Source organism: Pituophis catenifer, unplaced genomic scaffold, assembly GCF_029215685.1.
Source record: "Pituophis catenifer annectens isolate HBS135680 unplaced genomic scaffold, rPitCat1.0.hap2 SCAF_18, whole genome shotgun sequence".
NCBI lineage: Eukaryota > Metazoa > Chordata > Lepidosauria > Squamata > Colubridae > Pituophis > Pituophis catenifer.
In genome coordinates, this window is record NW_027256898.1 from 2,950,836 (window position 1) to 3,066,234 (window position 115,399).

Sequence of the window (115,399 nt, forward strand, 5' to 3'; positions counted from 1 at the left end):
CAAAATAACCCAACAGAATGCTCTTGCTGCTGTATATGATATTATTTCTCCATCTTGGCAGTTTGAAGATGCGTGGACTTTAAGCTACCAAGGTAGAGAAGCAAAGGTATATTAAGTCATCCGATATTTAGGTTGTGTTTGATTCTAGGATTCCTAGAAGAGCTAAACTTTTTGTTGTACAGTTAGAATTCTACAAGCAAGGAAAATATATTGTACAAGCATTTTAAATTATAATTGCTTTGTTCTGACAACGTGGCAACTGTTTAAAATTGTACCCTTCTCTTCTCCAGGACGTTACCCACCAAAACCTCCTGGTTTGAAAATCAAGAGCTCAGTGAGGCCGAAACTTCATGGATTACATTGCTTAGAGCTGTGGATCCACATTTGAATCGATCAAGTTTAGAAAAATTTGTCAACTTCCCAGATTTTCATCCGAAGGTAGAAGGCGGCGGCAATTAAAAACTGTCTCAAAGAGAATATTTATAAAATTACCGTATTTTTCGGAGTATAAGACCCACAGGTCTGCCTCTGAAACTTCTAAAACTCTTGTTTCAGAAAAAAATTTGTTTTCTGCCTCTGAAAGCCCCCGAAACAGCTTCAGAAAAAAAAGCCTCTGAAGCTCTGTTTGGAGGCTTTTTTTTCTGAAGCTGTGTTTGGAGGCTTTTTTTTCTGAAGCTCTGTTTGGAGGCTCTTTTTCTGAAGCGCTGTTTGGGGGCTTTTTTTTTTTCTGAAGCTTCGTTTCTGATGCTTTTTTCAACCTCCGAAACCTCCATTTGAGAAGCTGGGCGGGGCTACATGCGGAGTATAAGACGCACCCAGATTTTCACCTTCTTTTTTGGGGGAAAAAAGGTGCATCTTCTACTCCGAAAAATATGGTAAATCTTTCGTTTGCTGAATGTGGTCATGTTTAAATAATTTTCCAGAATGTTAAAAGGGTTTATTATTTGTTGAAAATTAAAATATCAAATGTTTTACCGCAGGTAGATACAAGCAGGGCAGGGGCAATAGGAAATTAATAACTTTTCAGACAATCTAGACCAGAGGTGTCAAACTGGGTTTCTTCAAGGGCCGGATCAGCATTAAAACCAGATCTTTACCAATCAAAACAATCATAATCAAAGATTCCGGAATATTAGCTTTTAATTGCCTGTTTATTTCATCGGTGGAGGTTGGCCAAGGATCAGAATATTTAATGTTCACTGAAGCAAGGCTGGTCAAAATAAGAGAAAGGAGATTTAAATTCGTATATCCGTTGCTGTTAAAATGCTGATCCTCTCTTTTCCGTTACAGAATTCCCAAATTGCGAATCCTCAACCGTGCCTTGAAACATTTAATTGCGGAACGAAGACATTCGAATGGGTCCCATTTCCAGTTTACCGCAGAGATTGCAAAGCCGCCGATTCAGGAAAGCGTCAAAACGCCGTGCCTGAAAAAAGCATTTCCGCAGGAGAAAATGACCCAGATGAGGCAGAGAAAAGCCATTTCTTTGGTTCCTAAGCAAAAATCTCAAAAACAGCCAAGGGATATAAGGTTGCAGATAGAAAGGGTGGCATAAAATATTCTATTCAGATGGAAGATGAAGGATTTGAGATGCGTTAGGCCACTCACCAAGTTCACTCAGACATTCTTCACTGACGGATGTTCTGAACTATCCCTCAAAAAATTAAGTTTCAGAGTTACGGAAAAAGAATCATTTGCAGAGCGAAAGGTATGATACAAGATTATTTCACAAGAATTTATCTTCAGTACCTCCTCGAGAGACACCTGCTGTTTCTCCCATTGGTAGCCAAGAGGATCAGAGTGGCATATCCAATTCATATATTACGGAACTTAAATGTTTCAGTGAAATCTGATTTTAAGGAATAAGTAGGGGCTAAGCGCATCATTAATAAATTGGGGGAAGGGGTAGGAATAAAATTAATGCTAATTGACTACTATGTGTTAGAAAGCGGGGTGTTAGGTGATAAATACATAGAAAATCAGTGGTTTCCCCTGACAAAGACACCTAATATTAAAATGTCGTGGAAATTTTTTTATATAATGTCAGGAGCTTTTTATTAGCACGAAACACGACTCTGTACCCACTCAGGTTCCCCCCCCCATTTAAATGTGAAGGGCAAAGCTGTCCCTCCCTACATAAATGGGAATGACTCATCAACCAGATAAATAGAAAACCTGTGAAGAAATTTTTTATAAGTCATAGGTTGGCATTAAATGCCAGCTTTTAAAAGCAGCAGGAGGCGCTGACTCATATTTTTCAATAATTTTTGCAAGGGGATAAATTGAAACACTCAAAAAATTTTGGAACGATAATGGGTAGGAACTAAGTAAAAAGAAAAATTAGCTGAAGTTTTATATCAAGCAAGATTTTATATCCAACAACAGGTTCAGAAATTAAATTCAGCTCCATTTACCATGTAGCCCCGTTAAAAATCCAACACGATAGTAAGAATTTTCTGTGTTAAACTAGAGGAAGAATGTGGTAGAAGAATTAACAGTTACCTGGAAATATAATAGATTTCCGTATTAGGAGATAGTGATTTTATCTGCAGATCAAATTATCTCAATTGTTTCCAACTCGTAGATAATCCAAACTGGAACATGGTAATCAAGAAACCCTTAAGGATCCCTTAATATTTCATTAGCTATTCTTCCTAGACTCAGTGATATAATTCTAACAAGATATACAGGTAGTCCTCAATTTACGACCACAATTGAGTCCTAAATTTCTGTTGTTGAGATATTTGTTAAGTGAGTTTTGCCCCGTTTCATGACTTTTCTTGACGCGTTAAATAAATCACTTCAGTTGTTAAATTAGTAACACGGTCATTGAGTGAATTTGGCTTCCCTGTTGCCTTTGTTTGTCATAAGGCCACAAAAGGTGACTCTGGGACGCCATAACCGTCATAAATATGAATCAGTTGCCAAGCATCTGAATTTTGATGATGTGACCATAGGGATGTGGCAAATGTAAGTGGAAAGTTCTCATTTTTCACTTTCAGATACTTTTTTTATTGCCATAACTTCAAGTCGATTACATGTATAGTGAAATTTTGATGGGTACTTTATTATGTAAGCCTGCAAAGGAAAGAGAAGTGTTTTTTGTAAATGTATTTCAGTAATTTGGAAGAATTGACTTTATATCATCAGCTTGTTGGAATTAAAAGGACAGGTGTCAAAAAAAAATAAATCACAATTTTAAAAGTATAGTTTCACCTTAACAAACTAAACACAACGGCACCGACAGCTCTTAATTTCATGCAGACTGAGTTTAACCACCTTTGCGCAGTTATAGAGAAATACAAATTCTTGTAAAGTAATTAAGAGTTCATGTTTGAACTCTGTTTTTATTTATAATAGTTCTTTCCAGACAGTTTGAAGAGATCAACTCTGTTTGAATAAATCAAATGGAACAAAAACACTTGGTGTGCAGAATGTTATGGAACTGAAACATATTAATAAAAACATGGTAACCCATCTGAAGAAATTATATTATTTTTGCTTAATGAAAACAGTCGGAATATTTTCATTAAAGTCTTTAATAGATGTGCAAGAATATAAATGATCTTAGCTGTTTAACTGGTTAGGATACCATCTTTTGCACAAATAAAACTGGCCAAAGATCTCAACTAGTTAATTATACAAAACTACAAGAACATATTTACTGTTTTACAATCATTAAATTAGCTAGAGTGTTTTCATTTACATTTCATTTACAGAACTAAGACAATGATATCGTTACCAGCTCCATTTGCAATATATTAAGGATTTTTTTTTTTAAACCACACATTTAATTACATCCTTCATTTTTTCTTTTTTAATTTATAAAACAAGAACTTTATATAAAAAAATTTCCCCTTCATCATGGACAGAACATTATACATTGCACACGAGCAGCAATCGACCAGTTAACTTATTTGGCAACACAGCAACATTGTAAAATGCCTTAAATTGTAAATAAATCAAGGACTTTGTTTTTTTTTTTTGATGCCTGGGACCAAGTGCGTATCTAGTCCTGCTTTGATGTTCGGACAGTATACAAAGTTTGGAGCAAAAGTATTCTCCCGGTTTTTGCAAACCCTTTGCTTCCAGAATCTGATGGCACCTGTCAGTCACATGGTCTACAAAAACCAGCTGCTCAGCTGTAAATCGAAGGGGAAGAAAGAGAGAGAGAGATACACACACATACATAGCAGTGAAGAAAATACTGAATTTGTCACTGAGAAGGAGGGGTGGGGGAGTAGGATACTCATTTTCAAACTTCGCTTTAAAAGTAGCTTGGTTATTTAAATCCCAAGCACCGGAAGGAAAAACAAAAAAAAATAGTTCTAGCTGAATTATTAAGTGCTGGTTAGAACAGACTTTAAAGAATCTCGCTGAAAAACAAAACAGCCAAGTTTCAAGAACTCGGCCTGGGAGTGCTAACGTTTTGTTACCGTGTATGTGCTTTAATGAGTGGCCAAGCGAAGGGGAGAATCCAAAAAATGAAATTTAACCAATGGTTCTTGGCCGGATTTAACCACCTTTCAAATTTGGCCGTCTTAATCCTAGCATCTTTATGGCTGCAAATGCAAGGAAAGTCTCCTGAACAGCAACCAATGCAATGTTTTATTATATATATATATATATATATATATATATATATATATATATATATATATATATATATATATATATATATATATATATAATCCTGAGAAAGCTAGACTGAGTCGTTTTGATATCTATCAAGTCATGACATTAATGGGAATTTTTTTTTTCCTATCTGCCATTATAATGGATCCCGTAGAGTCAATCTGATTTCTTTTTTTGTTGTTGTTGTTGTTGTTGAAAACTTTATTCTCCAAAACTGCAATCGACCCAACAATATTCGGAAAGGGCTACGGTATCAGATTAGCAATATGCACTCATTCAGTCTGAAATGCACTGAAATTCCAAAAATTGACTAGCAATTATCTCGATGAAACACCCCACAGTTCTCCAAAGAGGAAATAACGGACATTTTTATATCCAGGTAATACATTTTTTTAATCTGTGGTCGCCTTTCCCATACACCAAGTTGTTGTTTTGATAGTGTTTCATTTACCAAGACAATCTCTGGGAGAACTAATCATTTCAAAGCAGTCGTTTTTAAGTAGGAGGTGTGCTTTATCAGAAAAAAAAATATCTATGTTGATGGATATCCTAGAATTCTTTTTTTTTTCCCAAAAAAAATTTTTTTTAAGGCTAAAATCTATTACATTTCCATTGTTCCTTTTGAATATTGCATTGATAAAAATATTATTCAAAAATCTAGTATACAACATAAATCACTGTAGGCACTGCTCAAGTATTTTCATAAATCCACCATGTGCAAATTTAAATTTTCTGATGAGATTTTGGTAGTATGTATATATATATTTTCTCCCACGTTCAGCATAATCCAGAATGTTTTTTAAGATGCTAAATTCTAATTTTTGGAATTGTTATTGCTAAGATTCCTGTCCATTCTGAGACCCATGATTAATATTAGATAGCAGCTGTTAGTTGTAGGTTCCATGTGTAAAATACTTCTTTTTTTGTGTGTGTTTTCAATAACCAGAAACTTACAGGGTTCATCCAATGTTCCAAAAATGGAATAATTTAATGTAGATTATCCATTTAGGCACTTAAATACTGTACCCAAATTTGTTAACATTGCTAATAAAACACAACCCCATTTCTATCTATTTAGCAAGTGTGCGCATACATGTGTGCCTATACGGATGTGAATGTACACACATACATACAGACCCACGCACACACTGAGACACGTAAGATAGGTACCACTTGTGAGAAAAGGCATCTAAAGTTAAGCTTCAACACCACAAGCAATTGTATTCTGGATGTTTGACTGTTTTATAGGAGGCTGTTGCATGGAAAAGTCCGTTCGAAGTAGGCGACTTTCAACGTGATCTGGAATCTCTTCCCCCTTAAGATGCAACAAACCATCATTGACACCTCCCCCCCCCCTCGTTGAAGCAGGCACGGAGTGCAGAATCCATGAAGCCAGCTCTGCCAGTTCCCCCGGACTTTTAAGAAGAAAAAAAGAAAGAAAGAAAGCCACCCACCCGAATCACATTATCTTGATTTTTCTCAGCGGCCATTTTATCATTTGGTCTCCATTCAAAACCTTATGGTGACCCCGCCCCAGCCTTGCATGCATATACTGTAGTTCAGGATTAAATGTCCAAGTGCATTCATTATTATTTTTCTCTCTCTCTCTCTGTGCCTCTTTCTCATACCGTTTCCTCGGTTGATAGCATCAATGGATTAATATATTCAAATCCTTCAAACTCCGACTGGTCTATTCTTTTTATTACATCTCTGAGGACAGGAAGAAGAAGAAGAAGAAGAAGGATTAACGCTCGTCGGTAATGTCTTATCGAAGGGCTGCAAACTGGGCAAAGCCCGGTCAAAATGAACAGGGGGGGGGGAAATTAAGTTTTCTTTGCAATAACCGGCGTTTGTGGGTCTGCGTGCTTTCGGTTTTCGTGGCTAAGCCGTGAGGCTGGTGGGAAATACAGGTAGTCCTCGATTTACGACCACAATTGAGCCACAGTGGTTAAGTGGATCACTGCAGTTAATCTTTACGCTTGTAAAGTGAATCTGGCTTCCCCACCGACTTTGCTTGTCCGAAGGTCGCAAAAGGGGACTCACGCGACTGCAACCGTCGCAAATACGAATCAGTTGCCAAGGGTCTGAATTTTGATCCCGTGATTGTGGGGATGCTGCAACGGTCATATGAAAAATAGTGGTAAGTCTTTTTTTTTTTCCCCCAGTGCCGTCGCAACTTCAAAGGGTCTCTAAATGAACAGTTGTAAGTCAAGGACTACTTGTAAAACTCAGGAAGTCCAGAGAGAGGCATGTTAGGAAAAAGCGACAATTCCCAAAAACAAAGAATAGGAACTCAATCTTTACAGTTAACGATAAGCACAACTTGCATCTGACAAAAATACAAAATTGTATTCCTCACATCCTTCACGGAAAAAAACCCTTCCAATTCTTTTACAAACCCTCAAATTCTCTCCGTTCTAGAGTTTGGACCTGGCGTACTATATTTAAATAGGCAGGGGATCGAGGAGAATGTCTTGCAGAAGATACGGCTTCGCAATGGCGAGGAAGCAAAACAAATTTCCTGCCAATTTTCCCGGGGAAAAAAAAAAATAAAGTCCTAACCAGAAGAACTTTTCCATTAACGGAATAGTGGTGGCCTTGGGACATGGTGGCCGTCCCTTCGCGGAAAATATTTAAGGTGGACAGCAATCTACGGTGGTGAATCAATCCATTGGGAAAAGTTGGGATTAGAACGGTTGCAGGAACTGGGGATGTCTAGTTTGATGAAAAGAAGGACTAGGGGAGACAGGATAGCAGTGTTCCAATATCTCAGGGGCTGCCCCAAAGAAGAGAGAGTCAAGCTATTCTCCACAGCACCTGAGGGTAGGACAAGAAGCAATGGATGGAAACTAATCAAGGAGAGAAGCAACTTAGAACTAAGGAGGAATTTCCTGACAGTGAGAACAATTAATCCGTGGAACCACTTGCCTCCAGAAGCTGTGAATGCTCCAACACTGGAAGGTTTTAAGACGATGTTGGATAACCATTTGTCTGAAGTGGTGTAGGGTTTCCTGCCTAAGCAGGGGGTTGGACTAGAAGACCTCCAAGATCCCTTCCAACTCTGTTATTCTATTCTATTCTATTCTATTCTATTCTATTCTATTCTATTCTATTCTATTCTATTCTATTCTATTCTTACCGTGTGCTGGCTGGGGAATTCTGGGAGTTGAAGTCCACGCAGTTTAAAAGTTGCTAAGGTTGAGAAACACCGCACCGTGTAACCACAAAGTTCTTTCCCCTTCTTTGATTTGAGGCTAAACAATGACACTTACTCATCATCTGGAGTTAACTGCACAGGTTCACTGGTGAACTGGGTATCAAAGTTATCCAAGCCATAATCATCCGTGATCTGAGGCTGAAACGGTGGGGTGGCCTGCTTCTTTTCCAGCTGAGTTGAGAGCAAGGGGGGGGGGAAAGAGAGAGAGAGAGAGAAGAGGAGGTGATGTACGGTTTAAAAGACACTAAATTCACCCCCCCTCCCCGTTAATTAACCACCATGTAGTCAACAAAAGAGGCATTTCCAAGGCCAAGGTTGGGCATTTTCTATGTTGTCTTTTATGGACCCTTTCGGATCAAGATGGAGGATGTGCCAGAAACAGTCTGTGTCTCTCAAAGAGCCAGAAATGAAGAATTACCATACTTTTCGGAGTTTAAGATGCACTCCCCCACCCCTCAAAAAAAGTGGGTGAAAATTGCAGTGCGTCTTATACACCGAATGTTGTCGAAGCCCCGCCCACCCGCCGGCCCCCATCCTTCGGCCATTTTCAGCCTCCGCATGCCCCGTTTTAGAACCGATCCAGGCTGTGGGGATCGCCACAGCAGATCGCTGCTGATCACCTCTGCGCATCGCATTTTTGGCCTCCATGCATCACATTTTCAGCCAGTTCCAGGCAGCAGGGATCGGCTATGATCTCCGCCCCCTGGAACTGGCGAAATATGCGACGTTTGGAGGCCAAAAATGGGGCACGTGGAAGCCGAAAACACGACGCGTGTAGGACGAAAACATGACACACGGAGGCAGCGATCGGTGGTGATGTGCTGTGGCGATCCCCACATCCTGGAACAGGTCTAAAACAGAGTGTGCAAAGGTCAAAAACATGACGCATGGAGGTGGTGATGGGCTCTGTTGATCCCCACAGCCTGGAACAGCTGATTGGCGTATTCCGGGAGGCCAATCCAACTGCCAATCAGCTGTTTGTGCTAAATCAGGCTGCAATAACGTGCTGAAGCTAACCAGGCTGTTTGCTGTAAGGATGCTAGCCAGATGATTACCGATGGATGCTGGTAGGCAGAGGCAGAATATTTTTTTTCTTGTTTTCCTCCCCAAAAACTAATGTGCATCTTATACTCCGGAACATCTTCTACTCTAAAAAATACGGTAATCTGCTCAAAAGAGAATTTTGATATCTCATAGTCTTGGGGTTTATACCTTCCTTTTTTTTTTATCTGTGACATATTTTGAGTAAGTTTTAAAAAATGTTTCAGTCGTTCTGAAAGAGAATGGGTTCCCTTAAGGACGATCACGCATAGGCTTCCCCGAGTAGTTTTTTTTTTGCAAATTTGGTTCACATCTTTAGAGCGACTTCCGTGAAGTCGAAAAAAGTGAATCAATCGTGTGTGTTTTTTTTAAGGAGCATCAAAACTGGTTTCTGCAGGCTTTGGAACTAAGGCTGCAAATCTGCCAATGCCGGTGTGTAATTTGAGCAAGCGACAAAGCCTTCGTGACCATTTGTCATTTAGCACCTGCTGACTCTGTCTGTCTCCGAGGGGGCCGGTGGCTGTCCTGTTTTACCCTTGAAACACAGTGACAGATTCGGGGTCATCCAAGGAGTTCCCCAGCTGAGGGAGGATCTGTAACCATGGGTTTCTTCTAAGCCTATCTAGGCACATGACATTGGCTCCTTGTTGACCTCCTTCTGTCAAAACTGGCTTTGAAAGAGGGCAGGGGAATTCGGATCCTTCTTATTCTTGGACTCAACACAAGCAAATGCATCAAGTCAGGAACAAATAGCTTAACAATGGCTTGATGTCACATCTCAGGACACAATAATTCTGATTCTGCACCAACTCAGATCTTGTTGACAGGTTGTCTTAGAACGTCAGGCGCCATTCCAAAGCTGATCTGAGGAGAGGATGGAAGGGCAGGGAATAAAGGAAGTAGAAGTAGGTTTGTAGAAGTAGGTATGGATATGCAAAGATTTAGGTTGGTTTGTGGTGCGTCTAATTGAGCTACGATAATGATAAAACGAGACTGGCCATTCTATATTACGGTGTACTGTATTATGGTTTGTTTGAAATGGCCACTGTAAACCTGATATAGAATGATGTCTGAACCAAGCCTTTCAATCTATAGTTCCTCATGCACCAATGGTTCTAATAGTTACAACATTTAATATTTAATTTCTAATAGTTACACTTGGTCGCCACGATGTAAAAAAGATGTGGAGACTCTAGAAGGAGTGCAGAGAAGAGCCACAAAGAGGATTAGGGGACTGGAGGCTAAAACATATGAAGAACGGTTGCAGGAACTGGGTATGTCTAGTTTAATGAAAAGAAGGACTAGGGGAGACATGATAGCAGTCTTCCGATATCTCAGGGGCTGCCACAAAGAAGAGGGAGTCAAGCTATTCTCCAAAGCACCTGAGGGCAGGACAAGAAATAATGAGTGGAAACTAATCAAGGAGAGAAGCAACTTAGAACTAAGGAGGAATTTCCTGACAGTGAGAACAATTAATCCGTGGAACTTGCCACCAGAAGTTGTGAATGCTCCAACACTGGAAGTTTTTAAGAAGCTGTTGGATAACCATTTGTCTGAAGTGGTATAGGGTTTCCTGCCTAAGCAGGGGTTGGACTAGAAGACCTCCAAGGTCCCTTCCAACTCTGTTATTCTATTCTATTCTCTCTCTTGCTTCTTGATGTTCTCACACAAATAACGTAAACCATGTTCACGGCAGCATCAGAAGTGATGGTATTATGATACACGTGCCATCATTTGCCCCTCCCATTAAATGACACCCCCCTTAGCAGTTGCAAAAAGAACGGCTGAGACACACAGGCACAAAACCGAAAGGTGGGGGGAAAAAGTTAAATGCTTTACCAGATCCCAGTCTATGCTGCGAAAAAATGTGTGTGACTTGATTTCAGAAAATCCCGTTTGGGGTTGGCATCCGAGCCTCTCTTTGGGATCCTAGGAGGAAGGATAAAATTAATTTTCCCATGACTGTATTAAACCACAGGTTTGTGAGGCCGAAGTCTGAAGACAAGATTCTTTAAAAACTAATTTGCCTTTATAAAATAAATCACTAAGTTCATCTAGCAATTCTGTCTCCCTATTTTTCTTTTTTTTTTTCACTTTACAAGTTACAGAATAGAATATGGAAGAATTCTCTTAGTCAGTGGTGAAATCTGAACCGGTTTACTACTGGTTTGCTAGCCGCGCCGGCGCGCTGCGCACCAAAAAGAGGCTTGGGAAGGTAAGTTGAACCGCGGGGGAGATCAGCTGTGACACGCGATCGTGGGTACTTTTTAAAAAACTTTTTAAAAGCATTTTTTACTACTGGCTCGGGCGAATAGGTAGTAAAAAAATGCTTTAAAAAGTAAAAAAAAAAGGCTCCGACGATCGCGCGGCACAGCTGTGATTGTCGGAGCCTTTTATTTTTTTACTTTTCAAAAGCATTTTTTACTACCTATTTGCCAGAACTGCTAGTAAAGAAATGCTTTTAAAAAGTTTTAAAAAAGGGTCCGACAATAACAGCTGTGCCACGCGATCGTTGGAACCTTTTTTTTTTTTACCTTTTAAAAGCATTTTTTTTACTACCGGTTCGGGCAAATAGGAAGTAAAAAGATGCTTTAAAAAAAAAAAAAAAAAAAAAGGCTCCGATGATCACAGCTGTGCCGCGCGATCGTCGGAACCTTTTTTTTTACTTTTTAAAGGATTTTTTTTACTACCTATTCGCCTGAACCTATAGTAAAAAAAATAAGTTCTGATGATCAACTGAGCGACACACTATCAGCAGAACTTTTTCTTCTTCTTTTTTTCTTTTTTACTTTTTAAAGCATTTTTAACTACCAGTTAGAGAGAATCGCGTGTCCCTCAGCTGATCGTCGGAACTTTTTTTAAAAACATTTTTAAAATTTTACCGGTCCGAACTGGCAGCATTTCACCCCTGCTCTTAGTGTATTTTGCCCTGGTTTGAACACTGTTTAAACTAGGGCAAAATACCACAGGGATAACAGAAGGCACCGAGAGCCAAAAAGTGCTTTTGTGCTTAATGGGTGAGGAAAAAAAAACACAGACAAAATATTGTAGACCTACCTTATTTAAAAACCCTTTCAAAACATGAGAGGCCTTAACAGAAAGGAATCTTGGAATTCGGATTGGTTTTTCAAGGATAACTGTTAAAAGAAGTTTTGGAAAGAGAAAATATTATATTCCCCAATACATCAGTACAGTAATTCTTCACCTGAAGGAGGACAATTCTGCTGAGAGATAGAAGCAGAGAAAAGGGGAGGGGGAGACTTTGCCCGGAGACTAATGACACTGCAGAAGGGAGAATCCCCATTGGTCCTCCTCCTTTCTGGACAATCCCAATTCTGATGTTTGAGGAAGCCCCATTCCCGGCTTTCAGATCAGCTCTTCCGGTTTCTGACACTGCTGCACGGACAAAGACCAACTTATTGTCGCGTACGCATGAGTGCAAGAAACCCAAAAGAGAAACGGGTGATGCTATGCGTGCCAGGCGACATGGCTCTGCGTACCGCTTCGGGCACGCGTGCCATAAGTTTGCCATCACGGATATAGGGTCAACCAATTGAGCAGGGGGTTAGACTAAAAGACTTCCAAGGCCCCTCCCAACTCAGTTATTCAGTTATTCCTGTCATTAATAAGTGTAGAACTGCTGGTACATTCAGATAAGGCATCCAATAATGTCAAGAAGGGTATTTAAAATGTGATGTCGTCTCGTAAATTCAAAAAAAAGCAGCCCTAACAAGAATGCCTTTTAAATAACATCAGCTAGAATTTCAACAGGAGGTGCTTCCTAGAGTATAGACATCGGAAGCTTTTGATAAATCTTTCAGGGTTTTGTCAGCTGAATGTCTGTCCAGCACATCAAAGTAGGAGGCTCCCTTTGAAGTCTAGGCAGAACCCAAAAAGCTAAACTACAACTGGGCACCTCTCTTAATTAATGGGGCTGTGTCAATATTAGCACATTAACTGTGGTTCTGAAGTAACCACAATTTTGTGGGCTCTCGGTCCACCCCTTGGCACAATTCATAATGCCAATTCTACTCAGAGCGATCCTTTTAGAAATTAGCAAAACGTAGAGAAAAGGACGTCCTGAATAACCTTCCCTATGAAATATAGAAATCCTCAAGTGCTAAATTAAAGAATATTCAGTATTAAAAAATCAGTAGCTGGTGTGTAAAAGGTGAAGTCTTGACACCAGACAATTCAATAAGGCCGTTTTCTATCTGTCCTACAATTTCATTTCAATGAGCATTAGGTAAAGCCAGCTGGATACAGGATTTTGGCCCAATTCAGGATATTTTAACAACCATATAAGAGGCAGAGTTTTAGAAGAGAATATTTCTATTCAAGATTGAATTGTGGCGTCTTTGGGACTCTCTGAGCTTGGTGGTCTTCTTGCAGATGTTTCATTACCCAATTACCGTATTTTTCAGAGTATAAAACATACCTTTTTTTCCTAAAAGGGGTTGAAAATTTGGGTGCGTCTTATACACCGAATGTAGCCCCGCCCACTGGCCCCCACCCTTTGGCCTCTGCCTCCCAGCAATTTACCTCCTTGCAGCAAGCAGCAAGAAGAAACAGCCCATTTCAGCTTCAGCACAGCCTAATTAGCACAAGTTGATTGTTGGATCGGCCTCCCGACTCTCAGCTGTTTCAGGCTGCAGGGATTGCCATGGCCTATTGCTGCGCGGGACTCTGCTGCTTGCTGCAAGGAGGTAAATTGCTGGGAGCAGATTTTTTTTTTTCCTTGTGCTAATCAAGCTATGCTGAAAACGAAAATGAAAGTAACGCAGGCTGTTTGCTGTTTGCTGCAACGAGGCAAAATTGATAGGAGGCAGAGGCAGATTTCTTTTTCTCGTTTTCCTCACCAAAAAAGGTAGGGGCGTCTTATAGTCCGGAGCGTCTTATACTCCGAAAAATACGGTAGCTTAGTATCATCAATGCTAGCTGATGAAAGAAAATTAAGTCTGGCAAATTATATATCACTGAACTTGCCTAGCACTGATGATGTTGCATAGTTGGCTTGCGTAGTTGGCACCAAGCTCACAGAACCCCAAGGACTCCACAGGTTAATTCTCACAAATGAAGGCATGTATACATACACACACATGTCCCAGAATCAAATCTGGGTTGGAAACCAGGAGCAGAGGTTTAGTCTTCTGAGATTTTGGACTCGTGCTGGAGCCCATTTCCACTAAATAGACTAAACCTCTAATCCTAGTGACCAATCCAGATTGGATCCTACAATTTTTATTTTGCTCTTGAGTGAAACTTTATTCTGAATCTTAACACTCTAGCAGGTGTGGGGTAGTAAGTCTCGATACATTAAAAAAAATACCTTGGAAGAGGTAATCTTCAGTGTTCATATCTGGATTGTCGGTAATAATATCAAAAGGAGATCGTCCTGCCATCATTTCAAACATGAGGACACCAAGGGCCCACCAATCCACACTGAATCCTGTTACAAAAAAAAAAAGTTAGAAAAACGTGTTTTTCAATAAAAGATTTCAGGTTACGGAGTTGACTGTTACTGCTTTAATATACAGAACAGTACTTAAGGATTAGAGTCATTGATTGAGATGGGTGGCTATAGGAAAGAGAGAGAGAGGGAAGGAAGGAAGGAAGGAAGGAAGGAAAGAAGGAAGGAAGGAGAAAGAAAAGAAAAAAGAAAAATAGATAGATAGATAGATAGATAGATAGATAGATAGATAGATGATACCCTGTTTCCCCGAAAATAAGACCTCCCCTGATAATAAGCCCAATCGGGCTTTTGAGCGCATGCGCTATAATAAGCCTTCCCCTGAAAATAAGCCATTCCCAAAAATATTTAAACACAGAGCTGGAAATCAGGTAAGACAGCAAGAAGAGCCCCATCTTGCTCCATGCACCCCAAAATAATAAGACCTCCCCGAAAATAAGGCCAAGCACTTATTTCAGGGTTCAAAAAAATATAAGACAGGGTCTTATTTTCGGGGAAACATGATAGATAGATAGATAGATAGATAGATAGATAGATAGATAGATAGATTCATACATAGATAAGGGACTCTTCAGAGATTTTAGTAGTGTACAAGGGCTGCTGTACCAGAACAAAAAAAAATAATTCAGATGTCCCGCACTGTTACTTTGCAACAATGCCATGAACGATTGCTTCAAAGCAACAGGATAGATTTAAAATTATTATTTTTGGGGGGAATGGCTTAAAAAATTCAAACCCAATGGCAAGTGTCAATTCCGTAAGTATTGTGGCTATCAGAAGTATCTCCAACCCCAATATCTTAATCCTGCTGTTTTCCGGCGCTCAAAACTTTGGTTTGTGAAAGAGCAATCGGCACGTCCGAAAAGGATAAATACAAAAGGGGATTTTACTGTATCTCTGCAGCCTTTTACAATGAAAACGTGGTAGCATAAAAAGTTCCATAAAAAGTGGACCTTCCATGCCTAGGAATACTCATCTCAAACGATCTAAGCCCCAGAGCTCACTCTAACAGCATTGCCAAAAAAGCATTAAGAGTTGTTAGCTTAATTTTGCGAAGCTTCTTCTCCAGTAATATTGTACTGCGAACTAGCGCATAGAAAAACCTTTGCCAGACCAATTCTCGAATACAGCTCGTCTGCCTGGAATCCGCACTGCATATCGGACATTAATACAATTGAGTGAGTTCAGAGGTATTTCACGAGAGGAGTCCTCCACTCCTCTGCTCACAGTAGAATCCCTTATGCCACCAGGCTCGAAATTTTGGGCTTGGGCAACCTGGAGGTCTGACCTAAGCATAGTACACAAAATTGTCTGCTACAACATCCTATCTGTCAACGATTACTTCAGCTTCAACCTCAATAATACATGGGCAAACAATAGATACAAACTCAAGGTAAACCACTCCAAACTCGATTGCAGAAAATACGACTTCAGTTATACTTATAACTACTTGTTTTCTCTGTAGATAATATCCCCTAGGAGATGGGATGGAGGGGGGACATTCCTGTGGGTTGAGGTCAGAAGCTGGGGAGACTGACTTGGAAGATGGCCAATGAGAAGATGAGAATTGGGGAATGGAAAGGGAAGGGTTTGGGGGTCAGAAGGTTAGTATCGGCTATGACGAAGTCGGGGTCAGATCTGTCGTACTCAATAAATGGAATATTTCAGCAAAGATTAATTGTTTGGGAGTGCAATTTATTTGAGATGACATCGAAACCTGACACACATCTTCAACCTTAAACAGTCTACCGTGGGGCTCACCCCATTCCTAAGAGGTCCGTAAAGGGGGCGTGCATAAGCGCACCAGCGTGCCTACCGTCCCTGTCCTACTGACCCCATTTATTTGTACTCATTTCCTGTGTATATACTTATACCTGTTATCTCGTACATGTTTGACAAACTAAATATATAAATAAATAAAATAAAATAAGCAAAAGACCCATTAGGCTTAGCTAGCAATCGTTTATTTGCCAAGGGCATTCGACAACCTTGACCAGCCTTCCAAAGTTCATTATCTGAGGTTCCCTCAAAACTGATTTAGGTCTGCCTTTAAGCATACCAATACTTGAACACTTCCATCACAAAGTATGGAGGCAGACCAGTTTCTCCATCCTTCTCCAATTTTGAACATTGCTCTTCTCTTTTCTGCTCCAGAACATAATAAGGAACCCAAAGATGCTTCTGTTGGGTCCCACCTCTGCTTAACAGCGTAAAGACATTAACACAAACACCACAGCACATCTGTAATCACTCCGGATGAGAAGGCTTTGCGGTCTCTACATTATTACACGCTCTATATAGCAACTCACCGTATTCTTCTCCTCGGAGAATCTCCGGAGCGATGTAATTTGGCGTTCCACAGAAAGTGCTCGTCGTGTCGCCGGGGCCCAATCCTTCCTGCAAAAATGAAACGATTGCAGCGCTCCGATGAAAGAGGAAAAAAAAAAACGGTTTTGCAGGAGTTTAGATTGAGTCGGAAGGGACCTTGGAGGTCATCTAGTCCAACCCCTCCCACCCAAGCAAGAGACCCTACACCATTTCTGAAAAATGGCAGTCCAATCTCCTCTTGAAAGCCTCCAGTGATGAAGCTCCCACAACTTCCGAAGGCAACTTCTCTTCCATGGGTTGATTGTTCTCACTGTCAGGAAATTCCTCCTTATTTCCAGGTTGAATCTCTCCTTGGTCAGTTTCCATCCATTATTCCTTGTCCGGCCTTCGGGTGCTTTGGAGAAGAGCTTGACCCCCTTCCTCCTCTCTGTGGCAGCCCTTCAAATATTGGAAGATGCTCTCCTGTCTCCCCTGTCCTTCTCTTCACTAGACTAGCCATGTCTTCTGTCCATCTATTCATTCAGATGTCTGTCTTTCTTTCCTTCCTTCCTTCCTTCCTTTTCTTTTTCTGTCTGTCTTTCTTTCTTTCTTTCCCTCCCTTCCACCTTCCTTCCTTTCCTTTTTTCTTTCCTTCCTTCCTTCCTTCCTTCCTTCCCTCCCTCCCTCCCTCCCTCCTTCCTTCCTTCCTTCCTTTTGCTTTGGAAAATAGCTTGACCCCCTTCCTCCTCTCTGGGGCAGTCCCTCAAATATTGGAAGATGCTCTCCTGTCTCCCCTGGTCCTTCTCTTCACTAGACTAGCCATGTCTTCTGTCCATCTATTCATTCAGATGTCTGTCTTTCTTTCTTTCTTTCCTTCCTTCCTTCCTTTCTTTTTCTGTCTGTCTTTCTTTCTTTCTTTCCCTCCCTTCCACCTTCCTTCCTCTTTCCTTTTTTCTTTCTTTCCTTCCTTCCTTCCTTCCTTCCTTCCTTCCTTCCTTCCCTCCCTCCCTCCCTCCCTCCCTCCCTCCCTCCTTCCTTCCTTTTGCTTTGGAAAATAGCTTGACCCCCTTCCTCCTCTCTGGGGCAACCCCACAAATATTGGAAGATGCTCTCCTGTCTCCCCTGTCCTTCTCTTCACTAGACTAGCCATGTCTTCTGTCCATCTATTCATTCAGATGTCTGTCTTTCTTTCTTTCTTTCCTTCCTTCCTTCCTTTCTTTTTCTGTCTGTCTTTCTTTCTTTCTTTCTCTCCCTTCCACCTTCCTCTTTCCTTTTTTCTTTCTTTCTTTCTTTCCTTCCTTCCTTCCTTCCTTCCTTCCTTCCTTCCTTCCTTCCTTCCTTCCCTCCCTCCCTCCCTCCCTCCCTCCTTCCTTCCTTTTGCTTTGGAAAATAGCTTGACCCCCTTCCTCCTCTCTGGGGCAACCCCTCAAATATTGGAAGATGCTCTCCTGTCTCCCCTGGTCCTTCTCTTCACTAGACTAGCCAGGCCCAGTTCCTGCAACCGTTCATCGTATCTTTGAGCCTCCAGTCCCCTCATCCTCTTTGTTACTCTTCTCTGCACTTTTTCTAGAGTCTTAACCTCTTTTTTTTAGTGTGGTGACCAAAACTGGATGCAGTACTCTAGGTGTGGCCTTACTAAGGCTTTATAGAGTAGTGTTAGTACCTCACTTGATCTTGATTGATTGAATCTTGACTTCCCCTTCAGATCAACAGGGGACACCCCAAAGCTGGGCAAAATCTACCCCCGTCAGGGTTTCAAAATACACCCCTTGTGCCTTCAATTCACCTTAGGCAGGCTTCATTAAGGTCATAAGTCAAGGACTATCTGTAGAGTAAAAATACAGTTGCAGGACAAATTGTTCTTGATGCTCTGAATATCCTTTTTTTTTTTTTTGTCTTTTAAGTGATATACAGGTAGTTCTCAACTTACAACTGTTCTTTTAGTGACCATTCGAAGTTACGACAGCACTGAAAAAAGTGACTTGTCACCGTTTTTCACACTTAGGACCGTTGCGGCATCCCCATGGTCACTCTAAAGAACAGAGGAATCTCTCCCTGATCTCTGGTTCCCCAACACAAGATCCCTTTCAAGACCAGGGTGAAAAATCTCTTCAGGGATGGGAAAAGCTCTTTTGATCTCAGCAAAGGAAAAGAGAGACACGTTTTCAGGCTGGGCCGGCTGCACAATCGGGTTTCGATTTTTAGGGAGGCCAATCCACAGACTGGATTTACCTTACACATGCCGTAATCTGTTAGCTTGATGTGGCCCTCCGTATCCAGGAGAACATTATCCAGTTTTAAATCTCTGTAGATGATGCCTCTCTCGTGGAGGAAGTTGAGAGCAATGCAGATTTCAGCAGCATAAAACCTGAAAGGAAAATGTAATTTCACTCCTTAGCTGGGCCATTTAACAGTTGCTATTCATTTCATTTATTTGCAAGCTTTCAATGCTCCCATATATAACCCGCCTTCCCTGAGGGCATGCATAACTTCGTCAATACCCTCATGCCTTCTAGTCCAGCTCCATTACAGAGGTTCTCCAAGGGCAGTGGTACCTCGGTACTCATCATTAATTACCGTATTTTTCAGAGTATAAGACACACCTTTTTCCTCCCCAGAAAAGAGGGTGAAAATCTGAGTGCGTCTTATATTCAGAATGTAGGCCCACCCAGCTTCTCAAACGGAGGTTTCAGAGGTTGAAAAAAGCATCAGAAACAAAGCTTCAAAAAAAAAAAAAAGCCTCCAAACAGAGCTTCAGAAAAAAAGCCTCCAAACAGAGCTTCAGAAAAAAAAGCCTCAGAAACAGCCTCAGAGGCTTTTTTTCTGAAGCTCTGTTTTGGAGGCTTTCAGAGGCAGAAAAAAGGCAAAGCACAGAGCTCACAACCAAGGAATCTGTTGCTTAAGTTCACCTCTGGGAACAGCTGATTGGGGGTATTCCGGGAGGCTGATCCACCGGCCCATCAGCTTTTTTCTTATTTTCCTCCCCAAAAACTAAGGTCTGTCTTATACTCCAAAAAATATGATAGTTCCAGGAATGAGTACCAAAAATGCTGAGTATCAAACATATTTTTTCTCGTAAGGTATAATGTAGTGAGTCGCAAGGCAGCCGACAGCGACAAGTTCTAGCTTGTGTGTGGAGTACCAAACAAACGATGAGTATTGGGGCATAATTTTCGTATCAAAATGCACAGAGTACCAAATGTGATGAGCTTCAAAGCAGTTGAGAGGCTAGGTACCATTGTATAGCAAACCTGCCTCATTTCTTTATCCCTAGTGTGAGATAGTATGTTTGGGTAATAGCTAGCTCTCAGTTTAAAACACGACGTGATAATCTCTTGGTATCTTCTTATACACAAGCCTATACACGCTAAGAAACTTCTTCAGGTGCCCTCACAAGCAATAACTTGGCTGTGTTTAAAACAAATAGAGGTCAACATGCCGCAGCAAAGAATAGCATCTTAGATAAACGCTGTGAGAAAAAGTAGCAAGGGGACAAAAGGCTGCAATCGTGCCTCTGCAATGGAGAGATTAGCAAAAAAAAAAAAAAGAACCTACGGAAATTATAAATTGTTTTGGCTGGCATTCACACACTTTTAGTAGAGCTGGAGAGAGAGAGAAGGAGGGAGAGAGAGAGAGGAGGGAGGGAGGGAGGGTGTTATTGTATTTTAAAAAGGAAGGAAAGAAGGAAGGAAGGAAGGAAGGAAGGAAGGAAGGAAGGAAGGAAGGAAGGAAGGGAGGGTGTTATTGTATTATGGAAAGAAAGAAAGAAAAGAAAGATAGGAAGAAAGGAAGGAAGGAAGGAAAGAAGGAAGGAAGGAAGGAAGGAAGGAAGGAAGGAAGGAAGGAAGGAAGGAAGGAAGGAAAGGTGTTATTGTATTATGGGAAGGAAGGAAGGAAAGAAGAGGGTGTTTCTGTATTATGGAAAGAAAGAAAAGAAAAAGAAAGATAGGAAGGAAGGAGGGGTGTTATTGTATTATGGAAAGAAAGAAATATAGAAATATAGGAAAGAAGGTAGGAAGGAAAGGTGTTATTGTATTGAAGGAAGGAAGGAAGGAAGGAAAGGAGGGTATTGTATTATGGAAAGAAAGAAAGATAGAGAGGAAGGAAGGAAGGAAGGAAAGGAGGGTGTTATTGTATTATGGAAAGAAAGAAAGAAAAGAAAGGAAGGAAGGAAGGAAGGAAGGAAGGAAGGAAGGAAGGAAGGAAGGAAGGAAGGAAGGAAGGGTGTTATTGTATTATGGGAAGGAAGGAAGGAAAGAAGAGGGTGTTACTGTATTATGGAAAGAAAGAAAAGAAAAAGGAAGGAAGGAAGGAAGGAAGGAAGGAAGGAAGGAGGGGTGTTATTGTATTATGGAAAGAAAGTAATATAGAAATATAGGAAAGAAGGTAGGAAGGAAAGGTGTTATTGTATTATGGAAAGGAAGGAAGGAAGGAAGGAAGGAAAGGAGGGTATTGTATTATGAAAAGAAAGAAAGATAGAGAGGAAGGAAGGAAGGAAGGAAGGAAGGAAGGAAGGAAGGAAGGAAAGGAGGGTGTTATTGTATTATGGAAAGAAAGAAAGAAAAGAAAGATAGGAAGGAAGGAAGGAAGGAAGGAAGGAAGGAAGGAAGGAAGGAAGGAAGGAAGGGTGTTATTGTATTATGGGAAGGAAGGAAGGAAAGAAGAGGGTGTTACTGTATTATGGAAAGAAAGAAAAGAAAAAGGAAGGAAGGAAGGAAGGAGGGGTGTTATTGTATTATGGAAAGAAAGTAATATAGAAATATAGGAAAGAAGGTAGGAAGGAAAGGTGTTATTGTATTATGGAAAGGAAGGAAGGAAGGAAGGAAGGAAAGGAGGGTGTTATTGTATTATGGAAAGAAAGAAAGAAAAGAAAGAAAGAAAGATAGAAAGTTAGGAAAGAAGGAAGGAAGGGTGTTATTGTATTATGGAAAGGAAGAAAGGAAGAAAAGAAAGAAAGAAAAAAAGAAAGAAAATGATAGGAAGGAAGGAAAGAAAGAGAGAAAGAAAGAAAGAAAGAAAGATTCATACTACCTTGCGTGTTCCTCTGGCAGCTTCCTCTGCCGTTGCATATGAAACATGAGGTCACCCCCATTCACATATTCTATAACAAGAAACAACCTGAAAATAGAACACACAACTTCTGTTAGTCAGCAGATTGCCTGCAGAGTGTGAGGGTGGGAGCGAACAGACAAAATATTGCGTCGCTGCTAACGTGCTGTAATCCTTCTTGTGTGTACTGCCTAACGTTTCGCTTCTCATCCAAGGAGCCTCTTCGGTTCTGACTGAAGTTCCGGCAGACTGATCCCATTTCCCACCATTCAGTCAGAACCGAAGAAGCTTCTTGGACGAGAAGCGAAACGTCTTCGAGGGAAAACAACCAAAAAAGTCCAGTTGCCTCTTGAAAAAAGCATTGCCTTTGATTCTCTCCTGCTCAATTTGAATCTTTGTCGATGGTTATTGGAAAGGTGGAGATTTCCCCCCCAAATTATATTACTTTTGGCAGCATGAAATGTTGTGACATCGGAGACCAACCCCAGGATGATCGTTGAAACTTCAGAAATTCAAAATCAAGTTTACCAAGTTTAGGTCTTTAACTCAGACCAATCTCGGGGCTGCTTACAAATTAGCTATTTAGGGAAGGATTTTCTAAGCTTCAGAATTTATACCAGGTGTCAGCAACCCGCGGGGCTCTGGAGCCGCATGTGGCTCTTTCAACCCTCTGCTGCGGCTCCCTATCACAATATTGAGAGGAGCTTCTGGTTGGGGGGGGGAAGCACAGTGCGCCAGGAGGAGACTCTATGGCAAGGGGCGGGTTTTCTGGTCAGCTCCGCAATTGATAGGGCTTTCGGTTAGGACAGGTAGAGGAAAAAGGATGCTGCGCTAGGTGGAGACTCTATGGTGGGGGGAACCGGACTTCCGGTCGGCTCCAGAATTGAACGGGGACTTCCAGTTACAATCTTTGTGGCTCTTTGAGGGTTTAAGGTTGCCGACCCCTGATCTATACAATGTGAGATAACTAAGGACATTCTGATATTTTCCTTTAATTAACAAGAAATGTTGTTTGGGATGTTTTGATGACATGGTTTTAAAAACAAACAAACAAACCCTGAAGTTTTCAGCTAGTGCAGGCAAGGGGGGGGGGAAATCCATTAGGGAGAGGGGGAAGGGAAGCAGCTAAATTTACTACAGCTCCTAAAAGAGCCAAAATGGTTTCTCTGTCTAGATGATGCTACCCTGATGTAATAGAAGTCCCCATTAATAAATAAACACTCTCACACGGCAGCCTCTAAAAGAGAAATAACTAAGAGCCTTTTAATTGTCTGCATTGCTGGCCACTTTGGTGATTTGTTAAATGTGCACAATGGGTTTTTAAAGCCTTTGTTTTGGGATCAACAGATCAATCACAATAACTGCTCGCCTCCCTCCCTCCCTCCCTCGGGCTGGAAGGAGGAACTCTTAACTGCAGTTCTAAAGGTCCTCCTTCTCTTTCTTAAAACAGGTTGGGGCTGTTGACCCATCACTGGCTTTGGGAGGTCAAGTTCAGCAGTCACCAACTGGTGGTCTGAGAGAAAATGTTGGTGGTCCGCAGAAAAATTATTTTGCATTTTTTATATTGCACTAAATCAGGGATCCTCAAACTACAGTCCCTGGGCTGGATATGTGCAATGAACGTTTGTTTTGCTGCAGAGAGTCTCTCCCTTCGGGGTCTTTTTGTGTGGGTCGGAGGGGACCAGAAATTCCGACTTGGGGGTCTGCTTCAGCCTCCTGGTGTGGGGCTTTGGGCAAAGGCTGGAGGGAAGCGCCGCTGGTGGCGAAGAGCCTGAGGGCCTCGTTCCAGTGGGACTGCATCATGGCCTGAAACTGGCCGACCATCTCAGCCTGCTGAGCCTCCAGGTGCCAGTACCTGGCCTTGCACTCCCACAGGTCTTCCCTCTGCTTGGAAAGCCTATGCTCCTAGTCCTCAGTGAGGTGCTTCTGCTGAGTCTCCTTCTTGGACAGATCCAATTTTAACTGAGCTGTTTTGCCAACTCTTTCTCTGCTTAGCTTCAACAACTGCTTCCTGTTGGGGCCCTAAGGAGCCCAGGAGGACAGGCGAGGAGTGGCTGGGAGGGGAGGGGCGAGTAGAGGCTGTCGAGGTGCCCCTCGACACGAGTGACATCAAGTTGGCCACGCCCACCCAGCCACATAACCACCTAGCCATGCCCACTCAGCCGGTCATTAGGCAGATCATATTAGTGGTTCGCGGGATTTAAAATTATGAATTTAGTGGTCCCTGAGATCCGAAAGGTTGGTAACCCCTGGCTGAGTTGACTTTGATTGATTATCACCAAAAAAAGGAAGGTCAGACAGGGTTAATACTTGGAATGGAAGACCACCGAAAACTAAGCCTGACCTGAAAGGGATCTTCTCAACTCTCATAAATAGGACCAATTCAGTGTGGGCTCTTCTCACAAGGGAAGAACGTATAGAATAGAATAGAATTCTTTATTGGCCAAGTGTGATTGGACACACAAGGAATTTGTCTTTGGTGCATACGCTCTCAGTGTCCATAAAAGAAAAGATACGTTCATCAAGAATCATAAGGTACAACACTTAATGATAGTCATAGGGTATAAATAAGCAATCAGGAAACGATATCAATATAAATCGTAAGGATACCAGCAGCAGAGTTACAGTCATACAGTCTTAAGTGGGTGGATGGGCCCCTTGGTGTGTTTCATTACCCAACTAGGTAACATTATCAGTGATGAAGTTGGGTAATGAAACATCTGCAAGAAAGCAACCAAGCTCAGAGAGCACTGAGGACCCCACAGTTCAACCCTGAGCTACAAAGAGCCTAGAACAGGGGTCTCCAACCTTAGCAACTTTAAGACTTGTGGACTTCAACTCCCAGAATTCCTCAGCCGGCAAAGCTGAAGTCCGCAAGTCTTAAAGTTGCCAAGGTTGGAGATTCTTGGTGTAGAAGACACTACGCATGAAGTCGTTCATATAACCCTGCCTCCAAAGCGACTGAGAGCAGTAGCTCATTCTTGGATCATCTCCAGGACAGCCAGAAGCTCTGAAAGACGATATCATGCCAGCCATAAGCATTGTTTTCCAGAAGAAGAAGAAAAACATTACCCCACATAAAAGATCACAGATTCTCTTTGGACCTACCAGCTTTCCTGACCAGGAATAGCTCATAACTCGGTCAGTTCACTAACAAATGAAACCTTTCCCAACCTGGGAACCTTCACGTCATGTCAAAAACAGAAGCACATGCGTTGTTCAGAGGCTTCCGGGCCCCAACAAGCATGTCCATTAAGATCCAGGCAAGCAGTATTTCAGTTTTGTTTTGTTTTTAAAAAAAATAAGAGGATCCGCTTACTTACCGACTTGTCGTTTGAAAACAGGAATGTAAGCCAACTAGAAAAGGGTTATTGGACGCCTGCTCAAACACATGCTTTTCAGTTTGCACCCAATCAATATCCTGAAAGAGAGTAATTGGAGAATCCAAAGGGATGCTATAAAATAGGTTAACGCCAAAGGCCACACTAATTAACACACACACACTCAAAAATTTTAATAAACATTCATAAAGTCCAGTCAATAGATTTCTCATTCCTCTTACAATCTTTTTTTTTTTTTTTTTTAAATCTTCCTATTATTTCGTGTTTTTTGTCTGGTCAAAATAATAACTGTTTTGCGTTGGGTTTTGGCAAAGGCTGGAAGTTTTAATCATATTAATATAGATTCCCCACCCACCCACCGCCGTTAGAATCCAGGAAGCTCAACAAGATTAGGCTTGCGATGGGTTGAAGCAGCTTCCTTACCTCATCGTCGTGAACTAATTCCTTCTTTACAACTTTCATTGCATAAATTTGATCATTCTTTTTTAACCGCACTAAAAGAACTTTGGCATAGCTTCCTCGTCCAATGACTCTGATCAGATCAAAGTCCTGAAGGCCAAGCCCCTGAGAGATCTTGATTCCATCCATTCCGTCAATAACTGGCTTGAGTTCCTGTATGAAGAAGTATGGAAGATAGCACATTATACATTTCCCCCCAAAAAACCCTCTTTGCAATCAGAAACGGAACACAGAACATAGAATAATGGGGTTGGAAGGGAGCTTGGAGGTCTTCTAGTCCAACCCTCTGCACAAGGAGGAGACCCTATACTATTCCAGATAAATGATTTTCCATCTCTTCTTGATGGAACCTCCAGTGATGGAGCACACAACTTCAGGACGTAAACTGTTCCACTATTAACTGTTCTCATTATCAGGAAATTTCTCCTTAGTTCTACGTTGGATCTTTTTTTAATGACTTTCCACCTGCTACTTCTTGTCCTGCCCTCAGGTGCTTTGGAGAATAGGTTGACTCCTTCTTCTTGATGATAGCACCTCAAGTTAAAGGAGATTGACCAACAGTTATAGTAGGAAATTACCCAAAGAACTAGAAACCATTCTTGGAATAGAAATTTGTACTGAAAGCAGAAGCAAAATGGACAACTCTACCAAAGATGATTTGGGTGAAGGTTTCTTCCCTGGGTCATGGTGCTGAAGATGATTTATGACCTATTGAGTTCTTTGGGTACACGTCTACCTTCTAAAGTTCTTGGTACTCTCAGAAGCAAAGTGAACTCTAAGATGGATGGAGAACATTTCCACCTAGAAAGCTAAAACTTGTGCAGAAAGAGACACAACTGCCATTGTGCTGGCACAGCCTAACAGATCAGCACTTGTGGGGTTCTTGATGCTCTCTGAGCTAGATTATTATTATTATCTCTTTTATTCATTAAACATGAAACTCAGTCAACAGAACATTTAAAAATGTGTCACAAATACCATTGACTGGTGCTAATAGTTGATATGGGTTGCTGCCAGCATCCTAGGGATCAACCAAGGATCTTCTTAAAATATAGGATGTTCCGAGTAGCGCAGTTTTTTGCAGTTCTGCTGGTGTTATTGCAGGAAGCTGCAATTTCTTGAAGTGTTTTGTAAAATTCTTGGACATGGTACCAAGCGCCCCGATGACCATGGGTATCACTGTTACATGTTTCATCCATAGCTGTGTAGTTTCGATGGCCAGGTTGCGATATTTCGTGATTTTTTTCCAGTTCTTTTTCTTTGACTCTGGCATCTCCTGGTACTGCGATGTCAATAAATTGTACGTTTCGGTTTTCGACAACTATGATACCTGGCGTGTTGTGTTCCAATTGATGATCCGTCTGTATTCGAAAGTCCCACAAGATCTTCACCTTCTCATTTTCTATAACTTTTTCCACTCTGTGCTCCCATGACTTTTCGGATACAGGTATGTTGTATTTTTTACATAATGGCCAGTGAACTAATTTAAAACAACTCAATCATGTCTCTCTTTGTAATCAGTTTGCGCGATTTTGCTGCCCTCACATATTAAGCGTGAAACAGCTTCAACTTTGTCGTTGCAAAGTCGGCAGTTTGGATTGACAGTGGACAATGTCAGTGGACGATGATTATTATTATTATTATTGGTTAATCTTTAGTGAGATTCACAGCCTTTGAGGCTGGTTAATAGCTCAGCAGCTCGAGTCCTAACCAAGGACCTAGGAACTGTTAAGGTATCGTCGGAGGATGTAAGCTGTTCCGAGTAAGGTGGTTTTTTGTAGAGTCAAAATGTTCAAGTCCGGCAAATTTAGAATTTCTAAATAGCAGGGTAGCCCTTTGGGTATTGCTCCAATTACAATCGGGACAACACACGATTTCTTTTTCCACAGTCGCTCAACTTCAATTTGCAAGTCCCGGTACTTTGTGATTTTTTCTTGCTGCTTATCTTCAATCCGTGCATCACCAGGTATTGCAATGTCAATGAACCATACTTTTTTCTTTTTTTTTTCTTTTCAACTATTGTTATGTCAGGTTGTTGTGGATTATTATTATTATTATTATTATTATTATTATTATTATTATTATCATCATTATTATCATTATCATCAGATGTTTTATTACCAAATTAGGTAAAATCATCAGTGCTAGCACTGATTATCTCACACTAACCTAGTATGGTGTTGAAACATCTGGAAGAAAGAAACAAGCCAGCCCACAGTTCAACTCCGAGCTACAAATATTATCTTCTATAGGTCAGCAACTATAACCATACGACTAAATCTATTGAGGTCAGCTTTCTGTCACCTTCCAAGTAGTGTATAGACATCTGTATATTTAAATAGGGGTGTGCAAGGCATTCTGTCAGGGTAGCCTGAACGTTTTCAAAGGGATCTAAATTATGAAACACGGTTTTTTTCCCCCCATATTTTCCAGAAATAAAATAAATCCCTTTTGCAAGCAGGCTTCTTCAAACTTGGCAAACCCATTTCAAGAACCATGGAATATGTGGCCGAATGCTTTGCACAACTCCTACCCTGCCTTCTTAGGTATAATTACTTTTCTATTAAAAAAATAAAATAAAAATCAATGGGTCTGGCAAAACGAAGCGTCATGAAATGGGAAGTGCGTAGTGAAAATGGAATTCAATACCAGTTCAATACCAACATCACTCCCATCGGATCGTGTAATTGTGATACCGAGACCAATAGGATTCATAATTTTCTCGCTTGATTTACAGGGATGACCTTTAAATAATTGAATGTTTCAGTTATCAGAATCTCAGGATGTCCTCCTTCAAAACCATGCTTGATTGCTACTATTAGCTTTATGGTTTCTTATGCTATTAATACTACACAGCTAAAAATAGGAGCTTTTCCATCAGAAAATCAACAGACTAGAATCCCTGGCCTGGAGAAATCCACTTTTCTTAGTTTTTAGGTGACTGTTGAAGACCTGTTTCTTTAAAAGACGTTTTCATCACTGAATGCCCTACTCTATAAGTTTTTTTTTTCACAAACATGCTTAAAGTACATGAGTGTCTTGCTCTATTATAATATCTAATGGAAAAAGGCATCATTATCAGTAATAATATGGAACACGGTGGCTCAGTGGCTAAGACACTGAGCTTGTCGATTGAAAGGTTGGCAGTTCAGCGGTTCGAATCCCTAGCGCCACGTAACGGGGTGAGCTCCCGTTCCTTGTCCCAGCTTCTGCCAACCTAGCAGTTCGAAAGCCCGTAAAAAATGCAAGTAGAAAAATAGGGACCACCTTTGGTGGGAAGTTAACAGCGTTCCGTGCGCCTTTGGCATTGAGTCATGCTGGCCACATGACCACAGAGACGTCTTCGGCCCAATTTTTTTTTTGGGAAAATATGGCCTGACAAAAGCCTCAAGAACAGCCCAATAAGCCTTGAAAACAAGCTGAAAAAAGCCTCAAAAACGGGCTGAAAAAAGCGTCAAAAAAGGCTGAAAAAAGCTTCAAAAGCAGGCCAAAAAAAGCCTTGAAAATGGGCCTGAAAAAAGGCTGGAAAAGGCCCGAAAAAAAGGCCTGAAAATGGGATGTGCGGTGGCCAACAACTTTTTTTGTTGTTGATTTCCTCTTCTAAATTTAGATGCGTTTTATAATCCGAAAAATACGGTAGCTTTTTTTTTTTTTTTTAAAAAGACAAATATGATGTCTTTGATCTCACAAGACCCTAAAGTAGGGAGTCAACACCCAACATATTCATTCATAAAGTTTTACTGCCTGAATGAATGACTCTTGGAGAGGAGACACATATTTTTAAAATCTTGAGGTGGAACTCAAGAGAGTGACTTTCTAGAGATCCAATATTCCCTAGTGCTTGACCCAGGGACAGAAAGCACACATTTTATCCTCAATAAAGGATAAAGAAATTGTTCGTGTGCAATTATGGGATTATCATATGTGCCCCTTTGCAGAAAGAGGATCTTTGGAGGCAGAAATGATGCCATGAAGCTGGAAAGGAAGGTCAAGCTCGCTCAACAACCATTCGCAATCAAGCCCTTCCAACAATTATCAATTATCACTTCGCGGTGGCCCAAATTGTTCTGGGGTCACCTTGAAGTATTGAGGGGAAGTGGGGCTCACCCCCTTTTGGCTTTTCATTCACCTCAACTCTTTCGTCTCCAGCTCATCACGTTAAGAACTTTGCAAGCAAGAATGAGTATTTGTACTGCCCTTTTTTTTCAAAATATGTCTTCCAGAATGTACAGCCAATCAAGGGGTTTTTTTTCAGGGAGACGTGCTGAGATTCTTTTTTTCAGAGGAAAAATACAAATATAAAGGAAGAACGGAGAGAATAGGCCAGTGTTGCTCAACCTCATGAACATTACGAGGAGGGTAATGCTTGGGGATTCTGGGAGTTGAAGTCCATGCGTCTAACAGCTTTGTCTAACGGACCTCTTGCAACTAAATACGGGGTTCTGTTAATGTTGTACTGAAAAACGGAGGCTTACCTCAGAATCATCTTTAATATTATCATGTTTCCGAGTCGAAGAAATATAAGATACTGCAGGAGAAAACATACAAAACAGAACCGTCAAGCAAACGCATCAGCATTTTTTTATTTTTTTTTAATATCAAATAGCAGGCAAAGATAGGAGGCTGGCCAATTTAACCACTCGGTGCCACCTTGTTCAACTGCAATTTTACCTTATTATAGGGATTTGGGAAGGAAAATATTTCAAAACGCATTTTTAGTGCACTTATCCAATATTTTTGCAGAAATTATTTCTTCTTCTCTGTGATGAATGACCGGCTAGATATCGAAAAATATGTCATTGGGTCACCTTGACTCTGCCCAAGAAAAAAAAAAACCTGAGCAGTATAAAACTAACCAGAGGTCAAAATTCACTTAACGACTGTTTCATTTTCACTATTACACTTAGCAACAGAAGTTTTGGGCTCATTTGTGATCATTAAGTTGAGGAATCGAATCGAATCGAATTGAATAACAGAGTTGGAAGGGACCTTGGAGGTCTTCTAGTCCAACCCTGCTTAGAGCAGGAGACACTATACCCGTGATGGTGAACCTATGGCACACGTGCCACAGGCGGCATGTGGAGCCATATCGGTGGGCATGCAAGCTCAGCTCCGGTGTGCATGCGTGTGCTGTCCAGCTGATTTTCGGGACTTCTGGGCCCACTGGAAGTAGGGAAACAGGCTGTTTCCTGCCTCCGGAGGGCCTGGTGGGGTGGGGAAGGCCCGTTTTCCGTTCTCCCCTGGCTCTAGAGCCTTTCTAGGGAAGGCAAAAACGGTGTTCCCCATCCCCCCCGGAGGCCCTCCGGAGGCCAGAAATGGCCCGTTTGAAAGTCGGCAAACCGATCATTTCCGGCCTCCAGGGGGGTGGGGAAGACTGTTTTCGCCCTCCCCAGGCTCCTAGAGAGGCTCTGGAGCCTGGTGAGAGCAAAAAACGGGCCTACTCGGCCCACCATGTCAAAAGCGGGAGTAGCAGGGGGGCATGCGCGCATGCACAGAGGGCAGGGCGCATAGAATTATGGATGTGGGTATGGGCGCACGCAACCCCCCCCAGCGCTCCCCCCGCTTTTGGCATGCTATGGCAAAAAGGTTAGCCACCACTGCCCTATACCATTTCAGACAAATGGTTATCCAACATCTTCTTAAAAACTTCCAGTGTTGCAGCATCCACAACTTCTGGTGGCAAGTTGTTCCACGGGTTAATTGTTCTCACTGTCAGGAAATTCCTCCTTAGTTCTAAGTAGCTTCTCTCCTTGGTTAGTTTCCACCCATTGCTTCTTGTCCTGCCCTCAGGTGCTTTGGAGAATAGCTTGATTTAGGCTCTTAGGGATCAAAAAGCCCCAGTTAAAGTAACCGGTCTACGTAAATTTCTTCATTTGATCGATAATCCAGCTGAAAGCAGTGTATTATATTATTTCACCTATCTCCTACATCAGCCCCCGTGACCAAAGTTATCTGCAGCTGAAGCTGGACTAGATCTTTGGATCTCCCCATTCCTAATCTTATACTTTAACTAACAACAGTGCCTGAATAAATCCAGGAATAAACTTTTATTATAAATAATTGATTTTGCCACTGGGCTTGGCAAGTGGCTCCACAGCTGTTCTTCCTTCTTCTACATGGCCCCCTTGAGAAGCCTATCAATTAATCATTGTCCTTGGGGATCTTTTGAAGTTTAAGAATGATGAACGGAAGGTGGGAATCCCTGAAAGGGCGTCCCTTTTTTTTTTTTTTGCAACAACTTTTCTAGACCGTGAGGGAAGTCATACTCACTTCCGTCTGTTTCTTCTGTGGGGACGTCAGCTTCGTCATTTTTATCATCTAAGTGAGGTTCCTGGGAAGGCATCACAGAATCCTGTAAGAATACGGATCCGTGAAGAATAAAAATAAAAATAAAAAAAAAGGCAAATTTTGTGTAATGGGACGATTCTCTTGAAGACCAAACGGGAAATTCACCAAGAATCGCTTTGCCAACCAACTATGCTGTAGTTCCAACATAAACCGATTTTCCATTTATGAATTACCACGCAAAGCTAAAATGAGCACATTTTGCTGTATTTCACATATAAGTGCAAGCAGGCAGAAATTTCTTTCTAAGGCTCTTTGGGGCAAGGAGTCACCACGTAGAGCAATGAAAAGTATAATAAAGCTGGGATGTGTATGTGGAAAGAGCTTCAAGGCAGAAAACGGCTGCAATCCATTTTATTTTTCCCACTTCAGAATTATTGTGGTTTTTCCTCGTCAGAAAAGATGAATTAAGGTGTGATTTATCCCACAAACAAAATCAGCCTTGAAAGCTGCGTAACCTCCTATCCTGTTGTGGTTCTGGTTCTAGCACAATCCAGCCAAAGCCTTGGGCAAGGAGGACCCCAACTTACCATATGCCTTTTGCAGGTCAGTGGGACAAGAACGTGACAACGTTTATGGACCAACAACTTGCAGTTGATGCACTTGTAACCTTGTCTTCCTAGACCCCATATCCTTTCACTGCACTGGCCACAGTATGCTCTCTGGAACACAAAGGGGAAGCATTTTGAAGCGACACCCAGGTCTCCAGATAAACAAAACGGCATGTTTTGAAAGCGAAAACAGTGGGGGGGGGGGGGGGGAAACAGCCAAAGGCTTTTCTTGTTGGATGGATACAAGGCTTCCCTGGTCAAGATAGCATCTCCATTTCAGGCTGGATCGTTAGTTCATCTAGCACAGTGTTTCTCTGTCTCAGCAACTTTTATGTTGGGTGAACTTCAACTCCCAGAATTCCACAGCCAGCATGTGGAATTCTGGGAGTTGAAGCCCACCCATCTTAAAGGTTGAGGGACACGGTCTAGCGCCATTTTGTCTGTGAGTGACAGAGGAGGATTTTCCCATCGTCTCCTACTTAAACCTTTGAACTGGAAATACCAACACCAAATCTAGCCAACTTTTGAACAGGAAGCAGATGCAATAATAATGAATATAATAGGTCCACTCCACAAGTCTTCTTCATTCGTTCTAATCTTCAACAAACTGAAGGAGACGCTTCCATTTTCACCACTATAGTATCCTGAATATGAGAATTTAGGACAAGTGTTTTTGAATGGACAAGTACCTTGATAGTACAACCACATGGTGACTCACCTTTCTGCTTATTCTTAATCCACCCGGCTTGTAAAGTCAACCAACTTTGTTCATTCATTCATTCATTCATTCATTCATTCATTCATTTATTCATTCAATCTCTTGTCTAACCATCCAAGTGACTCTGGACTCCTTTTAATTTTGGTTAGCTAGCCTTATTATTAGAGTCGAGGTGGCACAGTGGTTAGAGTGCAGTACTGCAGGCTGCTTCTGCTGACTGTCAGCTGACTGCAATTTGGCAGTTCGAATCTCACCAGGTTCAAGGTTCACTCAGCCTTCCATCCTTCCGAGGTCGGTAAAACGAGGACCCAGATTGTTGGGGGCAATAAGGCTGACTCTGTAAACAGCTTAGAGAGGGCTGTAAAAGCACTATGAAGCGGTATATAAGTCTAAGGGCTATTGCTATTATATCCGTTCTATGTAAAAATGTGCAATGCCAGCTGAAAAACGGTCAGTAAAAATGAATTCTTCAGTGCATCAAATCTTGGCTTGCATGCACCGAAGCCGGAGTTGTTCACTCCCTCATTGTAAATTTACAGCGAGGGAAGGAGTTCGTTTATTTCCCTCTGTCAAGCCCAGAAATTAGAAAAACTCTTAACATGTTCTGCATTAGCTAACAGAAACCGCCCTGCTGAGCAATTGCAATAGGCAAGGGACAGTTTGCAACGGGAAAGGAAAGGATTAGGTCACCCTGAGAATGGAGATGTGCATTAGATCAAATTGTCATCACGGAGAACCCTTTTTTTGCCCTGAAGGGAAGATGGAGGTTTTTGGGGTTGTTGTTTTTTTTCAGGTCACTGGTCGAAGTAAATGCCTTCCCACTGTTAGATTGCGAGAGGCTTAAGGAAAATGTGCCTCTTGACAGAAGTGTGCTGGCAGACTCTGAAGAGGGCGATTAGCTTTTTGAAGCAGAATAATGTCATTTCCGCTTTTGGGTCTGTCCCTTAGAATCCTATTGCATAAGGAGTGGCCAACAGACCCCACCCCCCCAGTACATCGATCAATATAAAAACCTTTCCCCACGTACACTGGCTTTTGAGCTGCTCCGTGAAAATACCCCTTGGCTTAATTTGTAAGAATACGCACCGAGGCAAAAAAAAGAAGAAGAAGAAGAAAGGATGACCCTTTTACAGGTTCTGTAGACTCACACAGCTATCCCCTCTGGGAAATCATGAGAACAACTCCTTGACATCCTAAGCTGAAAACTACAATTTTGCAAACTCGAGCTGAAGTTGGTTGTTTTTTGTTTTTTTTTTTAAAGGCAAATAGATTCTTGCGCATCAAATGCTGAAGAATTCCCATGGAGGTGTGCTAAGAATCAAAAGGATCTGATTAATGTCGAGATTTTTTTTAAACTTAGCAGGGGCCCTTTATTAAAGCAAGAGATCTCAAAGGGAGTTCAGCACTAAGTTGAGGATGTTAGGGCTAGAAAAACATACACTCATTAATCCTGGAATATATATATATATATTAAGGAGTTTGGGGAACCAACAGTCTCTAATCTTTTTATTGGCTCGGCTGACACTCTTAGGAACTGATCGGATACTTTCAAACCCAAGTCAACTTGTCAGAGACGAGAACAAAGCCATCACACAATTTCAAAGAGAAGCTTCATTGCCAAGTGTTTGTCTTTAGCAAAGGATGCTAAAATGGCATCCATGTATTATTATTTTTTTTACAAACAGGAGAACAAACGTTTTTTTTTTTTTAAATCATCACTTTGCAAATATTAAATGTTCAGGGTTCTGATTGTTTTGAAGTCTAAACTGTCCGTTGCTTTTGGAAACCCAAACATTGACATATTTTTCCGAGTCATGCAATTACAAAGACATCCACTTTGGATAGGGCTGTTTCTGAAATGTTTGTCCACTGGAAAGCCTATTTCTGCAGAAAAAAACCCAAAACAGCAATAACAACAAAAACAGAAAGAGGCTTTCCAGCAGACAAACATTTCAGAAACAGGCTGGCTGGCATGAACTAATGCTACCAGCCACCTATAATCATAAGAGTTAAATTTTATTTTCTTTCAATCATTTCCTGGGCATGGATTGCAAGGCAACCTGGCTACAGAACTACATAATTCAATGTTACAGCTTTTGGTTTTAGAGCAAAATATTCTCATCCTTTAAAATAGTTACATGGAATGGCCTGGAAATAAAAGATTATGGAAACTAATCGGCTATGATCTGGATATGTATCATTGTTGTTGTTAGTTGAGAAGTTGTGTCCGACCCATTGTGACCCCATGGACCACGTTCCTCCAGGACTTCCTGTCCTCTACCATCCTCTGGAGTCCATTTAAGTTCACGCCGACTGCTTCAGTGACTCCATCCAGCCACCTCGTTCTCTGCCGTCCCCTTCTTCTTTTGCCCTCCATCGTTCCCAGCATTAGGCTCTTCTTCCATTAGTCCTTCCTTCTCGTTAGGTGGCCAAAGCATTTGAGTTCCATCTTCAGGATCTGGCCTTCTAGAGACCAGTCAGGGTTGATCTCCTCTAGGACTGACTGGTTGGGTTGCCTTGCAGTCCAAGGGACTCGCAGGAGTCTTCTCCAGCACCAGAGTTCAAAGGCCTCCATTCTTTGGCGCTCAGCCTTCCTTATGGTCCAACTTTCACAGCCATACATTGCAACTGGCAATGTAAAACTGTAAAAATATAAAACTGACAATGTAAAAGGCAAACTTTTATTTAGTTATGATCTGTTGAGTCCTTGCTGCTCTCTGAGCTGGGTTGTTTTTTTGCTTTAAGATATAATCCCAGATCAACAGGTAAATCTGTGGCTAAACGTTTGGTGATAATAATCTAACTTTTTATCCTAGAGGAAAGCATTAAGAGGGAAAAAAAAAATAACACCCCCATTTCTCTGACAGATTAATCTTGAAACGTTTCCCAATTCAAATCCAGCAATTTCTCACGGGAATGTAACAAGATTACTCTAACCTCGCAGAGATTTTTGTGAAAGTGAAAATTTAATTCCCCCCCCCCCCAATTCTTCTCCCCACCACCACCTCAAGACTGAATCTCATTTTTAATTTGTTAGTGGAGTCATCCTACTTTGCTTTATCCACAAGTCAGAACTGAATTCTCCATTGTAACTAACTTTGAAAGGGAGCAGTGTTCAAATCTACTGGACCTAATTTGACTTCCCTTACAATTTTTCCCTTGTGAATCTAGCTTCATTTTACATCCATTTTTATAAAGTCCCAGTCAGATTGTTTTACTGAGGGTGTGAATGGCGTTACACTGTGACTTCGGATTTATAAACCCATCCTATCCAATTGCTTAAACTGCAGAAAAAGAAATAAAAGGCCCATGAATGAATTCTATCATTCTTGTTGAATTTTAACTGAATTATATGCCCACGTATCCATCCTAAAACTATGAGCTAACGGGATCAGGAGGACCTTCCTGGCTCCTTTAACAAACCAAATAACATACCCAAAGTGTGTGTGTGTATGTGTGTGTGTGTGTGTGTGTGTGTGTGTGTGTGTGTGTGTGTAGCAGGGGAAACAGACTGGAAAGTGAGACTCAAAAAAAAAATCTTCACAGTTCTCAGTGATAAGATTTTGCTCCAGTAAAATAACAGGTAGATTATCAAGAATTTCAGCTTTGTAATTTTGGGAGGCTGATGACGCTCTCCTACGTGGACCAAGAAGTTTATAATATCCCAAATTTCATTACTTTCGAATCCCCTCAAAACGAGGAACGAAGGCCGATTGACAGAATGGAAAATTATACATAATCGAGGCCATTGTCCAATTGCAGCTAAGCTCCCCGGCGTAAAAAAGTGTTTTTGTGTCTTTGGAAAAGAAAAAAAGAAAAAAACCCTTAATTTTCTGGCGGCGAGAGCAATCAGAGGAATTGCAATCAGAAGCGCCTGGCTGAGTAGCCCTCAACCTCTTCGCACAAGTTACTATGGCCCAGTTCGCGCATTTCCCCCACGCTGGCGCGTGGGAAGCCACTTGAAATGGAACTGAGTGGGAGCCAGTGTTTTCAGCAAGCCGTTTTTACGTGACAGCTGCTCCACATGTGGTCTGGGCCACGCTGTCGGCGCCGTGGCCGCCCACTGAAATCGCCCAGGTTTTGCAGAAAAGCGGTTTCTACGTCAAGAAATTGTATCGTGAAAAAGCTACCCAAGTAGCTTGCACTGAAGAATAATTTAAAAAATGAAAACATGCCCGAATGATCAGGAGTCGGGGTGGGGGGTGGGGGTGGGCTTATGAGGGCAAAGTCAAACGTCCGTCACTGGATGGGACTTGATTTTTTGCAATGTTTTGATTTTGCTACCTGAGGCACTTCGATATTGAGATGGGAGGCATGCAAAACTATTTAGCTAACAAATGAAATGAATGAGTGGAGGACCGACTACAGAATTTTTCAGGGTTCCCCTCAACTGATAAAGGAAGTTGTGATTTTACTGGGGTTAGGGATGGGAGAAAAATAATAACACACCACAGACTTCCAACGATGATGTTTAAATTTCTATATTATTGGGAAGGTGATTGAAACACACAAGAGAAGCCTGACCCAGAGGGAGCTTTGACAGTATACCTGCTCTGCCCCCACCAACTTATTAGCTTCTTTTAAAAGTTGTGAAACACCGCCTCCCCCCCAAAAAAATTATTTGCAACTCCCACCAATAACTTCAGAGTAATATTTCAGTCTTAAGAGTTTTTAGTCTTTTAAAAGTATTTATGAGACTGTTGCTGCAACGAAGTAATCCTTCTGTATTCTTTTCAAAGTCTTGTTTTCAATGGAAAAGGGGTGTTTTTCTTTAAAAAAAAAAGACTTTAAATCTGATAAAATAGAGAAGAACAGACTGAGACAGGAGACCTTGGCGGCCAGATGTGGGCAGGTGTAAACAAACATACATGATGTAAGTGTGCTGTAGAGGCCCAATCTTTCTGAAATTTAATTATGGCCCTGTTGTGATGCCGATTTAATTCCTTAATTGCTACTGTAGCAGATCCTGGAATCGAGCGTGCCCTGCATGGGGCTTATTAAAATGAATAGGTAAATGAGCCCGCAGGTACGTATTTGTTCTGCAGGGGAAAATATTTGTAACGTACGCATTTTGATACAGAAACTTTTGGGGTTTTTTTCTGAGATGTGAAGTTTGACTTGTCCCAGTTGGATTAATGCTTGACTTAATGCTCTAGACTTCTATGTCTAGTTTCCTTAGGCACACATAATTAGCTGCACTTCTAAGCCAACCAATAATATTTTTTTTTTAAAAAAAACACATTTTTAGACATCTTTGTGCCTGATAATCTGATATAGATGCATGAGAGGTTTGCAAAATGGAGAACATTTTTTTTTAAAAGAAAAATTAGACATCTGAACCTAACAGCTATGAATTCCAATAAATACATTTCAGAATAAATCAGGAATAGCTTTTTTCTCGACTGCTTTAGTTAGATCCCCATTAACTGCTGAAAACATTGTTGAAATCCATGCGTTTTTACAAAAATCGACACTACCCAGATCCAGTTTTCGTGGTTTATGGCTTATCAAAGATTGGGGATTCTCAAACCTTCTGCCTCAATTGCTTCCTGAAATACGATTTTAATATTAAAATAAAGGCATATTCACATTCGACAATCCTCAGGGATCTGTACATAACCCAGCTGCCTATATCAAGACCAGAATCAGGAAAGATTCCGATCGCCAGGAATGAGATTAAAAATGTGAGCTGCCATTAAAAAAAAAAAATCTAATTTTACTCCGAACCCCTTCGACGGATGGAGACTTGCATCAGAGATAACAAGTGTGTGTTTGTGTGAGGGCACCCACACTAGCACACCAGCCTCTTCTTGCATCAAGGAGTAGTGACAGCCATACCATCCTGACAGTTAAATAAACCTTTCGCCCAACCATTTCTCAAAATGCACAAATCTTCACCAAAAATAAAAATGGATTAGATGCTGATTACATTCTGCAGCATTAAAAGGGCTGGGTTAAGAAATGGTAGTGGGGGGAAGCTTTGCTATATAGATGAAGTCAGATCTTTAACACAGCTGTGTCTCCGACACACACACACATACACAAACACACACACAAACGCACGCAGCCAACGCTGCTCCAAAGATAGAAATATTTATGGTGTCGTTAATTAGGTCACATCTATTTAGCTCCCGGTGCATTTTAAGAGCTATCTAAGCATCTTGAAGCTAATCCAGAGAAACAATAAGGGAAGGAAAACGGGAAAGAAAATCCGTGTGTATTGGGAGAGTGGATATCCCCGTCAGGGAGATGAGCTGGAAAGCCAGCATAAAGATATATATATATATATATTTTCCTCTGAATATACCAACCCACACATTTGAGGGGGGGGGGAATCACGCTTGGATTTTCTCTCCCCAGAACGCAGGAACTGAAAGCTTGTTATTCAATCACTGTGTGCAGCCTAAGCTGAATTGATTCTTTCTTTTTTTTTTCCCCCATTCCAGACCAGGGGAAGGATCTACCTGGCAGCCCCTGATGTTTTTTTTCTCTCTTCTCCACCCCATCCCCTTACCCCGCCACCCTTGCCTCCCGGGGGGGGGGTCACCCCACCCCCGCCTCCAGCGTCTCTTTCGGCCACAGTACTCACTCTGTTAAAGCGCTTGGCTTGAAACAGATGGCCATTCACTCGGTACAGCTTCCTCCATCTTCTGGCGCCCCGCCGGTAGATTGATTCTGAGAAGGATATTAAAAAGGTGTAAAGCAGGAGCATATTAATCCCTCTCTACGGCGAGCCGGTGGCGTCTAGATGGGGGCTTTTCCGAGAGTCCAACAAGAAACACAGCATCGCCCAAAAGCTGCGCTGTTCAAAATGCATGTGGAGAACATGTCTCCCCATCGCGCCGGCCTCTCCCTCCCTCCCTCCCCTCCATCTCTCTCTCTCTCTCTCTCTCTCTCTCTCTTCCCCCCACCCCCTCACATGATCATGGTCTTATTACAGTTCCAGGACTGCAGCTTCAGGTGAGATGGCGAGAGATGACAGACCTGATGAGAAGAGGCTCGGTTCTTTTTAAGCCAATTGCCATCGAGGCACGTTAGCTGGGAAAACCCTCACGACAATACACAATTATGTTCCCCATTCTTATATTCTCCCTCCCTCCTGGAAGATGATGTCGGTAGGATCAAGGGGGTTAAGAGGTCTGGGGAGTGGGAGGGTGGGATTTGGCATCCATCAAGAAACAACAAATATTCTATTCAGGAACTTTGTCCAAATGGAAGTCAGATTCAGGTTAAGGTATGGAGACCACACTCATTTCACTGGATTTTCAAAGCATGCCCTAAAAGCTATTTTCATACCGGTCTTATAGCTTTTTTTTTTTTTTTTTAAAGGAGTCTTTTTCAGAGCAAGCTCAGCTGCAGGTGGGGAGTGTAACTTGAGAGAGTTTTTCCCTTTTGCAGAACCAATTTTTCTCCTCTCTGAAGGAAGGGGATAAAGTAAGAGGATCCAGATTTTTTTTTAAAAAAATACAAACAGATCACAACCGATCGTAGAATCCTTGACGCAAGACATCATCAAACTGCATTTCGGAAACGTACCCCTCTATCCAAATATGGATCTGGAATCAGAAGACTCCCCCACTCTCCCCCACCCAAATGACTGAGATATTACGACCCACGCAATCGGCTTTTCCTTGGAAAAAAAAATGCTTCTTCCATTGCGATATCATCTTGTTCAGCCACGCAAGCTTCACCGTTCGACATGCAAAAGTCCTACCATTGCCTTGAACAGTCCAAAGCATTCATTGTGTGTGAGATCTCTGGGCTCTTTTAAGAATTTGAATGTATGCAGTTGGAAAAAAGGGATGTTTATTTTATTTTTTTTTAAATCAAACCCAAAGCATACCAAGCTTTATTTTAAATAACACGCCTGGAAAAAAAACTCCCAGAGGAGTTGAAAAGAGAATAAGAGCAGAATAAAGATCAATAAAAGATTAAATTAGAAGAATGAAAGATCTGAAACGGGGACGGGGAGGGGGGAAATCCTCACATCAATGCTATAAATCAAAGCAGATTCAGGGTTTTGCACCATTTTAGGGATCAGATACTTATAGGAACTGGATTCTGGTCTTTTGTATCCATAATCGTTACTCAATTTATAAATGATGTGATGCGTGACCTTGGAGCAGGTGTGCTCTAAGGGCCACATAGGTAGAAGCCAAAGAGGACATGCTATCAATGAGGTTTGAGGCTAAGATATCTACAGGTCCAACAATTCATATCCATCATATTTGCAGACGTATCCTAAACTTACGTCTAAACTCAACAACATTCAAGGTACCAAACAAAGATTTCAATAGACCTTTGGCTCAAGAACCATAACCCAAGAAAATGTCCTCTTAAGGTATTTAACCCCTCCACAAGAAAGCATTAATAATAATGACTGTCCTTATAAAAGTTTGGGCTGAGAAGACTTACATTTTCTCCATGGATGAAAAATCATTAGTCCTGTGTAGAAATAAGCCCTTTTTCCGCATCCACGCCCAGCAGCCAAGTCAACCTTAGCCTGACGAGACCAAACCAGACCAAAAGATCTTGAGGTAGACTTTTAATTTCAGTGGGTTTTTATTAGAGAACATGGAAAGGAATGTAACTGTTTCTATGACAACGGGACGGCCAAAACACATTCCGGGTTGGAAATAAACACAGGATGTGAGACGTACACACAAACACACATCTACGGAGAATACCTGGGAGAAATTCGACCCTAAAATTAAAACCGCTAGAAAAAGAAGATGGTTTGTATTAAAAGTCAAAGAGCAAAAAGGGTCCAAATTCATCAGCTTGCGCATCGATTCCTCCGAGCAATCTTTGGGAGCCATTTTCACACTTCACAGCTCTAGCGGTATATGATGTCCTCTGTTGTACAGCCTGCATTGGTCTCTTTCAGGAAAATTCAGGTCTCAAGTCCACGACAGCTTCACACGTTACTTCCTAGCCAATCTTGAGTTGCTCCCTCTCAGAAAATACCTTGGTCGTCCAATTTCTTCTCGAGATTTCTTCTACAAGTGTTGGAGCACCCGTAACTTCTGGAGGCAAGTCGTTCCACTGATTAATTGTTCTAATCGTCAGGAATTTTTCCCCCCAACAACTAAGGAAACTAAGGAGAAATTTCCTGACAATACGATCAATCCGTGGATGTCAGGCCTGGAAGCCTTCTTTTGTATTAGACCTTCAGACCTGTCATGTTTACTACTGTGGGAAACTGGAAGGGGGGATTCCATAGAGATAGATAGATAGATAGGTAGGTAGGTAGGTAGGTAGGTAGGTAGGTAGATAGATAGATAGATAGATAGATAGATAGATAGATAGATAGTCATAACAACATTCCTTTCTCAAGAAGTCAAGGACAACTTGCCCTGGAAGACTGGAACTGGGAGGCATCTCCAGTTGGAACGATGTTTGATTGGATCATGTGATGGACTTGTGGGTGTTGGGCAGGGATTTGAATTTTTCTTTGGGTGGGGAAAACCTGGAAGCTTTCGGATTCAGGTTTTCCCAGATGTGCCAATATGACCTCTCTAATAAAATGTAACTTTGAGGAAACTCAAGCCTCGGAGTTTTCTTTCGTTGAGGGTGTTACTTGGAACCCTGACAGTGGAATGACTTGCCTTCAAAGGTTGTAGTTGCTTCAACATTGGAGGTTTTAAAGAAGAGACTGGAGAAGTTGCCTTCCAATAAGTCTGTTATTCTATTTTATTCTTCTTCTAATGTTTTTAGTAGACAGGAAAAGCTCAAAGAACAGACCCTTAAATAGCGATTTTTGGATATTTCAAATAAGCATTAAGTTAATCAATTGTTGAGATAAGAATCCTGCACACTTCCCTCCTTAGTAGAGTTTGGCGTTTTATCCAGAGTTGGATAGTATTAAAACAACAACTTCTATTAACAGCAGTTAGCGTAAGATTTTGGACTGGAATTCCCCATTAGAATAGAATAACAGAGTTGGAAGGGAGCTTGGAGGTCTTCTAGTCCAATCCCCTGCTTAGGCAGGAAACCCTACACCACTTCGGACAAATGGTTATCCAACATCTTCTTAGAAACTTCCAGTGTTGGAGCATTCACAACTTCTGGAGGCAGGTTGTTCCACTGATTAATTGTTCTGTCAGGAAATTTCTCCTTAGTTCTCAGTTGCTTCTCTCCTTGATTATGTTCCACCCATTGCTTCTTCTCCTGCTCTCAGGTGCTTTGGAGAACAGCTTGATTCCCTCTTCTTTGGGGCAGCCCCTGAGATATTGGAAGACTGCTATCATATCTCTCCTAGTCCTTCTTTTCATTAAACTAGACATGCAACCGTTCTTCATATGTTTTAGCCTCCAGTCCCCTAATCCTCTTTGTTGCTCTTTTCTGCACTCTTTCTAGAGTCTAGATGTTACAGCACTAACATTAGTTAGTGCTAGGTTACTACAGCAGCCATATTGGTTCTATTGGACTTTGTAGATCAGCTTACCAGACAGGTGTAGATATTCTGAATTAACGGGTTAAAAGAAAAGGGAGATTAATCCACCGGTAGGCATGTCTGTGGTAGAAGGTCACCAATGAAAAGAAATAAAGACAATTCTCAACTTACAACCTAATGGAGCCTATCCATTACAGTCGTAAAGTGGGTCACCCATGCGACGGATCTAACTTTAAAACCTTTTTTTTTTTTTTGCAGTGGTCATAAAGTACGGTCGGTAAGCGAAGCCATTGCTTGCCGCGAGGCATTTTTGCTGAAAACTAGAAGTGAAGGCTGTTTTTGGGGGAGGAAACACCATAAATCGTGGTCATGTGATAGCCGGACATTGCAAACGGCCGTAAGTGCAGTCAGTTGTTGAGTACCTGAAAGGCAAGTAACACAGCTGTGGAGGAGGAGGGGGGCCACCGGAACTTTGGAATGGGGGTCCATCACAACTTCCAACAGTTGCCAAGCAACGTGAGGACTAGCTAAAAAAGCCAGGCTTAGAAGACTCCACGGCCAATAAAAAGAAAACAGTGCGTTTATGAGAATATCACAAAACATAGGCAGTTATGCTCAAAGCTGAGACCAAAACAAGCTTTCCACTGATTTTTTAGATCAAAGGTCTGACTCATGCTCAATAGATCTCACCCCTCCTACAATTAAATCTTCCACTCCAAAATACCTGCTGAGTCATAACTCCACATGGAAGTTGGCTCCAAACAGTAGCAAGTCAGCCTTAAGAGCAAGCTGGGGGGGAAAATGAGGAGCTAAAATAAAATTTAAGGAAGGAGGAGTGGAAGAGAAAGAAGGGATGGATGGAAGGAAGGGGGAAGAGAGAGAGAGAGAGAAAGAAGGAAGGAAGGAAGGAAGGAAGGAAGGAAGGAAGGAAGGAAGGAAGAAAGAAAGAAAGAAAGAAAGAAAGAAAGAAAGAAAGAAAGAAAGAAAGAAAGAAAGAAAGAAAGAAAGAAAGAAAGAAAGAAAGAAAACCAGCACTAATAGCCCTGTTAACTTTAATAGATTGTACACAAAACTTTGCACTGGGGAAACGTGGGGGAAACATCTAAGAAGTGAGTATGAAGAAGGCCTCTTAAGTCAAACTACAAAGCTTGGTGATAAGTGCAGAAGGAGAGCTGGGTTAGTCGACGGTCAGAAAGTGGCCCTTTTCCAACTCCTAAATGTTATTCATAGGCCATTTGTGAGCTGCAGCTCCATTCATCAGATGCTAAGAGTGGCTAACCCAGTGTTTCTGAAGCTTGCTGGCTGGGGAATTCTGGGAGTTGAAGTGCACAAGTCTTAAAAGTGGGCTACACTGATGGAGGATCTGTCCTGGGATGACAGCACAAGAGTTCCCAGCTTCGCTTCCGGTTGCCACCTAATGGAAAACCACGAGCTTCAGGTGCAAATCAAAAGTCAGCCGTAAAAAAGGCTCCACTTTTAAGAACTAATCAATTGCCCTTTAAGCCTCCCACAGTCAATCTATCGCCGGGTTAACGGCTCGGCTTCAGGCAACATCCCAGACCAGTGGCCATCTGTTAACGTTGCTACCACGTAAAAGGGTTTTCCTGCCACGAATAGACCTTATCTTTTATGCAGAGAAGGCAGACTTGGCTTTAGAAGCTACCACTGATGGTAACGCCTGGCGTTTCAGGAAGAAAAGGTCTCAAGGCAGAAATGGTATTCAGCCGGTTCGGGTAAACCGGTAGTGGCGACTTATATAACCCCGTCCTATATCGCTGAGTTTTTGACGCTGCATGCAAGCGAATTGCCGTGTTTTGCGACGCCGCACGCACGCGCAGACGGCGCACACACGCTCACATTTCCGGTGCTGGGCAAACTGGTTGCTACAAATATGTGAATCTCACCTCTGGACTCTCAGGGATCGCATAGGTAGGCAAACATGGCCCACAACTCTTTAAGGCAGCCGCCTCTTTTCTTGGAGTCAGCCCGTTGCAGAACTTGGGAGGAAGTTGGTGGCTGCCTTCAAGAGTTGCAGATGGGAGATGCTACAGTGCGGGGGAAAGAGTCATAAGTCCCTCTTTTCAGTGCTGTTGTAACTTGGAACGGTCACTAAATGAATGGTTGTATGTGTATTTTCCATTTCATCCTTGAAATCATACATTAAGGAGAAGGGGATACTTATCTGTGCTGGGAGTGTTTTATGAGGCAGCTATTTTAACAGGTATTCAAAAAAAGTTGGGAAGTTTAGCTGTCCAGAATTATACCAGTGGAGTTCAACGACTAAACAACTTCTTCTCACGGTCAATAAAACATTGGGCAAGACAGCTTCGAATGGGCCAAAAGACATTAAGAACCAAGCGCCATCAATTCTTAACCTTCTTGTTAAATGCTTGACAATTGTCACTGCTTAGCAGTATGCCAACCTGCGAGTTTTTATTTTTTTATTTTTTTTAAACAGACAAGCTAATGCATCTTCCCACAAGCAGTTTACTGCTTAAACAACATCACAAGCAACAGAGAACAAATTAGAAAAGAGGCACCTAGAGAGGCAAAAATCAGCTTCAAAACCACTTTGAGGGAAAGGCACCGTTGTTAAAACATTTTAATTTAGTTCTTTCTCCTTCCAGCAAAACGACACCATAAAAATGCTCTTAACTTCTCTTTGACGGAATTGTATTTTTTTTTTCGGTAAACAAAATTGGTTGATTCTATGGAGAACCAGGAAAAGAAGCTGACTAAATGGGGATCTGGGGGCACGTTTTCTTTTCTCCTGAGTAAACCAAAACAAATAAATGTTACTCCAATCACCAAAAGACAGAAACTGTTAAATGCTGTTCATTAAAATTGTTGCTTACGGTAAAAACCAGCCCAAGCCATGGCAGGAACTCCTGCTCTCAGATTTCCGTAAAGAAAAATAATGGCAAGGCAAGACAAGTCATAAACTTAGCGTCTCATCAAACCTTCCTTTTACTCATTTCTGGAGTTAGCAGGGATGGCTAAAATTGACTGCTTTGATTAAAGAAAAGAACGCAATTTCGTTTCTCTTTGGAAACCGCTTTGGGACTTTGTGCCTGAGGTTGGGGGTGGGGAGGGGGAAATGAAAATTTTGATTTTGGGTTTTGCTGATTAGATAATTTGTTTTTACAGAAACAGCTAGTATAAAATTGCAGTGATTCTCTCAACAACAGTGGCCGTAAAAAAAAAAAAGGTCATAAAATGAGTCAAAATTCATTTAACAAATGTCTCGCTTAGCGATGGAAATTTTGGGCTCGATTGTTGTCGTAAGTCGAGGACTACCTATAAAAACAAAGGGAGGGGGGAGAAGCTTTTTCTTAACTTGCTTTCAAATCTTTCAACAAAACATTCCAGAGGTGCTTCGTGTTGTGTCATAATAACATAAATGAAGCGATCAATAAAACAGTAAAATAAATATCCAATCGTAAAATAATTCAACGTTTTGAAACAACAGCAATATCCAATTTTCAAAGGCAGCTTTGAGCAGCAACACAGCAGTAACCTAGGAGGTTGATTTGCAGCAGGTAAGTAAATTTTTCAAATTATCATCTATACTGCCAAAGGGGATTCTGATGAGATGGGGGAGAAAGTGACGTTTTTACAAGCGGTTACGTGTCTCATTTTCAGTACGTTCCAGATAGGAATAACAGAGGTCCTCTAGTCTAACCCCCTGCTCAAGCAGGAAACCCTACACCACTTCAGACAAATGGTTATCCAACATCTTCTTAAAAACTTACAATGTTGGAGCATTTACAACTTCTGGTGGCAGGCTGTTCCACGGGTTAATTGTTCTCACCGTCAGGAAATTCCTTAGTTCTAGGTTGCTTCTCTCCTTGATTAATTTCCATCCGTTGTTTCTTGTCCTGCCTTCGGTGCTTTGGAAAATAGGTTGGCCGCCCTCTTCTTTGTGGCAGCCCCCCCAAATATTGGAAGACTGCTATCGTGTCCACCCTGTTCCTTTTTTTTTTTCACTAGACCAGACAAACCCAATTCCTGCAACCGTTCTTCGAATGTTTCAGCCTCCAGACACCTAAGCATCCACCTGAATTTTCAACCGTGTCTCAAAAGTATCTTTCTCCTGTGTCCATGATGGAGGCATCTGAAGTCCGACCAAACAAATATCTGGATCTTCAGAAAGACTAGCCATCGTTACAGCTAGGATGTTCTCAGGGGCCCAGGTATAACCAACCACCGAAAATGAAGACTTCCAAGGGGAAATATCTCTCATTTTCACGTATCGTCCCCTGTATACTGAGAGGTGCTATTTATGCAAGACTGATCTTATGCCTTTCACCCATCGATGTTTCTTTCTTTCCTTTTTTTTTTTTTTTTGGCCTTGTGCAACTGATTCTCCCGGGACCGCTTTGAAACTGCCGTTTCATAATTTACTATTTTATTTCTGTTTACTTCTTGACATTTCCCTGCTGTTTTCTCTCATTATCCTTCGCATTTCAAAACCTGAATGCACATAATAACTGGAAGTGCTCTGAGCAAGTTCTGAAAATAAAGGAGATGCAATAAAACAAAACAAAAAAATTGTACAGGCAGTCCTCGACATACGCCCACAGTTGAGCCCAACTTGTCTGTTGCTAAGCGAGACATTTGTTAAGTGAGACTTTTGCCCCATTCTACAATTTTTCTTGCTACAATTATCAAGTGAATCGCTGCGGTTGGTAAGACAGGTGACCGTTGTTAAGCGAAATCTGGCTTTCCCACTGACTTTGCTTATCAGAAGGTCGTAAAAGCAAATCACATGACCCTGGGACACTGCGACCGTCATAAGTACGAATCGATTGCCAAGCATCCAAATTTTAATCGCGTAACCATGGGGAATGCTGCAACAGTCATAAGTGTGAAAAACGGTCATAAGTCATTTTTTTCAGTGTCGTCGTATCGTTCGAATGATCACTAAGCGAATGGTTTTAAGTAGAGGACTACCTGTATTACAATCCTAATCTTTCCAGGATTTCATCCAGGGACTTCATAATATTCTAAAAGCCATACAGGATCCTGACTGGATCATTACACCTCCCACTGAAAGGTAAAGGTTCCCCTCGGACATATGTGCTAGTCGTTCCCGACTCTAGGAGGCAGTGCTCATCTCCGTTTCAAAGCCGAAGAGCCAGCGCCGTCCGAAGACGTCTCCGTGGTCATGTGGCTGGCATGACTCAACGCCAAAGGCACACGGAACACTGTTACCTTCCCACCAAAGGTGGTCCCTATTTTTCTACTTGCATTTTTTTTTACGGGCTTTCGAACTGCTAGGTTGGCAAAAGCTGGGACAAGTCACGGGAGCTCACCCCCTTACGCGGCGCTGGGGATTCGAACCGCTGAACTGCCGACCTTTCGATCGACAAGCTCAGCGTCTTAGCCTCTGAGCCACCGCGTCCCTTTTTGAAGAGACTTTTTAGATGACTTCAAATATTCACAATCTCAGGATTCGGGGTTTTATTGTCATCACTTGACTTGGTTATAAAAAGCTGGAAAGGTCCATTTAAGATAAGTCAGGTACAATTCCCATAATTTGCAACATAGCCAACAGATCAAAAGTTAATTCTAAGTACAGAGCATTTAATTGCGAACGCAAGGAAAAGGCAACCACCGTCTTCTAGATTGGAGGTGAGCCATGAAATCCATGATCATCTCCAACAGCACTGGGAAAACATCATCCATTTATTTATTTTAAAAAAAGAAGTATCCTTTTTGCTCAATCACTGTGAATAGCTGAGCAGTGGAGAATATAATGTTGCAATTGTGTCTTTTGCATGTGCTTGCATGTGCCTGAGACTTTGAAGTACAAACTCAAACATCCATCTGGGAGTCAACTCAAAACCTGCCGACTGCCAGACCACTAACTGAAATTCCCTTGAAGGGTATTGAAGGTTTGTAAGCTAAATATAAAACCGTAAATATTATTGAAACTAAAACAGAAGCTCACAAAACTACGCAGGGCTTGTAGAAACAGATGCCATCCCGCGCTTCCGGTTCCAATGACTACACTCTGCAAATCAATAAACTCTTAAATTTGTGTGGTGAACTCTCAGCATTAAAATATTGATCAGAATAGCTTTGGGGAATCTGAAATGATATTCAAACGGAATGAAGATCGGGGCTTCTTTCAAGCAAAATTGTGAGGTTGGCATGGTGGATGGTAGCCAATCTTTTCTGACAATTTCTTTCTAAAACACACCCGTCTGGAAATCAGGGCACAGCAATCGGACCTAATTTTGCAGCCAGTGAGAGGTGAACATTTGAAGTCCATCTCCCGTTATACCCTCATGTGATGGGATGAGGTGTCAACGAAGGCACATAGTGCCTATCACACCAAACTGAACTGGTCCAGATTGTGCTCATGAATTGTTGAAGGCACTGTTCTCTGGAAAGTAATGTTGTTAGTTGCGAAGTTGTGTCCGACCCATCGCGACCCCATGGATCACGTTCCTCCAAGCCTTCCTGTCCTCTACCATCCTCTGGAGTCCATTTAAGCTCATGCCGACTGCTTTGGTAACTCCATCCAGCCACCTCGTTCTCTGTCGTCCCCTTCTTCTTTTGCCCTCCATCGTTCCCAGCATGAGTCCTTCCTTCTCATTAGGTGGCCAAAGGATTTGAGTTTCATCTTCAGGATCTGGCCTTCCAAAGAGCAGTCTGTGAGGCCTGGAAGCCATCTTTTGCATTAGGCCTTCAGACCTGCCACGTTTGCGACTGTGGGAAACTGGGAGGGGGGATTGTGTGGAGTATGGGTGATATGTAGCCATAATAACGTTCTTTTCTCAAGAAGTCAAGGACATCTTGCCCTGCACCTGGTCGGATGGAGCTGGGAGGCATCTCCAGTTGGAACGATGTCTGATTGGACCATGTGATGGACTTGTGGGTGTTGGGCAGGAAGTTGAACTTTCCTTCGGGTGGGGAAAACCTGGAAACTTTCAGATTCGGGTTTTCCCAGATGTGCCAATATGACATCTTCTAATAAAATGGAACTTTGAGGAAACTTAAGCCTGGGAGTTTTCTTTCGTTGGGGATGTTACTTGGAACCCTGGCAGTATGACTGTTTTTCACATCTACGACCGCTGTGGCATCCCCATGGTCATGTGATCAAAATTCAGACGCTTGGCAACGCTTGGTTCGTGTTTATGACGATCGTAGTGTACTTGGGGGGGAGGGGGGTGTCACGTCATCCCCTTTTGAGACCTTCTGACAATCCAAATCTATGGGGAATCCTAACTTAACATCTGCAGTGATTCAATCAACAACTCTATCAAGAAAGGTCGTAAAATGGGGCAAAACTCACTTAACAACCGACATAGAAATTTTGAGCTCAATTGTAAGTTGAGGATCACCAGTATTGTCCTGAAGGCCACCACGGTCACTAATCAAAGCGCAAATTTTGACACCCAATGGGACAAACTTTATTATAGGCAGGTTGCTTGGCATTTCCCAACATACCTCTTAATTACATGTACGCACCATATCTTAACTTGACAAGTTAGCATTCTTATCTATAGTTTCACGTGGACTGACTCATCTCAACTTGGTACTTTTGATATAACTTCAGATTATAATCGGCCCCACCTCAAGACACAGCCAAGGAGAATATACCCGAATGTCAAAATTTGCTCTTGTCATAGGACGCGCAATTTTGGCCTTTACTAGAGTACTCACAATAAATGGACTTTGTAATGCGTTTAGTTGGCTAACAAATTTCAATATTAAATTAGAAGTACTTTTGTGAGTTTTCTGAAACTCTGCGTAGATGAGTCAGTCTTGCCACATTCACGTCTGCCGTCTCAATCGAACAAGTTAACTGCCCCCGTTTTGAGTCTTAGGTAAACAGCAGGAAAAATTGTCCCTTGTTCTCACTGGAAAAAGTTTACATGATGAATTAAACTATTTCCTAGTAAGAACTGAACTAATGAAGGCAGCCTTATTACCATGGCTATTAACCTGAAGTCTCACGTATGGTTATTTTTAAACAGTCTTCTCAGTTTACAGGGGTAATGAAAATACATTTTTTCCCCTTTTATTCAAGATCAGGGATCTCCAAACTTGGCAACTTTAAGACTTGTGGACTTCAACTCTCAGAATTCCTCAGCCAGCACTGGCAGGGGAATTCTGGGAGTTGAAGCCCACAAATCTTAAAGTTGCCAAGTTTGGAGGTCCCTGTTCAAGAACATGGGAAGGCATTCTTCCCAGCTCTTTTTTTTTTTTCACTTGCCTTAAACCCAGCTATAGATTAAGCCAGGATTCGCTCCCAATGAGACTAAAACCAGCATTTAATTCGACTTAGGAGCAAAACTTTATCTGTGTTACAGATAAAGGAATGATGAAAGTAGATAATGTGGAAGCTATGTGGAAGGACGAGGAAAAAGACGCAGAGACATGTTCATCATGAGCACCAGGCCAAAATACAGATTTTTATCATCTGCATTTCAGTCACTTCATTTTCCTTTAAACTTCTCTGCTACAGTTAAATCTTGTGATTATTCTCAAGTATTGCTAGCTTCGCAGTACTTTTTCAGTTGTTTTTTTTTTTCTAATCTCTTATCTCCACTTTCCTTTCCTGATTACATTCTTGAATGAGCTGTTGTGTCTTCGCCTGGCTTGACACTAGAAGTCTGCATTTAAGTCATTGTGTAATCATTCAAGGCCTACCATCTTTCTTCAGCGATTATGAAAGCTTATTCTGTCTGATTTTTTCCTCTTTGAAATTTTAGGATTTCCCCCCCCCCCCCATTTGGATTTCCTGCCTATTATCTCTTTCTTAGCTTCCCAGTTTCTCTCTCACATAAGCTATGGATGATGAATCTGTTTCTTATGGGGACCTTATATTCTGAATGCATGTCCTACTGGTCAAAACTTTCACGCACATATACACTGTATTTTTATGCATTTAACACGATCAGGATCTGTTCCGTAATTTGCAAGCGTCTTAGTTGCTGGATTGCATTTTTCCACTGTGTATTTCCTTATTCCATGTTAGATACCTGCAGATGTCCATGGATAGTTTGAAACGGAGACTAGCAATAAATGAACAATTCTCCTTACAAAATTCTGTTATTGCCAACCTTATCGCATTTATCCCATCCATACGTTCATTTCAATTACAAATTGGTAGTCTTTTCTTGATGTTGTAACTTCCACCCCTTTTGATTTGCTATACAATTCCTGATATTACATCTATAGTACGTGTCAATTATGTTGAATGTATTATCCATCTCTTCATTTTAATAGATATGATCTTCTGTTTACTGGGTAAAAGTCCAGCACGCACTCAGCAATGACTTTTTAACGTTGCTGTCCTATGGTTCCTTTCTATAGGCCTAAAGTCCTGAATCGTGTAATCATCTAATTTAAAGCAATCTACGCTGGTTGCTTATCCAAATACATTCAATTTAATATCCTTTATTTCCATTTCCAAGTTCTAGTACTCTTTCATGATTACAATTACCCAGACTTATGCTCACAATTACCCACACTTTTACAACCTATCACAACAGTTGCCTTTGTTTAGCTCATATCAATCCTGGCTTCTCAGAACATGGTTTGTCCCCTTGAGTTATTCACAAGCCCATCAGAATCTCCCTGGAATATTCAAAGCCTGCTTCTATCTTGAATACATGTGTGTAAGTAATACTAAGACTGTATTACTATTATTATTCCCATCCTTCCTATTACCTATCTCCTTCTGCTTATGACTATAACCTTGTTCCTTGTATCTTTACAATTTATATTGTTTTATTTAGTTTCCTAGTATGATTTGATTGCTTACTTATTATCTTATGACTATCACCAAGTGTTGTATCTTATGATTCTTGATGAATGTATTTTTTTTATGTACACTGAGAGCTTATGCACCGAAGACAAATTCCTTGTGTGTCCAATCACGCTTGGCCAATAAAGAATTCTATTCTATTCTACTCCATTCTACTCCATTCTATTCTATTCTATTCTATTCTATTCTATTCTATTCTATTCTATTCTATTCTATTCTATTCTATTCTATTCTATGAACGAGAAATACAGATGTTAATAGCCATACATAAGACTTTTGTGGCACAATTCTGGTTTGCTCATCTGAAGGAACAATCATCTCATGCAGGAAAGCCTGTTGAATGGCCAAGTTCCTTCTTGGGGTAACACAAGACCAAAATATTATCCCAAAGTAATATTTTTTAATCTCTTAAATCAACAGATCTGCAGCCATGCTATGCATCTAACTTGTTACATCACCCACCTAGATTAGACACTGACTCGTGGGACATTTTCTAAAGAAGCAACAATTAAGAGATGGGCAGGTTTAAAGGCCACACTTCTGAACAACAGGTTTTCCACCTCTATTTCATCCAACTCCAGAAGCCCAGATTCCCCCATTGCCTTTGATTCTCCTGACAATCTCCCAAAACTCCCCAAACCACGTAAGTTGAAGTAGAATCAGATTTTTAACCAAGAAAGCAACCTTTAGATTCCCGTTTTGTTCACGATTCTCCTGCACGTAAAGGAAAAAAAAGTACCTTTAAAAAAAAAAAAAAAAGCAGATTCAGCAGAGCTGCCATTTGAAATAACTGGCACGCCAGCCAGTTATGACCCAACTTGACAAAAGAGCATTCAAGAAACAATGGCAACATAAATATGAGAGGGCTATATAATCTTTAATGGAGCTGACTTGGAAGCTTAGATGGGGACGCAGGCATCCCACACACAATGCGACACGGATGTGGAAATAATCCTGTTTACTTAACCGTCATTCAAAAGATGGAGAATTTCAGACGCCTGTGGGGATTGCCGTTCATGGGGGGGGGGGGGACTCGATGACCTGTTCATCAATGAAAAGTGGAACTTAAATTTCCTAAGGAAACCAATTCCTCCACAGCGAAGTTGAATCATAGAAGCTGGCCCTCTTGACAAATCAGCCATCAACAGACACATAGACATCAACAACATCTACAGACTATGCAAAAGAGACAATCGCCCAGCCCAAAGGAGAAAAAGACTCTGCACCTCTCCACCAGTAATTAACTCCAAGGTTAACTTCAGACCAGCAATCAAGCAAGCAATACCCCAATCAAGAAACTGCCAAAGAGCCATCAGTAAACAGCCCAAACTAAGAATCTCAACCGCCCCCACCCACACAGACAGACAAGCCATCAGAATATAAACTGAGAAACAAATCCCCTTCCTTAACTAAGACAGATGTTGTTACTTGTTGGGTCATGAAACGTCTACAAGAAAACAAGCAGGCTCAGGGAGCACCAAGGACCCCTCAAAGTTGACCCCCGTTAGCGTAACTCCTATTTTACTCTAACCAGGCTTGGAAACCATCCCATGCTGATTGAAGTTATAATATTTACAAATCAGAAGAAGTTATTTATATCCTGGGCCTTAAAAGAGACAGAACTAACATGCTTGGAATGAAAAGAAGTAAGAAAACAATTACACAGTCTGAACACCTAAATTTTATGTGGGGATGATTATACAAACCACACCCCAATGCTAGAAATAACCCTACTGCCTCCGTCTCATTGCTCTAAGTTCAAAGTGTAAAAATAAAAAAATAAAAAAAATTGGGATAGTTGGGCACTCTTGAGAATTCAAAAACCAACAAAGCTTCTTTCAAGAACCAACCGCACACATTCCAGAGTCCAAAAAAGGGTTGGGGCTTGAACGGTGCTATTTCCAATCCCACCCCCCACTTCTTTATAAACAGCAAACTCATGCCAGGATCGTATAAATGTAATAAAGAAATAAATAAAGATCACTTCTTAAAAGCCCTTGGGGTTTCAAAAGCAGATTTCCTTAGGGAAGAAATTCCTGTTGTTTGGGGAGGGGGGGGAGAGGAAAGAAGGAAGGAAGGAAGGAAGGAAGGAAGGAAGGAAGGAAGGAAGGGAAAGGAAAGAAAAGGAAAGGAAAGGAAGGAAGGAAGGAAGGAAGGAAGGGAAGAAGGAAGGAAGGAAGGAAGGAAGGAAGGAAGGAAGGAAGGAAGGAAGGAAGGAAGGAAGGAAGGAAGGGACAGCTTTTTTCGCTATTGCCCCAAACATCAATGCTTCCAACTAGGTAACCACAAACATCGGATGGAAATTATCCTATTAAAGGCCTGCATTTCTCTTCCAAAATAAAGAATCTGTTTCCATGGTGTGGGGGAAAGCAGACTTGGAATCGGAAGCCCTGAATTAGCTGCAATACGGGCCGGCAAAATTTATTTATATTTTCCCAAAGGCGCCAGTTCAATTTCCCCTTACACACCCACACCCAAACCGATCCAACCACATTTTGCCTCGCTAGTTGTAGTACAAAAGGTTTACTCTCTGCAAAGCCAAGCCGCTATCGCCAGAGTTGCCTCATCATCTCTTCACGCTCCTTCCCTTTCTTCACCGGGAGGAAGGGTATTCGTTCACGTGCTCTGAATAACCTAAGCATGGCTGCTAATACGGCAACAATTGAAGGGAAAAGCTGTGAGTCACACAATGTTTACAGGCCAGGAACGGAGAGGCAATTCACGTTCTGGACCGTACTATTACTTTCTTCCTTCGGATAACAATGCGTAGCATCCTCTGTAAGATACAACCGATGGTCCCTCGGGAAAATAATGTCTAAGCACCAGAAAAAGCAGGCGAGGAGTTACGATTTCCTTTGCACTCAAAGCAAAAAAGGGGACACCCAGATCGCTGACATTGTCAGCCGAGACAAATATCAAACATTAAACCTTTGTATCGGACAAAGCAAGTCAAAGACGCGAAAATAAGATAAAAACGAACAGGCCCAAGACTCCTGACAACAAATCCGATTAGAGGCGCCCCCGATCGCATCCGAGGAACCCGCGTCCGAAAAGGGCATGAGTAAGAAAAGCCCAGCTACACAACGACAACAACAAGCACCACCACCGAAAGCGTCTTCTCTTCAGTTTCTCGGCTGTAAATATATATATATATATATAGATAAATGGAATAAAAAGCCGGATTAAAGAAAGTGATCGTGGGGTGAGCGCCGGCTCCCCTGCCACAAAATCCAATCTGCCCATTCAACGGATCGATGCCGCCTGATGTAGCAATGCAGTACCATCCTATTCTCCTGGACCCTGGTGGCGGAGGAACGCGCCCGCTCTTTTCCGAGGCTGCTTCGGAAATATGTCAGAAATCCAAACCAAGAAGGAGACAATCCCACCCCTCACCCCCCACCCCACCCTCGCCATAAAACAGGCCGCGGACGCAGACATACCGTCAGGTTTTTTGGGGTACATCTCCTTCATCGGTCCCGACGAGCAGCATCCCTCCGCAGACGCCTCTGTCTGGTCTCTCTCTCTCTCTCTCTACACCCCCCCACCCTCCCCAAAGCCCGTCACCTGGCGAGAGCACGTCTTTTCAGGGCAAGTCCTCCCCGGGGGCCCCCCCTCCTCCCTGTCTTTCTCAGAGCTGTCTCAGCTACATCCCAGGAGCGGCGGCGAGAGATCTGTGTGGGCTGCAACTGCGACGACGACGGGCAAGGTACACTGGACCATCCCAATACATGCCCAATGCTCCTGCTGCTCCTACAATCCCTCGCCCTGCGTGCCCAGACCACCGACTGCATCGCCCTAACAATTGCAGTAAAAAAAAAAAAAAAAACACAGGAAACCGAGGGAGAAGGAGGTGGGGGGGAAAGCGTTACTCACTGGGTTTCAGTCCTTTCCTTCCTCCGCATGTAATTTGTTATGCTTTACAATGCAGTAAAAAGGATGCTGCCAGGCTGTGCTTGCCGGCTAATTCATTGCTGCTGCTGCTGCTGCTTGGCTGCTGCTAGACAACCCCCCCCCCCCAAAAAAAAGGACGACAGGCAGGGAAGAAGCTGGAATATTAAGAGCCAATATTTAATGGAAGGCTAGTTATCCTGTTCTTTCACATCCCTGCCTCATGTATCCAGGCACGGGTTGGACTGGCCCCCTTGGGAGGCTCTCTCTCTCTCTCTCTCTCTCTCTCTCTCTCTCTCTCTCTCTCTCTCTCTCTCTCTCTCTCTCGCTGGCAGCCGAGGCGCAAACTAAAACATGGCACGGATGCCGGGGAGGCGAGGAGAGAGAAAAGCACGCCTCGGTTTCCCCCAAATGTTACGGGAGAGGTGCCTTAGGGAAGGGTACGTCGGCAAAGGGTCCGGAAAGAGGAGGGGAAAGAGAGAAAGAGAGAGAGAGAGAGAGAGAGAGAGAGGAGAACTGATTGGGTTCTAAGGAGACCCAGGTTTCAGACATGTGGCGAGCCAGCTGAGGATTGCAAGACTGTTAAGGAGCAATTTTTTTTCTCTCTCCATTTAAAAACAAAAAAAACCCCACCCAGATAAAATAAGGCATGTACTTTAAAACGCCGTGGGAGGTAGATTTCCAAACGTCCAGGCTAAATCCGTGGGGCTCTTAGGCTTCCACAGCTAAACAGGGGAATCTTTTGCTTTGGATACAGAAGCCGGCGGCGACAATGACGGCCGTGAGCCCATCCCCAGGAAGTCCTCCCTCTCTTATCCTAAAAAAATAAATAAATCAGAAGGTGTTAATTTTCTCGTCTTGCGCCCTTATCGCCATCCGCTCCCACGGAGGAGGAAACTTGTGGTCGTGTGCGCACCACAAAATCCTGGAGCGAGAAGCATCTTCTTCTTCACACGCTTGTGAAGACAAAACAGGAAGTGGAAGGGAGGGAATAGAGAGAGGATTTCCCAGGGAGGGGTTTTTTGGGGGGGCGGTGGGGGGGGGGGAGATGAGAAACTGGGAAGTCCGCTATACTTGAAACTGACATGGCTGCAAATGTACAGGTAGTCCCCGATTTACGACAGTGACCGTTCGAAGACTGAAAAAGGGGGCTTGTGACTGTTCTTCACGCTTACGACCGTGGACTGCACTGTATTGCCCGAGGGCACAAAGAAAGCCCTAAAAACAATAATAAAATGCCCCTTTTTTTAAAGTTTCAAAATTCACAACAAAATTTAAAAAGTTTTGAGATACAGGTAGCCCTTGATTTACAAGAGTCCATTTAGTGACCGTTCAGTTACAATGGCCCTGAAAAAGTGACTTACAGCCGTTTTTCACACTTACGACCGTTTCAGCATCCCGTGGTCATGTGATCAAAATTCAGATGCTTGGCCGCTGACTCATATTTATGACGGGCACAATTCACTCAACACCTGTCTCACTTAACAACAGAAATTTTGGGGTGAATTGTGGTCATAAGGTAAAGGTTTCTTCGCACATGTGTGCTAGTCGTTCCTGACTCTAGGGGGCGGTGCTCATCTCCGTTTCAAAGCTGAAGAGCCAGTGCTGTCCGAAGACGTCTCCGTGGTCATGTGGCCGGCATGACTCAACGCCAAAGGCGCACGAAACACTGTTCCCTTCCCACCAAAGGTGGTCCCTATTTTTTCTACTTGCATTTTTTTACGTGCTTTCGAACTGTTAGGTTGGCAGAAGCTGGGACAAGTCACGGGAGCTCACCCCGTTACGCGGCACTAGGGATTCGAACCGCTGAACTGCTCTGATCGACCAGCACAGCATCTTAGCCACTGAGCCATTGCATCCCAGCCGAATTGTGGTCATACCTGTAATTAAAAACGAGTTGTATCTTTTGCCACACAAGTCCTATCCAAAAGAAAATTCCTAATCTGAATTTTTTTTTTTTTAAAAAAAACACACTAGGAAATGATGTGCATTCAAAAGATCTGCAAGAAATTTGGAGGAAGTGACCCTTAAAAAAAAAAACAGCAACCCCCAAAAGAGTGTTTACTTCGCACAGCGGTAAATGTAAGCATTGTGTAACAGCCCAATACAAACAACATCTCCTTTCATGATAAAGAGAGAAGGGACAATTAACCACATACTGTCTATTCGATTCATTCCAGAATGTCCATATTTTCTGTGCCATTGTAGAAAATGAGCATGGACTAACAGATTGCTAATTTAAGTGGCAGCCTATTTTGAGGGAAACGGAGAATTGAAAATCTCTCGCTCTGGTCTCCCAAAATAATTTCCAGGCACAAGAAATTTAAATATGGCTCACTGTAAACAACCAGACAGGAGAATGAGTGAGAATTTTAGGATCAATTAAAACAAGCTTTACTAGAGACTGGTGTTGCTGTGTTTTTTTTTTCTCCCAAAGCCACAAGTTATTTTTAGTGAGAATTATAGCAGTATGATGGAGCACAAACTATTCTATATAGACAGATATGCAGGGTGTATAGAAGGAAATTATTTGGAGGTTTAAAAGCCTCTAACGATGACATAAATGGAAACAAACTGATTTGTACACAACCGCTGCAGTTATTATCTGCTAATAGTCAGAAATTAATGCCATTAATTAACATTGGTTCCAGAGTATAGACACCTTTTTGGGAACCAGAGGACGATGAAATATGTGGTATTAATTTAGTGCATCTCCGAGACATTTATCAACTGTCTTCTCTAGAGCTCTCTTTTCAAGTGTTTCATGTGTAATGCAGGCTGACCACTGGCAACAGCAGGAGAGCATGATTCCTACACATATCAGTGAAGAATTAGGTCAAGCTGAGTTACGCTAATCTATACAAATCCATAATTTATAATGGGACTGTCAAATCAAGCGACTTTGTGAGATAATGCCAGGGAGATATCGTTAATAAGTGTAGCTGATCATTATGGCCACAGGTTTAGCTCTAGACCAGGTGGGTCAACTCTTTACAGATCTGATTCTTTTTTTTTTTCTCACCATTGCTACGGAGAGGTGGTGCCACGGTTCCTCACCCTTCTGTGGCAAGACACACATCCAATCGGTAGCACAACAGCTACAACAGGCTTAGGTAAAGGTAAAGGTTCCCCTCGCACATACGTGCTGGTCGTTCCGGGCTCTAGGGGGCGGTGCTCATCTCCGTTTCAAAGCCGAAGAGCCAGCGCTGTCCGAAGACGTCTCCGTGGTCATGTGACCGGCATGACTCAACACCAAAGGCGCATGGAACGCTGTTACCTTCCCACCAAAGGGGGTCCCTATTTTTCTACTTGCATTGTTTTTTTACCTGCTTTCGAACTGCTAGGTTGGCAGAAGCTGGGACAAGTCACGGGAGCTCACCCCGTTACGCGGCACCAAGGTTTCGAACTGCTGAACTGCTGACCTTTCGATCGACAAGCTCAGCGTCTTATAAAGAGTTTTTCTAAATGTATTAAAGGGGTCCCCAAAGATTATTTAGGCCTGCTCTGTAGTGGTGAGAGCCTTGCAGTACCTGGCGATTAATCTACAGATACACTGAAATTATTCTAAAAGCTAGTGTGACTACAGTTAGCCCTCGACTTACAACAGTTGGTTAAGTGACCATTTACAAACGCACTGAAAAAGTGACTTACAATCGTTTTTCAGTTACAACTTTGCAGCATCCCCCCGGTCACGTGATCGAAATTCAGCGGCTTGGCAACCAACTCGTATTTATGACGGTTGCAAGTCTTCCGGGGTCATGCGATCACTTTTTAATGACGTGCTAACAAACAAAGTCAATGGGGGAGGTAACAGGAATGTTCAATGGTGGTCTTTTAAGTCGAGGACTATCTGCATCTGGGTGAAGAAGCCGAATTTTGTTGGGCTTTGACCCCACAATGGAAACAATGGCTTGTGACGAACCACAAAGCGGTTTGTTACAAGCTGGTAGCTGCCAGTGTTTTAAATCAATGTAGCTGTGGATTTATAGAAGCATATTTTACATTTAGCTGCTGGTGGGGAGAGGTTTCCTTCCATTTATTTCTGAGCTGAGCACAAAAACATTTCTCCAGCTACTATCATCAATACTGTAAAGATTCAAAGCGTATGGCATATTCTACAAGGACAAAGCTGTAAAAGCCATTTATTATTATATAACCCTTTCAATAAAGAACTATTGAGACACGAAATTCTCTGCTATGCATTTTCTTGCAAAATATGGACCTTCGGGGTTTCTCTTACAAACTGTCATAAGACGAGGACCCGTTAAGACAAAATCGTACCAAGATGGCCTAAGATAGCCTGTCTCTCTCTCTCTCTCTCTAGTTTTTGGGGGGCAGATGGCACACACTTATAGGGAAAAACCGTAATTGTTTTACCATGTAAACTTGCAAATTTCTCATTTCAGAGGGCTAAGTCAAGATAATTTGAACATAGCATCAAAGCAATCAAACAAGTGTTGAGCTGGCCTAGAGGTGGAGCTCTCACCTCACAATCAGGAGGCTGTGAGTTCAATCCTAGGTAGAGGCAGATATTTCTCTCTCTCTGGGCACATTGAGAATATATCTGCTGAACAAAGCTCCGCATTGGCGACAGGAAAGGCATCCGGCCAGGAAACACTCAGCTCCATTCAGTTGCCCAGACTCCATCCCGCAGAGGATTATGGGGGTTGTTAAAAGATGATGATCAAACCCACCCGCCTGGATGCTTCTGCGCATGCTCACAAGCGAACCGGTAGCGATGGGGTTTGGAACCCGCCCCTGCGATGGAGGTAGACCTCAACCCGACCAAGGTTCATGCAGATGTGGCTCTCAGTTTCAAGCCAAATTCGCCACCTAGTTCAGAGATCTCCAGACTTAGCAACTCTAAGATTTGTGGACTTCAACTCCCAGAATTCCTCAGACAACAGCCATGCTGGCTGGAGAATTCTGGGAGTTGAAATCCACAGGGTTGGAGACCGTTGATCTAGCTCAAAGTATTAGCAACGGTCCATGTGAAGAGGCTTGAGTTTAGTATTGCATCTCCCAAAGCATCCAGCACAGGGCAACTGCTGTTATAGACCCTGCACAAGGGATAATGATTGGGGCGTATTATTCAAGTATAAAAAAAGCTACGAGTGACGCAAAGACCCATGGAAAGATACACATGCTCGGCATCACAAGACAAGATAGAAAGACCTGCATGTGGATTAAAAAACAAGTGAACGTTTACGATGCCATCCAAAGAGTAAAAGAATCGAAATGGAAATGATCTGGTCACATAGCAAGAAGAACTGAGGGCAGGTGGGCCAAGAATGGATCCCACTTGATCAAAAGCATTCACAAAAGAGACCCAAAACAAGAGGACATCAGCAAATATTGAAGGCCCAATTGGCAAAGAAAAGCTCAAGACCAACAACCAAGCAAGTTGGTTAGAAACTTGCAGAAGAGGCCTTCGTCCTGCAGTGGATAGACATCTAAAATGATGATGATGATGATGATGATGAAGTATTCAAGATATCGATAACTTTCACTGATAATAATTCATTTCTTTTTCATGTAAACTTGTTATCACTTCGCGGCTGAATTACTACTTATTTAAGTGAATTCCGAGACAAACCAGCCTTTCAACTGAATCTCGAGAGCAACTATATTTTAGGAACAGCAAAATTGCTTACAGAACTAGAGGTATATATTGCATTTATGTTTACCCAATCGCGCGCACCGTTTAGTAATCTCATAGATCAGGAAGAAGAGGAAGAACATCTTTAATCATACAAGCATAACCGTTCAAGTGTTTCTAAATGTTTTTTGTGAAAAGCATCTATATGACACCACGGTTAGATATGAACACGGAAAAAAACAAAACCCTCCACCATGTGTCTTTCAGAGTGCTAAATGCCACGGAGGCCTGTAAAATGGTATTTTTACACCCTGGCAGAATCTAAGCATCGAAGCTAAATGAAAGATTAACTTGTCAAGTGAGGTTTTTTTTTTTTCCACTGCTGATCATTTATCTGAGACTATCCCAGTAATTCAAATAATGTTGTGTATTGGTCCCACTTAACTTTTATTCGATTTAGCAAAGGCACGGATGCATGTATTGGTAATATTTTTACAACCAAATTTTGTGAGGAAAAAAAAAATTGTACTTTCTCCTTGATGCCAACAATATGTCTGATATCTCTTGCACCCAGCTGGATTGTATAGCCTTTTTAGACAAAGGTTTCCCCCCCAAATTTACTAGCTATCATAGTAAAGCTAAAATTATTATTGCTGCTAGTCAAAAATCTTTCAAAACAGAAAACTGTTCCGCATACCAGAGAGCGATTTCTTGTTTCATGTCACCTGGAAGAAACAATTAATGCACCTGACAGCTTGATAATCAATCTCAGCAATTAATGTGGGTTTCTTAGTACATACTAAATAGGAATAAAGTCATTACATTACATTACAAAACATGTAATGTTTTTTTCTTCCATGCAAAAGAATGGAAGTATCTCCTCAAGTACTGAATTTTTTGCAAAACGAATTGCTGAGGATAATTCTGGGGTGGGGGGTGGGGGCGCTCAGTTCCACATCCAATTCATTTCTTCTGTGCTGAAACTAGACTTATGCCAATTCGATTCACACGATTGTTAGATTGCTCAATTTTTGACTGCAAGCTGTTTTTCCGCCCAACATTTATTTATCAAATTTATTGGCGGCCCATCTTACCACAGGGTAACGTTCGTTTAGCTAACCTGTTTCCTAAAGCAAGTAAGATTTGTACCAGTAAAATGCTTGGCGGTTTTAAAAGTATTTCCAATCTAGCTTTACAGCTTCTCCTTATAGATTTTCTTTCCCCCTTTAGTTCTTCTCTGGCCAAACCAATCTTTCAAATAGTGTTTCTCAATCTTGGCAATTTTAAGATGGTTGGGCTTCAATTCCTTGGCTGGAGAATTGTGGGAGTTGAAGTCCACCCATCTGAAAATGTGACCAACAACCAAGCAGCAAAGATGACCAACAAGCAAGTACTGGGACGCATAACTCCAGATATGTCACTGGAAGGCAAAATCACAAAACTGTGACAAGACTTATTTTGGCCAGCTCAGGTGTGAGAATTCACTGGGGAAAGCTTGGAAGAGTGTTTGGAAGAGTTAGAGGTAAAAGGAAGCCAGGCCACCAAAGAACACGATGACTGGAGACCATCAGAGCTGACACTAGCCAGAGCGTAGAAAAAGTCAAAGCAGCAGTGGAGAGACCTGGCCAGGGATGGGATCCAGCCGGTTCGGACCATTTTGGGTGAACCGGATGTTAATTTTAATCTGGTTCAGCAAACCAATAATTGCAAGGACTGGCTGACCCCACGCACCCTACCCCTCCCCTCCCCGGAGTCTCCATGTGGCCTGTTTTGGATGCCAGGTTAAGTGCAGGACCCACGCGGAGGCTCTGGGAGGGCAAAAAATGGACCTACCGGAAGTACCAGAAATCTGGAAACGGGCCCATTTTCGGCCTCTGGAGCCCGGGGGAGGCCACTTTCAACCTCCTGGAGGCTTGAAGAGAGCATCCGGAACCTGGGGAGGGCAAAAACGCCCCTCCTCGCCATGGTGCAAGAAGCTGACTAGGCCACGCCCCCATGGCCACGCCCACCCGGCAACCGGGCAGGGAACTGGTTGCTGAAATTTTTCAATCCCACCCCTGGACCTGGCCCATAATATCGCCAACTGTCAGACGCGACTGAAATGGATAACATTGTCATTATCCTCAGAAAATGACCACGGTTGAGAAACTCGACTTTAAAGACTGGGTTCAAAGCATTCCCAGCCAATCTGGTTTAAGTATCCTTGCAAATGGATCAATCATTATGATTGCAAATATTATTGGAAGACTATTTTCACCCCTACTCTTAAAATCTGTTTAAAGAAAACACTACATGACTTGGGACTCTTATCGAGGTGCCAGTGACTGAAAGAAGGTATGCCATATTAATAGTTTTAACTGATTTTTTTTTTTTCTGACATAGGATCCAAGTTTTAGATTTAGGTTAAGGGAAAGTTAACTGGTCTGACGGCCAGAGTATGTAATCTTACTGGCAGTAATAAACTTTGTCCTGTTAGCCTGAGCTAAATTATTAGAGTGCCAACACATTGACAAATTAAATAGGATTAAAGTATCGTGAATACTTTTTTCACATATAATCTTTTAGTCTTTTTGTAAGGTACGGTAACCCTCTTTCCTTCCTCTTTGGCTTTTAAGTTTTAGCTTGGAACAATAATGTTGCATTGACAGTTAAAGTGAATAATATTCCCAAACAATATAAAACCAGCAGATGCAACTCTGAACTGTTTTGTTTCACCAAAAATTGCTTGGTTTTCTTTATATATATATATTTAAAAACATATTTATTTCCCTGCTGTCCCTAATGAAAAACAAATGGAAATTAGGACAGAGCTACAAGCAAAATCTTGTCAAGTAACTCTCTCACAGGAATTACCTCCAGAGAGGGAAGATTTACATAAATTGGATTATCTTTCCTCTTTTTAATCCATAATTTATTAATATAGGTGGGTGCGGCTAGCTGTTTACAAAATAGGTTAGAGCAACTTCAGGCGAATCCCTACGTATCTACTCAGACAAGTCGGTCTTGCAGATTGACAACCGCTCTGTGCAACTCACAAAACTGCACAATGGGTCACACTTGGTATGTTACAACTGCTGTGGAAAACTGATGTAATCAGAATATTACATCAGAATAATATAACTTGAAAGTTTATTTATTCACTCAGAACAGTGGACTCCTCTACAAGGGCTGTGACCAACGGTTTAAAGAATTCCCTTTGGTTTTAAAATTCATCATATGGCAGCTGGATCTGTTCTTTTAGAAACATATCAAGAACACTCATGGATGCTAAAGCAGTTATTCTGATCCAGGCCAAATTTTTGACAGGTTCCGACACGCTACACTCTTTTTGGTATATCTGTTGCAACTACACTATGTTCTTTCTGTGTATATATTTATCACGCAAACAAACATACATGATCTGGAACAAAAACGCTCGACAACTCCATTGCGCTGCAGTCACTACTACGGAATCAGTACCTCTAGATAAAATGGACAAGGAGGTCCAGATTAAATTGGAATTTGAACAAGGCGAGTTGTACTATTCAGGTTACCACAATTCAGAGAGCTGAGAAGTAGGAAAGTGTGAGAATTTAATTGGAGAATCATAGCTTGGGGAACTGTTGAGGAGTCAAAATTGCAATCTTTATGAGCGGTGCCATAAGCCAGGTCTCTTAATTCGAATGATATGTAAACAGGATGTCAAACTAATATTATTGACAATGTAACTGAAGCCCTGTCTCTTTAGTGCAGTTGGTCCTCAACAATTCATTTAGTGACTCTTGAATGTTACAACAGCACTGGAAAAAGTGACTAAAGTGACTTCAGTTTTTCACACTTATGACCATTGCAGCATCCAATGGTCATGTGATTAAAATTCACTAAATTAACAACTGCAGTGATTCACTTCACAACCATGGCAAGGAAGGCCGTAAAATGAGGCAAAATTCATTTAACAACTCTCACTTGCAACAGAGATTTGGGGTCCACCTGTGGTCATAAGTCGAGGACTGCCTGTACACAGATCAACATGTCACATGTATGTACAAAGGGACATGGCTGACTGATCACACAGTTGCAACCAACGTCTTCATTTTCCTGGCCTTTCCCAGAGATGCCACTATATACCTAATTTTCTGCTTCTAATTACATCAGGAGCAGAACGAGTAACTGCCTGTTTGCCTTTGCACGTTCAAGGCTGTTAGTATTCTTCTCCGTTAAGATAAACCCAGTTGGGAAAATAAGGTCTCCAAATAAAAAAAGAAGTCATTCTGTTAATACTGACGTAGAATAAGAATGTGCAGTTCTTTAGAGCAAATAAAAGGTACTTCACAGAATGCAGACACAATAATGCACCTCTGTGTAGTTTTTTTCCTGGAATTTTGCTATCATGGTATAAAGCAGCCATAACACTCCAGGATGAAATTAAAAAAAAAAAAATGCTGCTTGAAAGAAATGCAGACAATTGCTACATGAATGAATGCCTTGGGGTAACTTGAATAAAACAACACACTTATTTTAAATACTATTTACATGTGAGAAAATTTCTGTCTAGCAATGCATCACGACGACATTGTAGTTTTTTTCCCTTTGCAGGCCATAAACGTTTTGAAGGAAAATCAAAAGAGGAAGGGATGAGCTAAAGCTTTCTAAAAACCCCGAATTCTGTGCCCCGATACTTACGATCTTCCCCTGGACACGGCATGCCGGGTTGTTCTGGGATGCTTGGGAAGACTGCATCAAAACATAAAATACGCGTCATAAATATATATATTTCCTACAGAGGAGTCTTTCCTAGCTACTCGGCCTTTTGAATAAATGGCCAGTGATAGACTACTTTCTTAATCACAAAACCGGGACTCTAAAAATATGGGAATTCTTCGCAGGCACCAATTACTGAAAGGAAAGTCAGGCTCAAGGGGTTTGCCAAAGTAATACGCACGAAGGGAGTTATGGGCAGTGAAAATAATCCTCGAAAAAAAGGAAAGGATGAGCAAGGAGCACTCTCATACAAGAAGGATAAATTCACAATCAGAACAATACACTTAAGCTGCAGAAGATAAATTCCTATGATTTTTTGGGGCAGGTTTTCTTTTTCTTTTTCTTTTTTTTTTTGAACAACCATCTTGTAATTATAACTGCATCTCATTTATTTTATCATTGAAGACATTTTTATACACCAGTTCTGCTTTGATCAAAGCGTTACGTGGCTCCTAAGATCACACAAAACACAAAATTGTAAGACAAGAAAATTGCAAGGAAAACACGCCCAGTGACAATTAACAAGCGTTTTAAAGCCCGTGAAAAAAAGAGTGATTTGGTTAAAACAGGCAAGAGACTCCTGCAGTAAAGGCCCTCCTGCTGCAAAAGTGACCATCTTCACCAAGTCCTCAAAGAGGTTTTAATGCAAGGAAGGTCTTCTTAGGAAATGGTTCCAGAGCTGAGACAAGAGAAAAGAAATTTCACCAGTGGGTATTGGTACCAAAGAGACCACGAAGCACGTCTTCTAGTTTATTTGTCGCGGTAGGTAGACAGGATTGTGTCATAAGCGTCAAATGGGGTAAGGATCAGATCTTGTTGTTCCGGCACCGATCCAAAGAGGCCAGTTGATGCCTCAACACTGCATTTGGAGTTTGCTTGAGAAAGAAGACAGAACGGAAGACACCAAAGCAGGATTTCGAGAAGATACAGCTCAAAACCATTGCTAAACTACAAGCCTCAAAACTTGCCATGAATAATAAGCCCTTCGTCTCTGTACCGACAATATAAACGGAAGGCTTCTTCCAGCTCCATCTGAGACGAAATGGTACAGGGATCACCTATTTAAAAAAAGAAAGAAAAGAAAAGAATGTCATTTATGGAAGCAATCCGTGTGTGCAACTCTCTCATCTAAAATTTTTTTTTCTTCCAACCCCTCCCTTATTTTCAAACAGTGTGATTTGGAGATCGTGGGAATTCATTTATACATTTCAGAACAGCGGAGAAAGGGACGCTTAGCAGTTGAAAAATGAATTGTTCTGGGACCCAGAGACCCTTCCCTTCATAAACGTGAGTGTAACTCCGTCTCGTAGTTCTTACTCGTTGGAAGGGCTGTGGGGAAATGATAGCCTGGCATAAAAATAAAACACTGAAAATCAGGATAGCATAGAGTAGGGCTGGCTATTCATTCCCTCAGTCACAATTTTTCCCCCTCTAATTAGCAGAGCAAACATTTAAAAAGATGGCAATCATTCTGCAGGATTGTTTAGTGTGTTATTATGCCTTCCTTGGTTGGAAAACACCCTTTTCCTAAAGCAAATTCTCAACAGACGATTGATGGGATTTAATGTCGCTTATTCAGAGAGAAGCATGAAGTGAGGCCCCCCAAGAATAATGTGGAACAACTGAAGTTAGAAAGCATCAGAATATATCAGTCCCGCTATATTATTGTCTATGCTGACTGAAGAACAAAGTAATTATGCTTTAAGGAAACAATATAATTACAAATTTTACTCAAGCTCTGCAGTGCTTTTTATGTAAATCTGCCCTCTGAACAAAACAATATACTAATATAGCTCTGGTCATGGTTTATTAACCAAGGTTTAATCATAGTTTACTAAGGAACCACAGCTGGCTAGGTTTACACAATGTATTAAGTTAAAAACCATAGTTAATCAGTCACATTGGCTTAAGCTCTTAAAACTTTAATTCTTCCCTACAAGCTAATAGAAGGCACCAAATTCTTCCTTTCCCTCTCTAGCTGGTGCAAAGAAAGGGAGATCTATACAAGCAGTCCTTGAGATACAACCCACCATAATGGAGTCTGCCTATTACGGTCATATACCATGACGGCTGTAAATCCGGTCAATCACAGGGCCAACTGGTGTTTTTTTGGTGGCAATAATTAAGCAAACGCGGCAAAGATTAAGCAGACCCATTGTTTCTTATACCACCGTTTAACTGCTAACTTTCAATTTTCAGCAAAACCATCATAAAATTCAGCCGACTTATGAGACAAGGTTTAAAGGGAAATTATGGCTAGTCTGAACATCTGAGGCTATCAATTCAAAATAAAGTGAGATATGGTATGTCCCTAATGACTTCAGTTTTTATTTCCCTAATCTGAAACTGCCAATGGAGTGACAGTTTGAAAAGGCTTTTGAAATAAGAAGTTATCCGTTTAATATCTCCTTTTCAGCCCAGATAATTAACTGCGCCATAAAGTGCTTTAGGGAAAAATGTTTTCCAAAACCAGTTACAAAAAGCCTGAAATACCTTCATTATCAATCCACTTCAGGGTAATTGGTTGTTCCTGTGATAAATTGCACATTTCTCTCACTTCATCACAAAGTTCATCATAGTTCATTGAGGCACCCAGGTTGGTAATGAGGATGTCCCTGAAAGAGATGAATTCACAAATTAAGTAAAAAAATGCTTAAAACGCCTGGTGTTTGTAAAAAGGCAGATTAGTTCAGTCAAGTTCCTTGGCAACTTCCTACTTCAAAGAACTGGAAACACGTTTTGAAACTATGCAACATCTGTGCACAGGTAAATAAATATAAATAAGTAAATAAATATGTGGTTTCAAAAAGGAACGATCCCGCAGAATTGAGCAGAAGTCAGATTCACTTAACAACCGTGTTAGTAATTTAACAACTGTAGTGATTCACTTAATAAATGTGGCAAGAAAGGTCATAAAATAAGTCCCCAGGCCAAGATCTTTAGGCTCTTGTGAAAGGATTACATTTTAGATGGCTATTAGATATCTCAGAAAATGGTAACATTTATCATTACGTCTCAAAGATAAATTATTAGCCACATTTGCCCTGATTTCTGCTTTTTACTGGTAAATAAAAATATTGGATGTTTTATAGTCAGGAATGTCCATGTTTGTGATTCTGTCCATTGATATTTACCTGTCTATCTTAAAAGCCATCAAATTTCTGGTGGAAAAAAGCACCACCCTTATTAGGTGCAAATAATAAAATGGAAAATTCCGTTCCCATTTTGGGTTAAGCTAGCATAAACTGGGTATGTGGAAATATTCAGTTTGTAAACAGTAAATCAAGAATAACCAAACATAGCTAAGCAACTACAATAAAGCAGTTTAAAAAAAAAAAACTAGCATTAAATGGCAGCAAGCTAGATCCAATGTACAATGAAAAAAAGGAGAGGTAGACTATTTTCAACTTATGGAGGTGAAGAATGGTTAAGTAAGATTTGAAACGTTGCAGGAGATAGGAGAAAATAGTTTATAGTTTACTTTATTGTCATTGCCCATGGTACAACGAAATTAAATGCCATCTTCAGTGTACATTATAACTATAAAAATAAAAACACAAACATACATCCTTTACTTTCTATATACTTGAAATTGAAAACACGGTATTGCACTATACCGTAGAATTCAATATGGTTATTGCCCTGGGATAGAAGCTGTTTTTCATTGTTTTTATTGTCCTGTACTGTCTGCCTGATGGTAATAGTTCAAAAAAAAAAAAGGGGGGTGCCCAGGATGAGATGCTTCTTTAATAATGTTTTGAACTTTCTTAAGGCAGCGGGAGCTATAAAACTCTTCCAGAGAGGGGAGAGGGCAAGCAATAATCCCCTGGACAACGACGTTGACCCTCTGGAGTGCTGTCCTATCTGCCACTGTGCAATTGGCAAACCATACACCGGTGCAGTAAGTTAAAATGCTCTCTGTGAAGACCACCAGCAGTTTTTCATTCAGTTGTTGTTTCCTGAGAAGTCTCAGGTAGTATAATCTCTGCTGGGCCCTTTCGACCAGGGCTGCAATGTGAGCTCTCCAGGTCAGGTCCTCTTTTTATGATAACACCCAGAAACTTAAAACTGGCCCCTTGCTCCACTCGGTCTCCGTCGATAAGCAAGGGCTGGGTGTCTGATCTATTCCTTCTATAGTCCACTATAAACTCCTTTGGTCTTATTGGTGTTAAGGACCAAGTTATTGTCTCCATACCACAAAAGCAACCATTCCACCTCATCCTGATAGGCAGACTCATCCACTCCAGAGATCAGTCCCACCACTGTTGAATTATCTGCAAATTTAGCAATAGTATTACTAGCGTAAATACTTCATATTCAGGAGAACTGCCTTTTATTCAAAATGTCAGCATGAAGTACAGTCCTGGAAAAATTCTAATTAAAATACATTCCTCCCAACAGACTTCATTCCTGAAGGAAGATTATGTTACTGCAACCTGAACTCTGATACCACTTTAAGTAATATATTTGTCACACCCAAAATGTATAAGGTATCCACCTTTTAAGCATTCAAGGAGGCACATTAGCAAACATGGGTAGTACAACTTCCTCATGCTTACAAGACTTCAGTTGAGTCACACTATCAAAGGTGTTCTGTACCAGAAATAGACATCGTAAATAATTTAACACCTTCCCGAATAATTCTTGACACTAATTTTGTATCTTGATGTCGGCGCCTCCACAATGTGTGACACGTATGAAAATAGAAATCCCTTGCGTAGTGGCAACCATTGGTAAAATTATTTATACCATGCTTTACGTGTGATCAATAAACCCAGACTGAGGAATTAAAGGATTCTACACTGTGTTGATTTAAACCCCTCCCCACTGAAAGTGATGTGTTTCTGGGGAAGGTTTTTCACCAGATCCATTTTACAAAATGTGAAAATAAAGGAAGGTCTGACACAGAGGTGGGTTTCAACAGGTTCTGACCAGTTCCGGAGAACCGGTAGCAGAAATTTTGAGTAGTTCGGAGAACCGGTAGTAAAAATTCTGACTGGCCCTGCCCCCATCTATTCTCTGCCTCCCGAGTCCCAGCTTATCGGGAAGAAATGGGGATTTTGCAGTAACCTTCCCCTGGATTGGGGACGGAATGGAGATTTTACAGTATCCTTCCCCTGCCATGCCCACCAAGCCACAGAACCGGTAGTAAAAAAATAAAAATATCTTACACTAAAGAAGTCATTGAATTCATTTTACAGCACAGATCTGAACATTTTTACCACAGGGCAATCTACTAATAGATAATGGTCGACAAATGCACAACTTTTCATCTTTGCCAAATTCTTTTTTTTTTTTCCCCTCTCCCTCAAAATGTGCTTCAGTCACATTGGAGATGCTTAAGATAGCAAGAAAGCCGAAGTATGCAAAACAGTAGCTCAAAAATTTCATAAGAGAATTCTGTCTTCAATGAAAATGAAAGAAATGCAAATATATGCAGATAGTCCTCAATTTTTGACCAGAATTTCTGGCAGTTGTTAACTGGCAATTTTATGACCTTTTATGGCCATGGTTAAAGTGAATTAACTGCAATTGTTAAGTGAATTATGGTTGTTAAGCAAGTTTGGCTCTCCTCATTCACTTTGCTTGCTGGAAGCCAGCTGGAAAGGTCACATGACCCTGGAAATCTGCAACTGTAGTAAGTACATGCCAGTTGCCAAGCATCTGGATTTTGATCACGTGACCGTAAAGATGCTGTGATTATCATTAGTACAAGAACTGGTTGCAAGTCACTTTTTTCCCAGTTCTGTCATTAACTCCCAAAGATCTCTAAATGAATGGTTGTAAGTCGAGGACTACCTGTGTGGCTTGAACGAAACGAGCGAAGAAGAATGCAAGTGCATAAAACACCCTTAATGCAACTTACCCATTATAATGCGTTTTTACTCTAATGAAGTCTTTCTTCGTGTTCATTTTTGATCCCATTCTGCTAGGCATGATACTATGCAACATTCAAATGGGGAAACAATGTCCTCGTTTTATAGACTCATCTTCCAAATCATTCAAGGAATGATGAGGGGTTGCGAAAAATGAACAGGCAACATTTTTATGCTTCTTCCCAGTAAAAAACTTCATTAGACTGCATGCACCCAAAAGTCTATACACAAAAAAGAAAAAAAATGAATGGAAAACATAATGAATACTGAATTAAGCCTAAAAAGGACATGCAAAGTCAAACAAGTCAACAATGTAATTTGTGTACCTTTCCTTGCTACAATGAAGTTTTATACCGTTGCTTAAGGTTACACCATAAGGGGAGAAAACCCCAACCTTGTAACTTTAAACATTATTACATTTAAATTGTATACATTCTAGAATAAAAGTTGCATCTGCTAAAACAAAGCAGGTAACATTTTGGCCAATATCGTTAAGTTATCCCTGCTTGAAAAACTGAATAATTTTTAGCAAACAAATTTGCTGGCTTGATTCCAAGCACAGAAACTACAAAATGTGTAATATAATCTGTTCAGCAGGAAATTTTCTAATCACCAGTAAGGTTTGACTCAGGAATTCTTAAAAATTGGAAAGTTTACATTTTGTTTTTATCGTAATCACACAGTCTTGAAGCATAGAACAAATTTTAGCATCCTTGTATTTAGTTAGAACAGCTGAAAAGCAAATTACCTTTAATAAAAAGATTAGCATTTCCACAGACCCAACTCTCATGACTTTTAAGAAACTTGTCAGATTCACAAATCGTGTCTTAAATCTTGTGAACATTTAAATATTGTACATTATATTTTATGGGGCAAGTGTAACTCTACAACTTTTGTGTTCTGGAGTGTAAATATGTGTTTGGCTACCTGTCACTGAATAATGTAGAATAGAACAGAACAGAACAGAACAGAACAGAACAGAACAGAATAGAATAGAATTCTTTATTGGCCAAGTGTGATTGGACACACAAGGAATTTGTCTTTGGTGCATATGTTCTCAGTGTACATAAGGAGAATAAAATACATTCATCAAGAATAAAAAGATACAACACTTAGTGATAGCCAAGGTTAGTAATAAGCTATCAAATTATACTAGTAAACAAATAAAACAATATAAATGTTCTTCATTTCACACAGAAAGAAGAGAGTCAGCTCAGTTTTCCCAGAAATTATCTCTACTGTATAACCCTCCTCATTTAAAAGCATACTGTTCTATTTCTGGATCTCCTATAATAGCAATGCAATTTAAATATATTTATTTTGGAATTAAGGGACATGGTGGCTCAGTGGCTAAGACACTGAGCTTGTTGATCAAAAGGTCAGCAGTTCAGCTGTTCGAATCCCTAGTGCCGTGCAACAGCGTGAGCTCCCGTGACTTGTCCCAGCTTCTGCCAACCTAGCAGTTCAAAAGTAAGTAAAAAAAAAAAAATGCAAGTAGAAAAATAGGGACCACCTTTGGTGGGAAGGTAAGAGTGTTCCATGCGCCTTTGGCGTGCTTGAGTCATGCCGGCCACACGACCACGGAGACGTCTTCGGACAGTGCTGGCTCTTCAGCTTTGAAACGGAGATGAGCACCGTCCCCTAGAGTTGGGAACAACTAGCACATATGTGCGAGGGGAATCTTTACCTTTACCTATTTAAGAATTAGCTCCTTTCTGTTCAAAGCCTCTTATTTTTAAGGGTGCAAAGGACTGCAGCCCCTCCCATTCTCTGCAGACAGCCTCTAACTTCAGCTATCCTTTAACTCAGAGGTGGGGAACTATGGCCCCTTTATGACTTGCAGACTTCAACTCCCAGAATTCCTGAGCCAGCCATGCTAGCTCAGGAATTTTGGGAGTTGAAGTCCACAAATCATGAAAGGGCCATAGTTCCCCACCCCTGCTGTAACTTCTGGGCTGCCAGACAGACATGCATTCCTCGCATACCACCAATGCCCTCTTCACATTATAATTTAAGAGAAGGAAAAACACACCCTTTTCACCTTCTACTCAGAGGGCCTCACCCACTTACCACACAGGCTCACCTTCTTAAAAAGACTTCCTGTTCCTTCAGCATCAAGTTTACCTCCTGGCTCAATATCCCATCACTATAATTTAGCCCAATTATATTTAATTGAAAATCTTGCATCTTCATTTTTATTACCCTGGCACCGATTCCTCTGTTTATTTAGTTGTAATGCTCATGGTGGGACAAAAAACTCTCCTCTCTTGTACAAAAGCCCTTTATACTGTATTAAATAATAATAGTATCCGCTCACCCTTTTCCACCCTTTGATTGAACCAGCTTTGAGTCACACAATAGGTGTGTTTGTGCCACACACATAACCAACCACAAGGAACCTGACAGGGAAGCCAACTATTATTGTGGGAGAAAACGGCAGGAACGACCATCATCTAAGTCAAAAATGGCATACAAATCAAATAATATCTCAATTTTTCTTTCCTTCTACACCTTCCCAGCAAAGTAGACCTCATACATTTTTTCCACTGACAATGTCAATCCCTCACAAAACGTATCTATCTTACCTTCACCAGGTAAGAAACAATGGCAACGCGCTATTATGCATAACATTGAGGATAAAACTCTCCTCTCTCAAGCCTATCCCTTGATACTTTACACTTGTGTGTGTGTGTCTGTTGCATCTTTCTTATGACACAACATTTTCCCCAACCCTCCTTGATACAAAGGTTTGACTGCAAGGTGTTTTGACAAAGGAAAGTACTGTAGAAATTATTAACGTTTATGCATTTCACTGTGGAATAATATTTAACTATATGAATTATTAATTTAATCTAACAGTAAACTAATCCAATATACATATAAATGGCTATATAATGTTAATAAAGTTCATACACACAAAGGTAATAGTATATAGACAATATTAACATTCATAATACACACATAAATGCCACATGTATGACAATACACTTAGTTTTCTGTGTGTGTGTGTATATATATAATTATAACACTATTCGTAGTCATAGGCTTTCCATCACCTTAACCCCCGCTATTTAAATGCAGAATCATATTTACTTTACGTTAGTTTAGTTTTATTGGACTTCTACACCGCCCTTCTCCCAAAGGACTCAGGGCGGTGTACAGCCATATGGTAATTCCCCACATATACAACTTGTTTTACCACACAACAGTGTGGAAGTAATCTGAGGCCCCTTTCTGGGACATTTTCATTGCCTTCCCAGGTAAGTCTACAGCCCAGTAACTGGCTCCAAATATTAGCTTTTTAAGATTAGACCAGCTGGGCTAGCTAGATTCTAACATCTGCTATGGAGAATACAATGATTCTCTGTATATGTGTGAGTGGTTTGTGTATACACACTATAACACAATATCAGTTTTATGTGCACTTTGTTGCCAAAATTTGCTATTGTTGCTGTTCCTGTGCTCCTTGCAGTCCAGTAAGACTGAAGGAGTTTATATACAATAGAGTGTTTGACACCTACAATGTTTGTATCCTTTCCACCAGTTGTCTGCCACACTAATCTCTCTAGCTACAGAAAATGATCTAATTATAAACAATGCATGTATACCCACCATATACACAATAATCATTGCAACTTATATACCACTACAGAGATGAAGTAGAAATAAGACTTCAAGCATCTTAATGGGAACCACAATAAATTTACAATACAAATCAATACTTATTTTACACAGAGAATCCTAATAGGAACTGTAATAGAAGCTACATCCTCTCCTATCCTGTGTTGGCTCTGTCCCACCTAAACTTCTCCTAAATGTCAAATTAATCCATAGTCAGCTAAAGAATACGATCTAATTAGACATATGGAGAGAGAGAGAGAGAAAGAGAAAGAGAGAGAGAGAATACTATGAATATTAGTAGTAAGGGAAAAGCCTTCTCCCTAACTTCTCTTTTCGACTCATTGTTGTTGTGACTGCTGGTTGTTATGGGTTTCGAGTCAATCCCGAGTCCTGGAGATGACAGGAACAAATGCACATCGCTCTCTTGCCAACATTTTTCGGAAGCGGCTTTGCTAATAACTTTCTCCCAGAGGGGAAAAAAAAAAAGAGCCACTAGCCAGATGTTGCCCTTGGTGGCTTTTGGTCCGAGGCAGGATTAGAACTCACCTCTTTCAGCTTGGGAATCCAGTTCTTTTACCACCCACCGGCTCTGTCTGGATAATAAAAACAGGACCTAATCGGAGAGAAAGATGAATAGTAATATTTATTTATTTATTTAATTAATTAATTTTTATACCGCCCTTCTCCTGAAGGACTCGGGACGGTGCACAGCCAAAAATAAAAACGAACACATATAAAATTTAAAACAGTTTAAAAGGAATTAAATAATTTGGCCCATTTCAATTAAGACAAAGACAACCCGTATAACTTAAAATTGATCTCGGTATTCAGGCCAGCCCAGCTTGTTGAAACAACATTATTTAATAATAATACATACATTTAATAATCTGTATTAAATTTACATATACATATGTATATGTAAATGTATTATTAATAATAATATTTAATAAATTAATAAAAAGAGCAGCAATAACCTGGCCAGCCTTTCCTTAGGAGGTCCCCACTAATTTAGCTTCCTGCCTTGGGTAATGGGGCTGCTTGGGGGGGGTCTTTTCCGCCTTGCCCCTTTCTCACCCTCCCCCATTATTCCTGGCTCTCCTGTTTGCCCCCTTTCCCTCCCTCTCCTCCCCTTCAGCCTCCTAGTTTCCCCCCCTCCTCCTCGAAAAAAGCGCACCTGCTTTGGGGGGGGGTCTCTCCTTCTACAGGTATCCCACCCACCCACCCACTCCCAGGCTGAGGTGAAGCGAGGTGAGGTGGTGGGGAGGGGTCGCCTCTCTCCGCACTTCCCTCGCCCGCCTCGCTCGCTCGCTCGCGCTCCGCGGAAGTTTGGCTCCAAACTTCCCGGAGGAGGAGGCAAGAGGGAGGGGCTCGCAGTTGTCCTTTGCGTCCGCCCCTTCCTGACAGGACTCCTCTCCCCCCCCCCGCTTTGGTTTGTTTCCCCCCCCCTTTCTTCCTGAGGAGAAGGCGCGCTCCCGTGCGCGCGGGCAGGTTAAAGAAGGCGCGCTCCCGCCGCCGGGCTCACCCCCCTCAGCGCCCCCCCGCCAAAGCCGCCCTCCGCGCAGCCGCACTCCCGCCTCCCAACATGGCGGCCACGCCTTCACCGAGGGACGCCTCGGCTCCTCCCCGCGCGCGCGTGCGCCCGCCTCTCCTTCAGCCAATGGCGCGCTTTCTAAGCTCGCGCCCCCCTCCGCACCTGCCGACCTATAGGAAGCCAGGGACGGGCTGGCACTTCACCTGGAGCTATTGCCTTTCCCCCCTCCCCTCTCCTCCACGCCTCGGAGGCCAATCAGAGCTCGGAAACATGTCCTTACCTGGCGCCAAGGCGAGGGCGGAATGTCGGCCAGCCAATGGTCTGAGGGGAATCCGAGAAGGGGCGGAGGAGACGCACCTGCCCACCAATAGGGTGCCGCGATGAGGGCTGATTTTGCCTAGCAACTAAACGAACAGGGAGGTTAAGAAAAAAAAAATGCGCGGGCGAAAGTCGAAGTCCAAACTTTCCAGGTGGGCGGAAGCATATTTTTGATGTCACTTTTCTACCTCAAAATTATATATTAAGCCTCTTGAGGAAGAAAAGTGGAGTTTATAAAAGGTTAGCCATTAAAAATGAATTAGCCTGCAATCCAGCACACATGGTTACCTCTATGACTTAATTATTAAGTCATATTAGGTTAATTAGTAATTAAGTAATTAATATTAAGCCATATCAATTAAGTTTATTAATAATTATTCATAAACAAATCGACTGTCACATATTTACTTCATTGGAACTTGATTTACTGTATTTTTTTAAATTTCTGAGACACTGTGTCTTAGTCTTTTGCAGGATCAAAGTTACAGCAGAAAAGGAAAAAAAGGGGAAGGAAAAAGAAATATACAGGAAGTCCTCGACATAGGACCACAACCGAGCCATTGCTAAGCGAGACATTTGAGCTTTGCCCCACATTACCACCTTTCTTGCCACCGTTGTTAAGTGAATCGCTGCAGTTCTTCAATGAGCAACATGGTTGTTAAGTGAATCTGGTTTCCCCATTGACTTTGCTAGTCGGAGAGACAATCGCATGACCTTGGGATGCAGCAACGGTCGTAAGTATAAACCAGTTGCCAAGCATTCTGAATTTTGATCACATGACCCCTGGGGCTGCTGCAGTTGTCATATAAGTGTGAAAAATGGTCATAAATCACTTTTTTCAGACCCCTGAGCTAGCCATACCCTTCTGGGATTCGAACCCAGGCTGCTTGCGTATTGGGTAGATGTATTAATCTCTAAGCCAATGTGCAAGTCTGTTCATATTCTTACAATAACAGAAAATCGTCTTAAGGTATCTTCAAAAGTAAAGTTCTACCGTATGAGCTACAAAAACGTCATTTGTTGTTTTATTTTAGGCCAAACACAATCTCAGGTTTCGGTATAGAAGGAACATATATGGTATTGTTTTCTTCCAGCAGAGGGCAAGAGAACATTAGCTAAATGTTAGAGGGAAAAGTGTTTTAGCCAATCATCTGATTCAGTTCTGATTTTGAATTTCAGAGGCTATTATGAAAAAAAGCAAAAGATACGAGAAATGTAAGTGGCCTTTGGGCAACAGAGTATTCATCATTCTCTAAGAGAATATCTCTGCCTTTGTAAATAGTAGACAATAAACCTTCATAGCAAGGGTTGGAATCAGGTTTTGTCCTAGTCCAAAATATGTGGTACAGGTAGTCCTCAACATACGACTGCAATTGAGCCCAAAATGCTAGGAGCCTTGGTGGTGCAGCGGACTAAGTCCTGTTATGTAGCACTTAGCTGCCAGCTGCCTGCAATTAGTGCAAGTTCAAATCTCACCAGGCTCAAGGTTGACTCAGCCTTCCATCCTTCCGAGGTAGGTAAATTGAGGACCCAGATTGTGGGGGCAATAAGCTGACTTTGTAGAAACACCGCTTATGGGGGGGCCAAAAGCCCTAAGAAGCAGGTATATACAAAAGAATGAAGGCTATTGCTATAAGTGCATTGTAAGCCGCCCTGAGTCTTGGTCATAAGTCCTTTTTTTCAGTGACTGTTGTAACTTTGAATGGTCACTAAATGAACTGTTGTAAGTTGAGAACTACCTGCACTCAGTGGTGAAATCCAATTTTTTTTTACTACTGGTTCTGTGGGCATGGCTTGGTGGGCGTGGCAGAGGAAGGATACTGCAAAATCTCCATTCCTACCCCACTCCAGGGGAAGGATTCTGCAAAATCCTCATTCCCTCCCCACTCCTGGGGGAAGGATATTGCAAAATCTCCATTCCCACCCCACTCTGGGGCTCGAACTACTCAAAATTTCTGCGACCGGTTCTCCGAACTGCTCAAAATTTCCGCTACCGGTTCTCCAGAACCTGCTGGATTTCACCCCTGCCTGTACTTTTCCTGGAAAAACACAAGCATGCCAATTCGCCCTATTGAAAACAAAATAATAGAGGTTAGAAATATTAGAAAATTGATAGCAGAAAAAAGAGTAATCCATTGAATCTGCCATTTGAGTTGTTGGCTGGTTTTTCTTCTTTCTTTTGCTTTCTTTTTATTTATTTAGGTTAAAATAAGGAATGGATTTAAACCCAGTATTTTATTAACCAGACAGTGTAGTATTAGGATGAAAAATTGGGAGATCCTGAGTTCTAGTTTCACTTTAGGCGGTGGCTCAGTGGCTAAGAAGCTGAGCTTGTCGATTGAAAAGTCGGCAGTTCAGCGGTTCGAATCCCTAGCGCCGCGTAACGGGGTGACCTCCCGTGACTTTTCCCAGCTTCTGCCAACCTAGCAGTTCGAAAGCACGTAAAAAATGCAAGTAGAAAAATAGGGACCACCTTTGGTGGGAAGGGAACAGCGTTCCGTGCGCCTTTGGTGTTGAACCATGCTGGCCACATGACCACGGAGACGTCTTCGGACAGCGCTGGCTCATCTCCTTTGAAACGGAGATGAGCACCACCCCCTAGAGTCAGGAACGACTAGCAGATATGTGCGAGGGGAACCTTTACCTTTTATTTTGGAAAAAAGGATGTCCTGGATTATTATTTTTTTAAAGCAGAGAAAGATTTGCAAGTTTGAAGGTCAACGCTACTGTGGACAAAAAGTACAGAGACCAGGTTCTCATTTAGTGTACCAAAAACTGGATGCGAGCCAGCCTGGCATAAAGACCACAGACTAACGATGTATGAAAAAATTCTGATCTCCATGGTAATTCCATTGCAATTAAGCATAATAGATGGCACATAGGTATTATTTAGCTGCTTCTTAATATAGACCACATCTATGTTCAACACTTACAGCAAGAAAACTATTTTTTTTCTCCAATTAGAGAAAGGTTAAAGTATTGCCAGTTCCATGACTTGTATATATTACAAACTCAGGGAAGCTACAATTATTTAATGCACTAATGGAAAAAATGTCTCATCTTGCAGGAATTATTGAGTCCAGGAAATGTCTTCACAGGTTCCACCAAACTAGAATCTGGCCTCTTAAAAAAAAGGACAGGGTAGGTATTTCTTTAATTCACATTTGAAGATAAGTTCAGATTTCACGATGAGCTTAATTACTTTCAAAGTTTGAAATAATGTACAAATCAAAGATAGTCTCCAAAATTCGGTTTTCTTGGATTTATAACACAATTCACTACAAAAAAAAAAAAAAAAGGAACCCATATTGGAGTGAGGACTGCTGCACAAAATGTCACAGTTGAGAAAATTAGGTTAGGCCGAGCTGCAGACAAAAATATGTACATATAGATATATATAAAAAATACGGATGGGTTTTAGTATAGGCTGCTAGCCAACCAAGTTGTGTAAGCGACCAAATTTATAACGGAAAGACTGAGAAACTGAAATCAGCATTGTAGAGTGGGGGGAAGAGCTGTGTTACTCTACGATAGCAAAACATCAGGAGGGATCTACGAGCATCTTTTTCTGATTAACAAATTTTATTAAAAGGGATAAGTGTTTCCCCCGAAAGCTTCAGAAAAGGGTGCTAAGACTCCTTGTGAACTCGACAAAATTGCAACCTTGAAAAAGTATAAAGTGGAGAATTTAAGCCTGCAAATGTTTCTTGAACAAGAGCCATGCTGCTCCCGAGCATTTTAAAATGTACAAAATTGTAGCAGGGCTGTCTTAGGCAGATTAAGGGCACTTGCATACTTCTGGTAGCGTGCTTCTGGTGGAGAAAAAGCCGTCACTCTCCACGAGAGGGAAAAGCTGCTCTGATGCAAGCTACCCCCAGCAGATGTCTTACAGATTGTTCCTCAGTTGGCCAACTGTCTTTGCTTAATCTCACTGGCTGTTGGGCCTCTTACAAATACCACAAGATACAGTTTTCTCCACCTCCCACAGTAGCTACAACAGATGGTGTGCGAGTGAGGAGGGAAAGAAAATTGTCTTTCCTCCATTTAGCATCAACAGACTGCCCGTCCTTTCAAGCACAGTTATATGCAGGATCCATTCAGACAGAGTCAAAACAAGCTGGTTTCCTTGCAACTAAATAAAGATTTGATGACATAAAATCCAAGGTGGGGAAAGAAAAGTAGGGGGAACCACTTAAGACAGAAAGGGCTCCTGTGATGTTATTTAACACTTATTTTTTTAAAAAAAAAAATCCTGGAGAAATACTGTATATGTGCTGTCAGGTGCTGTATTCCTGTTGGCGGTTTCTTAAATTCTTTTCAAGAACTGAGTGTGGGTGAGGAATTACCAAACGCTTTCAGCGCAACTCATAAATTACCCTCTTTGGCGTGTATTCAGCAATCTGGCAGACTTTTCTGCCACCTCTAATAGTCCTTCAATATCAGGATTTCAGTTAAAGAGGTAGGCGCAGGACGATAGGCAAATAATGACACTGAAAGCAAGCAGAATAATAATAGAGCAACAGAGTCTGGAGGTCTTTTAGTCCAACCCTCTGCTCAAGCAGAAAAGCCTATATCGTTCCAGACGGATGGTTGTCCGATCTCTTCTTAAGAGCCAGTGTTGGAGCCCCCACAATTTCTGGATTAATTGTCCTAACGCTCAGGGAAATTCACAGAATTTTCTCTGAAAATTCACTCCGTGCTCAGTGTTACAAAACGTTAACACTGAGACCTCCACGCATCATGCCAAACTCAGATCAAGCCACGTTGTAGCTTAGCAGTGGTGCCCCCTACCCATTCGTTGATTAGGTTCACACATCTAAGCCAGAACGGGTTTTTTAAAAAGAGCGCGGATATCTGTACAATTGTGTTAGTTATCCTAGAATCTAGGAGAGGTTCGGTTTTTCAGAACAGCCTTTTAACAAATGTATGTTAATTTGGAGGAGGGGGGGAAACACACACAATCCAGAAAGAACAAATATGGGAAGGCAACAACAACAACAACAAAAAGTCAGGACATTGGAAATCCCCAGGATTAATGATTCGTAGGAGAAGTTGACTGGCAACATCTGGGATCCCCCTAGGGCAGTGATGGCAAACCTTTTTGGCACCGAGTGTCCAAACTGGAATGTCTGTTTGTGCATTCCAGGGGTGACCTTCAAAACTTTTAGCAAAGGTTTCTCTGCCCGGTTGCTGTGAGGGCGTGGCCTACTCGGCCTCCTGCACCACGGTGGGACGGGAGGTTGTTTTTGGCCTCCCCAGGCTCCGGAGGCTGTCCTTGAACCTCCAGGAGGGCGAAAATAGCCTTCCCAGGCTCCGGATACCCTCTGGAGGCCGGAAACAGGCTCGTTTCCCGATCTTCCGGTAGGCCCATTTTTCGCCCTCCCCGAGCCTCCGCGCATGCCCTGCACTTACCTGCATCCAAAATGGGATGCTTGGGGACTCCTGGGAAGGAAGGGGCGGGGCAGGGCTAGCCAGGAGTGGGATTTGGGGGTTCTCCGAACTGCACAGAATCTTAGCTAGAGGTTCTCCCGAACCCCCAGCAACCCAACCCTGGCGCATTCGCCTGCACACGCCAGAGCGCCAAAAACCCAAGGACCAGCTGATCTTCAGGTTTCCGGCACGCGCAAACGTGCCAGCCAGCTGGTCTTCGCACGCGTCAGAGCTGGCCAGCTGGTTTTTTGGTTTCCGGCGCTCCGGCGCATGCGAGGACCAGCTGGCTGACACGCATGCATGCGACGGAAACCCAAAGACCAGCTAACGATGGTGCACGTGTCCACAGAGAGGGCCCTGCATGCCACCTCTGGCACACGTGCCATTGGTTCGCCATCACAGCCCTAGGGCTGTTTCAAGGAGGAGGTTTAAAAAAAAAAGTTAGGATGGCTGATTCAGTAACCAGGGTTAGGTAAATAACCTGATTCAATGAAAACTGGTTCACTGATCAGCAGTCTGCGACTGCAAGAGACGGAAGAAAAATGCAACAGGAAAAAAAGGAGGAAGAACAGAACAGAACAATCAGAGCATGGCTGGCTGGCCCCAAAATGCATCTTCTGGGCAATCTTTGGGGAGGGTCCATTAATTCCCCCCCCCCATCTCTTAACAGAGGAAAGACAAAACAAGGGAGTGGGAGTCAGTTCCTGCTTCTAACACACAGTAAAAAAAAAAAAGTCTTTCAATTCCTTTGCTTAACAACGGAAGCTATTAGCTGTAAGCAGTGCAAGGGCTGAATAGAGTCGGTTGCTCCTGATAGAAGGAGACTTACTGAAACGGCACTAATATTTTTTTTTTTTTAAAGTTCATTATCTGCTAGTGGAAAACAATTCCCTTTAAGAACCAAAGAGGGACTTTTTTTCTGCAGCAGCTTCAGCGAGCCGACTTTCCTCTCATCTCACATTTTTTTTCTTTCTCCCAGATCCAACGATGTAATTCAACTCTGCCACCGTCCCCTTCATGGCAAACATCAGTCCAGAGGTGGGCTGCTGGGGGTTCACAGGGGTTCAGGAGAATCTCTAGCTAAGATTCTGTGCAGTTCGGAGAACCCCCAAATCCCACTCCTGGCTGGCCCACCCCGCCCGTCCCCTCCCGGGAGTCCCCACACGGCCCTTTGTGGATGCAGATAAGTGCAGGGCGCGTGCTAAGGCTCAGGGAGAGCAAAAAACGGGCCTACCGGAAGTTCGGGAAGCCCGGAAATGGGCCATTTCTGGCCTCCGGAAGGCCTCTGGAGCCTGGGGAGGCTGTTTTCGCACTCCCAGAGGTTTGAGAAAAGCCTCCGGAGCCCGGGGAGGGCAAACCCCGGCAGAGAACCCCTTGCTAAAATTATTGAAGCCCATCCCTCTCTCTCTCTCTCTCTCTGTGTATATATAATTCTTATATACATACATACAGTGTTTGTGTATGTGTATATGGTATTACATAACCTGTCGTGTACATTTCTGTGTCAATTGCATCTCTTTGCTATTAAAGGGAAATGTGTGCAAATTGTTGCAAATTAACAACTATCATAGTAATAAGCTTACGGGACTCCCAATTGCAAAACAAATGTTTTTGAAACAACTTTTGTATTTCTGCTTATCAGGTAAAGACATTCAGGCTGGAAAACTCAGACATCCTTACATGTCTCCAGGAAAAAAAAAAAGGTTACTTGGGTTATTAATAAGATTCAAATGACTTGTTAACATGGCTTATTTAAAAATGAGCGACACAAGATTTTACATGTTTAAAAGAATTGTTAGGGTTTTGATTCTCGCAATGAACTACATTTCAGCAAAAAAAATTTTTTTTGCTGCAGGCCCCGTTTCATATTCTCAGCTAGGTTTGTTCTAAATCCTTTGTGCAAAAAAAAACAAAAGGTACATTAAAAATTACAAAGCCCCAAATCGGAACGTTATCTTCACTGTTGAAATCGAAAAGCAGCATAGAATAATTAAAAGGTGTGGGAATCATTTCGAAAGTACCAAATATAAACGATCGTGCCATTACTGCTACGGCGACTTCGCAGCCAAGGAGCGTGGCAATGCGGCGGATTAAAAAAATAAAAGAGAAATTCTGCAAAATCTCCACCAGCCCATCTTTGACTAGTAATTGAACCTGTGAATTGTCAAAAGCTTTAAAATCAAGAGCAGCCACTCCAAACACGTCGGTTCCTTTCGCGAAAAATTTGCTCATTTCGTTTCATCCCGTGTAATGATGTCCCACCTGAATTATTGCCCAGATACTAAACCTCTGAAGAAATTGTGTCCTACTTTCACAACAAATTATTTCAGATAATATTCCTGATATAACGGATGCTCCAAAGTCTTAATTCAGAAATTGGCACAGTTAACAGAGAAGCAAAAGACTTAAGTGCTGGTCGAATCTTGCCCTGCTGGGGAAAACACTTGTCATTTGGGTTCGCCAAGAAAGCAAAACAAAATTGAATGAGAGTGAGCCATTCTTCCTTTGCCTTCGTTGTCAACGCAACTTGTTCCTCCCCTTGGGGGACGGAAGAGGCTACCAAACAAGCATTTGTGCCTGCAAAAGGACAGTTTGGTTTTGGAACAGCTGTGCTTGAAAAAGCTCTTCCCAAGTTTGGCTCCACTCGTGGGACGTTCTCTCAGTTGTCCTCAAGCGCCTTCACGGACGAATGACTGCTCTTCAGGATCCTCACATGGTGTAGGCCACCCAATAGATGACGTTGACCGCAGCAAAGGCAGCTGGGAAAACTGCCCTGGCGTAGATATCGATGGTGTCGGCGTCGATGGGCTTGAAAAGAGATTTGAGACCCTTTTTGGGCTTTGGTGCCCCTCCTTTCTTGGTGTCCCCCGTTTCTACTTCAGCGGAGCCGTACGAGCCAGAGAGATTTCGGGGCCTTCGGCGGTGCCTGCTAGACATGGCCAGCTCCTGGTTGACTCCAGCAATCGAAAGAGAGAACATAACAATGGCATTTTTCACATTGACCTGAAAGGGGGAAAGAGGGCAGGTAAAATTGGGAAGATGGGTCAACCGGAGGCCCAGTTCCCTCAACCTGGATAATCCAGACATTCTGCCCTACAGAAGTAGATCTGGACTAACGTGGTGGGCAATGAATAGCTTAGCAAACTGTTACAGAAAGTGAAACACAGGCTGAATTCGCACACTACTGTACGACTGTGGTTTGTTGCCTAAGCCAAGATGGCTGGATTTATAAACGCTTCCTTAACCAAGCTTTATTTTATCAGTGGTTTGCCCCACCCAACACATGCCACATTAAAGCCAAATTGAACAAATTATGATTATTATTTTTTTAGCGGGGTATGTCAGACTAGGAGAAATCAAACATGTTTTCCGGACAACACTAAAGACCTACAGTGAAGTTCAAGCCGATATTCTTCCTGCCAAATTAAACCCTGCCTTTTATTTTATTTTATCTGATCCTACATATACTAACAGCAGCAAGAATTGCGTTCGTGCAATATTGGAAAGAACATAACGTACCGCCAAGAGGGATTGATTATCCAAAAAATATTTGAATGTGCCGAAATGAATAAGCTAACTTTAGAATTAAAAGAAAAAGAGGATTCGGAATATTATGCGGTTTGGGAAAAATGGTGTAGGCGGAGAGGCAACAGAAACAAAAATAGGTAATATTCATAAGGAAGTTGAGGATATATGTAGGTCTTTGGTTATTCGGGTTTTCTCCCGCGTAAAATTGGAGGTGTCTTGGCAACATTTCGACGAAGTCTCATTCGTCATCTTCAGGCTGGTGTTCTCGGCTTCGTGCTTCTAGGAGCAATGTGTGTGATCGCAGCTGTTTTTTCCTTTTAACTGCCAGTGGGGGTGTGAACTGATTGGGTGGGAGCTTGGCTGTGTTCTGATTGGGAACCCAATAAAATGTAGATTTAATGTGAACTGTTAATCCAAAGTATATAAAAATGACACCGTCTGTTTGAATATGTATTAGAGTTTTGGAAAAGAAAAACTATAATAAAATTATTTTAAATAAATAAATAAATAAACCCTGCCTTTTATTTTATTTTATATTTATTTATTTATTTATTTATTTATTTATTTATTTATTTATTTATTATTGGATTTATATGCCGCCCTCTTTCCACAAGGACTCAGGGCGTCTCACAGCAATAAATAACAACAAGTCCAATTAAAATTCAACTATAAAACTAAAATTAAAATTAAAATTCCCATTAAAACCCCATTCAGTCCATTTTATTTATTACTTACTATATTTGTTTTCCGCCTCAAGACGAACTTTTGCTGTAACACAACTTGCTTGGCTTCACACATCACTTAAAGTGACTTGTGGTTACTTGGGCTTGGCTTGTGGCGTGAATCTGGCCATTAGGTCCTTGTCAAGCTTCGTTTAGGGTTTTTGTGCATGTTGCACAACTAGGTATTAATGCAGGGGGGTGTTAAGACCTGTGGACCAGTGGTGGGTTCCTCCCAGTTCAGTCCGGTTCTTGCGAACCGGTAGTAAAAGCAGTGGGAGGCTCCACCCATCCGCCCGGATGTCATCATGGACGATGTGTGCATGCGCAGAAGCTTCTGCGCGCGGCCCCGTTGCGAACCAGTAGTAAAGGTAAGTAGAACCCACCCCTGCTGTGGACTTCAACTCCCAGAATTGAATGCTGGGTGGAGGATTCTGGGAGTTGAAATCCACAGGTCTTAAATTCCGGGAGTTGAAGTCCACAGATCTTAGATTTGCCAAGGTTGGACTCTCCTGTATTAGTTCATGGCTAACTAAATAGTATTGTTTATGGCTAACTAAATATAATACGTGAATGACATCAAAAGCTAGCCAAGCCATCCAAGCTAAGAAATGGATCTCAGCCAGAAGCGTCTACTAACCTCTTCTGCCCGCCTGTTGGACTTCAGTTTGTCTTTTTGCTTTTTCATATAGTCCGCATTGAAATGGGCAAAGGCGTATTCCACCAGCGCGGCGAAGACAAAGACATAACAGATCCAGAAGTAGACATCCAACGCTTTTATGGCCGAAGCCCTAGGGAGGGAAGAACGAGCGCTCACCATCAGGGTGGTCATGGTAAGCACTGTGGTTATGCCTGTAAGAAAGAAAGAGAAAAAAGATTAGCACCCAGAGCAGGGATCTGCAACCTTAAATACTCAAAAGAGCCATTTAGACCCGTTTCCCACAGAAAAGAAAACAGCGGGAGCCACAAAACCTGGGTGGGCGTGGCCAACTTGACGTCACTCACTTCTACCAGTCACATGACACCCCCTCGCCCCGCCAGCCAGCTAGTTCTGACTAACACTAGTCCAAGGAGACAGAAAATTACTTGCTTTATTTATTTATTATTTATTAATTTATTTATTTATTTTATTTCTATACCGCCCTTCTCCCGAAGGACTCAGGGCGGTGTACAGCCTAATTAAAAACACAACGACAGACAATATTTAAAAATAATTAAAATTATTAAATAATAGGCCCAATTTATAAAACCCCGAATTTAAAATCCCAATTAAAACCAATTAAAATCTTTATATTGATAGCCCAGCCTGGTGGAACAACATGGTTTTGAGGGCACAGCGAAATACACGGAGATCAGAGATTTTCCGAATTTCTGGGGGGAGTTCATTCCAAAGGGCAAGGTTTTTCAACCTTGGAATCTCAGGAGCTTAAGGTAACACACACATCATAATCCTACTGCTCCTCACAACAAACCTGTGAGGCAGTTGGGCTCAGAGTTTTAATTAAATCCTCCACAATCCTTATCCAGCACTCTATTCAATGCGCCACCCCAGCTCCAAAGGGTTTTGTAAAAATCAGGTGGAGTCAGTGGTGGAATTCAAATTTTTTTACTACCGGTTCTGTGGGCATGGCTTGTGGGCATGGTGTGGTTGGTGGGCGTGGCAGGGGAAGGATATTGCAAAATCTCCATTCCCACCCCACTCCAGGGGAAGGATACTGCAAAATCCCCATTCTCTCCCCACTCCTGGGGGAAGGATACTGCAAAATCTCCATTCCCACCCCACTCCAGGGAAGGATACTGAAAAATCCCCATTCTCTCCCCACTCCTGGGGAAAGGATACTGCAAAATCTCCATTCCCACCCCACTCCTGGGGGAAGGATACTGCAAAATCTCCATTCCCACCCCACTCCAGGGAAGGATACTGAAAAATCCCCATTCTCTCCCCACTCCTGGGGAAAGGATACTGCAAAATCTCCATTCCCACCCCACTCCAGGGGAAGGATACTGCAAAATCTCCATTCCCACCCCACTCCAGGGAAGGATACTGAAAAATCCCCATTCTCTCCCCACTCCTGGGGAAAGGATACTGCAAAATCTCCATTCCCACCCCACTCCAGGGGAAGGATACTGCAAAATCTCCATTCCCACCCCACTCCAGGGGAAGGATACTGCAAAATCTCCATTTACCCCACTCTGGGACCAGCCAGAGGTGGTATTTGCCGGTTCTCCGAACTACTCAAAATTTCCACTACCGGTTCACCAGAATCTGTCGGGACCTGCTGGATTTCACCAGTGAAGTCCTCTTTTACCTAGGGAGACCCGTGCAGGTACAGCTGACTGGCTGATCCAGAAAGAGACCCAGGACATGGCCACCAAGAGGATGGAAGGCATGTAGGACTGGATGATGTAGACGCCTCGGTTCCTCCGCAGATGGAAATGGAGACTCAGGCGGGGGAACTGGCCAGCTGCAAAACGGAGATTTTTTTTAAAAAATGTCTTTTTTGGTTGTCCTTTTATCCTGCCCTCAGAATGGCTTCCATCATTCCCTTGAACATTGGGCGCTATCTAACAAAATGAAATTCAACGGTGAAAAAAAGTAAGATTCTACATTTAGGCCAGAAAAACCAAAATGCACAGATACAATATAGGTGGTACCTCGCTCAATAGCAGTAACTGTGAGAGGGATCTTGGAGTCCTGGTGGACAATCACTTAAATATCAGCCGGCCGTGTGCAGCAGCTGCCAAAAAAGTCAACACAGTTCTAGGCTGCATCAACAGAGGGATAGAATCAAGATCAGGTGAAGTGTTGATACCACCTTATAAGGCCTTGGTAAGGCCATGCTTGGAATTCTGCATCCAGTTTTGGTCGCCACCATGTAAAAAAGATGTTGGGACTCTAGAAAGAGTGCAGAGAAGAGCCACAAAGATGATTATAGGGGACTGGAAGTTAAAACATAAGAAGAACGGTTGCAGGAACTGGGTATGTCAAGTTTTATGAAAAGAAGGACCAGGGGAGACATGATAGCAGCGTTCCAATATCTCAGGGGCTGCCCCAAAGAAGAGGGAGTCAAGCTGTTCTCCAAGGCAGGACAAGAAGCAATGGGTGGAAACCAATCAAGGAGAGAAGCAACTTAGAACTAAGGAGAAATTTCCTGACAATCAGAGCAATTAATCCGTGGAACAACTTGCCTCCAGAAGTTGTGAATGCTCCAACACTGGAAGTTTTTAAAGAAGGGTTCACCAACACTTGTACCAATGAACTGTGGATTACAAACCACAGTAGGGAAAAAAAAATTAGGCCACCTCAAGCCGTCTCATAGTTAGATTTCTGCTTACCAGTGTGAAACTCCAGTTTTGCATTTTGTGAACAGTTGCTCGTAGCCGTATGTATGTTGTGTGAATTTAGCCATATAAAGAGCAAACCATGATTAAAACTTATTTATCATCATGAATGAGCCCTGTATTTAAAAGGCCGAGATTCATCTTTTAAAAATGCCATTTTACCCATCTTGGTGAATTGGGCCCTTACAGCTTGTTCAACCCAGCTAATTTCCTGCCTCCTTAGAAAATATGGTGCTCAATAACCATCCAGCCATTAAGTAACTACAATAACTTTACCTACCCGATTTGAAGTTCATAAATTCAGTAGTGAATCGATAACTGATAATGGTGAACTGAGCAAGCTGCAGCTTATCCAAGCCGTGAATTTCCTCTTGGTTCTCAGACCAGTGGTAGACAATGTCCTCGGAGGAGTAGCCATCTATTGATTTAAAAAAAAAAATCCTGAATAAATACAGGTGCATAAAGAGGAAGGTGAAAATAGGGCTTCACAATAATAGGTTAAACCTGCTTTGCACGTGAAGATAAAGTTTAATTCAAGCCATACCCAACTTCTGGTGACAGCATAAACATGTCTGTGGGTTTTTTTTTGACCACTGTCCAAAAATTATTTACTCTTAACCGACAATCCATTTTTATTTCATCATAGACCAGCTTGTTCTTCCCCACTTCACTGTTTCTTCCACTTCCCAGACTCAAAATCATGGCAAAAGCACACAAAGTCATATCCCTTCTTTCCCCCCAGCTTGTGTGATTTGTATATTTAAACTCACAGCTCTCCAATTCCAGCATGCATTCCTGCTCATCCATTGGATACTTGGTGAGATCCATGTCACAAGCCACCGTAGAGGTAATCCTGCACCAAGCGAAGAAAGAGCAAAACACACAACTCTTTATATTCAAAGCACCTTTCTGCTTAACCCTGCACACTTAGGAGGCCAGTGTTTCCCAACCTTGGTCCTTTCTAGGTATGTGGGCTTCAAATCCCAGAATTCCACACAATGAGAATTATAGGAGCTGAATTCCCAACATCACGATATTCCCGAAATTGGGGGAATACTTCCTGCCATTTCACTACCCGATAAATACAGCTGGTCACAAAAATTGTCATTTTTACCTGATGCTGTAAAGAATGACTCCATCGGGCTGCAGCCTGATCAGCTTATTCTCCACTGTTACATCATGAAACCAGGCTGACTTCGCGTTGACTATAAATGTATCCGGAAGCCAGAGTTTGTCCACAAAACGGCTATCCAAGCCCAGCGTTTCGTTGGTCCGGTTGTACGACAGCCGGTGGTCCCGCCAACTTTGATGCAGAAAGACCGTCATTGTATATTCCTAAAGACGAGAATTAACAGAGCAGATTTTTTTTTAAAAAAAATTTCCTTTAAAAAAAATGGCTGTGACAACTTCCCTGGGCCAAACAAGGAACATTTTCCATTTTTCTTTGTCATATTCCTAACATCTTATTCTTAAATTAGAAGGGCAGCTTATTAGTCACCACTAAAGATTCATGAATTACAGAATGACAGAGTTAGAAGGGTCCTTGGAGGTCTTTCCTCCAAAGGTGGTCCCTATTTTTTCTACTTGCATTTTTTAACGTGCTTTCGAACTGCTAGTGGGGTGTGGTCCAGTGACTCAGCTAATCTCTGGCACGCCTTCCCCTCTGCTGCGCACGCTTCTCCCTGCGCTGCTGCTGAGGATCCAGCCAGCACTTATCTCCTTCGTCGCTGTCCACCTGTGGCTGCGGGGACGTGCTTGGCTCTGGGCCTATCTCTTGGCCTTCGGTGTCCTCCGGAGGCATTGCCAGAGAGGAGGGTGCTGGAAAGGGAGGCCTTGCCAACTCCTCTCCCTCACTCTCAGAGTCTGCATCTGTCGATAGTCCAGGCTCAGGCAACGGAGCCACAACAACTCCGTTATGCGGCACTAGGGATTCGAACCGCTGAACTGCCGACCTTTCAATCGACAAGCTCAGTGTCTTAGCCACCGCGTCCCACAATAAGTCTTATGTCACACAATAAGTCTTAAGGAACCTCTAAAACCAGTCAAAATCAGTGGAAATATTCTTACTAGAGTGTGGGTTGCTTAGGCTGTTACAGTACTGAGATGGGAGCTATAGTTTTCTTACAAATAAAGCAAAACAAAAAATAAAATAACAGGTTGATTACTCTTGCTGGCATTTCTAGGGTAGTCTAAAAACAATTGCCATTTTCACCATCAGTCGAACGAACGTGGTGTCACCGTGTCTTGCTTAGCTCTGGTGCTCACTTACCATGTTGGCCTCAGAGATGTGGTCGATGCTAGCCACTTCGATAGCCAAAGCTACGTTAACAGGAGGCCCTCGATAGAAAAAGACGAAGAGAGAGATTAAAACAGGCACTGGAATTCGTGTTCATCCTAGGCCAGCCTATTTCTGTGTCCTATGTAAATTAAGAGTAATGCATGAATGAGAAAAAGTTACGCCAAGGCCCTAAACCAGATTAGCCCCGTAGCTCATCTCTGTGGGCATTATTTTAATGTGTTTTTAATTTTTAATTTATTTATTTATTCCATTTGCACCACAGTACAATTTTTACAACTCCTTCCTGACAATCGTGGATGATAGGAAGGGATTAAAAAAATGTAACTCTATGTTGATCTATAATATATAAATAGTGCATCCTGTGCTAATTAACCTTACCTCCAATTCCTGGCCTAAAATTCCGGGCGTATCCTTTAATCAAGTCATCCAAATTAGGCAGCCAAGATATTTCTATGTTTGACCCGATGTAATCTCCAATGTCATTCAGGGCTCTCCATTGAAAGAACGAACGAGACAAAAGGGAAGACCATTAGAAAGAAAGACAAGCAAATACTTCATTTAGCGTTAACAGCTTTCAAAAACAGCACTTTTCCGTTATAAAGATTCAAATTCGGCTGGATATTTAAAAATTGCTATTCACGGGCTTTAGCCGGCATTGCACCTGATGGGGAAGACCAGGGGAAGTTGAGAAAAGATTAAATTGATGAACAAGATGCTCAAAAAGCAAGGCAAGAACATAAGGTCTTTGCCCAAAGAGACATTTATAGAAGAGAAGAGAAGAGAAGAGAAGAGAAGAGAAGAGAAGAGAAGAGAAGAGAAGAGAAGAGGTGAATAGAACAGAGAAAAGAAAAGTGAATAGAACGGAACAGAACGGAACAGAACAGAACAGAATAGAATAGAATAGAATAGAATTCTTTATTGGCCAAGTGTGACTGGACACACAAGGAATTTGTCTTAGGTGTATATGCTTTCAGTGTCCATAAGGAGAATAAAATACATTCATCAAGAATAAAGAGATACAACACTTAGTGATAGTCACAGGTTACTAATAAGCTGTCAAATCGTACTAGGAAAGAAATAAAAACCATATAAATTGAAAGATACAAGCCACATGGTTATAGTAATAAGTGGAAAGAAGATACTAGTAAGGAAGAGAAGAATAATAGTAATACAGTCTTAGTAAGTTATTTGACAGCGTTGTCAAATAATTTAACTAAGACTGTATTACTATTATTCTTTTATATTCTTTTATGTTATTAGATATCAACCTTTGACAAAGGTCCTGGATTAGATTTATGGCTAAGGGATTCTGGATTTTGTCAAAGATTATTCTGGGAACAGTTTAAAGCAGGACCAATCCACTTTTGTGAGCTGGGAGAATGTTTTGAGATTTTGAGTGCCTGTCGTAGGAATCTATTGCTGTAAGCCTCATTAAATTGTAGTTTTAACCTAATGAAAAAGGACTGATTAGTAGAGAAATGCGCAGTGAGCAGTCCTGTTTCCTGATAGTACATCATTCTAATGAAGTACAGATTTTATCCTCACGCAGCCTAACGTCCAGTGGTGGAATTCAAATTTTTTTACTACCAGTTCGGTGGGCATGGCTTGGTGGGCGTGGCATGGCTTGGTGGGCATGGCAGGGGAAGGATATTGCAAAATCTCCATTCCCTCCCCAGTCTGGGACCAGCCAGAGGTGGTATTTGCCGGTTCTCCGAACTACTCAAAATTTCTGCCACCGGTTCTCCAGAACCTATCAGAACTTGCTGGATTTCACCCCTGCTAACATCCCCCTTTGCCCTCGTATTCAAGTAGGACTGTTCCATTTTTTTTCCATCTTTTTATTCCTAGTCGCTCTTCCCTTCTCCAACCTCCACCCCTTTTCTGGTCTTCCAGAAAAAGGAACTGGAGCCTCCTTGGGGCGGAGATTATTCTGGGACTTTTGGTATAAAATAACAAAAAATATTACCATGCTAAATGGGGCGGAGGGGAGTGGGAGAGAGCAGAGAAAACAAGATCTGCAGCCCACCTCTTTTCGCCAAGCACATACCGCAAGCATAAATTGAAACTGTATCTGAGGAACAATGACTCATCCCTACCCAATTACTGTACCAGGGTTTAATAAGTCACTGCATGAAAAGCTACCAGAAACCAAGGAGTCATGGGGCGGGGACGGGGGGGGGGGCTAGGAAAAGGAAAAGAGAGGTAGAGAAGCTGCCAGCACCCCCAAATTTTTGTTTTTGTTTTTCCCCCTCCCCCTGTCTTGTATTTTTCCTCCTTTTAAAAGTCTGGGGGAATCTCCCATTTCTTCAAGTGCAAACCTGGCCTTATTTTAGTATTTAGTATTTTAGAGCCACGGTGGTGCAGTGGTGAGAGTGCAGTACTGCAGGCTACTTCTGCTGACTGCCGAGCTGCCTGCAATTTGGCCGTTCAAATCACATCAGGCTCAAGGTTGACTCAGCCTTCTATCCTCCTGGGGTGGGTAAAATGAGGACCCAGATGGCTGGGGGCAAGAGGCTGACTCTGTAAACCGCTTAGAGAGGGCTGTAGAGCACTGTAAAGCGGTATATAAGTCTAAGGGTTATTGCTATTGCTATCTAGTCTTCCCATTCAATTCAAGCAATGCAATCAGTTGGTAGGTAGAACTAAATTCTGGCCCACAATATCACTAGTCCTCAACTTACAACCACAATTTAGCCCAACATTTCTGTTGTTAAGCAAGACTTTCGCTCCATTTTACGACCTGGGGTAGAGCTGGGAAAACTATAGCGAGGAAACGCATTCCCCTTCCCCAATATACACGTTTAGTTTAGTTTAGTTTAGTTTAGTTTAGTTTAGTTTAGTTTAGTTTAGTTTAGTTTAGTTTATTGTCATTGCACCTCCTACAACAAGATTAAATGCCATCTTCAGTGTACATTATAACTATAAAAATAAAAACACACAAGCACACATCCTTCAAATTCTATACAATTGAATTGAGAACCCCTGATATTGCATTAATATTGTACTACACAGTAGAATTCAGTATAGTTACTGCCCTGGGATAGAAGCTGTTTTTCAGCCTATTTGTCCTTCTTTTGATTGTCCTGTACCGTCTGCCTGATGGTAATAGTTCAAAAAAAAAAAAAAAAGGGTGCCCAGGATGAAATGGATCTTTAAGAATGTTTTGAACTTTCTTAAGGCAGCGGGAAGTATAAAGCTCTTCCAAGGAGGGGAGAGGGCAATCAGTGATCCTCTGGGCAATGTCGTTGACCCTCTGGAGCGCTGTCCTATCTGCCACTGTGCAATTGGCAAACCAGACATGGGTGCAGTAAGTTAAAATGCTCTCTATGAAGGCCACCAGCAATTTTTCATTCAGTTGTTGTTTCCTGAGAAGTCTCAGGTAGTATAATCTCTTTTGCACCAAGACAAATTCCTTGTGTATCCAATCACACTTGGCCAATAAAAAATTCTGTTCTATTCTATTCTATTCTATTCTATTCTATTCTATTCTATTCTATTCCAAAGATTATGCAAACAGAGAAAAAAGCTTGACTAAAATTGAAACCATGCATTCCAGTGCCAAGAACCAAACTTATGCCAGTAGACACCTAACCAAATATCCCCTTCCCCAGGGGAAAAAACCAACAACAACCCAACCCTGTTTAATTCGAAGGAAGTGACTTTTCTGACTGTCCCATTTGATGCTCCAAAACAGACACACGGAGGAAGGAAGTGCGCAGTCGCCTCATTTGAAACCATTCCCTAAGGATGCTCCGCTTGCTACGGAGGGGGTCCCTCTGGGCTAGCAAATAGGACACGGTATATTTTGGTCCTTCTTCGGCAAGAAACTCTCTTCCCCTTTGGCCTTTGTCAGCATAACCCACATTCTTTAGATCAGGCGGAGCGAAAAATCCATGGCATTTTCGCTGTCAGCGGAGGCGGTGATGACCACCAATTTAGATGGCTTTAAAAAGGGGGGGCCTAGACCAAACCCTGAGCAATCAAACTCTCACAGCACTGATGGTTTCAATCACAGAGACACCCACCCACCCACCCTGCCTTGGCTACCCACAGCTGTTGGGGAGCCTGGTTGGCAACTGGATGGGCCCTTGGCCTGATCCGGCTCAGATTCGGGGTGACCTTAATTGATCACCTTTCCAAGTGGAGCTGTCAGCTTGGGGCAAAGCTCTCATCATCGGTTCAAATCTGACTTTAAAGTCATTTTAAAATGCCAGCGTCAATAAAACCAACTTTTCCTCTTTTTTTTCCTGGCCAAAAGGGGGACAATTCTGTGTGTGTTCGGAGGGACACATAGACTTACTGATGTTTGTATGTATGTCAAAAATTACAAATGCCAGAAAAAAAAAAAAAACCACCCCAGAGTAGTTGTGATTATAAGAGCCTGGTGGCGCAGTGGACTAAGTGCTGTTAAAGTAGCACTTAGCTGCCAGCTGCCTGCAATTACTGCGAGTTCAAATCTCACCAGGCTCAAGGTTGACTCAGCCTTCCATCCTTCCGAGGTAGGTAAAATGAGGACCCGGATTGTGGGGGCAATAAGATGACTTTGTATAAAATAGAACACCGCTTGGGGGGGGGGGGGCGAAAGCCCTACTAAGCAGGTATATACAAAAGTAGGAAGGCTATTGCTTAAAAGCATTGTAAGCCGCCCTGAGTCTCCGGAGAAGGGCGGCGTATAAATCGAACTAATAAATAAATAAGTGGGGAGTTCAACAAAACTCTTTCTAAAGTGGGGGGGGGGAACCTCTAGTTTGACTGCCCTTTGTGCAGTTTCAGGGGTAACCTCTCAGAAGGAAATTTGGGGGGCCCAGGGCTTAGACTGATTCGAATTCGAACCCTGTACTCCTAGTAAGCCTTGGGTACTCTCTCTTGTGCCAAAAGTAAAATAATTAAACAAAAAACAGGGATGTCAGCGCAGATGCGTGGCTGATGTTTTTTTCGGGGTGCGGGGATGAACCCCGTCTCCCAGAAATAAGATCTCCCTCCTTTCATCGCTAAGCATCTGGCTCCTTTCCAACAAAGGAGCGCCCCGCAGCGAAAGTGGAATAAACAGACCCGGGTTCAACGTTTCCCACGCGTGCCGCGGCTTCTGGATTGCGCCAGGAGCGCCGGATCCAGCTTCCTCTCAAAGCCCCGTTGGATTCGAGGCTGTAAGGCAGCAGCGACGGGCCGGGGTATAACCAGCGGCCCAAGACTTTCCCACGCATCCCCATCCCCAAATGTAATTTCCCCCCGAAAGCGCAGGGTGGCGCGTAAAAGGGACGCCTTCCTTTTCTCGCCCCGTCCCTCGAGAGAGAGTGGCCGGATCCAACCCACGGTGGGGTTGGCAGCGGCCCCGGCTCCCCTCTTCCTACCCCCGGTAGACTCAAACGGGGCGCACACGCAGGACGACCCGGCCAAGCAGGCGCGCGGAAAAAAAAAAAGTGCCCAAGCGCAGCTAGCCTGCCTTAAACCCGGGGAGGCTCCGCTCCGTTCCTCTCGCTCGCTCTTACCTGGTCCAGGTGTGCTGTTGGGCGCAGAGCAGCAGCAAGGAGGGGAAAAGCCAGGTGAGCGATTCCATCTCTGGCCGAGAGACATTGACCGAAGAGGGGGGCGAGAAACAGATGTAAAAGGGGGGGGGGACACAGGCAAGGGAGTTTTCTCCAAAGTCGCTTGCAGGGGCGCGTAGAAGTTGGCACAACGCGGGGCGAAGGTCGGTCGGTCGGTCGGTCCTGCTCCGCACAGTGGAAAGAAAGAGGAGGAGGTGTGGGGGGGGGGGGTGGACACACAACAGTGTGTGTTTGTGTGTGTGTATGGGGGGGGGGAGAGAAGTTGGGGGCTCCGTTGCCTCTCCAAGCGACGTGGCTGCGCAGCAACCAGAGGGCGCGCGCGTTGGGCCAAAAGCGATGCTGGAGCGGAGTAGGGAAAGGCAAAATTCGAGGGCCACTGTTCTCCTCCTCCTCCTCCTCTTCACCTCGCTCTCCCTCCTTTCCCTCGCTGGTCAGTCCATTCGGGAAAATGAGACGACGACTGCCACTTTAAATACAATTTTTAAAAAAAAAAAGAAGAAGAAGACGCCAAGCACAGAGCTTGCTGGCCGAAAATAAACCCCTTTGGAAATTACAGATTTTGAGTGTTACCAAAGCAGCTCAACAGCTGGAGGAGGAGGAGGAGGAGGAGGAAGCACGTTGACACGTGTTTCCCCACCCCCACCCCAAGAGCCTAGATTTCGAAAGGGAGAGGGAGAGAGATGGAGGGAAGGAGAGAGAGGCGGAGAGAAGAAAAAAGGGAGAGTGGCGGAAAGGCTGCAAAGGATGGCAGGCTGGCCAAGTGCAAAAGAAGTGTGTGTTTGGGGAGGGAGATCAGGGGCGAATCACAAAGAAAAGGGGGAAGGAGAAGGGTTGAACAGGATTTCTGGAATACAGAGAGAAGGTTTTTCAAGAGCAAAAGACAATTAAAGGGCTGAGAAAGCCCAAGATGAGATTATCCTTTCCTAGAAGATGGCAAACTGTCAGGTTTAAGGGAATCTTAGGTTAAATGCAATGCTTCTTTTCCCTCCTCTCTCTCTTCCCCATCCCCATTTCCTATCATCTCCCCCCAATTGGGGCTGGAGGAGGGGTTCAGGAATATAACTCAGAAGGCTCAACCTCCATCAAAAATGAGAACGGCCTTTTCTGCCAAATCTCTTTATCAAGTTAACCTTTGGGTGGCTGCGGTCCTTGGCTTGTAGCTTTGAGGCGAGGCAGGTGGGTTGCACACACTTGTCAGTCTGAGCGCTAAGGAAAAAGGGGACGGGGACCGAGAGGTTTCTGCCCAAGTCTTGAACTCCATGACCTTTGCAAACGATTTACCCCAAAGATACGTTTTCTTTCTTTTTAATAATGCTGGAGAGATTCGATGGGACAATCACTTCCATCCCAAACTACTACTTCAATAGGGCTGCTGTTCATTGGCATCCTTCAGTCTCAAGAGACTATGGTATCGTGCTCTGGAAAGAGGTCCTAAAACAGCATCTGGTGTGACTAAAAAAAGCCAATTCGAGAGTGGCAATCCCTTCCACACTGAGGGCAAATACATTCTGTCCCTTGCCCAGTCTGCAGATTTTGCTGGTTCCGGGACTGCCTCTTTGCCTTAGCCTGCCGAACAAGTGTCTCTTCGAATTGGAGAAGGCCATGTTGCGTCTTTTGCCTCCAAGCTGAACGATCGGAGGTCAAGGTTTCCCAGTTGTTAATGTCCATTCCCAGGGCCTTTAGATGGGGGATGGAGAAGCAGCCAGGACAGAGACAGAGAGATACAGAGAGAGAGGAAGAGAGGGAGGAGGGAGAGAGTGATGTCAAAAGGATTTTGTGGTTCCCGGTGTTTTTTAACAACTGGTTCTCTGTCCTAATGCGTGGCTAGGCGGGGCGTGGCTAGGGGGTAGGCATGGCTGGGGGGGGTCATGTGACTGATAGAAGTGAGTGACATTGAGTTGGCCAGGCCCACCCAGCTTTTGTGGCTCCCGGTGTTTTCTTTTCTGTGGGAAACGGGTCTAAAGGGCTCTTTGAGTATTTAAGATTGCAGACCCCTGGCTTAGCATGTTGTGTGAATTACAAGAGATATCCCATCCTCCACGTTGTTTGAACTCAGCCACATGTCGCCCCCAACGAGAGAATCTTAGCCACTTCAAAGAAAGTTTCCATCTCGAAATTTAGGTTTAAATAATTCAACATCCTGAGCTGTGATTAGCGTGTGGTTCAGTGGGCCACAGAAATCCGGGGGGGGGGGGGAATGGTTGGATTAAGCCATCCTGGTTAATGGTGTCATCCAAACACAGCTTTAGGGCAAATAAAACCAAAAACTGAGCAATTATGTTTTGTTTTAAGAAGGGCGCATTTTGAATGTTATCCTGGTTTGTTTGTTTGTTGGTTTTTTTAAATCCAGCTGTAATGGGAGGAACTGTTGCCTCAACAGGAGGATTTCATGTGTTGAGTGTTGGGAAAGTTAGAGCAGATGTGAGCTCACTAGATAAAAAGAAATAAATAAGGGGGATGAATTGCATTTGGCAGACGCTGGAAAGAACTTATGGCCCCCCGGGGGCTCCTTTGTTTCAGCCAAGTAAACCGGAGTCACACCTCATAAGTCATTTTTGGGCCCTGGAGTCAAATCTATTTCAGTTCATTGTCTTCTAAATCTTTTAAGAAGCCATCGGCCGAGTTTCCCTTCTCCCTTTTCAGCCAGATGGTGGTTGCCTTCAGGACCAACAGTTGCAGGATAAACCTGTCCTTTCTTTCTTTCTTTCTTTCTTTCTTTCTTTCTTTCTTTCTTTCTTTCTTTCTTTCTTTTTTCCCTTACAAATTTTTTATTTGATTTGAACATCATCTTCCATTAAACAGTGTGTCATCTGGGTACAAATATTTTGTGCAAATATTTTATACAATCACAATTACAATTTACAGTCCTGTTTATTATTTTATCTATTCTTAACTTAATACTAATATTAATATATACCATACCTAATACTCCAGCGGTCCTCTTCTTAACTTATTTAACTTTATTAAAACTTTTTCTCTATTTCGCTGCTCTGCTTTTTTTCCACTTTTCATATTTATTCTCTAACCATTGATAAAATAATTCCCATATGTTATGTTAATCAAATTGTTCCTTCTCTTTCATTTCAAGTTTTAACCTATTCATTTCTGCCCATTCTAATATTTTAATCACATTCTCATCCGTAGGGATCTCTTCATTTTTCCAATTTTGTGCAAATACAATCCTAGCTGCAGTTATGACATGAATTATCAAATATGCATTTTCTTTACTGTTAAGTTTCTGGTAAAATCCCCAACAAAAATAATTCAGGTTTCAGATCAATATGCTGTTGTATCATCTTCTCCAACCATGTACATATTTTTATCCAATATTTTTTTGGCTTTTGCGCATGTCCACCACGTATGATAATACAACCCCGGTGTCTGGTGGCATTTCCAACATTTCGTTGATTTATCTTTAAACTATCTTTGCCAACCTTGCCGGTTGGAAAATGCCATCTGTAAAACATCTTATACCAATTCTCTTTATATGCAGTTGACATTGTTAACTTATAGTTTCTATCCCATAATTTCTGCCACTTTTCTAATTCTATCATATAACCGAAATTTTTGGCCTATGCTATCATTGTTACCTTCACCTGTCCTTTCTGAATGCATTTTTGTTGTTGTTGGTAGTTGGGAAGTCATGTCCGACCCATCGCGACCCCATGGACAATGTTCCTCCAGGACTTCCTGTCCTCTACCATCCTCTGGAGTCAATTTAAGCTCATGCCGACTGCTTCAGTGACTCCATCCAGCCACCTCCTTCTCTGCCGTCCCATTCTTCTTTTGCCCTCCATCGTTCCCAGCATGAGGCTCTTCTCCAGTGAGTCTTTCCTTCTCATTAGGTGGCCAAAGGATTTGAGTTTCCTCTTCAGGATCTGGCCTTCTAAAGAGTAGTCAGGTTTGATCTCCTCTAGGACTGACCGGTTGGATGGCCTTGCAGTCCAAGGGACTCGCAGGAGTCTTCTCCAGCACCAGAGTTCAAAGGCCTCCATTCTTTGGCCCTCAGCCTTCCTTGTGGTCCAACTTTCACAGCCTTATTGAGTTTCAATAAGCAAATGCTTGGAAATTTCATTTCTTCCCTTATCAGCCAACTTCCCTTTCAAAGTAGTTTGCGGGACCCATTGAAAACGCCTTCCTTGTAGCCAGCCTTCCTGACTAAACATTTTTAAAGTACCCTTTAATTAAACGCATCCATAAATGGGAAGCAGAATTCTGCAAAGCCCAGCATCTTTGCCTTAACCTCCTCTCCATTTCCAAGAACACCCCCTTGGCCAGCCCCATTAATCTTTCGAGAACATTAAAAACAGGGCCTTAGTTTGAAAGCATGACCTCCCCCCCCCTCCATGTCCCTTCCCCGCAAAAGACTGAGCTGGCAGAGTGGAGGTCATCTTGGAGGGCTTGGTGTCACAGCTTTAGAGAGAGAGAAAAAAATGACAGCAAGGCAGAGACGTAGGCTATGATGAATGCCAGGTTCTCTTCTATAAGTGCCCTTTGGAGAGCTCAGACAATGATTCTTCCCAGAGACACACATGAGTCAGCTGGATCAAAAACGCCCAAGGGCATTTATTTGTCATGGAGGTAGAACTGAAGAGCCAACTTCCAGGGTGGTTAAGGCAATGGATGGGGAATAAATGATGGGGAAGATGGGAAATAAATGATTTTTAAATAAAGAAATAAAGATGGGAAATAAATGATGGGGAAGATGGGAAGAAGATGATCCAATAGATGGGGAAGAAATGGAGGGAGTGACAGATTTTATTTTCCTGGGCTCCAAGATCACCGCAGATGGGGACTTGCAGCCAAGAAATGAAAAGACGCTTGCTCCTGGGGAGGAAAGCCATGGCAAAGCTACACAGCATACCAAAAAGCAGAGGCATCACCCTGCCAACAAAAGTGTGTATAGTCAAGGCGATGGTTTTCCCAGTTGCAACATATGACTGTGAAAGTTGGACCATAAGGAAGGCTGAGTGCCAAAGCATTGAGGGGCCTTTGAACTCTGGTGCTGGAGAAGACTCCTGCGAGTCCCTTGGACTGCAAGGCCATCCAACTGGTCAGTTCTAGAGGAGATCAACCCTGACTGCTCTTTAGAAGGCCAGATTCTGAAGATGAAACTCAAATCCTTTGGCCACCTAAGGAGAAGGAAGGAGAAGAGACGAATGATGGGAACGATGGAGGGCAAAAGAAGAAGGGGATGGCAGAGAACGAAGTGGCTGGATGGAGTCACTGAAGCAGTCGGCGTGAGCTTAAATGGACTCCAGAGGATGGTAGAGGACAGGAAGGCCTGGAGAAACGTTGTCCATGGGGTCGCGATGGGTCGGACACAACTTCGCCACTAACAACTACAACAAAGGCAATGGAATAGCTTGCCCCCCAGAATGGCGAGTGCTTCGTCGCTGGAGGTTTTCAAAAACAGACTGGACAATGGCTTGACTGGGATGGTATAAGGCTCTTTTATTTGAGCAGGAGGTCGGATTGTGATTCTATGTTCACAAACCCGGCTGAAAGCAGCATTTGCAAACGGTGCATGGTGAGCTCTCCAGGGTCCTGAAATGGCCCCAACCTAAACCTCTTGGGACTTCGTCTGTTCTGTGGCTGGCCTTGCATAAGGCATTTACCCTGGCTATTGAATGGGCCCATTTTCTGGGTTCAAAGGACACATGGACCTCCAGACTAGGCAAATGGGCTGGCTTCAGGCAAAATATTAAGAAGCCTCCTCCTCCTCCTCCTCCTCTCTCCTCAAAGTCATCACATTTAGCGTAATGTACCAATGCAACCAAATTGTACGAGTGCAGCATTAGCTTTTTTTGATGTCTTCAGGATGACCAGGAGAAGGATGGCAACGACCACAGCTGGGAAGTTACATGGATACATGCCAGGCGTTTTACTGGGAACAAGGCAGAGGTGGTTTGCCACTCTCTTCATTTAGGATGTTTTTTTTTCCAAATTTGCAGTCCAGGAAGTTACAACATCCGGGCAATTGAGCGGAGCTGTGCGCTGCCTCCGCCACCGGTTCTCCGAACCACGCACCGCCGCCCCTACCGATTTGGCTGAACCAGTCTGAACCGGTAGCATTTCACCCCTGATACAGGGCTCTGGAATGTCCCAAAACACCAAGGACCACCCACTATCCCTAAATAACCTCCATATGTGCTAAGAACATCTTGATACCTTATCTAATGTTTGCCAGACTTTCTGGGTGATTCCTGTACCTCTTGTATGCCAGCTCAGCTGGGTGGAGTGTAAGAAAAGTATAAATATATGAATCTCCGTGTGTTCAGGGCTTCTTCTCTTTTAGTGGGCCCCGTATTTATTCAGCTGAATAAACGTGTAATCTAAAAGGCAACCTCTGGTCCTCCATGTCTTTTTGTCAGCCATACCTCAAATCCAGCACAACATATCCCTCACAGAGTTGCTGTGCGGATGCAAAAAGACCCTAAAAGTGACTTTTTTTCCTCAAAGAGCACCGAAGGACAAGCATACTTCCATTAAAGGGAATAAAAAAGCAGAGCACAGTTTTCCAAGTTTGTGATAGTACTGTATATAGCTGTATATATAGCACCACTGTTTACAGATATATGTTCTCTCCTCCTTTCAGCGTTTCCAAGGTGACAACTACTCAAATAAGCTAAAAATTTCTATCCCTGGCAGAAAGGAGGGGGTGTAGTAAAGATCCAACCAGTATTTTATTTTTTTTTGTCTGTGTTCCTCTAGGGTGAGTTCTCGTCAACGGGAGGTTGACCTCTTTTGCTCTTAACCAGAATAGGCCAGCGATCATGACATTCCTCGTGAAAACTTGAGACCCGAAATGAAAAAGAGAGGAGCAGAGCAAGTCCTTCAAATGAAACAACAATAAAGCTTGATTAACACTTTTTCAGGCAATTCTACTTAAGGCGTCGCAAAGCGATCTACAAGTTCCCACTCACAGATCCCAGATTTAAAATATATTGGGAAGGGAGGAAAAGACGTCATTTGTCGTAGGCCCACCCTTGTATCAATTTTTCCTCCTTTCTCTCCTCCAGGAGGTGATTTATTTTGGCCTTGTGCAGATTAAGCCCACTTTGTTGACTCATGGTTATCATCTTCTTCTTTTTTTTAATGACCCCCATAAATCCCTCGCGGGGTGGAGTCTGGGCAACTGAATGGAGTTGAGTGTTTACTGGCCGGATGCCTTTCTTGTCACCGATGCGGAGTTATATTCAGCAGAATACAGTATATTCTCATCGTGCCCAGAGAGAGAAATATCTGCCTCTACCTAGGATCGAACTCAAAGCCTCCTGATTGTGAGGCGAGAGCTCCGCCTCTAGGCCACCGCACCGCTCTGAGTCATGGTTATCATATAAACCAGAATTGGCTGAGCCTACCTAGATTAAGCCTAAAGCAAACAAAGCACATTCTGGTTTAGCACCCTAATCAATTGTTATTAATGCAAGAAATCAGATTTCGTACCATTGGACATTGTCAGTTTTAAACCATGGTTTATGGCTTTGTGTCTTATGCAATTCCAGCCAGCGGTGCTTTACTTGATCGTTTACCCCAGGGGTCAGCAACTTGCGGCTCCGGAGCTGCATGCGGCTCGTTGGGCCCTCTGCTGTGGCTCCCTGTCAGCTGATCCCACCACTGGCTGGCCCCACCCCTCGCCCTCCCCTCCCAGTCACTCCTCGCCTGGCCTGAAAACGTAAGGGTGACTGTGGGGGATGGAGAAGCAGCCAGGGCAGAGACAGAGAGATACAGAGAGAGTGGGGGAGAGAGAGACATAGAGAGATACAGAGAGAGAGGGAGAGGGGAGGAAGGGAGAAGGGAGGGAGAGATATGTCAAAAGGATTTTGTGGTTCCCAGTGTTTTTTAACAACCGGTTCTCTGCTCTAATGACTGGCTGGGTAGGCGTGGCTGGGGGGGTGTCATGTGACTGGTAGAAGTGAGTGACATCGAGTTGGCCACGCCCACCCAGCTTTTGTGGCTCCCGGTGTTTTCTTTTCTGTGGGAAACGGGTCTAAATGGCTCTTTGAGTATTTAAGGTTGCAGACTCCTGGTTTACCCAAACTATGGTTTAGCAGGATCTGCAGACACAATCTAAGAAAAACAGCTCACTTTAGATCTCAGGATTAACTCTCTCCTAGCACTGCTTAGAAGCTTGTAACGGGAATTCTTGCTCTTTTTCCTCCGGCTAAGCCTTTACGTAACGTTTCTTTTATGCAATGCTTACCTCCTCCACAGAGCAGAAACCCATCCTTACAACGTTCCAATTATTTCAATTATTCCCACCCCACACACGCACCTCCCAGGAATCCTTTCAATAGCTGCTTTGCTCTCAGCACACCTGGGAAAACTGCGATACTTCTAACCAGAGATCTGTCAGCTTTGGTAAGATTCCCCATCTTTGAAGGTCACCTGCCTGTTTTTCCCCACCTTTTTCTTGCTTTTCCAAAGTCCGTTTTCTCTCCCAAGCCCCCTCACTCTTTTCCACAGCTGGTTGCAATATGCGCGAGGGGCAGGGGTGAAATCCAGGAGGTTCTGACAGGTTCTGGAGAACCGGTAGCGGAAATTTTGAGCAGTTCGGAGAACCGGCAAATACCACCTCTGGCTGGCCCCAGAGTGGGGTGAGAATGGAGATTTTGCAATATCGTTCCCCCAGGAGTGGGGTGGGAATGGAGATTTTGCAGTATCCTGCAAAAACCAGGAAGTAACGATGACCAGGCGGGTGGGCGGAGCCTCGAGGTGCCATCGCTACCGGTTCTCCAAACCACCAGCCATCATCGCTACCGGTTCGGCCGAACCAGGCCGAACCAGGAGCATTTCACCCCAGACGCAGCACAAGAAAAGTTAAATAAAATTGAATATCAGCTCAGTTGCGGAATTAGCTCCAGGAGCATTCACAAGGACAAGCCTTGCCTTTTGACAATCTTAGTATGCCTAGGAAAATGTTTTAGCATCGCACATTGCGAAACATCTTTTATTTGAGCCAAACAAACCGAGTGTGAAACGCAGCAGGGGCAGGCGAGTGGGCTTTCAGCTTGGAGCTAATGTGTTCAGAATTATATCGTTTACTCTAAAAATGTTTACAGATATGTTTTAAAACGTTCCCTGCCTTATATCGGTATGGCAATCACCACAAGAAAGGTAATTTGCTATTAATGTTGCACACACCCAAGAGTGGGTGTCGGTGATGTAGCTAGAGCAGGGGTCTGCAACCTTAAATACTCAAAGAGCCATTTAGACCCGTGTCCCACACAAAAGAAAACACCGGGAGTCACAAAAGCTGGGTGGGCGTGGCCAACTAGGTGTCACTCACTTCTACCAGTCACATGATCCCCTAGTCACGCCTACCCAGCTGGTCATTAGGGCAGAGAACCAGTTGTTAAAAAACACCGGGAACCACAAAATCCTTTTGACATCTCTCTCTCCCCCCTCCCTCTCTCCCCTCTCTCTGTATCTCTCTATGTCTCTCTCTCCCCCTCTCTCTTTATCTCTCTGTCTCTCTCTCCCTCTCTCTCTGTATCTCTCTCTCCACCTCTCTCTGTATCTCTCTGTCTCTCTCCCCCCTCTCTCTCTGTATCTCTCAATGTTTCTCTCTCCCCCTCTCTCTATATCTCTGTCTCTCTCTCCCTCTCTCTCTGTATCTCTCTCTCCACCTCTCTCTGTATCTCTCTGTCTCTCTCCACCCTCTCTCCCTCTCTCTCTGTATCTCTCAATGTTTCTCTCTCCCCCTCTCTCTATATCTCTGTCTCTCTCTCCCTCTCTCCCCCCTCTTTCCCTCTCTCTCTGTATCTCTCTCTCCCTCTCTCTCTGTATCTCTCTCTCCACCTCTCTCTGTATCTCTGTCTCTCTCCCCCCTCTCTCCCTCTCTCTCTGTATCTCTCAATGTTTCTCTCTCCCCCTCTCTCTATATCTCTGTCTCTCTCTCCCTCTCTCCCCCCCTCTCTCCCTCTCTCCCCACTCTCTCCCTCTCTCTCTGTATCTCTCTCTCCCTCTCTCTCTGTATCTCTCTGTCTCTGCCCTGGCCGCTTCTCCATCCCCCACCGTTGCCCTTACCTTCTCAGGCCAGGCGAGGAGTGACTGGGAGGGGAGTGCGAGGGGTGGGGCCAGCCAGTGGTGGGATCACCTGACAGGGAGCCACAGCAGATGGCCCAAAGAGCCTCATGCGGCTCCGGAGCCACAGATTGCTGACCCCTGAGCTAGAGTTAAATTTCAGTGGTGGGCTGCAACCCGTTTCACAACGGTGAACATGCGCTTTGCGCGCGCACGAGCCTAACACTCTTGCGCCCAGCAATTTGAAGCTCAGCTGCTTACCTTCTAAGGCAGCCCCACTAAGTAGAGCAGTGGATGCATGGAAAACAGCTGTGCGCGCGAATCAGCTGAGCCAGAAAGAAGGGAAATGTAGGACAGGATAGAGCAGGGGCGGGAGGGCGGGGCCAACTGATCATCGGAACTACCGGTTCACCCGAACCGGTCTAAGCCGGCAGCGGCCGACCACTGCCTTATCTCACACTAAAATGTGAATCTCTTGATCCGTAGGGCAACTGAACAGAGAGCTAGGTGAATAGAAAAAGCATCGCACCAAGTAATTAGAACATGAACATTCTCCTGGAGCCCTTGAAAGGACCGGAAAATTAGGTTTCCCTTGCTGATTTTCAGGTATGTACAGGTGCGTTGACCATGTGGGAAGAATTAAAGCAATCGCGTTACTCTTGGTTTTTGGCACAATGCTTGAAAAAGGGCGGAGCGTTCTTTTTAACCCCAAGTTTACTCATCCTCTTTCACAAGGAATGTCAGTGGAGATTCTCAGTCATCCAGGTCATGGTTGTCCCAAAAGTGCGTTTCAAAAGACAACTGAGCCTTTCGCTTCTCATCCAACTTCTGGAAGTTCTTCAATTCCACATCCATCATTCAATTCCTCCCCGTGCCCCCTCCCCCGCATGCACACGCGACCCCCCTCGCGCAACTCCCGCTTTTGGCACACGACGGGAAAAAGGTTACTGGTGGACCTGTTTTTTTGCCCTCCCCAGGCTCTAGAGGCTTTTTTGGAGCCTGGGGAGGGTGAAAACAGCCTTCCCCATCGCCTGGAGGCCCTCCGGAGGCCGGAAACAGCCCGTTTCCCAACTTCCGGTGGACCCGGAAGGCCCGAAAACCAGCTGGCTGGTGCACACATGCATGCTGGAGCTGAGCTAGGCCAACGCTCGCGTGCCCACAGATACGGCGGTGCGTGCCACCTGTGGCACGCATGCCACAGGTTCGCCATCACGGCTACATACGAAGGGAATAAAATAGCTCGCTAAGTTCAGTCGAACGGCAGGGGAAAAATGTTTCTGCCCCATGCTTGTGTGGGCGGAGGTGTAGGGAGTGTGAAATCCAACTTCAAAGCAGCACAAAAGAGCTGTCATTCAAATGAAACACAAGAATTAATTTTTTAGAGGAGCCGCCAGCTCTAAAAATAAAAATAAAAAAAAGGGGGGGGGGTTTAGAGGCAGCCAAAAGGAACAGCTCAGAGAATTGGAGCAACTGGAGTCCTCTAAATAAGAATTTATCTGAATGTTTTGAACTGGGCATTTATTTATTTTTTTTAAGTAATTGGCAGCCGGTTCCTTGCCAGCCGGTTGGCAGACTAATTAAAAATGTCTTCGTACTGTTGAGAAAATTACTAGTGACCAGTTATTTGCTTATCCCCGCCGTACCGTACAGATTTCGTTCTCCTCAAAATATTCCGGCTTGGGCACAATTCAAATCACGTTGCTGTCAATCAAAAAAGAGCCTAGAATTAGGAAAACTAAAGACTTTGCGCTAACGCTCAAGAGCAAATGGAAAAAAAAAAACGGGACCTTCCATTTGCTTTGGACTACCACTCCCATACTCCTCGGTCACTGGTCACTCTGGCTGCTGCCGATGGGAGCAGAGGTCCAAAACGTCCATGCAGCACAGGTAGTCCTCGACTTAGGACCACCATTGAGCCCCAAATTTCTGTTGCTAAGCGAGACATCTGTGGAGCGAGCGTCGCCCCCGTTTCGCGACCGTTGCTAAGCAGATCACTGCCGTTATTAACTCAGTAACTGCTATTTTTAAATTTGTCTTATAAATTGGGGTGTTTTAAATTTGTTTTGGGCCAAAGTATTGAATGTATTTTAAATGGTTTTTTTAACGTTTTATTATGTGTATTTTATCTTTTGGCTGTTCACCGCCCTGAGTCCTTCGGGAGTAGGGCGGTATATAAATGTAATTAATAATAATAATAATAATAATAATAATAATAATAATAATAATAATAATAAACCACCTTACTCAAAACAGCTTACATCCTCCGACGATACCTTAACAGTTCCTAGGTCCTTGGTTAGGACTCCAGCTGCTGAGCTATTAACCAGCCTCAAAGGCTGTGAATCTCACTAAAGATTAACTAATAATAATAATAATAATTATTATTATTATTATTAATAATAATTATAATACATCCTCTGACGATACCTTAACAGTTCCTAGGTCCTTGGTTAGGACTCGAGCTGCTGAGCTATTAACCAGCCTCAAAGGCTGTGAATCTCACTAAAGATTAACTAATAATAATAATTATTATTATTATTATTAATAATAATAATTATTATTATTATAATACATCCTCCGACGATACCTTAACAGTTCCTAGGTCCTTGGTTAGGACTCCAGCTGCTGAGCTATTAACCAGCCTCAAAGGCTGTGAATCTCACTAAAGATTAACTAATAATAATAATAATTATTATTATTATTATTATTAATAATAATTATTATTATAATGCATCCTCCGACGATACCTTAACAGTTCCTAGGTCCTTGGTTAGGACTCCAGCTGCTGAGCTATTAACCAGCCTCAAAGGCTGTGAATCTCACTAAAGATTAACTAATAATAATAATAATTATTATTATTATTATTAATAATAATTATTATTATTATAATGCATCCTCCGACGATACCTTAACAGTTCCTAGGTCCTTGGTTAGGACTCCAGCTGCTGAGCTATTAACCAGCCTCAAAGGCTGTGAATCTCACTAAAGATTAACTAATAATAATAATAATAATTATTATTATTATTATTAATAATAATTATAATACATCCTCCGACGATACCTTAACAGTTCCTAGGTCCTTGGTTAGGACTCGAGCTGCTGAGCTATTAACCAGCCTCAAAGGCTGTGAATCTCACTAAAGATTAACTAATAATAATAATAATTATTATTATTATTAATAATAATTATTATTATTATTATAATACATCCTCCGACGATACCTTAACAGTTCCTAGGTCCTTGGTTAGGACTCCAGCTGCTGAGCTATTAACCAGCCTCAAAGGCTGTGAATCTCACTAAAGATTAACTAATAATAATAATAATAATAATTATTATTATTATTAATAATAATTATTATTATAATGCATCCTCCGACGATACCTTAACAGTTCCTAGGTCCTTGGTTAGGACTCCAGCTGCTGAGCTATTAACCAGCCTCAAAGGCTGTGAATCTCACTAAAGATTAACTAATAATAATAATAATTATTATTATTATTATTAATAATAATTATTATTATTATAATGCATCCTCCGACGATACCTTAACAGTTCCTAGGTCCTTGGTTAGGACTCCAGCTGCTGAGCTATTAACCAGCCTCAAAGGCTGTGAATCTCACTAAAGATTAACTAATAATAATAATAATAATTATTATTATTATTAATAATAATTATTATTATTATAATGCATCCTCCGACGATACCTTAACAGTTCCTAGGTCCTTGGTTAGGACTCCAGCTGCTGAGCTATTAACCAGCCTCAAAGGCTGTGAATCTCACTAAAGATTAACTAATAATAATAATAATTATTATTATTATTATTAATAATAATTATTATTATTATAATGCATCCTCCGACGATACCTTAACAGTTCCTAGGTCCTTGGTTAGGACTCCAGCTGCTGAGCTATTAACCAGCCTCAAAGGCTGTGAATCTCACTAAAGATTAACTAATAATAATAATAATAATTATTATTATTATTAATAATAATTATTATTATTATAATGCATCCTCCGACGATACCTTAACAGTTCCTAGGTCCTTGGTTAGGACTCCAGCTGCTGAGCTATTAACCAGCCTCAAAGGCTGTGAATCTCACTAAAGATTAACTAATAATAATAATAATAATTATTATTATTATTAATAATAATTATTATTATTATAATGCATCCTCCGACGATACCTTAACAGTTCCTAGGTCCTTGGTTAGGACTCCAGCTGCTGAGCTATTAACCAGCCTCAAAGGCTGTGAATCTCACTAAAGATTAACTAATAATAATAATAATAATTATTATTATTATTAATAATAATTATTATTATTATAATGCATCCTCCGACGATACCTTAACAGTTCCTAGGTCCTTGGTTAGGACTCCAGCTGCTGAGCTATTAACCAGCCTCAAAGGCTGTGAATCTCACTAAAGATTAACTAATAATAATAATAATTATTATTATTATTAATAATAATTATTATTATTATTATAATACATCCTCCGACGATACCTTAACAGTTCCTAGGTCCTTGGTTAGGACTCCAGCTGCTGAGCTATTAACCAGCCTCAAAGGCTGTGAATCTCACTAAAGATTAACTAATAATAATAATAACAACAACAACACGGTTGTTTTCCACAATTTTGGCCACTGCTGTATATTCTCTCTTCTATCCTGCAATTGCAATGCTGTTTTTCTTTGGGAAAACGAGCCAACAACCCAACCGGCTTTGCCAAAGAAAGCAACGCGGCTCCTTTAAGAGTTTACCTGGCCCGGTGCGGGGAGGGGGTGGGCGGGGCGGAGGATCAGAGCGGCCGCCTCTTCTCTTGTGCCTCTCCCCCCCCCCCCCGCTTGGAACGTACCACCCACTCCTTAGAAGAGGGGGAATCCAAAACTCGCCCACCCCCCTCATCCCCCGGGACATCCAAACTGCGCAAGCAAAACGCTTTTTAATCTGCAGACTTCAAAGAGGGCGGGGTGGGGGGGGAAGAGGAGGAAAATAATTATTTTTTCCTCCTTTCTAAAAAGCTGGAGTGTCTTTCCCCCCCCCTTTCCTTTCCATTTGGTTGCCTCCGTTGCCTTAGAAGCTTTCCCAAACGGACAGCTGGACTGGAGAGACGGTGATTAAAACAATTTTTAAGTTTTGCTCCAAGACTTCACAAATTGATATATATATATATATATATATATATATATATATATATATATATGTACAGTAAGGTGGAAGGGAGAGGGGTGAATGTATCCTCCTAAAGTTTGCATTATAACAATAAAGGTTATTTTTTAAAAAAAAAAACCTTGGGTTGTTGATGTTATCCATTAACAGTAACAGGAAAGGGTCCCTGGAGGTCATTTAGTCCAGCCCCCTTTTCTGCTCACGCAGGAGATCTGTACTAGGGATTCGAACCCACGAACTGCCTTTCTGATCGACAAGCTCAAGGGTCTTAGCGCCTGACTAGGTTGGAGTCACCCGGTTGGGGGTGGGAGTGTCAATTGATGCCTTGGAAAATCTACCTGGCTATAAACAAAAAAAAAACCAATTAAAAAACGTTGTAACGTCTAATATTGCTTGGGTGGGTTGGACTAGATGACCTACAAGGTCCCTTCCCAACTTGGTTCGCCGGTCTCTGT

At 42.4% G+C, this 115,399-nt stretch overlaps 2 protein-coding genes across 4 annotated transcripts; both read right to left on the reverse strand.

The window, feature by feature from the left end:
* Positions 1-5,599: 5,599 nt before the first annotated feature.
* PRKCZ (protein kinase C zeta) lies at positions 5,600-78,264 on the reverse strand. Of its 3 annotated transcripts, XM_070955985.1 has the most exons (20): positions 78,212-78,264; positions 77,584-77,650; positions 73,407-73,637; positions 70,034-70,155; positions 68,509-68,598; positions 67,463-67,513; positions 39,723-39,808; positions 32,395-32,526; positions 31,790-31,871; positions 29,995-30,047; positions 25,484-25,672; positions 25,043-25,140; positions 21,702-21,788; positions 18,903-19,038; positions 16,673-16,760; positions 14,223-14,342; positions 11,951-12,030; positions 10,733-10,822; positions 7,908-8,023; positions 5,600-6,345 (listed from the first exon to the last, which is right to left on the reverse strand). In XM_070955985.1, exons 3-20 carry the CDS (start codon positions 73,490-73,492, stop codon positions 6,258-6,260), a joined length of 1,794 nt encoding a protein of 597 aa, XP_070812086.1. In that variant the 5' UTR covers positions 73,493-73,637; positions 77,584-77,650; positions 78,212-78,264; the 3' UTR covers positions 5,600-6,257. The 3 variants fall into 3 exon arrangements, with proteins under 3 accessions (XP_070812086.1, XP_070812088.1, XP_070812087.1); XM_070955986.1 differs by lacking the exons at positions 5,600-6,345; positions 7,908-8,023 and adding an exon at positions 9,262-9,757; XM_070955987.1 differs by lacking the exons at positions 67,463-67,513; positions 68,509-68,598; positions 70,034-70,155; ... (1 more) ...; positions 77,584-77,650; positions 78,212-78,264 and adding an exon at positions 56,754-56,833.
* An 8,761-nt stretch (positions 78,265-87,025) lies between these two features.
* GABRD (gamma-aminobutyric acid type A receptor subunit delta) lies at positions 87,026-99,761 on the reverse strand. Its single transcript, XM_070956013.1, has 9 exons — positions 99,694-99,761; positions 94,583-94,695; positions 94,175-94,242; positions 93,020-93,240; positions 92,676-92,758; positions 92,186-92,323; positions 90,873-91,028; positions 89,204-89,415; positions 87,026-87,319 (listed from the first exon to the last, which is right to left on the reverse strand). Exons 1-9 carry the CDS (start codon positions 99,759-99,761, stop codon positions 87,026-87,028), a joined length of 1,353 nt encoding a protein of 450 aa, XP_070812114.1.
* Between the last annotated feature and the right edge of the window lie 15,638 nt (positions 99,762-115,399).

Bases quoted from the DNA above. Each gene is read 5' to 3' on its own strand.
- PRKCZ (XM_070955985.1), bottom strand. From the start codon at position 73,492: ATGTTGCATAGTATCATGCCTAGCAGAATGGGATCAAAAATGAACACG. The intron at 39,809-67,462 runs GTAAGTATCGGG...TATCCTTCTCAG, and splicing joins GCCGTGTCCAGGGGAAGATC to AATCAATCTACCGGCGGGGC. The intron at 12,031-14,222 runs GTATTTTTTTTA...TTCTTTTAACAG, and splicing joins TGAAGATTACCTCTTCCAAG to TTATCCTTGAAAAACCAATC.
- GABRD (XM_070956013.1), bottom strand. From the start codon at position 99,761: ATGGAATCGCTCACCTGGCTTTTCCCCTCCTTGCTGCTGCTCTGCGCC. The intron at 94,243-94,582 runs GTAAGGTTAATT...TTTTCTATCGAG, and splicing joins TTTTAGGCCAGGAATTGGAG to GGCCTCCTGTTAACGTAGCT. The intron at 87,320-89,203 runs GTTAGTAGACGC...TCCCCCTTTCAG, and splicing joins CCAACAGGCGGGCAGAAGAG to GTCAATGTGAAAAATGCCAT.